We start from the raw sequence: 144,179 nt of genomic DNA, 5'->3' as shown, positions 1-144,179 counted from the left end.
AGCGAGGAAGGCTGGGGAACACAGGGGAGCAATGGATTTTCAGGAAAACTGAATGTTTCTGGCCTACCTGGGCCATAATGTCGATCAGGAACATAAGGGCAGATGGCTAAGCATTTCACGTCCAGGGGAAAGTGTTAGCACACTACCCAGAGGCGTCAGACAGGTGTGTTGCTTTAGGAAATTTAAACCAATCCCCGTATGAAGGCTGGGTCAGAAGGAGAAGGCACTAGAGCCAGGGAGACCGGTTAAGAAGAAGTTGTAACAGTCTTGGCATTTGGCAAGAAGAGTGGCCTTATTGTGACAGAGGAGAGTGAAGAGTAGAGATGGACACTACATTTTCTGTAGAAGATTGATGACATGCAAAGTTGGGGTTGGAAATCCTGATTTTGGAGTCAAGAGGAGATATTTGAAACTGTGAGAGCCTACCAAGGGAGAGGGAAGGGAGGTCCACCCAGAGCTCTGCGGCCCCTTGGCCAGAGAGGGTGACGGAGAGCAAGAATCAGTGATCTTAGGATGGAAAATAAAAGGACTGCGAATGAAAGGTAAAGATTTTTTCTTTCTGTATCAGTTTGGGACTTTCTGTATTTCCTAATTTATCTAATAGGAAGATGTGTTTCCTTTCTAATCCTATATAATAAAAGGCTAATATGCAGATCGATCGAACGGCAGACCGGTCACTATGACGCGCACTGACCACCAGGGGGAAGGTGCTCAATGCAGGAGCAGCCACCTGGTGGTCAGTGTGCTCCCACAGGGGGAGTGCAGCTCAGCCATAAGCCGGGCTCACGGCTGGTGAGCGCAGCGGTGGTGGCGGGAGCCTCTCCCACCTCCGCAGCAGCGATAAGGATGTCCAACTGCCGGCTTAAATGGGGAGCAGGCCTAAGCCATCAGTTGGACATCCCCTGAGGGCTCCTGGACTGCAAGAGGGTGGAGGCTGGGCTGAGGAACAACCCCCCCCCCCGTGCATGAATTTTGTGCACTGGGCCTCTAGTCTATAATAATAAAAGCACAATATGCTAATTAGACTGGATGTCCTTCCAGACATCCTTCCGGATGAAGCTGGGGCCGCAAGGGAAGCCCGGGTCCCAGGTGCCAGAGGGAAGCTGGTGCCAGCAGCCAGGGGAAGGAAGACCTACTCTTGTATAAATTTCGTGCATCAAGCCTCTAGTCTCTCTCTCTCTATAAAAGCCTGACCTACCGAACAACTGGTTGACGGATTGCTATGATGTGTACTGACCACCAGGGGGCAGACACTCAATGCAGAAGCTTCCCCCTGGTGGTCAGTGCGCTCCCAAAGCCAACCTCCTGCAGTCCCTCCCACGGCCCCTCCCCAAGGCCAGCCAGCCCCAATGACCCCAATCAGAACCTCCCACAGCCCCTCCCCCCCCCCAACCTCCCTCAGCCCCCACTGGCCCCAATTGCCGACCAGGTGGAGGGACCCCACCCATGCATGAATTTGTGCACCGGACCTCTAGTAAGATTATAATGTTCTTAGTCTAAAAAAAGAAGAAAAGAGTAATGTCAAATTAAAGGTAAGTTCCCTTCTCCACCAGCTCTAAAACCAACAATTCTTCCCAATTCTTGTGTGTATTTTAGTCCTCCGACTCCTGTCCTGACACACATTTCCTAGGAAGCCAATCCCCATGGGAACTGGGTGTGATGGTTCTGTATGGATGACATAGCACATACGCACAGACAACACACACAGCACTGTTCCCGGCAACTCAGTGATTCTCTGTCAGTCTTTTTAAATTGGATTTACTGAGGTAACTTTGGTTAGTAACAGTATATCGATTTCAGGTGTACAACATTAGACCCTTATACCTGGTGCTCAAGTGTGTGGTCACCACCAAAGGTCCAGGTTCCTCCCCTTACCATTCTCTGCCAGTCTTTGTCAAATCATTCTGTGACTCGTAAGTGGATGAATAGAAAATATCACAGTCATTCGACAGTATGAGAAATTTTCCCTTTCTAGTCTTTCCAAACTCTCCCCTCAGGCCGCCCACCACCCATCTTTATTTAATAAAGCTACTCGTTCAATGCCAAGTATTGCAAAATGTGAGCTGTTGGGCACAAGACAAGTGTAACTCATTCAGAACATAGATGAATAAGCACAATTCTCCTAGGGCAGTGATGGCGAACCTATGGCATGCGCGTCAGAGGTGGCACGCGAACTCATTTTTTTGTGGTTGATTTTTCTTTGTTAAGTGGCATTTAAATATATAAAATAAATATCAAAAATATAAGTCTTTGTGTTACTATGGTTGCAAATATTGAAACATTTCTATATGTGACATGGCACCAGAGTTAAGTGAGGGTTTTTCAAAATGCTGACACGCCGAGCTCAAAAGGTTCGCCATCACTGGCCTAGTGCCATTAGACTGGCAGAGCTAAGGGACTTGTCTTCATACATGAAGGATAACACCTGATTAAAGACAGAGTTTTGCCTTCATGTTGGACATTCTCAATCCATGGGTGACTTTAGCAGTCTCCTGTATCAACACCCGGATATACGTAAGTGATAGAAGGAGACATCTGTAGTACTTTCGACAATAAAGAGAACTTATACACACACACACACACACACACACACACACACACAACATGCGTGATAGAAAGACCACAGAGTAGCCCAGCCAAGTGATAGAAACCCTGGCTTTGGATTTAATCAGAGTGGATGCAGACCCTGGCTCTGTCCCCCTGGGCAAGCCACTGAGCTCCCTGTGCCTCTGCTGCCTCGCCTGTGACATGCCGGCAGCAATGGCCTCCACCGCCCAGGGCTGCTGCAGCGACTGAAAGAGATACGCGTGGGAAGCGCTATGCTCACACTCAGGGACCCCCCGCAGGTGAGCACCTTCCACGGAAAGCTACCTTATAGGTGAGACGGTGGGTTTGGCCACTGCTCCCTGGACCAGGGCTCTGTCATTCTAGAGACCCAGCCATCCCAAGGCCACAGCCGGATAACGAAACGCCTCCTCCCGCCTCTACTCACCCAAGGCCTCCACCTGGAGGCTGCGTCTCTGCCTTTGCTTCTCTGAACTCCCAGAGGGGCTGCAGGGGTGGCCGCCCCAGGCCTCGCCTCTGTGTCTGAAGCAACTCGTTACCTGAGGATTGCAACCACAGGTCTCTTTGTTTGCTGGTGGTGGTGCGGGGGCTTGGAGAGAACGTTTCTTTTTCCCCTTAAGTTTATCTTTACTGTTGAAAGTATTACAGATGCCCCCATTGTTTTTTGTGTGTTTTGTTTTTTCCCCACTGACCCCCTCCACCCCACCCTGGCCCCTCCAGCAAGAATGTTTCTGAAGCTACTGACTTTGATTAAAGGCAGAAATACTCAGACCTGTACCGCAGACGTGCAAAGGATTGTAAGAGACCCCTATGAACAATTAGACGGCAAAAAAGTGGCCAGCCTAGAAAAAAAAAAGGAATTCCTAAAAACATACAAGACCGAATCATAAAGAAAAACTGAACAGACCAATTCCTAGTGAGGAGACTGAATAAGTCATCAAAAATCTCCCAACAAACAAAAGCCCAGGACCAGATTGCTTCACTGGTGAATTTCATTCAACCTTTAAAAAAATAATATCAATCCTTCTTAAAACCTCCCAAAATATTTTAAAGGAGGGAACATCTGCAAACCCACTTCACTGTCTTCCCCTGATATAAAAACCGGATAAGGACACTACGAAAAAAAGAGAAAATTATAGGCTAATATCCCTGATAAACACAGATGCAAAAATCCTCAAAAAATATTTGCAAACTGAATTCAACAATTCATGGAAAAGGATCAATCGAAATTCCAAATGGGAAAGGGATGGGGTCATGCCCATTCTGAACCCTGGAAAGGGACCCACATTTGGGAAATATTAACTGTGAAACAATGCCAGGTTCAGGACCCAGAGATCTCTATCTCCCCATTGCTGCTTCTTTCCATACTCCATCCAGATCCGCTACTGAGTCCGAAACCAGCTCTGATTCAAACACCTTGTCCTTTGCGCATCTGATCCCCCCCATAACACGATCTCTCTTCCTCCAGTTTGAAAGTGTGGTTTCCATTCCCGTCCCCAGAGCTGTGTGAAATAACCATTTCTGCAGAAGGGGCTGTGTATTCGCTTTGGCTTCCCGGCTTCTTGATAGAATTGCTCCATTGCCTCCCATGGTGCGGCCGACTAGCCAGCGTACCCTTCGTGGGACCACGCTGGACAAATAGAGGGTCCCTGAGGGCGAAGGGTGACATTTAGCAAGTCACTGCTCTGGCCCTGCAACGAGGGAGAATGTTAACTGCCTGCTCCTGGCACGGAAAACCACTACAAGGACCTGCACACCGGGGATGTCAAACTGCCTTTTTAATCCGACACCTGCCCTGGAAACGCTTGGAATCCAGGACGCTCACAACCCAAGGCCTAAGATGACTAAACGCAAGTTCAGACAGGGCGAATGCAGACATGATTGTCAAGATTCACGGAGGGACAGGCATAATTTGGGAGGGAAAAAAAGTTCAAAATAGCAAAAAGCCCCAACAGGGACTATATATAGTACATGGTTTCCCCACTTAGAAACTAAACTGAGAGTCAAAGGCATTCGCTGTATTTAGACTAAAAGTCACAGAGGTTATTAAAAGACGTGGGGTTGAGAAGAACCTGTGGCTGTGAGCTCTTTCCAGAGGAGAGATGAAATTTCAAGGAAGGAAAAGGAGGAAAATCTAAATACCGGACATCCCTTCTCGCCTACGTTTTTCTAAAGAACAAAGAGTTCACCTCTGACTCGAGTTTTGTGTTCAAGTCGACTTTTTGCTTGGCACTCATGTTGACATCCCCCGCTCCCCAGGCAGTAAAACTGAGAGGGAAGTTGTAAAACACAAGCGTGTCCGACCCTGAGAAACCAAGATCTAGCCTGAGACACACTCAGACTCCCCAGTAGCCTCAAGTACATCCCACGTCACCCTTAAAAACACACGCAAAAAGAACAAAGAAAAACAATTCAGAGGAGCACTTTCTGTATCTTACAAATTATGGGGAGACATTTTCTCCTCAGTACCTTACCTGGCCACAGGAGAAACCTGTGGCTGTTTTCAAGGCATCGTCCGAGTCTATTTCAGATGCTCGCACTCAGAACAGAACCAGGGAAAGTACTTTTGAGCGAGGCAGAACTAGGGAGCGAGCAGGGAGACTAACATGAGACTATGACGTGCAGCGGAATGACAAACTGAACCCTGGCTGAGACCAGATACATATCCTTAGGGGGAAAAACGTAAAACAAACCCTGCGCATGAAACCACAAAGGTGAGCTTTTGGTTCAGTAGCTCCTGTTGGGACGAGGGCAAGTTCAGGCCCATGAGGAAGGTGGACGTGGTGTTGAAGGAAACGCTGGCAGAGAGGGGATTAGAACGTGAAACCACTTGGCATCTGTCAGCGAAGGACAGCTCCATAAAGACTCAGGGGAGCAGGCAAGCAGGCCAGGAGGCCGAGGGACAGGTGCGAGAGGCAGCCTTGTTTCCTGGAGTTTCACGCACAAAATCCCACCATGAGAGAAAGACGGGACCCACCTGTCCTCCAGAGAAGCCTTCCCTTCAGAAGAGGGGGCCCTGACGCCGGACACAGGGACACACCAGGGTGGGGTCCTGGGAGCCAAGCTGCCTACTTCCTCCTGGAAAAAAAAAACACCACACACAGTAAAACGGAGTTGCTACTTGTTTTCGACATTCCTGCGACCACTTTAGAGACACGATCTCTCAGTTTCAGGCCTCAGATTACCAGCTCGAATATCATCGACGCCGGGTGCCCTGGGGCAGAATCGTCAGGCAGGCGGCCCGTTCTTGGGTGGCCCCAGCTGTCTCCATCTGAGCTGTTTCCATGATGTGTCTTTCCTGCCCCCCGCCAAATGTGCTGGGTCTGCACGGGACCCCCGCAGTGGTGGTGGGTGGTCGCTGATGCTGCTCTGCTCACGTGGTGTTGATGTTACACCTGTCCTAGCCCAGGGTCCCCGCCTGCATGAAGGGTGGAGGGCCCGGCCTTCCCGGAGGCAGCCCACCTCCCAAATCCGAGCCCGGGATTTGTAAGGAAAGCCTCCGAGAGGACAGGAGAGGGGCACCGGCTCTCTGGGCTCATTTGAGGCCTGAGTCTGCTCTCTGAAGACTGTCAAGAGCTGGGACTCAAGCCCTGGCTGGTTTGGCTCAGTGGATAGAGCGTCAGCCTGCGGACTGAAGGGTCCCGGGTTCAATTCCGGTCAAGGGCACATGCCTGGGTTGTGGGCACAGTCCCCAGTGGGGGGCGTGCAGGAGACAGCCAATCAATGATTCTCTCTTATCATTGATATTTCTCTCTTTCTCTCCCTCTCCCTTCCTCTGTGAAATCAATAAAAATATATTTTAAAAAAAAAAGCTGGGACTTGAGAACCCGGCCAGGGGACCAGGACTTTCCTAGCCTTCGGTAAGAGAAATATGCTAATCAAGCCCTTTTCTGAAGGGAGTGAAGTTCAAAAGGAATTGTTCCCAGCACTCCCTGGGAAAGGCAATGCCCAGACAGGAAGAGCGCAAAGAGGCAGAACTTGAAAAGAAAGAAAACACGAAGGTGTCATCACTGTAGGTGCACTTCAAAGACCAGGAAGTCCCATCTTCCGGTGAGGAGAGTCTAGACTTCCACAGCCTTCTGTTGAGGTGTCTCTACCTATATCACACCTCCACTTCAGCCTGAGGCTCAGCGCCCAGGCGCTAGCTATATTTCAGTACTTCTAACACTGAAAAATTCAAAGAAAAATGAACTGCCTTAGAAACACAAAAATACTAATACACAATTCAGCTTGAAATACATTCAGCTTCAGTGATATATCTCCTAGCGGCCCGATGAACAAAATGCGTGCAAGAGTAGGCCTTCCTTCCCCCACTGCCAGCACCTGCTTCCCGCCGGCCCCCGGGACCCAGGCTTCCCTCGCAGACCCAGCTTCGTCCAGAAGGACATTGGGTCTAATAAGCATATTATGCTTTTATTACTATAGATCGTACTAGTTGCTAACACAGCTGGGGGGGAGGGAGGGACTTAAACAATAGAAATGCATGTTCTTACACTTCTGGAGGCTGGAAGTGCAAGATCAAGGTGTCGGCAGGGGTGGTTTCTTCTGAGACCTCCCTGCTTGTGGACGGCCATCTTCTCCCTTTGTCTTTCCTGCGTGTGTGTCTGTGTCCTAATCTCGTCTCAGAAGGACAGCGGTTGTACTGAATTAAGGCCTCCCATACACCCCCATTCTACCGTAACTACCTCCTTACACGTTCTATCTCCAAATGGTCACATTCAAGATACTGGGAGTTAGCACTTCAACAGTGAGTTTGGGGAGACACAAGTTAGTTCATGATATCTATAAAATATATTATGTCCGTGTGATCACATTTAGAATTCACAGATGTTTTCCTGAAATCGTTTGTAGGTTCAAAGTTCTCACTGTATAAGAATTCCTGGCTGTTCCCAATGATTATTTCAAAGATCATTCCCAATCGTAAATGAGGTAAATTGCTTGTAGACAGGTATTCACAGAAGCAGTCTGTAGTTCTGGCCCCACTTGTCTGCCCTGTGGAATCTAACTGCCCGTTTGACCCTGGGTATGGAAGTGATGGAAGGAGCAAACCCCCAGACCTGCTTCACCTGCAGTTCCCGCATCGTCCTGGTGGCGGCGCCATCAGTACTCCGGTCAAAAACCATGAGTCCCATTCTGGATCCTGAGTTTTCCCTCAGCCTAAATCTGACATGTAAACAAACCCTGACGGCTCCAGCTTCAAAGACGTTCATATCTGCGCACTTCTCACCACCTCTGTCACCCTTATCTCACCTGATTGCTCCCGCGCTGGTCCCTCCACAGCCTACTCTCAACCCTGCGGCCAGAGCCATTCTGGTAAACCTGTCAGACCATGTCCAACCCCGTAATTTTCCATTCCACTCGGAGTGCAAGTCAAGGCCCCAAACTGACCTTCAAAACCCGTGCGAGCTGCTCCCTGTTCCCTCTCAGAGCTCCCGCCCGCCCACTCTCCCTGCCCAGCTACACGGGCCTCCTGCTCTTGTCTTAGTAATTCCCTCTGCACAGAGCAGACTTCCTCCAGATGAGACAAGTCTAACTCCCTAACCTCCTGCAAGTCTCAGCTCACATCGAACCTTCTCTAAAAGGCTTGCCCAGCCTCCACATTGGACAGTTTCTCCCCCTCCCTGGGCCAGGGTATTCCAAACCTCCCCACCCCTGCTCTGCGAGCCCTCCCTTCCCTGGTGTTGCTTAGAGTTCTCGCTGCCCCACCTGCCGCTCCCCGCTCCAGGGGAGCTCAGGGTCTTCTTCATCAAGGCGCCCCCTTCACCTGAACCGAAGCCTGCCACAGGGTGGGCCCTCAATAGCTGTTGTTAAATGAATGGGTAGATGAGTAAACGAAAGTACAGAATTCTTTTCAACACTTTCAACAGTGTATCAAAAAGTGGCATTTAGCCCTGGTTGGGGAGCTCAGTTGGTTGGAGTGTCATCCTCACCAAAAAGGTTGCGGGTTCGATCCCAGGTCAGGGCAGATATGGGAGGCAACCGATCCATCTCTCTCTCTCTCTCTCTCTCTCTCTCTCTCTCTCTCTCTCTCAGCATAGGAGAGATTACTTCAAAGAGAACAAAAATCAAACTGAACTGAGAATTTTTTTTTGGTATGTTATGTACCAAAAAAATTAAAATGATAGTTATAGACATTTTGGATAATATAATTGTGGTATAATAGTTTCATCCTCAGTTAAAAAGTTCTTTTTCTTTTGTGAAGGCCTCAGAAAAACTGTCTTGTACATTCAAGGACTCAGAAAATTTCAATGCCACATCTCTATGTGTCCGTCTTAAAAATTTATCCACAGATGCGTAACAATGGACTGAAAGGGAATTATAATTCCAGCCCAGCACCAGTAAGTTGTTGGATAAAAGGACTGGCCACTTGTCATTAAAGCCAATTAACAGTGTTACATCTCAAACAATCATTGTCAATAAGTAAGTGCAAATGAAATTTAGATTTCTCGTAGCTGCAGAAGACACATAATGTAAAGCAACATAAGAAACGACAATCTGGGTTTTGTTTTCATTAGAAAATATTTATTAAGAAACTATACACTGAACAGTCCTGTAAGTCTCTGTGGAAACACAATGCCCCATTGCCAGAGAGCAAGGTCAGAACCACGGCAGAAGAAAAGATGCTGGGAGGGATGGACCCTGGGGGGCTGGAAGTGAGGGAATGGTTATAAAATTTAAAAGCAGTCATCCTCAAGCCTGCTCCTTAAAGTCCCACTCAGGAGGAGGCCCTGGCCCCCGGGGCGGGCAGGACACAGTGGGGAACAGCCTGACCTGGGGCAGCGGGAGCAGGATGTGGGGAGCAGGGAGGGGCCAGACAAGCACACACCTTCAGGCTCTGGAGAGACCCAGAATCCCTGTGTGATATTCACCAGGGTGCCTGGGAGGCCACCGCAGACCCTGGGAGGATTTTTATTAACAGTGTCTGGAAAGATGATGACGAAGGAAATGGTAGAGCAGGAAATATAAGCCAATTTCCTCACTTTATATTGAGGAAATCAGAAGATCATGCATAATCTCAACTTTGCTAATTTGTGAAAAATAGTTGGAAAACATAGAAAAACTTAAAGGTGAGCAAAATGAAAAGAGAACATACCTGGTGAGATGGACAGTCGCTGCCTTGAGTGAGATTTGGAGCCAGGAAAAGCTCTCCTGCTGACCAGGGTCCGGAGCTGTCGGTGCTGTTGCTAGAAGCTCATGACTCAGGTGCTGAGAGGACCAGGCACATCCAGGAGCTGTTTGGAGCCTGAAGAAGCTTGAAGGGAGCATCAAAAGTGAAGGATCGTAAGGTCTGAGAGAAGCGAGGCCTCCAACAAATGACTCTTCTCCTTCTGTGGGTAACAGCTCCTGGCTTGCCACTGGATCCCGGAGGAGACCACAGACCATGGCCACCAGGTGACCAGACACTGGACACTTGCCATTCATGAACTGGGTGTCGTCTGACCCACTTGGCCATTAAACTGGAAATCCCAAGAGGTGTTCAACCATTATGGAAAGATAATCCATATAGGTCAATGCCTGACACGTCCTGAAGGTCATGGAAGGCCCACAAGCATGTAGCACACACGCCCACCCCCCCAGCTTCCCGTGGCCACACTGGCAGCCTTGCCCATACCCATGGCCTCATGGCAAATTCTCAATAACCCACTGACTGTAAGGAAAACCATTCCAGCGGGTTAGGATGGCTCTGTGCCATATGCCAGCCCAGCCCAAAGTGGACGACTGCGGTCAGTCATTATGGGCCAACTTAGGGTAGCCCTGAACACTGGGGGAAAGGAAGTCTTCCCATTGGGCAGCACTTAGCCTGAAAGAAGAGGTGGCCGGGGGTAAGGCCCTGCATTCATCCATGGAGTGGTTAACACTTGGTCATATTGTCAGAGACAATGTCATGGTTAAAAACCCACAACTCTGTATGTATGTTAGTCTGACTCTATTTAATATATATGTATACACACACACAGTGGGGCCTTGACTTACGAATTTAATTCGTTCTGAGACCGAGCTCGTTAAGGAACTCGTTAACTCAAATTACTCTATCAACTCAATGCAAAAAATCAGCCGAGAGACAGCTGGTATCTCAAAAAACTCGTTAGTCAGGACACTCATAAGTCAAGGCCTCACTGTATGTATGTATGTGTATATATATATATATATATATATATATATATATATAGTAATATATAGTTATATATAGTTATATACATATGTAGATATCTATTCTAATAAAAGGGTAATATGCTAATTAGACCGGACATGTTCTGGACGACCTTCCAGACAAAGCCAAGGGCCATCAGGCTGGCAGGGGAGAGCAGTTAGGGGAATCAGGCTGGCAGGCAGGTGAGCAGTTAGGAGCTAGCAGTCCTGGAAAGCAAGAGGGATGTCCAACTGCTGGTTTAGGCCCAATCCGCTGAGGGGTCCCGGTTTGGAGAGGGTGCGGGCCAGGCTGAGGGGACCCCCCCTTTCCCACTGTGCACAAATTTCGTGCACTGGGCCTCTAGTATTATATATGTACATAATTGTAAAATGAAAACTATGTATGCCATAATGGTAACATTACAAGTGGTTTTATTTTCTTTCTATTTTCTTAGATTTTCCCACTGCATATTACTTTTATAAACAGGAAAAGAGTTTACTATTGTTTTAGAAAGGAACCTCCTTATGGCTCAGCAGCACAAAAACCCATTCGGCATGCTGTGTGGAGTTAATTTTCCTCTGAAGTCTGTCTTCTGTAAGCAACCTTGTGGTTGGTGAGCCTGTGGACACGTCCCACCATGACCTTCTGTGAGCCTGGTTTGGCAGAGTCCATACTGAAGACAGTGGAATCATGATCATTACAACTGACTCAGTATATAAATAGAATGCAAAATGAGAGGCCTTTTGTCTGTCCCAACTCCCCAAGGCAGCGTGGCGTCACTGAGCAGGCTAGGCTTCGGGTGGGATTGGCTGATGTTTGATTCCTGACTCTGCTGTTTACCAGACTTTGGACAACACAACTGACCTCCAAGTCCAGATTTCCTCTTCTTGAAAAGTAGAGGCTGCCAACCACCTCCTCCCATCCTTATGGTGTGGTCACCATACCTCAAAGCAGGGAGTCAGGTAAGATACCTATTGACCGGTGCTGAGCACAGGGCAGGACCTCTGCGTCCATTCGACGCACACCCACGGGGAGGCAGAGTGGATGGTGGGGCTGGAACAAGGGGCTGCTCAACCTTTCCAAGCCCTGAAATACTGCTGACGTCTACCAACAGGAAGGGAGTCAGAAGTCTCAATTTACCTCCTGCCCAACACAGTCTGACTGACTGAGTCATGAGCGCTGGTTGGCTAGCTGAAAGAGGGGGGAGGAGAAGCTTGGTAAGCACCTCCCTTCTCCCTTGGAGCCCTGATTCCTCAGCAGGTTACCCAACTATGGGTGTGAATGGATCTCCAGTCACCATCCATACTCCCTTAGGCCGATGGGAAACCACAGAATGGAAAGCAGTGTTTACAGGTTTGTAAGATCACAGAGCAAGTCTACTCTCGTGAAGGCAACAGACAAGCACTCTAGCATAACCCTGGCTTTCCTCTGTTCTCCACGTTAGTTTGGGAAATGCCTTGACTTGAGAAAAATAAATTCTAGCACATCCCAATTGGATGAATTTGAGAGCAAGAAAAGAAAGAGCCCCGCGGGTAGGAAAGCATTTTCTGAACTCCATGCCATAGAAAGGCCTGCACTCATCTCTGTCCCTGTCCCTGTCCCTCCCCAACATCACGAGGAGGCTGTGGGGCCCGGTGCCACAGGGACACAGGCACTGCAGCCCATGACTGCAGCCCCCAAGAGCCAGTGGGAACATCTCTTCCCAACCCTTCGGGTCCTGTGACGTGTACTGACAGCCTGGAATCAGTCGTGCTGGGAGAACGCCTTACCAACAGCACCCACACACGTGGTTTGGAGTTAGACAGGTTTGGATTTGCAGCCTCGGTTCCCAATCTTATTAGCTTTGTACCATGAGTAAGGACCATGTGCTCTCCTGAATCTTAGACCCTTCGTCTCTGAAACCAGGGTGATGAATTCATCTTAAGGTCACCAACTCTAACCTATTAAAGTGCCTAACATAGTAGTGGAGAAATAAGGGAGGCTCAATTATTATTTTACTAGAGCCCCGGTGCACAAATTCGTGCACCAGTGGGGTCCCTCAGCCTGGCCTGCGGGATTGGGCTGAAACTGGCTCTCCGACATCCCCCGAGGGGTCCCAGATTGCAAAAGGGCGCAGGCCAGGCGGAGGGACCCCACCAGTGCATGATCAGGCCAGGGAGGGACACGGGAGGTTGGCCAGCTGGGGATGGACTGTAGGAGGGCTCCAGGGCATGTCCAGCCCATCTGTCCTGATCAGCCAGACCCCAGCAGCAAGCTAACCTACCGGTTGGAGCGTCTGCCCCCTGTGGTCAGTGCATGTCATAGTGAGCAGTTGAGCAGTCTTAGCATATCATTAGCATATTACCCTTTGATTGGTTGAATGGCCAACCAGACGACTGGACACTTAGAATAATACACTTTCATTATATAGGATTAAGTTCACATTCCCTAAAGCAGCTGAACACTTTCTGGAATTTTCTAGGGAGCTCTGTTAGCCTTCCCTATGATTTTAAGGCAACAAGGGATAAAGTATGAAGGAAGGAATCAACCACAGCTCTTATCTCCTAAATAGAATCGCAAGGGGCTCGGCCGTGAGGAAGGCTAGAAATGGCCAGTGGGCCAATGCCCCGAAGTGCTACTCATCCCACAGTGCCCTCCACCTCCGGTGTGATGTCCACGCTTGTCACATCTGAAATATCCCCAACCAGCCAAGTGCGCCAGTGGCAGTGACTGAAGTGTGGGCAGGTTATTCCATAACATGAGGTTATTAGTCAACCTTCAAACCCTTTGAATGTATCAGAAAAGAAAGAAAAAGGTGCATGAGAGAGAGAGAGAGAGAGAGAGAGAGAGAGAGAGAGAGAGAGAGAGGAGGAGATAAGGGAGGAGGAGGAGGAGGAGGAGGAGATAAGGGAGGAGGAAGAGGGGAGGAGGGGAAGAGCAGGAGGAGGGGGAGGAAAAGGGAGAAGAGGAAAGGGAAGGAAGGGAGGGAGAACAGAGAAGGGGGGAGAAAGAGGAAAGAAAGTGCACAGCTCTTTTTTCTGGACTTCCCGAGTAATCTATTACGTCTGGGACGGACAGCCTTGCAGAAACATCTGGGACGCATCACCTGCCTTCTGCCGCACCAGGGAGGAGCTGAATTCTGGATATGAATCTAACACGGGGCAGCGATGAGCCCCCCAAAGGGAACAGCAGGCTCTCCTGCTTTATTGCGTCAGATGAGAGGATTCCGGGGTTGAGGGAGCGTTTGCATTGCAGTGTCCAGGTGGGAGTCCTCAGGGCGCTCCCCCTCTAGAGAGGCACAAGCCCCAGCTGTTGCAGGGAGACGCCGACGGAAACCAAGCTCTTTGCTCTCTCTGTGCGTGCACTCCAACAGCCACAAGTTCAAGGCCTTCTGAGACACTGGTCAGCCAGCGTGGGACACAGTCTCTTTGCCACTGGGACTCTCCTCTGTACACCTTGAGGATTGCTGACAGTTTGCAAAGTGTCGCCTCCAGGGAAGGCTGGCGTTCGGGTCACCTCTCGTGGAGATCCGGGGTTCAGCTGAAACACCACAGGCAGGAACCGACAGGGACTTGACTGCTCTCATGGTTGCTCATTCAGAGTCCACTTCAGTCGCAACAGGTCTTGGGGAAACTCTGAAGTTATTTCTGTGATGCCTTGATTTCCTTTTCTACGGGAGGAAGCATCAAGTTCAGGCTGCCTCCGGGACTCTGGGCATGTGTGAGCAGATGACTAGGAACCAGGAAAGACATCCGCATGATTAGCAGGAAGAATAGTATCTGTTCCCTGTGTACGTGGAAACGATGGGTTTCAGTCAAAAGGCGGCTGAAAGTAGCGGGCATTCCTTTTTTGATGACCTAAACACATGACATATTTATAGGGTTTTTTAAAAAAGCAATCATTTGCTTGCCAAGAAATTTATTTGCCTGTTATTTTAAATTAGGACAAAAAGGTCTCCAGCTTTTATGTGTTAAAAATTGTAACTGTTTATTGGGGGCATGGGACCAAAAACCCTCATTTTATTGAAGCTTATGACATATGCTCAGCTATTAACCTTTCATAGTGAAATGAGACCATTCCTTCTAAGTTCTAGAATTCAATGAGAACCTAAACATTTCCCCCAATATTGTTTTATCACAGACAATTTCTGGTTCCGGGATAGTGTCCCGCATTACAAGGCCTTCAAAACACCAGGGAGAATGAGTTTTTAAACTCTTTATCTCCCGATGGGGTTTTGATCTTCTGCTGACTGTTATAACTTGAGAATAGGGGGCCTCCCTTGGGGGGAGGGGGGCATTCGTGAGTAGTCTGTGACTTGGAGCAGCTGCTCTTCCCCGTAGATCATTCTTTCTTGATCGGCCCATTTGCACAGAAAGCTCCCACGAATAAGGGGTGCACGCCGGACAAACAACACAGAGCCGCTGCCTTGAGAGAGAGATGTCAGGTACAAAGCTCCCCCAGCGATAAGTATCCTGAGTTTCTTCACTAAAGGAGCGTAAGAGGTCGGAAAGCCTGTTGCATCTTGTGAGTCTAGTGTCACCAACAGAGGGGAACACTGTCCAGCAGTTTCGAGGCGGCTGCCATGAAGAACGTCTTAGGCGAGAGGTTGCATCCTCAAGCGAGTTAGAGATGCTGTTATTCGACCCAGGCGCACAGGAGGAAACCATGCAGCTTGCTTTATGAATGTGTCCCTGCCGAGCTGAAGACCACATCGGCCTTGCGTTCTGCTTGGGGACGTGGGAACGAGAAAGTGGAAATAAGTGTTTTACCGAATTTACTGGGACACGGGTTTCCAGGGTACAACTCAACAGACCATCGTCTGCGTAAAATCTGAATATGCTGCTCCTGGCCAGGCAGAGGAAAAGGGCATAAGAGCAAAATAGTTACTTTCTCTGGAAATATTTATGGTTAGAAATGACCGGTTCAGTTCCCCATGGTTTAATTCTAGAGGTGCCAAAGGCAAGGGACCCTTGAGCCTAGATCTGTTTTGCCAAAACCGAGTGAGGAAATGTGTGGAACCTCATCTGCTAAAGAACTTCATAGACTACACACCAGAATCCACCCCATGGATGCAGAGTCGAGGACTGGCCACAGTTGCAGAAGCATGAAAGTGGATGGGACCTCTAAATGCGTTAAGAAATAAACTTTATAATAACTGCAGGCGGAGTGTCAGTGGACACAAGCATTGGGAAGGGTAAGTTGACCATCTATTCGAAAAGCCTTGAACACGCACATAGCTTTTGACCTAAGAATTCTAATTCCAGGAAACATTCCGATTCTTTAGGGGTGTTCGCTGCAGCCCAGAGCGTCAACGTGAGGAAAACGTTTAAAGAAATGACCGACGATGAGGACCGGAAGGCAAACGATTTGAGGAGAGACTGGCTGTGCAGCCACTCAGAGGCACATTGCAGAAGAATATTTAAAGATGTGACGAATGCTCATGAGACTGTGGGAAAAGGCAGGTTGCAAAAGAGTTGGGACTGTCTGGTCCCAGTTTTGTTTGAAAACTCACAAAAACATTCAAAGGAAATACATATGTCAAAGTAACACCTGTCTTGTTTGCACGTGTGAACACATATGTGTGTGTTGGACTCTCTCAGGCTGTGGCCACACGATGGTACATGGCTCAGTAATTCACAGACCCGGCGAGAGATTTGTTCAGGACAGGTTTGTATTATAAGCTTATTCTAACTTTACTCAAGTTATTTCCAAATCTACAAATATATTCTATGTCAAATACTTTTCAAATATCAGTTGTTCAGTTTAAAAAATATTGCTACTGATGCCTCCCTGGGAGTACTTATAAAAACACCCGAGAATATACGAGTACCTCAGCCACAGACTCCACTGAGAAGCTTCTTGAAAGAGTGGCCCTCCATTACATAGGCTCTTCATTTAGCTATTCAAACTTACCAACAAAACAGAATCAGCCTGGCCAGTGTGGCTCAGTGGTAGAGCACCGGCCTGCACACCAAAGGATCGCTGATTCGATTTTCGGTCAAGAACACATACCTGGGTTGCAGATTCCGTCCCCAGCTCTGGTTGAGGCACCTGCGGCAGGCAACCAATCGATGTATCTCTCTCACAATGACGTTTCTCTCTCTCTCCCTTCCACTCGCTCTAAAAATTAATGGGAAAAATATCCTCAGGTGAGGCTCAACAACAACAAAACAAAACAGAATCAAAGGAATGCCCGGTGACTATGACCGATCGGTGACTTTGCTGAAGGTCACCCCACCCCAGTGCCTACATCCCCCTGCCACCCTCACACACACATTTCTTCATGCATTTGTTCCGTCAGTCCCTGAACGCTGATGCCTGTGTCAGAGCAGAAAACACAAAGATGACACAGCCCCTCCCCTCAACAGCCTCGTTACAGACCACCGGGACAGAAAGACGCCGAAACAGGCTCTTCTGAAATTACGCAGACGGTCATGTTCACGGGCATCCTCCCTTTGCAGGCTCTTCTATGAGACCAACCTCTTTGGAAAAGGAAACTCTGGGAGGCCGTGGCTGGCTTTCCTCCTGCACATGAGAGACTGGCTACAGGGAAGAGCTGAAGGACTGAGAAGGAAAAAGTGGCTCAAAGGCAAACTTAGCTTCCCGTGTTCGCCAGGGGGCAGGCAGCCTTGGGCGGGGCTCGCTCCTTGTAGACGTGTATCTAAAGGGCGAGGGTGACATTGAGTTGAGAAGCAATGGCTGTGGGGGCCGGTGTTGGTGGAGAGGGTATGCCTGGGGTCAGCATGCTGTTCATATGTAGCAGAAACATAGCATCTCCATGTAGTCATGAGAATACCTAAGGATGAGGTCTCCGGTATACATAGGATTCTGTAATGGCAGGAAGGAATTTTTTAAGGATGTCTTGTCTTTGGAAAATGTGAGTGGTTGTATACAGCGTCTCGGCTTGACAGTGACATAACTGTGCTTGGCTTTTTAGACCTACCTCTGAGGGGACAGAAAAAAAAGGTGAAAAATTTCTGATTCCTGAAAGCCATTTGAAGAAACCCCACCACACTTCACACTACTACTTTTGGAGGAGGAGGAGGAGGGCGGTAGTGAAGGAAACAGGCTCAATCTTAAGGATTTTTTTTTCCCCCAAATAGCTAAGCCTGGGTACCACCAGGCTCACTGAATCAGAATCCTGCGTGAATAGGGTCTTAGTGGTTGAATGTCAACCTAGGAACCAGGATGTCACGGTTCGGTTCCCAGTCAGGGCTCATGCCCAGGTTGCGGGCTCAATCCCCAGGGTAGGGCGTGCAGGAGGCAGCCAATCAACAATTCTCTCTCATCATTAGTATTTCTATCTCTCTCTCCCTTTCCCTTCTTCTCTAAAATCAATAAAAAAAAAATATTTTTTTAAAAAAGAGTTGGATCTAATTTACATAATTTGGCCATTGAAAGGAGTTAAGCAGGAGAGTCACATGTGGAGTTGCATTTTGAGTTCAGAGTCAGATTTGGTATCGAAGCATTTCAAATCAAAAGTAAAACAGAGCAAGACCACGGCAAACTCACATTGATGACTACGGGCGGCGTGGTAACTCAGCACAAAGTCATAGATGTTTCCGGAGTCTTAAAGGCTTTTTCTGTCGCCAGGTGCAAGTGTATTGCTTTGCGAATGATGCCTTGACACCCCCAATGGACCCCAAGTGGATGTGACTGTCAGAATTCGGGGCGTGTTAACATGAAGCAGGGAGAACCGCTCACCAGCACCTGCCTGGCCCTGGGAGGTGACGGTGGGGAAGCCTTCCCAACGTCAAGGGCTTCAGAATCCACTGGGGTCCACGGTATGTACCTGGGGACAGGAAGAAAGGCAAAGACACCCCAGGGCTAAAGTTCCTGGAGGGGGATGGGCTACAACAAAGGACTTCCTGCGGAACATCAGGCTGAAGACAGTGAAGCAAGTGTGATGGGGGCGGTGAGGGTGGGGGGATTTGATGGCTCCATCCCCAGACACGGGCATAAGGCATGGCACGTGACAGTCTTCCAGGGTGTCACTATCCGATGACCAGCTCTGATGTTCTGTACCAAAACTGCATTAGAAAATGTGTCTGTAATGCTAGCTGCCCTTGTCCCGCACACGCACTCACAGCATCCACGAAGGTAAACATTACCTGGGAAGGGTGAATTACGTCCAGTCTCTCTCTTCCCAGTGTGCCTTTCTCCTGCCTTTAAGTCTTTGTCATCAATGCCTGGGATACTCTTGGGGCCCCTCGGTCCTTCCCGCCTTTGAGGGTCCAGCCTAAAGCCCAGTGGCCTGTGAGAATGTCTCTGCCACCACAGTGCCATGATGGCGCACTGCCCTCTGACGCCACAACAGCACGCGCTGGTTCTGTCGCTTACCTGAGGGAGCTCAGGGAACCCTCCTAGACGTCCCTGTGAAGTCGGGGTGGCAGGATCCAGCCCCATTTTTGTAACAGGCCAGCATGCGGAGCCTCAGAGGTCGGATGAGTGGGCTGGCTGTCAGCTCCAGGCAGGTGGCTTTCCCATGCTCTCCTCAGCGTTTCGCACCCTGGTCGCATGGCTGCTTGTCCAGGCATAGGGGTGGCATTCCCTTCTGAAGCCCTTAGAAGACAACGATCATGACGTTTACTTTGTGTCCCTGGAGCCGACCGGGGTGCCTAGCAGCCAGAAAGGGAAGCACTGACATTCACTGCTTAAAATACCCATCGTATCAAATGAATATTCAAATGCTATGACAATACATGCGTGTATATTTGTGTACAATCTTCCTATTGACTTTGGTTCCTTTTTGCAAATGGCGTTTTATTTATTTCTGAATTTAGAAAAGCAGTATTCAGGGTACTATCAAATTTAAACTTCATTTATTTGCCTAGCTTTGCCAAACCCCAATCTACAGTAACAAGGTCCTGGATTTAAAAAACCCATCCCCTTTAATGGACTACCTTTTGGGGGTGATGTTTTTTCAAGTCTAGGATTTAGCTATATTGATTACAAACAATGATAAGGATTAATTAACCACAACATGAACTGACAAGCGTGGGTTCAGGGCACAATAGGAAGTATCTGGAGACTCTCCATTAGATTCTGAGGGGAGAGGGGATGGTTGTGACGAATAGTTTGGGGAGAATGGTTAAGCACCCACTTCTCCTGGCCACGAGTGCTGCATTTGTCTCCCTACATGACGGCATTTTCTCGGTGCCTAAAGAAAGAGACCATCCTTACCTTCCCCCATGAGTCCTACCTCGGATGACAAATCGGATTGCACGTCACTGAGCCCAGGCGGACGGCTTTGCTCTGGAAAGCAGGGAGCACAGCGATCTGCAACTTTAACAAATTAATAAGGCTTTTCATGCTCAAGAGAAATCAGCGAGCTTTGGGGTTCAGCCCCGATCAGAGGCGGGTGGCCAGAAGGTGCGAAGAAAAAGGAAGGGCTTAGCTAACCAGAGAGGATTAAATCAGAGGACACACCAAGTCATAACGTGTGGCCTTTCCTCGGTTTATGGTGGTCATAAGCTTTCTTTATGAACGGTGTTCTGAGTGTAGAATAACATGTGCTTATGGTGATACAAGATGGTCACCTGCAGAAAGCTAAGATTAGAGGAGTCTTTTCGTAGAGGCAAGGCTTTGAAGAGGCGGAAACCAGAAGCCTCTGGCCAGCGTCTCCCTTTGGGAACTTGACCTTGCAGTCACGCAGTGCGCCCTGATCCCCGTCACACCCAGGGCGGGAGCCCAGGCACGGTTTCTGCACCCTGTGCCTCAGACAGTGGCTTCATTCTAGTGCCATAGCTGAGTCCCCAATGCCAACACCACCGGTAAGCCAGAGCTTGGAGGGGAACCTGGGGTCTGACGTCCATGACAACCCAGAGCAAGGCTTTACATTTTATTTTATTTTACTTTATTATTTTTAGCTAACCTGGCTATTTGGGAATCATAGCAAGTAGTTGGTTAGAACTCTCTGGTCACATTACAGCTACAAAATGAGTTAGCCACCACTGGGGACATTGTTGTAGGAAGATATACAGAAAGATTACAAGAAATCAAAACCAAGAACTTGTTTTAAAAGCTTGGGACGGGGGGGGGGGGGGGGGGGGGCGGGGGGGTGGTGTGGGGGGTGGAGGAGGGGAATGAGAACATTAAAATGAAAAATTAGCTGTGGCGTAAATCTCACAGATGCAAAAGGAGAAGGAGCAGGAGGGTGGGGAAGAAATGACAAGAAACAGAAAGCAAACCATGTGGCTACGACGCGGGGGAAACTGAAATCAGAGGGAGAGAGAGAGTGAGAGTTCTGTTCCACTTTTGTGGACAGTTTGCATAAATAATGGCCAGCTGTCTTTAGATTTCAGATATGGTTACGAGGACACAGACTGTGGTCATGGCCGGGCGTACTAGCACGCCCGCCGCTCGCAGCCCTCACTTCCCCGCAAATGAACTCTGCACTCCGCCCTCCAGCTGCCCCCACAGCCCACAGCTTCTCCTGCTGAATTCTCTGGCTTCTGGCACCTCCTTGCACCCCTCTCCCATGGAGACTGTCTCTCTGTAGCCCAGCCCAAGGGCCAAAGGAAGGCATGAAGGCTCTTAGCAAAAGATGAGAAAAAAGGAGATTGGGGGAAAAGAGTGGCCTGTGGATACAAAGAAGGAAAGGTAATATAAAATGAAATTTAAAACACTAGCAATCAGTGGTATATAGGTATATATAAATTATATATCCCTATATTATTAATATATTACTATATTAATAAATTTTATATATATATATATTATATATATATATATATATATATATATATATATATATATATATATATATATAATGGAGGCCAGGAATGAGTCCAAATACTTAATAGACAAGATAGCATAACAACAAACACAAATTATTGGTTTTACGTAAGAAAAGAGTAAAGTAAAATACAACCTAGGTAATAGAAAAGAAAAAATAAGCATGGAAGTTTACAACAAAGAGAGGAAAGGAAGACATGAAGGAAGGTGAGCTGGGAGGAGTGTGTTCGATGGGATTTGGGGTCACCCATGTAAGTGGTCACCCAGACAAGCCCATGCTGGCTCAGGTGCAGGATGTTCCCTCCATTTGAGCCACAGGCACGAGCCCCCAAGTCCTCACTCTGACTGAGGAGGGAGACTGGCCCCTTCATTGAGCATCTGTTCCATTTCACCCCTTGCACCCCAGACCCACACCTCCCTCTCACGCCTAACATCCACTTCTAATGCAACTCTTTAACGATTCACCAGAAACCCGTCCCAGCCTATCTCGAGAGCAGGTGCCTTGATTTTTCTTGAAACTCCTGTGTGATGCATGCAACGCGCTCTGGGAATGTTCATCACACACACGTGTCCCATGCGTCCCATGGTTAACTATTCACTTTACAGGGAAAGTCTGGAGCCACTGCGCCCAAAGGGGTGGAATGTCACTGAATCTAAGTTTTCCCACAGTAGGGATAAGCTATCACCGTGAAATGAATTATTAAAGTCAAGTGAATAACTTCTTTTTATTATTCAGTGGCTCTTGATTTCATAGCTGGAACAGGGCTGGGGCAAACATGGAGAGCTCTGCTTGGAGTGTCTTTATGGAAGGAAAGAAAAATCCCACCCCTCTGCATGCTTAAACATAGGTCAAAACCATACCATTTCCTTTGGAAAGAAAAGATTCTTATGAACTGTGACCATTCTCCCAAAGGGGCCTGAGTCCCGCCTTCCTTCTCCTCATTGAGCCGCCACATTGCCTCCATGTCAAGCTGACTGGACGAGCGGAGAGGCACACCCGGCCCCTCCCTCAGCACCGCAGCTTCTGGTCCCGGCATAAAACTCACAATGCACTCTCAGTATTCTTGCTCTTCCTAACTTCACTCTTGAAAAATGGAGTGTCTGTCCTGGGGCAGTTTGAAATATAGAGACAAATGCTTTCAACTAAAAATAAGGCTTGTCCTTCCCAGTTGTGGCCTTGGGGTCTCCCCACGTAACCCAACAACTGCCATTGTCCAACGCAGTAAGCCTGCTTGGGCATTGTCTTGACAAGAAAGTCAGGCTCCACTCTGCAGCACCGTATTGTGTTTTATTAAGAACTAGTGGCCCGTTGCACAAAAATTCGCACAATAGGCCTTCCTTCCACTGGCTGCTGGCACGGGTTTTCCTCCGGCACCCAGGGCCCAGGCCTCTGGTCCAGCCACAGCAGTGAGGCTTGGCTTTTCCACTCCGGTGGCTCCCAGCCCCTCCTTCCCCCCCCCCCCCCGGCTCCTCGAGCGGAGCCCAGGCCCCCAGCCACTCCTTGAGTGGAGTCCAGCTCCATGGCCGCCGCCATCATCAGTCTTGGCTCCGTGCCTGCATATGCAAATTAACTGCCATCTTTGTTGGGTTAATTTGCATAATTGCTCTGATTGGCTGGTGGGTGTAGTGGAGTAATGGTTAATTTGCATGTTTCTCTTTTATTAGTGTAGGTGCTGGTTCCCTCGGCTGGTGTGGCTCAGAGGTTGAGTGTCGACCCAGGAACCACGAAGTCACCAGTTCGATTCCTGGTCAGGGCCCATGCCTAGGTTGTGGGCAGCTGATGGATGATGTGTCTCTCTTATGGATGTTTCTATCATCCCTCTCCCTGCCTCTCTCCCTAAATATCAATAAAAACATTAAAGAAAAGAATGCTAAAAAAAAATGCTATGTCTTAGCTTAATTGTTTGAACAGATCACTTTTGGTTTGAGAAAATGGAGTCCATTCTCCCAGAACAAAGATTAGCCACCACTGAGGAGAGAGAAAGGAGCACATAGCAGATTCTGAAGGCAATCAAGCCTGGAGGCTTTCTGAACTTGTGCAAGCACCTCATCGCAGGATGCGAGTATCTGCGAATGCTTACAGGAGTGGGGAGGGGGTCACGTTTATTTGGGGATAGGAATTGAGTGCTAACAAATCAACATCCACATTTCTTTATAATTTCCTATAGAAAACTTAATTATATGCATCTCTAAGCCTCAGTCTTTTACATTTGAATAGTCAAAAATGTGATGTTTTTCAACATTCCTGGAAAAAAGTTTTGACCAGAAATTTCCATTTTTAGCTGTTTTACTTCAAAAGCTCTCATCATGATTGTGTAATAAAAATCGGTTATGAAATCATATTAACGGAGCAGAAAAATAAATTGATCTCACCTATTCTTTCTCGGGCACCAAAAAGAAATCCACTTAGACGTATAACCAAATGTTATTTAATATCTTAAAAAGTAACACAATCCAAAATGGATATTTCACACAACACTACATAAACAACATGAACACAATATTACCATATGGAGGGACTTTCAAATATAGACTTACAAAAATCCCTGTGCTTTTTTTTCCTTTTAAGTTATTATACTAAGCATGACAAGTAATCATCATTTACAATATGGCACACTGACACGATAAAAACCATGTTACAAATGTGCTGTTATAAATCAGTAACATTAGGGAAGACATTTCATGAACTGTAATTATTTCATATGAAATACTATACAATATAAACAGAACATCCATCTTGGATGACCTTTACAGCAACCAGAGACCAAGTAATTTAAAATTTTTTTTTTCAGTGCAAACACATTTTATTCAAGGCAGTCTTGGCTGCAAAACTTCTAACATACAGTAAATCCCACTTGCACTTCTTAATTCATTTACCCCTAATGCAATAGTCACATTCAGTCACTCAGAGAAGGATACCTGCAGAATTATGATCCCTTTAAACTGAACGTTGAAATTTGATTCTCTGCTAGAAAGTCGTATCTATGTCAACTACTCTAAGGACCTTAATTTGTAGCTGTCAATACTTACAGGAAGGTGACCCGGGGTTAGCTCTGGTGCTAACCATCATGTGCGCACAATACCACACACGACTTCGCCCTTCCAATGTGGAAACCGAGGCGGTGTATGGGTATCTAGGTGGTGGTGGTCGGGGGGGAGGCGGTAGGGAGGAGGCAGGGAGGACCATGGAGGACAGGAAGGCGAGGAGCTGCTGAGTGTGTAGTTCATGATAAATTTCCTAGAACGGCAGAGGACTGAAATTGGAGCTCTCAGATCTCAGATTTGGTACCTCTTTTTGGTGGGAGCAAGGGGATGGGGTGCCAAGGTCAACCTTTGGACAGGGAGGTAGGCAGCTGTATGTGGGCCAGCCAAGCTTCTAGCCTTCCATGGGCTTCCAGGGATCACTGCCTCGCGTGGCAGACAGCCCCTTCCCTCGTTGGCAGGGTGTGTGTGTGTGTGTGTGTGTGTGTGTGTGTGTTCACATTTGAAGCCAACAGGAGCGATTTAAAGCCCGAAAACAGATAATACAATCATAAGAAGGAGGTTTAGTCCCCTTGAGCCTTGTAGAATGCGGAACCTTGCAAACCAGCAACTCTAAGTCACAGAAACCACAACTGTGAACACACAGGAGTGTGTGTTAGGGGAGCCATCGCTGGGGAATCTCTGGGCTGCTGCTGCCAGAGACACCGAGAGGAACTCAACCAGGGAGATGCCAATGTCTGTTTCAGACACACCAGGACGTTTAATAATGAGTTGTGTGTGTGTGTATATAATCTATGAAATGGGGAAATACTGGATGTAACCTTAATACTGTCAACCCTAAAGGGAGAGTGACGGAGTGGCAGCTGATTCGGTTATCTGACTTGGCAAAGATCAGACCGATGGTAATCTCTTTCCTGCCCCTATTTTACTGACCCAGAGCAAAACAATGTTTCCATGGCTTCTGCATTCGTGTCTCCTGGGTTCTGGCTTCCCCGAGCCCTAAAGGTGTGTGGGGGAGTCACTCAGGAATAGAGAGACCCCCCAGACAATGGGCAGGACAGGCCGGGGGAAGCGGGGGCTGGGGAGAGGGAAGGGAAGGGCCACTTCTGCGGGTCCACTGGCACCGCCAGAACGCGGCCAGCGGGCCCTGTGACCGGCCCGTGGCAACAGAGAAGGCCCTCATCCTGTGCCCTCCTAACGTGAGGGCACTGCCAACCAGACCAGCTCCCTGGGGAATCCAGATTCTTCGGAGTCGGGCCTGATAAGGGCTGACTTGCTGTCACCTACGAAGCCTGAGAACTTGAGACAGTTCTTCACCGAAATTTCTGCCTCGGCACCTCCCCAGCCCGGAGCAGCCGCGTTCCTTGAAAGACGGCATTTTAGCACAGGAATCACAGAGCCGACAGGCAGCTGCCAACACGGGCGTGTCTACCTACCGCTGACCGCAGTGGCACCGGAATGGGCCGAATGGACGTCCCCCTTCAGAAACCGCTGCCAGGAAGGTGTACGGAGGCGTCACCTTCCCAGCGCCCTGAACTTATTGAATGAAAGCGGACAACGGTGGAGAGTTGTATTCGTTTCTCTTTGACTTTATTAGCACACATCAGGAAAAAAAAAATCTCATTGTGTTGGGTGTTTGCTCGGGATGGTCTATCCAACAGATAGAACAGAGATCATCGCTAGCTGCCACTGTGTCCTGGGTCATCTCGTCTGTCACTCCTTCCGTGTGTTGGCTTCGAGTACGGGCACGGCACGGAGGACCCGCGCGGGGAGCTGTCTGTGAACCCGCACGCTCTGGAAGCACTGAGAGACCCGACATGAACGTGCGAAGTCATTACAGGTCGGGGCTGGATTCTAATCAAGCTCCACAATACTGCCCACGGCCTACACGGAGCCGTTCCAGAACCTCGCCACGACTGCAGGGTGGGCAACAGGCCTACGATTTGGACTGGAAACTTATTTTCAAGTACACTTTGTGGTGAGAAGTGGTTTTCCTGGGTGGAAGTTGAGAAAGCCGTGCCAGCCTAAAAAAGGAACGATGCTTTCGTTGTCATCGAAGAGGGTTTTTTTTCTCTCTCCCCGAGGTGACTGCAACAGAATTGAGATTTGCATTTTAGAAATGCTGGCCGGCTTGTGGGAAAGGGAGGCTTGGGAACAGCTGGTGTCTGGCTCATTGTTACCCCAGATTCCCTCTTTAAAAAAATGTCTGCTTCCCGAAGTCAGAGAAGTGGTCTTTTTTTTTTTTTTTTTTTTTTGTCATCTTTACCCAGCTAGTCGCCTTTCAGCTCTCCAATCCGCTTTCCGTATTTGGCGCCCGCCCTTAATTAGGTCCCCTGAGATGTACAAATATATAAAATGGAATACAACCTATGGAGCAGGAGTTGTGGGCACACGGCACAGCTCTCCTCATGGGAGGGACGTTTGGGCGCGACACGCCAGCACGTGGTGAAGGCAGAGGGGACCAGAGTGCTCCCTAGTTGCGGTCTGCATTTCTTGTCTTCGGTTACTAAACACCTAGAATTCACATCAGATTTTCATAGGAGTAAATTGCTACGTTATGCTTACCAATTGGCTCTTTGCCAGGGGGAACTTTTAGCAAGAAATGGGGGGGGGGGGAGACAAGAAATTTAAACTTCCTCCCATTCATCACAAAACCAAGTGCGCTGTGGTGGGGAGGGGAGGAGACAGGCTTACATCTGAAAGTGAAATAATGCCGTGAAAGGAAACCATGGCGATGAGAAAGTCATGAGTCCACAGAGGCGATCGCCGACACACACACACACACGCACGCACGCACGCACACGCACACACACACCACGCCGTGGCCTGGACTCCGCTTTTCTGACCGATACACACCAACGCACGGCTGCCGCGTCATCAAATTTATGGAGGTAGTTATATGCAAAAATAAAAATTACCATAAAGTAATATGCTGCATCATAATAATACATAAGTGTGCAAAATGCCAACAGATGGGCTGACCCTTTAACGTTGAACGCTACACAGAGATTCAACCGGATTCGATTCTGTAAACCTTTCGGATGACAAGCTCTTAAGTGAAGCCTCTATACGCAGCCGTGGACACAAAGCTAGCATTTCCCCGGAGGACAAGGGTGTCCTCGAAGCTTGGACCCCGAGAGCCTCGCTGTGGACCATCCTGGGTCACATCTGCAATGTGCTTCCTGCCTCTCCCTCCCCGCTTTGGGAAGCCCGGAGAGATCAGACGGGGCTGCTTCTACCTGGGACATCCTATCACCTTTAAAGTCCCTCGTTCCTATGTTCATGGCTGCTGGTCTAAGGGAGTTGTTTTTTGTTTTTTTAATTACCCCATAGCATCAGGCAGAAAGTGTACACATTTTATTGGAACAATGACTTCTGTAAACCGATTTCTTGCGCAATAGTGATAAATTCCTATTTTAAAGCTTCTAAAGGTCGTGCTCTCTTTTCCGGGTCATCCAGCCTTTGACTCAGATGATGGCGACTTTCAGAGGACCAGCCAGAGGCTGGCGGGCTGTCTCAATGGTTATGTTATTTATGAACCGAGTGTATGGTAAACACTTGAGGGCTGGGTTTTTGGGTGGGGGAGGATGAATTTAGACAGAAGAATTTAGTTACTGTATGGTAGACAGCTCCCCAAGGAAACGGACTCGGAATGGAGTCTCTTAGAGACATTATCCTTCCTTCTGGACATAGTTAAGCGGGGAGACAGCGTGCCTTGCTGAGCCATCCGGGCATGCCTCGGAGGAAATAAGGCATGACATGGCACGCCGACTGACGGGAGCCTTTTCGTGGTGTGGGAGCTGACCGAGGCATGTACTTAGGTTTCACCCTAAGCACAGACAAGGAACCTACGCTGCCCCGATGCATCCGGTTCCCCGCGCAACTTTCAAATATCTGAAGGAGCGCGAGGGAGCGCCCACATGTTGCAAGAATCAGTCTGGCCGCGTATGCGCCTGCATTCCCTAAACGGGCCGCCGATGCAGCCTAACCCAGGGCAGGGGCGCTTCACCAACGCCATGCCGCTGGCTGGATCTGGGATTTATTTTGGGATATGTATTTTATGGCTCCAAACATCACATGCCATGGAACTAAATAAACTTTTTTTTTTTTTTTGGTCAGACCATTTACTTGCGTCATCTGTAACCCTTTTGCAAATACTTTCCCATTACCTACAGCTTGACTCCATTGTTCCCATAAAATAAATCGCAGGGCCCTGGGAAAATCTCTTTCCCGGAAGGCTGAAGCTTGACTATTTGTCATCCCTCTGCTGTCGCCTGGCTTCTTTGCATTCAACGTGACATTGTAAACCAAAGCCAAATGTGAACAAACCATCTCAAAGTAAGTTGGGCTGATCGCCGCACATCCACCTGAACGTGCCTCCTGAAATCGGTTACACAGTCTCTGTAAACATCACTCTGGCATAGTTCATGTATGCATAATGGTTATTCTGGTCAATTTTAAGGGGAGTACAAGTTAGAATTATACCACATTTGCAGAATGAGCACATTCCGTTGTTCATTACATGGGCACATGTATACCTCTGATCAAAAACTACTTTTAAAGTTCTCTCTATAGATATCTTCCCAGGAATAAAAGGCCTGAAGTTCAACTCTCCCTAACTCTCTGCTCTTTCCTAGAACCACTAAAAATTATCTCCCACCGCCTAATTTAGGCATTCTATTTAAAACTACATAAAATAGATTTATGTCCTTCCATTAGAAAGAATAACATCCCCAGGCCATACTCTTCATTTGTATCACAAAGAACATTTTGCTTTTAAACAAACTAATTATCATATCTATTATCGTAAGATAGGCTCATCATCCCTTTCCCAGCCTCACAGATCCCGACTCACACCTCTTCTACGAGTAGAGTCTGCATTACCTCTTCCGGCAGGAGCGCTGAGCCCAGCCAGGCTGGGGGCCCCTGCCTTTCTACCCACTTCAGATCCAAAGGCCTATATTCCTGTTGGTGATTGTGGAAGGTGAACACTCAGACAAGCATCTGTGACACTGAAAAACAAAATCCTGACGACACGCACTCCCAGGATCTCCATCCCGACCCCTTCGGACACACTTCCACGGGCTCCTGCAACCTCGCGCCATGAAAACTCACAGTGAGGAAATGACGGGTGCCTAAGCGATTCACACACCGGGGGCTGGGTCCCTCCTCGGCTGTTTGGCATGGATCTCCCTCCCCGCGGGCCCTGGCATTGGACATTTTGTGGTGGCTTCGTTGTTTTTGTCTGTTTGTTTGGAAGTGTCAAGAAGCAGTTCTGCGGCACCATCTGCCCACAGACTGGGAGCAACACGCACCTGTGGCATTTGAAAATGGCGTTGGCAACGGCATGACATTGGAAATGCAGATTACACTTACAGTGTCTAGACTTTCCTATGTGTGCTCAGTTACAAGTTAGTGAAGCAAAAGTGTACATATCACCCCTACTGCTATTCTGTTGCTACAGAGCCATACATGGGAAAAAGCAATACTCTGAAAGAAAGACTTTGTGTTTTGCTCTAGCCTACTTAGCAGCACAGTTTAAGTAAACACCAAAACTGTGGTTGAGATGCTTGTCTTTCCGAAGATGTAAACATCAGTCCCAGTGTCGTAAACTTGGCTGTGTCGCACGAGACGGAGATCGGAGGCCGGACGACGGTCACACACTCGTCACGGAAGCCTGCAAGCAGTTGGAAGGTTTCTGTAATTTCTCAGCTTCGTTTGTTGGGGGGTCCGTGCTTGCTCGGAAGTTGAAGGCCGGGCCGGCGCCGCCATGGGCCGGGCTCAAGGTAGGGTTCTGACGACGGTTACTTTCAACAATGCTCGACGTGTTGGAGGCCAGGCTCTCCCGAGTGCTAGAAGAGTAAAGAGGGTTTGTTTTGTTTGGTTCTGAACATAAATGATTACATAGTGATTCCAGAGGAAGAGCAAACGATGGCATTAATGGATTTCCTTCGTGGGCTCAGAACGTCACAGACAGACCACCTCCCCCTGATCATTTACACATGCGCCTGCACGGCCCCAGCGGCGGTGCACACGTGTGCAAACCAGCAGCCCGAGGCATGAAGGGTCCTCTACAGCTACGTGCGCTTTAAATGCCTTCCCCTCCTGACCCATTCGAGGAAACGCCTTCAGCATTCAGTGTCATCTCTAGCTATCACATCAGTTTTTTTTTCAATACTCGTAAATACACATGTGTAATGATTTCATTTCAGGCTGGGAACTCATTGATACAACTGCTGCTTTACCAGCTCGGTAACTGTACCCTAATGGTTCTGTCTGCATTCTCCACGGGCAGATTCTGACGCTGGCGGAGCTCAAGCTTGCCACTGGCTAACCTGCTGCGCTGGTGGAAATAAAATTCGTTGTAGACACCTTCACACCTCTGTGTCAAATGTTCACACTTTAGAGAAAACACATTATGTTTTCAGAGGAGGAATCGTAGATGTTACTCGTTTGTGAAGTTCACTTTTATCCGCGTACCTCCCCATCCCCAACACACACACACACGCACTTTTGGTAGAAATATTTTATACTTTAAAGGATTCTTAGAGAATAGAAGTAACCTAAAGACTTTAGTATCTTGGCTTCTCTTCATTGTTCTAAGTTAGAAATACCAGAAGCTAGTTTATTGCTCCAAGAGCTTTAGAACATGTAAAGATTCCAAATGTGTGGAGCAATAGCAGGAATAAGGTTTTTTGGCCTGATTGGTGGGAACTGAGTGGATGTCCATGTTCAAGGTCCTCCAATGGTAATAAGAAACTTACCGGCTTATAAAGAGACAGAAGAAACCATCAGGATGCTCAAAGCATCCATCCTCCTGGACAGAGTCAAGGTTTAGAAAACATTTGATGAGAGCTGGTCCCAGGACTGAGTTACGCCTGCGGAAGCTAGCCTGCAGGTCAAAGGGCAACGGTGGACATCTACTGTCTCCCCGTCTCCTCCAAAACTGATGGCAATTCTGTCTGAACCCTAGACCTCGGCAGCCCTTACTAACCGGTTACTTCATCCTAACCCCTTGTGGCCTTGAGTTTGCTTCTCATCAAAGAGCCAAGAGTTTACTGTTCAAAAGAAACTATGTTTGTCAACTACCAAAGAGACAGCTAGACATTCCTTGACTGCAGAGGGTACCGGCAGACGGTTAAGACATTTATAGAAGTTCCTCCATTGTGCCTATGGCCAATCTGGGCCGACTACAGAATACTTAGCACATCAGGAATACAGGGATGGAAAGTGCCGGGCTTTCCACTTACCTGGCCCCTTCCCTAAGAAAGTCCACTGGAGGCTTGCCAGCCCTACAGCCGAGGCACAGTCAGGGGAAGGAGGGAGGGAAGGAAGGAGGGAAGGAGGGAAGGAAGGAAGGAAGGAAAGGAGGAAGGAAGGGAGGGAGGGAGGGAGGGAGGGAGGGAGGAGGAAGGGAAGAAGGAAGGGAGGGAGGGAGGCAATAAACATGTAGACCCCAGAGATTTCGTGACAGGTTCCTTCAGTTTCACCCTTAATCCTGATAATATTTTCCCTCAGGTATTTAACATCCTCACTTTTAACACAGGGAGAGTTACGTGATTTACCTTCTCACAGAGCGACCACGAGGAATCAGGCGTCGGTGAAGAATTTGCACACTGCAAAGCTAGACAAGTGTAAATGATTTCTGTTCTGCATCTAGCATGTAATGCATAAAGTAGCTACTGTGTGAGTTGGTTTGGGAATCCATGGGGGTCCTTTTCTATGAGGAAATACACTTCAAGTTCCAAAAAACCCACTTTTAAATCAGCTTTTAAGGCATGGGCTTAACATGTGCCCGCTGTGGGCCAGGCACAGTGCCGGGCACTGCAAACACACCTCACTGCGACGAGCTGCCTACCATCTTGGTAGCTGTCTGTGCTCCAAGATGCCTCTTCGCCACGGTCAACCGACTAATCGTGATAAATACATGCCGTCCTCCAGTTTCCCCAAAGGAGACCTTTCATTGTTGCTGTTAGAACGAGGCATTCTGTGTGTGGCATTCCTATCCAGGGCTCAGGATATGATGAACAAGTTCATGAAGCTGGAGCATTATCAGTAAAAATATCCCTCAAATGTAAATGCTCTTTTTGAATAAGAGAATTAATGGTGCCGCCTTGAGGTCTCCGGGTTTAGAGGCAGAAGACCTGAGCCCAGCCGCTCTGCTGTCGTCTGCCCTCCTGGAACATGTGTTTCGTGCAGCCACCGGCACACGGCACACGGTACATTAGACAGACACATCCCTGGCAGCCTCTGATTTTCACATTATGTTCATCCACCAGGTTGGGGCTCAGATTTAGAACAGCAAACTTTTCATGTCAAAAAAATGTCCTTTTCAGTATTAGATCTATGGCATAGCTTAAGTTTCTATGTTTTTTTTCCTTCTCAATCCCCTTTAAGTTTCTAAGAAAACGAACTGAGGAATTCTGGGAATGTGGCTGAACTTGATTGAACGCTGAATGTGGCAATCACCATGTTTGTGGGGGTTTTTGTTTTTTTAGTTGAATCTCAGTTGCTCAGTGGATTATTTACTGAAAGACCCAAATAAATGGCCCACTTAAGATTTCTGTATCTCACAACGCTGGGGAGGTGTCAGTATGATAATGCTATTTGGCTAAAATACTCCTCACGCTAGCGAGTAAAACTCCCTATAACTCAAATATTCTCCTTTGTAGACTATCCTCACGCATTCGTTAGAAAGGCAGCTCAGTGAATTTACTGAGGTGTACAGAAAATACAGTTTAAAAATGGGTGTAGAAAAGAAGTTTGTCATCTAGCCTGTAACCAATGCGCATTAAATATGAAAGGGATTCAAGAAGGAACCCCTATGTGTGAACTGCACGAAACTTCTGGGTGAGCTACACATCCCTACAGAGAGAATTCTACCCAGTAACAACGGACAGACACAGAGCTAATTTGTGGAAAATGTCTCCTCAGAGCAACCTTTACCTTCTACCATGACAAAACACTTAGAGAAATGCAAGTAAACTTATTTCAAGAAATAATCTCATTCATAAATTCTTGAGTTAGAACCATTAAGCTACTCGCAACGTCTCCTTTAGTATCTCTGGAGGTCTGACGCTCTCTCTCAGTGGAGATCCAGGGATCAAGAGGCAACGTGAAAGGTTGGGAACTGCTGTGTGAAAAGCATCAGGTGGGTAGAGTCTTAATAAGAAAGAGTGGAACGTAAGGTCCAGGCCAGTACACCACACCTTCCGTAAGTGATGGTCTTGAACTTCAACCATCCATTACAGACCTTCAATTATGCCTGCATGGTACCCACTGCTAGAAATTCAAGAGGAGAAAAGAGAGTAGAAGAAAGAAATAGAAAGAAAAAAAAATGTACAAAATAACTGGTAAATAAGATTTGACTTGGAAAATAGCGAGCAAAAGTTATTACGTAGAAAAGTCACTTAATGGGCCAGTCGTTTTCAGACTGAGTGCCAAGCTCCTTGAGGTCCCTCAGGGCTCTTCAAGGGATGGCAGCAGAGACCTGGGACCCCTGGTCTCTCACCGCTTCAACCAGGGTGCCAGCTCTGTGGTCTGTGTAGATACTGGACTGCCACACGGGTTAACTTGGAAAGAAGGTTACATGACAATAATGATGATGATGATGATGATAATAATAATAATCAAGAACTAGTCCTTTAAGAAAAAACAACAGCCTACTATGTGACAAACAGATGAACGATTCCCAATTCTAATTTTGGGATGGTCTGTCCCCAAATTACCCAGAGATACAGTGAAATGATCACAATAGGACTAATTATCATTGTTAATAATGAAAATAACCATATCTGGATACTTGTTAAAATGATAAATATTATAAAATCTTGGGAATCACAGCTAGTGAGAAATGTCCATCTCTCATCGTATTTCTGCATCTCAGAGTCACCAATCTGGAGTAGAATTTAGGAGAATGAGGTCCCGAGTTGCTCTTTGAGGAGAAGGGAGAGTTACGCAGGAAAAAAGGAAGTTGCGTAGACTCTCTTGCTTTCTGAACCCCCGAACCACTTCAATGCACTGGATGTGACCACTGAGCGTTACATACTCTCAACCGCCCAGCCTTCGCCGAGTCACCAGCACCTCCTAAGAACAAGGGACTGCGACTAGAGGGCCCTGATTGGTTGTGTCAGATCTACAGGAGGAGGAAGGACAGTGTGGCACGTGCTTTGATCTAAGGGAGCAGAGTCCCCCAATCTTTCTGCAGGAGGAACCAGGTCCATTTCCTTGTGGGCACACGAGTGGTGAGAGGAAGCTGCATGAGGAAGGTGGAGAGGGCCACCAGGCAGCTGGTTACCATGGCAACAAGCTTCCACATCCACTGGAAAGGTTTTGAGACCTGCTGTTCCAGTTGACCCTTGAACAATTCAGTGGTTAGGGGTGTTGACCTTCCCCCACCTGCACAGTCAAAAATATGTGTGCAACTTTTGACTCCCCTAAAACTTAACTACTAATAGCCTACTGTTAACTGTAAACATTACTGGTAACACAGCCAGTTAACACTTATTTGTATGTTATATGTATTATGTACTGTACTCTTACAATAAAGTCAGGTACAGAAAAGAAAATGTCATGAAGAAAGTCATAAGGAAGAGAAAATACATTTACAGTATTTATTGAAAAAAAAATCTACTCTTGTCCAGCCGGTGTGGCTCAGTGGTTGAGCATCGACCCGTGAACCAGGAGGTCTACAGTTCGATTCCTGGTCAGGGCACATGCCTGGGGTGCGGGCTCAATCCCCAGTGTGGGGCGTGCAGAAGGCATCCAATCAATGATTCTCTTTCGTCACTGATGTTTCTGTCTCTCTTGCCCTCTCCCTTTCTCTCTGGAATCCATAAAAATATATTTTGAAAAAGAAAAAAGTGGCCCCTAATTGACCCGGGCAGTCCAAACCCAGGTTGTTCAAGAGTCAAGTGTACATTCTCACTAGAGGGACTCTTGTCCTTGAGCCAATCAATTGATTCCCAACCCCCACTAACTACTCATTCTGCTCAACCTTTGAAGCACTTAAAAAATCAAAAACAAACACCCGTTCTTGACCAGCACGGGGGCAATGTAAACATTGAAGAAGAAATACTGGGAATGTTGGTCTTAGATTGGACTGAGGCAAGTGTGAGGGGTCAGCCAACCCACCCGTCCAGATTGGCGCTCTCTACAGCTGCAGAAACATTGGTGTCAAGTCCTGCAAAAGAAGCCAGAGACAGGCAGTTAACCACACAGCGCACCAACCCGAACCCTCGTCATAGAGCCGAGCTGTGCCACCGGACGCCTTTCCCCGGCGTCTGCACCCAGCCCGGCCCGGTGGCTGTGTGTGCGCGCAGTGCCTCTCCCTACCGTGGGGAGTTGAATCCACTGTCCACCGTGATGCTGCTGCTGTCCATGCTGTCCAGGCGTGCCGAGTGGGTGGTCCTCTGGTGGCCGCTGCTGTCCGTGTCTTTGGGGGCGAGGAGGGTGAGGTTCTTCTCGAATTTCCTCTGCAAGTCTCGCTCCTTCTCCCTTTCAAGGAGCCACTGCATGGTGCCCACATCGTCTCGGTTTTTCTCCTCCTCGGTGGTCTTGGTGGCCCCCTCCTCGGAGTCGTCGTCATCAGACACGTTGTAATAGTCGAAAGAGGCTTCCTGGTTGCCCCCCGGCTCCTGCTGGCGCTGGAGGGCCGGCAGGACCTGCGCGGCCGCGGTGCCCAGGGACGGCTCCAGCTTCTCGCATCGGCCCGCCAGCGTGTCCGCAGGTGCCTTCGGGTGCGCTTTGAGGAGGGACAGGCTGGGTTTGTGGTAGCTGTTTACAGACAAGGTGCTGTGCAGAGGTTTGAACAGGGTGTCTTTGCTGAATATCTCTTTCCTCTTGTCCAGGCTGCTGGGCTCGGCGCCGTGATGCTGGATGAGGCGTCCATTGGCCATCCCTTCCGCCGCTGCGCCCGGAGCAGCCGGGCCCCCGCCTGGCCCTGTGGGCGACTCCTCCCTGTGCCCTCCCGGCTCCCTGGAGGAAAGCGGGGTCTGCCTGTCTGACAGAGGCACCTTCTTCACCCCTTCGGCCAGGGCCAGAGGCTCCTGGTCCTCTTTATTCTTTCCCAGAGGCGATGGCGCCGTGAGCACCGTCTCGCTGGACGTGTTGCACTGGAAATAGTCGTCCGTGGCTGTTTTCGTTGGACAAGAATTGAGGTCACCGAAGGACGGCAAACTCTCGGGGGGTTTGCCTGGCTCCAGGAGGCTGCACGCGCTGGACGGCTCCTTGCTGCCGCCGACTATTTCCGGAATACACACCTCTTTATAGCTCGGGGACAGAAGGTGAGCCCTTTGATGAGCGGCCGTCGGGGCGGGCCTTAGCGTGCTGTCGTCAATGTAGGGCTGGATGGGGGTTGGGTCCTCCTGGCTGCAGCCTTCGGCCAGGTCATCAGGCGTCCCCAGAGAGGACGCGCCCAGGGGACCCTTGGAATTGTCCATGGACCTGGACCTCTCCTTGGCTTTGCTGGACCTCTCGTTCCTGGACCGTCGGTCCTGGGTATGGCTGTGGCTTCGGTGCACTTTCGAGTGGGAGCTGCCCCTGGAAGGTTCGGGAAAGGGCATCTCAGTCCTCCTTTTGGCCAGTTCCCCCGACACGTCCCACTCCGGCGTCATGGGGAAGTGGGGCTCCAGCACGCTGGGGTTGCTGTGCATGATGAAGTTCTCGCCTTTGTGCTCGATGATGAAGCAGCCCTCCCTGGGCACCCTGGTCAGGGGGTCGCAGAAGTCGTACTCCCGCTCCCCAGGGACGTCCAGGTGAGAGCCGTCGGATGGGTCCCCTTTAGACGCGCGCGTCTTGCTGTGTGAGCGCGACTTGCCGTGCGACTTCCGATGGGTCCGGCTCTTTTTACTCCTCCCGCTGTGATGGGCGGAGGACCCCGCTTTGCTCCGATGCGCCTTCTCCTCCTCCAGCTTCTTCATCAGCGCCGTGTGCCGCATGACGTTCTCCACCGTCAGGTCAGGGTTGATGCGCCGGATGATCTCCATCTCCACCTCCCGGGGGATGGTCGTGGGCGTGTCCTCGTCTCGCAGCGGCCACTCCTCGGGAGGGAACTGGGCCGAGAAATTGGCCAGCTGCTTGGTCTTGTCTTTTTTAAAACTCAGCCGGAAGAGCTTGAGCCCAAACTTCTTGGACTGCTTTTCCCCGTCTTTAGGCTTGGAGAGGGTTTCCGTCTTGTAGGAGAAGTTGACAGTACTTTTGCTCTTCTCGGTGGGTGGCACCTGGCAGAGGGAGGGCGGGCAGTATGGGTCTTTGCAGTCCTTGGCAGGCTTCCGCTGCAGGGTGGACGCGTGCATGCTGTGCATGTCCTCCCGGCAGCAGTGGCAAGAGTCGCAGTGGTTTCTGGGCAAGGTCCTTTCCCTGACGCAGCCTGAGGCAGAGGGCGTGATGGTTCCGGGCTGGGGAGAGGTGCACTGAGACCGGTCGGGTATCCGCTCGTCCAAGTGGTACCACTTGCTGTTAGTCCTTATGAGGGACGGGGTGATGAAGTACGTCTGCGGGGTCACGATGAAGTAGCCCTCGGGGGTCGGGTAGATCTTCCGCTCCCGCACCAGCGTGTTCAGGGTGTGCCGCAGGATCTCCTGGCTGGGGGTGGGGACACCTGCAAGCGAGGGAACACACTCGTGAGAAGGGAGAGGAAGCATGTGGTGGGCTCCCGATTTTTTATTACTTATTTTATGTTCCCTTTCTTCCCCCACGGACCTCGTCGAGTCCGACCTCACCCCCTGCCCCAGGCCTTCACCACCCTGTTGCCTGTGCCCGTGGGTTATGCACACATGCATACAGGTTCTTTGGTTGATCTCTTCCCACCCACCCTCCCCACCTTCCCTCTGAGATTCCACAGTCTGCTCCATGCTTCCATGTCTCTGGATCTATTTTGTTCATTAGATTCCACGTATGAGTGAGATCATGTGATACTCATCTTTCTCTGACTGGCTTATTTTGCTTAGCATAATCCTCTCCAGGCCCATCCATGCTATTGCCAATGTGATTCCTGATGTTTTAGTCTGCTGTGTCCCCCCATGATTCATAGAGTCAAGCCCCAAACCCCAACATGATGGTATTAGGAGGTGGGGCCTTAGGTTTAGGGGAGATCATGAGGATGGAGCCCTCAGGATGTGACATTAGGGGAAGAAGAGACCAGAGCCCTCTCTCTGTAATGTGAGGAAGAGGGTCCTCACTAGACAGCAAATGTGTGGGTGCCTTGAACTTGGACCTACTTCTCAGCCTCCAGAACTGTGAGAAACTAATGTCTGTCGTCAAAGCCAGCGAGTCTATGGCCTTTTGTTACAGCAGCCCAAACGGACTAAGACAAAACCCTATTAATCTGGCCAAGCTTCCAAGGATTATCTACAGCAGGTAAAGAGCTTTCAAAGGTGTTCATTAAGTTTAGTGGGAATACTGGTTTTCTTTGATGACCCGCATGAGTATTACCACTGATAGGATGGGAAAATACAAGAGCTGGGGGTGGGGGTGGGGGGGTGGGGGAGGGTGTTAGATGAGGTTAGGTTGCTACTGTGGTTACAAAGCTTTACTAAACCGAATCGGTAAAGGCAGAATATTTTTAAATGAGGGGAGACATGAAAAATGTTTTACATGATCTGATAGAAACGAACAAAAGATTTTTTTTCAATAAAAGCAACTAGGGGACAGGGTTGAAATAGCCATCTTGGTATTGAAAAACCAATCTAAAATAGAGGCTCCCATATATATTTGGAGGTATTCTATACTTTTTTTCAAGATTAAGTTTACTGAATAAACTGAATTTTATAAATTACATAAAAGGGCACGCGGACTTGACCGTTGTTAATTATGTAGCACTCTCCAATTTCCAATCACCTCCTTCAATGTGGGACGTGATGTGAGCCCGGGTGGAATGCAGGTCAGAGCCTTCTTCCTGGCCTAAGGCAGCAGCACGGAGGTGGGTTTCCTACTTCGTAACCCGGGAGCCCGAACAAGTCCACTCGTGAAGGCTTAGACCTTCTACGTCTGTCTGGTCGCTGGTCCCAAGCTGCCATATTTGTGAGACTAGAGATCTCAGAAGGAAATGATAGACACTCCTTTGTACAGTAACTGATACTGTTTTCAAAGGGCTTTGTGTGCGTTTTATGTCCAGTTCTACCTTAAGAGGCAGAATGAGGAGGATACATACTTAAAGTACACATTCTCCAGGCTGTAGTGCATTTGCGTTATTTCTTGGCTGTTCTCTACTCCTCACTGCCAGGCACACTGAGGGTGATGATATTCACCAGACTGGCCTTAATGCTAAGCTGTCATGCGTCACTTGGCTACAGGGATACGGTCTGAGCAATGGATTCTCAGGCGGTTTCGCCATCGTATGGACATCTCCGAGTGCACTTACATACACCGAGGTTACAGCCCATGACACACCCAGGCTGTATGGTGTGTGTAGCTTATTGCGCCTGGGCTACAAGCCTGTATAGCATGTTACGGTACTGACTGCTGCGGATAGCGGTGACGTAATGATAGTATCTGTCTGTCTAAACATAGAGAAGGCACAGTAAAGTGCAGTATAAAAGATTTAAAAAAATGGGGAGGGGGTTAGGGGACTGGGTGAAAGTTGGGAGAATGGGTGAAAAAGGTGAAGGGATTGAGAAGTAGGAATTGGTAGTTACAGAATAGTCGCGGGATGTAAAGCACAGCCCAGGGAACACAGTCAATAACACTGAAATAGAACTACGTGTGGGGTCAGGTGGGTACGCAACTGATTGGGGTGACCATGTAGTAAGTTATATAATGTCCGATCACTGGGTTATACACCTGATACTACTAAAATAGTGTATGTCAACTGTAACTGGGAAATAAAAAGCTATTTTTTATAAAATGGTGCACCTGCACAGGACACTTCCCATGCATGGAGCTTGCAGGACTCGGCGTTGCTCTGGGTGAGTCAGTGGTGAGTGAATGTGAAGGCCCAGGACATGGCTGGTCACCACTGTGGACTCTCTACCACTCACTGCCCCACGACCCCTCCCTCTGTTTCCTCCCAACAGGGTCAGAAATAGAACCCCGAGGCTGTCGATGCTGCTCCGTGCCCGGGGGGGTGGGCCGCACTGATTGGAAACATTGAGGAGACGCTGGCTGGGTAGGGCATAGGTCACCATAGTGACAGGCAGGAGGGAATGAAAGGTGGCCCGAGGATCAGTCGGAATAGAAATCAGGATAGAAAGATAGAGGAACACGGATGGGGCTGTCGTGGCCAGGTGGCTTGGCTAGCACATGTAGGGGTAGTGATCAGATTAAGAAACTTTGCGTGTTCATAAAAAAAGAGGGTGTTTACCATGGAGGGGACGCAGAACTGAGGACTCAATATTTGGACTTGGGGAATTTGTCTTCGGTTCCATTGACCCCATCTGGCACAAAAGGCTCGCTCTGGCATTGAACTGATGGAAGAAAGACAACTTACCTATGCTTTATATCATTACAACCTGGAAATATTTCCAAAGTCCGGGGACAGGCTGGCCCCACACAACCACAGAGAGCTTTTATAAAGGGGCCGTGGCACTTCACACCTGTTCAGGTAGCTCCGGGGGACCTGTGTCCCTGTACAGGACCTCAGGCCCTTGACGAAGGATGCACAGCAACGTTCTCCGAGGACCGTCTGACTAGGTGTGGAGGGCTGTAGCCCCCTGGATACATAGGGCTCAGGGACGGGCTCCTCTTGCTGAAACAGGTCAGCGGCTGTCAGTCTGGGATGTAAGCTGTGCCCTCGGAATTGAGGTGCTGTCAGTGAAAGGGAATCGGTTGCCAAGCCCCATAGATACTAATCCCGTCAGAGAGAAAAATTCCTCCTGAACCACATGCCCTTCCATTTCCTACAGGAAATTCAGCTCCACTGTAACCTTACAGGACCACCATCCTATACACGGTCTGTCGTTGACCAAATATCCTATGAGGTGCATGACGGTAATCTGGAATGTACAGGTCAGGTTGGATCATACTGCCGATATTCAACCGAGTCTGACCCACGGAAAAGGCAGTTTCAGTGGAGACAGAACATTTGGGCTCCAGGGCCAGGCTGCTGGCTAGAAATCCATCGCTGTTCACTCATGCGACTGGTTGAATCATGCCTCCCACCCTCTGCCATTCATATGCTGAAGTCCTGCCTCCCGGGACCTCAGAATGCGACCTTACTTGCAGATGGGGGACTTTCTAGAGATAATCAAGTCAACATGAGGTCACTAGGTGGGCCCTCATCCAACATGCCAGGCGCCATCTTTAGAGGAGAAGTCTGGACATAGAGACACGCATAGAGAAGACAGTGGCAGGAGACCCCAGGAGAAGACAGCTGTCTGCGAGCCAAGGACACGGTCCTGGAGCAGATCTGTCCCTCAGCTTCAGAGGGAACCAGCCAACTCTACCGACACCTGGTGTCGGACTCCGAGCCTCCAGAACTGTAAGGCAATACATTTCCGTCGTTTAAGCCACCTGTACCATGTCGTAGCTGCTCTACAAAACCAATACAATTAGTATCTTCTTGGGCAACTTAACCTCTCTGAGCCTCTACTTATTACCATCAAAATGTGGATCCTAATAGCACCTACGCTCACAGAGTTGTGAGTTTAAATGAGTGTAATGTACGTACAACAGTGCCCGACATATAGTGAGTTCTCGATACATATTAGCTATGGGTAGTCTCAACTTTGGGTCAAGACCCATGGAAACCTAGATTACCTTCAAAGGACACTGTATAGCAACCCAGAACAGCCGGGTAAGCTGAGAAGGGTAGGCCCCCCCAATCCTTCCAAACGGTGAAGGTGGGGAACGAAAGCATTAGGGGACGGCCTGGGGATTCTCAAGGGGAGAGAGGCCATGAATGAGATGTAGCACACACACCTGTTTCGTTACCGCCTTCAGGAGGCACCCTTAGTGACCAGGTGGACAAGGTAACAGTGCCTACGAAGAAGGTATTATTTCATAGAACTGTCTCATTGTGGGCCCGCATGCTTACTTTCAATCTAGGCTCTACTCTTGGGAAACGCACACTGGTTTTCATGCAAATGATTCCAAGGCCGGGATAATCGCAATGTTTCCCCTAAATTTCATGAGAGTTTCTGCACAAAATAAAAACAAATTCCAGGTGAATTAGTGATAGAACCCAAACCTTATCTATGCAATTCTCGAGCGCCCGTATAAAACAAAAACTGCTTATACACGAGAGAAAGCAACTTATAAAGAGCTGCTACGCCCCATTAACAGTCAGAACAACTTCACGCAGAATTCAGCTCCTGAGAATAGACCCCACTTACACTGCAGTCACATGAATGACACCCCAGGAGCTGTGCAGCACAGTCATCCAGAGGACAAACCCACGTGTAAAACAGGGTATCTCACACAGCAGCACCCGTGCAGTCAACACTAAAACAGAAAGAAGCAGCCCTGGCTGGGTAGCTCAGGTGGTTAGAGCATCATCCCAATACTCCAAGGCTGTGGGTTCAATCACGGTCAGGACACATACAGCATCAACCAATGAATTCATAAGTAAGTGGAACAACAAATCCTCCTCCCCCCATCTCTCTCTCTCTCTCTCTCTCTCTCTCTCTCTCTCTCTCTCATCAATGAAAACAAAAAATTAAAATACAAATAAGTTTTTCCAAAAAAAAATGGTAAGGTTCATTTTTAAGGCTTCACAATTGAGTTTACTATGCTGTTGTATTAAAGGAAAAGGCCCAATTCATAAAAGTGGCTATTACTACAAAACAAAAATTTACCTGTATTCTAGAATTTGCTGATTGTAGGCTTAAACAACAAAGACCAGCTTTCCACCCAACCTAACCCCTCTCTCACCTTCCTACTGAAAGGAAACGGGTTTGCCTGGAAGTTAACAAGGAGAGACAATCAGAGATGGGAAAATGGTATAAAACTTAAGGCAATTCGTAGGTTCCCAGGGTGGGATTCTGTTACAGCAGCGATTCTCAACCTGTGGGTCGCGACCCCTTTGGGGGTCGAATGACCCTTTCACAGGGGTCGCCTAAGACCATCGGAAAACACATATATAATTACATATTGTTTTTGTGATTAATCACTCTGCTTTAATTATGTTCAATTTGTAACAATGAAAATACATCCTGCATATCAGATATTTACATGACGATTCATAACAGTAGCAAAATTACAGTTATGAAGTAGCAACGAAAATAATTTTATGGTTGGGGGTCACCACCACATGAGGAACTGTATTAAAGGGTCGTGGCATTAGGAAGGTTGAGAACCACTGTGTTAGAGTTTTTAAACATTACATATCATTTCACACACATTAACTGAGAAACTGACAGAGGGGAACACATCACCAGGAAAAGTGGGGAGACTCAATCTGGTCAATCCCTGCTTCGTTTGGGAGCAGGCTTTCTGCCCTCCCCCATGGTGATGTGCATTTCCACGCCCGGACTGTGAGTTTGGCCAAAGATGTGTGACTGGGTGTGACATCACCAAAGGGCTGATGAACCCTTGTGCAACTGGCTGGGCTTTCTTGTGCATCTGCTACCCCAATAATAGACAGAACAGGACTCTGCTTGAGAGGATGGGGTGCAGGTGGAGAGGAGCCACCTGGCTGCGACCCGTCTGAATCAGCTGACTCCTGGAGCTAAATAAATGTTTATTGCTGAATGCCACTGATGTTCCGTGATTGTTTGTTACCCAGCTTTTTTGCAGCAAACACTAACTGATACAACCAACAGCTTATATAGGGTGTCCCAAAAAATGTATACACACTTTAACAGCTGATAACTCACTTAATTTTCACTCCTTTTCGGTGTAACTGATTTGAAATAATGGGTGAAGGCAGACTAAGCTTTGAACAAAGAAAATTTATCCTAAAGTGGCACTAGACTTTTTTTTTATGGGGACACATAAAAGATACAGTTTATGGTACAAAACCAGCACAGTCAACGAGTTGAGGGCACACAAGTATCCGACGAAGTTATTACTGATGCTTGCGATTCCATTGCTTCGAGTTATCAGCAGTGCCTGGACCAGACAGTCATGAGTTTGAAAACAGGCACTGACAAAAGAATTATTCATTTCTGTAGGTTCTTTTAAATGTTGAAAACGAACTGCATGTTAATAAACACTGACTTTATGAGCATTCAAAGTGCGCATACGTTTTTGGGGGACACCCTGTATTTACTAAGGTCTCTGGTCAGTTGAATGAAAAAGATGTGAAGCGTCTGTGCTTAACGTAAGTAAGCTCTATTTCCATCGAGGTAGTGGTTGCATCCAAGCCAAGCTGACAAACTGATGGCCCAATAATGTGTTTTCCTTGGCTTACGTGTCATCGGCACACCCAGGGTAAAATCTACCCGCACACGACTGCCAATACTTAGGATGACGTAAAGATGCCCCATAAAACTGCATTTCCAGATTCTCTTGAAGAAGCAGGAGGTTTGGCAACTCTGGCAGGGCCTTACTTTTTGGAAGAGAGGGGATAACATAGTGGGGCTGAGAAGTGGGCTGCCTCCTGGAGATGGGCCCACAGTCTTTAGCTCCTCCCCATTCCTAAGAGCTTTCAGCATCGGGAGCAGCCAAGGCCAACCACACAGCAGCTGGGTCACTGTCTTATTATAACATTTAAGAGAAAACATTTCATTTTTTCTGTCATAATGAGATCTTAACTAATTTACCAAATGCCATGTTCTTAAAACTCATCAGGCCATGACGTAAACATGCCGATACATTTATCGTGATCTCTCTCTCTCTCTCTCTCTCTCTCTCTCTCTCTCTCTCTCTCTCTCTCTCTCTCTCTCTCTCTGTAGTTTAATCCCTTAGGACTAAAATTTTCAGTTGTTTCTGACTCGCTCCCAGGACTCATGATGTTCATGTATTTAAAGAAGGTTGTGCGGCAAAGGTTGAATGGAATCTCGGGAGTTTTTGCCAGAATTCCTCACGGATCCCAATTTAATTTCTTTTGCTCAGTGCCAATTAAAAAAGTATTACAGCTGAAGAAGGCAAATTATTTTGGAAGTAACCCAGGTTCCTTAATGTTTAATTACTAAACTAAGAAAAGTTCCTGGTCACTTTTGGCAACGATTTTCCCCCGTTAGATTCAAACACGAGAGGACGCGTCCACGCGCAGTCCGGGCGCAGCCAGAGCCCATGTCCACGTGGCAAGGGCTCCCTGCTTCTCCCATTACCTGGGAAGCACGTGGTCAGGTGCTCCATCAGGGCCTCTTGGGTGACGGGTTTTCGTGCCGAGTTCATTGCTGAGATGGCCAAGCAAAGGATTTCCCCGAGTGGAATGAACTGGGATTGACTGATGGGAGACATACTGATTGGTGACACATCACCTGCAGAAAGACAATGTTCACAAGTGAGCGGATCATTCAAAGAGCCAGCCATCTGTCACACGCACACCTCACACACACGCCCCTCCCATGACCACACCTGCCCCCGTGTTGTGAGCACGGCCAACGCCAAACCCTGGCGCTGTCCACATCAGCGCGGGCCGTCCACTCGGGTGGAAAGACTCCCACAGAACAGCGGGAGCTCCAGGGGCCTCGACACACAGAACCTGCCTTTAAACCCGGCCACTGGCTTCGCCAGACGTAGCACTGAAAGGCTCGAGGCTTTGAGCAACCATCTCCGCTTTTATTAACTTGGAGCCGATGTATTTACTAACTGGCATCTGCATCGGGACGGATGCATTTATTGGTAACGAGGATTCATTCATTCAAAAGGTGACTGCCGTTCGGGTCAGGCATCTGCTGGGGGCATGGGAACGTGAAGAAGGCCTCTCCCCCAAACACCTCTGCCCCCAAGTAGTTCCCATTCAAGTGGAGGAGACAAGTAAGTAGACCAAAGTTCAAGGTGCACCAGAGGAAGCTGAACCCCAACTCTGGAGCAGGGAGGGGAGGTGGGCGTGGGGCTGAGAAGCAGGAAATGGGAGGTTTTATGGGGACCTGTAACCTGAATCCAGGACTGAAGCAGGAGTGTGTCCGTGGCTGGGAGGCGGGGTGCTGAAGGGGGTGGGAGAACCCAGCAGCAGGTGTTTCTGGCGAGTAGAGGGCCCACAGGGGTGCAGGCACAGGCAAGAGCCGTGTGACCAAGGCCTGCATCCTATGGGGGATGGTGAGCCAGAGAGGGACGTCAGGAGTGACAGTCAGACGTGAATCAGAAAGATGGCTGGTGGCCGGTAAAGCCTGGGCTGGGGGTCAGGAGAGGGCAGATTACATCCAGGAGGGGCTGAGGCCTCTGCACACGTTTGCTTTGCATCTAAGAGCGTTGGCGGGGAGGCTGACCCCGGCGGCCAGGGGCTACCTGGCTGGGCTCTGGAGGAGGTGACAATAGGCAATGCAGGCCTTCACTCCCGCATCTCTTCTCTGCGGCACAGGGTGGCGATTTCTGAGTTCCGCTCGAGAATTCCTAGCCCCCCACAGAGGGGGAGGCTGGGAGAGCAGGAAAGTCTGCTCCCACACCCAGGTGCCCCCCGTTTCGGACTTTGGGGCTCTGTAAGGTCTCACTTGGAAGAGGCCCTACAGAGAGGGCGAAAGCCATCGGCAGAGCAGAATGTCTGTGAGCTAAGTTTATTTCCCGCGTGTACTTACATAATCGCTCCTCTCTGTTTCCTAAGCGTGCGTCTCTCTTAATAAGCTGCATGGCCAGCCGGAACCCAGCCCCAGGTCAGCCAGGGGCATTAAGCAAGACCTTCCCGGAAGGTGTCTGGGCAGCCCGCTCACTGTCAGGCACTTAGAGCTGTGCCCAGCGCACCCCAGAGTTTGATGGAGTCCAGAGGCCCTTTGGGGAACAACTCGAACCCTGCTTCGATGGGCTGAGTGGGAAATGGTGTGATGGATGAAACCAGGCTGCAGAGCCTGGGGATGAAAACCACCAGGTGAGGGGCAAGTCGAACAGGTGCACCGGACGCAGCAGCAGGATCCCGGTGTCAAAGGCCTGAACCAGTGGCTCTCAGCCTTCCTGAGGCCGCGACCCTTTAATACAGCTCCTCATGCTGTGACCCAACCATAACATTATTTTCGTGGCTACTTCATCACTGTCATGTTGCTACTGTTATGAATCGTCATGTAAATATCTGATGTGCAGGATGTATTTTCATTGTTCGCGACCCACAGGTTGAGAACCGCTGGAACACCTCCCTACCCTCCCTGCAACACACACCCCAGCTCGTGTCAATGCTCCCCTCGCTCTTGCACCCCTTGAAGCCCCCATCAGCTCTGCTGAGCTGCCATTCTCTGCCAGATGGGTATGAGGAGAGTGTAGACATTTTCCTCCAAACCAGAGAGAGTGAGAACTCAAATTCAAAACAGGGTGAGGCCAGCAGAGTCAGCACCAGCAGAAGCCAGGAACCCACCGAACTTAGAACCCACCAACGCTGGGGCCTCTGGGACGTAAGTGTCACAAAGAGAAGGCCCCTGGGGCAGTCTTGCACGTGTCTGCTGGGGTGGCAGTGGGTGGGAGCTGGAACATGGAGCTTCAGGCTGTGCTGTGGGTGTGAGTCTCACCCACTGGCTGGTGAGGCTCCGTGCATATCGGGGATTCAGAAATGACAGAATTATGTGGATGGATCACCTCTGTGGGGTCCGTCCCTAGATGAGTAAATTTAAATATTTAAAAACTTGTTGCACCATTAAATTTAAGCAAAATCTTAATCTGAAGCAGGGGTGGGGAACATCTGGCCCACGGGCCGTTTAAGGCCCACAAAAGCATTAGGGGTGAGTTAATTAAATGTTTGGCCAAATACAGCAGGCTAATTTTTAACTTGATAATTCTGTATGGCTCGCGAATGATGTTTTAAATATCCAAATGGCCCTTGGCAGGAAAAAGGTTCCCCACCCCTGCTCTAAAGCCTAATGTGCAGAAGATGAACTAGTGGTGGCGGCGGATGAGGACAGGTGGGAGTGGGGAGCTATACCTGTTCTACTCTCCCCTCCCCTCCCCTCCCCTCGGGGGCCTGCAGCTCAGCCACAGCCACTTAGAGATCTCCTCTGGGCTTCCCCTCTCCCTCCGCCTTCCTCAGGAGAGGACCAGGGCACGGAGGCCAGGTCCCTTGATGAAGGGCTAGGATGGCCAGGTGGACCCCACGTCACCTGGGATGACTTTGTAAATTAGATAAAAGAGAGGTGAGGCCGGCTGTCAAAGGGGAAGCTCAGAGCCCACCCGCCCGGGGACCTTTGACCTGTGTGCCATTTGGAAGGCAGCGCCTTCACAATGAAGGACGTCTCGGGAGACCAAAAATACCAAGTTACTAAATATGATTTTTAAAATGCAGGTCTATTTTCTGATTTTGTATAAGTTACAGAGAACTTGGTCTCTCTGTAGAAAAGAAATAACTCTTAGCAAACTTAACTAGTTTAGGTCACATTCGCCCTGATGCTTTTAGCTGAAATTATTTGTTTAGTTCAAATGCCATCTTCTACGCAAATTTCTTTTCACTCATTGCAGCCAAATAAATAGAAGAGGCAGCATGCTTTAAGTGTCTGGATCGCATTTGCTTTGAAAAAACTCAGCCCCGCTTTAATAAAGAGTCTGTGCAATGACTTTTAACTTGGACAAACTGGGATGTGGGGGCCCTAAGAGACCATCTCCACGTCACATCCTCTGAGTATCGCACTAAGATACATTACTATCCGCTCCCTCCCACCCCCAGCCCCACCGCCAATCCTGTTCACGCTCAGTCCGAAGGCTTCCTGAGTCCCTTCCCTCTCCTCCATCCCCGCTCCACGGCGCCATCGCCTCGTCCCTGGCCCATCCTAACGGCTGGCGACCAGCTTTCCCTCCTGCCCCCACGCTCTCTTCTTCACAGAACAACCAGGCCTTCTTAGAAAAGCACAGAACACACGCCACTTCCCTGCACGAATTCCTACAGTGCCTGCCGACTGCACCTAGAAGACCGGAGCTCCTCGCCAGGCCTGAGTGGCCGCAGGGTCTGAGCCTGCCGGCCCACCCCTGGGACCAGCCCACCGCACCCAACCCGGGGCCCGAGAACTGCTTGGCGGTGTGGGAAAACCACACACACTGGTACTGGAACCAGACTGTCTTCACGCCGAGCTGTGAGTGAGCGTGTGAGTGTGTGTGTGTGTGAGTGTGTGAGTGTGTGAGTGTGTGTGAGTGTGTGTGTGAGTGTGTGTGTGTGTGTGTCCGTCCTGGTGTACTGTCTGTCTCTCCCACAAGAACGTAAGCTCCTGGATAGCAGGAAACATGAGCCATGTTCCCACCGCATTCCCAGTGCCTAGAATAATGCAGAGCTTACACCAGACACCCCATAAATGTTTGTTGAATGAATGAATATCCATTTATAACTTTATAATCCAAGGACTTTCTCAGGGTATTTTAAGGATTGTGATTTTCTTAACGTATTTTGCTCAATAACTGAAAATCAAACAAAATTTAACAGATCAAATATACCTAATTTATATGCAATTTCTAAGACTTCCCCTATTAATAATAATCCCCCCAAACAGAGCAGTTACCATAGAAACATAATGCCCCCCCCCCAAACAGAGCAGTTACCATAGAAACATAATTACATACTAAGTGATGGTTTAGGGCATGCATTTAGATCTGTACTAAAGAAATCATAGGTATCTCTTAAACAACATAACACATTATTCCAATTTACCATAGATCTTATATCAGACCTTCTTCATGAGTCATCTAGTCATTGTTAAAATATACTACTAGAAAATTCTTCCAACTGGACCACACTTACGCTCAAAGAAAACAAGGGAATATAAACACAGCTAAGACATTGCTGGTCATCACCATCTAAAGAAACTACCACATTGCGCATAAACTATGAATTGCTGCTTGTCTATAATTGACAGGATAAATTTTTCCACTGTCACACTTAGTCCCGAACACGTTCATAAAGACAAGTCATCTAAAAACTCACAGCTACTTTGTAGGCTAACAAATTCTTTCTAAACTGCGATAATGCCGTCCTATTGTTCTAACAAGAAGGGGTAAATAGGTTTTATTCCAGCTTTATTTTCTTACAAACATCCATTTAGGTACCGTCCTCAGGGAACACTTGTCAAATCCGGGATGATTCAGATATAAGCCAAGCGCGGTGCCTTGGACGGAGCAAGCATTCAATAAATTTCTGGTAAGTGAATTTAAAATGTGAGAAGGCGTGAAAATGTTACCATCGTAGGAAGACGTCTTTGCTTGTAACATCAGATGTAACAGACCTCGGTGAGCACTTGGAGATTGCGTCCATCTAAGGTGCTATGAGACACACGAGGACCAGGAGAGATCGGCCCGGTGGGGACGACGGAGTGGAGGATGGAGCCACGTGGGAGGTGGAGAGAGCTGCGCAGAGCACGCAGCGTGCACAGCCCGGGGTGCCAGGCGAGCGTTGGCACCGCAGGGGCAGGCTGGTGGCGAGGTGAGAGGAAACAGCAGCCAGATCCTGGTTGAGCAGAAGGCTTTGATCTTATTCTTGATGCTAACGAGGAACCACTGCATGCATTCACACAGAGGAATTACACGACGTGGCTGTGATAGAAAACCACTCTTGTGCGACGGTGGAGGACAAACCGGTGACTATTAGAGTCACCCAGGCAACTGACAAGGAGGGTCCGGACGACTGGCAAGAATCGGGCACAGGCTGACTTTCTCTGCCTTTTACTCTGTGCAGCTAGTTACTGTCTCAGAAATAGCTTCTTCACATGCATACATTTTTACTATTTAAACCCCTCTATGCGTTCTCCCATTCAACTTTCGGCCAGTTCCTTTAGCTGGAATTCTTTCAAAAAATTCTCTCTCACATAAGTCATCCTCTGAAGAAATTATATCCTCTGAGTGCTTATCACCGACCCAATACCTTGAGGTACTCAAGTTCCCAAACCGTTCCAATCTTGGTTCTATTTGGGGAGGGGGGACTCCACCAACCATCCTGTGATAAAGACCCGTCTTTATGAACCCCATTTTCTCTTTCGGTCATTAATTGGGGTCCTCTGTACCGGAACTCTGCATATGAGGGAGGACAACATGACTCCTAAGAAGATGTGACTTCCAACTCTCACTCATCGCCTCCCAAGACACGCCCACAGCTTTCCAGAAGACACCTAGTGAAAGAGCACACACAACTCGATTTTCTTCCATCTAAAGCAGCGGTTCTCAACCTGTGGGTCGCGACCCCTTTGGCGGTTGAACAACCCTTCCACAGGGGTCGCCTAAGACCATCCTGCATATCAGATATTCACATTACAATTCTCAACATGACAGTTATGAAGTAGCAACGGAAATAATTTCATGCTTGGGTCACAACATGAGGAACTGTATTTAAAGGGCCAGAAGGTTGAGAACCACTGACCTAAAGTGACCATCTTCATACTAATGAATGAGGAACGGCGACATGATAAATGGCAACCTTCAAGTACTCCGACGTCCATCTTCCCTGTCAGCCGTCGGCAAGTAATCTGGTTTCCAAGCACCAGCATTCCCGTTCCCCTCCTTATTGCTACGGACTATTTTCCATCATAGAAACCGATGTGTTCTGCCCGCCGGATCGAACAGTTACCTGTGATCCTAATGAAGCTCATGCTTCCCAGGGCAGCTCTGAAACTGACCTGCTTTGTAACTGGGAGGTTCGGGGGACACTGTGAAAGCCCAGTCTCTTACAACCAAACACAGCGACCACTCTGGGTCCAGCTCCTCATCCGGGAGATGACAGTTTCGAGGAAATGATTTCAAACATTCATTCCTTCGGGCTCTCAAGTGCTCGGATTCCACATCAAGGCATAAAAACGCAACGCAGAACTCCCGTCTAGCTGTGTCGCCATCTTGCAGGAGACCCTGTTTTCATGCCCATCCAATCTGAGAGGGTAGGCTTGGATTTTAAAGAGAATCGCCAAGACCTGGGGCTGTTAATTTTCCCCTTTTGATAAAGGCTCCATCATGTACTCTTTCTAGTGCAAAGCCTTGCTCCGCTTTGTTCCTCGGGACCAACGTGAGCCTGTTTTTGTTCTCTGAGCTGCCAAAATTAACACTAAAGTTACAATTATAGATGCCCATAAAATTACCACATGGAGCAGATACTGCGACCCATAAAAACGGTCCAACTTGCTTGTAAAATGTACAGGCGCACAGCGACAATACAACTCTATTCCTTTCCACAAACCAGCCATAGAACTACTAATGGGCCAAGTTTTACCTTAAATACCCGTGGGCCTGGGGAAACCGTGAGCTCGCCGGGGTTAAGCAAACAACTTCTCTGACGCAAGGCATCAGGCAAATCTTGTGTTTTACAATTTAGTTCAATTTATTAACCCCGGTTTTATGGATAAATGTCGTTCGGTTTCTTTTAACAGACGGTCTACTACGATAATTTTTAAAAGTTGTTCTAAAGAAAACACACTTTCCCCTCCCAGGCCTCTCGCAGGCGGCAAGGCCCTTTCGGGGGGCAGAGCGAACGGCGCCCAGGAGCCCAAGGCTGCCACCTCTCCTGTGAAACCGAACGGCTGTGCTTGACTTTCAAATGTTTGTATTTGAGATTTCAAAGAAAACCGCCACTGAAAGAAGGCACTTTGTATCAATTTATGGTACGTTTCGTTTAAAGGCCACCGATTTCAGAAATCTAAGGCTGAGCCCTCATGGCAATAGTCGATGGAGGGAAAGTTGACGTGAAAAGGAATTTCAGAACATTTAGAAATTCTGTAAGAGCTTCTCTGAAGTTTGTGAATGTTGTATTTCAACATTTGATGGGTCTCTTAAAGAAGGTCCCATTCCTAAGCTATTATTTGAATAAATTATTTTCATTCAAAGGACAATGTACATATGAAGCTCTTGTTAATAATAAGCCAATGGTGGCCTATGTTAGCTCTGACATACTAAGAAACTTCTAATGACAGTAGGGTTAACCAAGAGCCAGCGAGGTGGTATGCATGCGTGTGTGCACGCATTCCCCCCCCCCCCCACACACACACGCGCACACACACGCACATATGCAAATAGGTTATGTCTACCATATCACCTGAACCTTTCTGTCTAACGCAGAGAGGCGTCTAATGCAGCCAGGTGAAGTGACAAGTCAATGGTTTACAAGGCAGACCCTCATCTTCCCCAGTCTACAAGTTTTCATTAATAAGCAGAGACAGACAAGCCAGAAGAAGTGGAGGATCGGGGAGAGAGGGGCAGTCAGTGGACAGTGGTGGGTGAGGCCTCGTAGCCGACTCACGAGGATGATAACTGACATCCTCTCTAATGAGCAGCTAACACTTTGGGACCATCTGCTATTGCGATAGATTTGTAGCTTAAAGGCGACATGCTTCAGCCCTTGCCGGGTGGCTCCGTTGGCTGAAGCATCGTCCCATGCACCAAAAGGATGCAGGGCACATACCTAGGTTGAGGGTTCGATCCCTGGTCAGGACACATATGGGTGGCAACTGATTGATGTTTCCCTCTCACATCAATTTTCTTCTCTCTCTCTCTCTCTCTCTCTCTCTCTCTCTCTCTCTCTCTCTCCCATCCTCTCTAAATTCAATAAAAGCATATCCTCGATTGAGGATTAAAAAAAAAAAAAGGTTACATGCTTCAAACCTTTGCTAAGGCTCCACATTACAACCTGAGTGTGGCGTGTGCCTGGCACCATGGAATAAAACCTAGCAGAGTACTAGACGCAGAGCAGGCACTCAGGCTTGTTGAATAAACAGGTACTACATATACAGACAAGGCAAGGTAAGACCTTGCTAATTACCAAGATGTTTCCCATCACCAGCTTCCACCTCACTCTCTGGTCCTGCATCCAGGACTAAGTTAAACCCATTTGCCACCAAGGATGAAGTCATGATGAAATGCCAGTCCTCGCGGACAACACTGAACGAGATCTCTCAGATGCCATGCCACTCTGTAAGGCACTGGCCAACGAGCTCCGGTGGAAGACAGTGTCTTCCTTTACTTTATTAAAAGGGCACCATGGAGAATGGGACCTCGGTTCCTATTTTACTTCTCCTCCACCTCCACTGTATAGCAGAACCCAGCCTAACACCAGCGACATATTAGATGCTCCGACTCCCACGGATGGGATTTCTCAACGCTATGAACAAATCCGTCTCGAAGCCAGGGTCATCCTTGTCCCCTCTCTATAAGTTAGAATCACCATGCCTGTTTCTCAGAACTGTGCCCTTTGCCTCCTCAGTTTAGGAATCACAATATTACTGTGACTGATTTCTGTAAAATACAATTGGAATGGAACAAGAAGGCCTGATTAAATACAGTTCGGATATGTGTATGTTGATGGTTCCCAAATTACAACAAAATTATACTGAACGGCTGCTGCCGACTCCCCAACAGTTGAACACCCGGCCAGCCCTTCCGACGGCCATGGGGGTTTTATGAAAGAACTACATAGTGCGTACAGGGATGAACGAGTACAGGGAAAACTCCCGCCAAGAAGTAACTTTTCTCTCCAAAATTCGGCATCACGGGACCGCGGCAGAGGCCAGGAACTTTGTCATCGAAACCTTAGGTTCAGAGCCCACTTCTGCTCCTCAGGAGCTGTGTGAGTGATGGCAAATGAATTTTTTGAGTCTTGATTTCTTCTTTTATAAAGTATGCACAGTGATGTTTACTTCATGGAGTCATTGAGGGGATTCAATGACATAATGGCTGTGAGTGCCTACACGGTCCCTGAGACCTAATAAATATTTCGTAAGTGGTAGTTAGTATTAAAACTGTCTTCCCCAAGCCCATCTGAATTTATTCAATATACTCTTATATGGTGTTTGAATTTCTACCAAGAGGGAAATCATCTGGTCCTAAAAAAAAAACAACACCCTGTTTTTTTAAAACACACACACACACACACACACACACACAAACCAGAGACATCTGTGGGAAGGCTAAGGGGCAGGGTCTTTCTTACACTAGAATTAATTCATTTAGTCAGATTGCTCACCTCTTGATTCTTATCTGCGAGCATGTGCACCGAGTGAATAGAATATTTTGACTGGGAGGCAGGAAAGTTAATATTTATAATAGATATAAACATACAGCATTTGGGATATATTACTGGGTTGCGAGAAAATGGTCTTAAAGCAAATGAGAAACATTCATTGCATAGGGACTTCAGAGAGAGAAGAGCATTATGGGATGGGGAAAAACATGAATAAAGAGTTATAAGAATATAAAAAATTATCAAAGAAAGTTGGTCTCTTTCAAAATTTTGGCTGGGCCCATCTTTTACTTAAAAATGAAAAAGGAAACTCAGCATTTAAGTAAGTACTAAAGATCAATGCACTAGGAATCAAGTAATTTCGGAAGCCACCTGAGATGCTAATAGTCATTTTGGTTCTCTCTTCTAAGCAAAATGTCTTGTAGGATTAAAAAAAAAAAATCTCCCACACAAACTTTCAGAGTTCTGCATACTCCTTACTCCAGGGTGGCTTGTCCAGTGATATTATTCTTCCTAATTAAGGAAACCAGAATCAATGTCCACAGGTAAGGGCTCACCTGTACATTTTTCTTAAAATAACAATCCTCAATGAGCAGGGTGAGGCACTGTCCGCAGCCCCATCTCAGGAAGAACAAGCCCCCTTCCTACAGTCACATGCAGAGACCCTGAGGCCGGGCTCAGCACGACTCTACCCCTCCAAGACTCTCCACGTGCACAAAACAGATCATTCTCACCCTCTGTGACAAATTAACACGTTTCAAACGTAATCAACTAGTTACCGAGTGGTTTCCATGTGTAGGGAACTCCAGGAGACGTGAATTGTAGACAAAAGCATAAATCTTGATCCCTGCCTTCAATGAGCTTACCACTGAGGTGGGGAAACAGGATATAGATGTGTGAGAATACAAGCAATTGTAACGTGTTCCAGTGACTGTTTAAAACACCCTTAAAGATATATAACAAGAACAGGCATGAATGACCAGTAAATCAATTGTCATATAAAGTTATTAATATTTAACTACACATATATGGTCCCCAAAATGTATACACACACTTTGAATAACTATAAAGGCAGTGTTTATTAAAATACATTTAATTTTCAAAATTGAGTTATCAGCTGTTACAGTGTATATACATCTTTGGGGAAATAAATATATATGTACACACACACACACACACACACACAAAGAGAGAGAAATGAATGCCATGAGAAGACTGAAAAAAGACCTCCAGTTAGAGTAACCAAGGAGAGCTCTGTGTGAAAGAGGCGGTCTATTATTATAATTTTTTAAAAGTTCTTCTAAAGAAAACATACTTTCCCTTCCCATGCCTCTCGCAGGGGGCAAGGCCCTTTCGGGGGGCAGAGCATATGATTATGAGTAGAATCGATGAGTGTGGGGCCATTATATAATCACTAGAGGCCCGGTGCACAAAGTACGTGCACTCGTGCGGGGGGTGGGGGGGTGGGGGGGGGTGGGGGGAGTGGTCCCTCAGCCTGGCCTGCAGACTGCCCTCTTGCAGTCCAGGAGCCCCAGACTTCTGGCTGAGTGGCACTCCCCCTGTGGGAGCACACTGACCACCAGGGGGCAGCTCCTGCGTTGAGTATCTGCCCCCTGGTGGTCAGTGTGCATCATAGCGACTGGTCATTCTGCCATTCAGTTGATGTGCATAGTAGGCTTTTATTATATAGGATACTCTCAACATATTATGCTTGTAATTTTCCTGACCAAACATCCTTTGAAACATCCAACATCCTCAGCATGCTTCGAAGATGCACACAAGTGCTACCCAAAGAAGAGCCCTCATAGACCATGAGGGAGGACGGTGCCTCCCTGCCTCCCGGGAGAGGGTGAGTTATGGGATGGACATGAGAGCGAAGAGGAGAGCGATGTTCACGGAGCCCAGCCAATACACAGCTTGCCTTATTTTCCAACGTTCTCATTATTATTACCAATTACAGAAGGGATTTAACACTCTCAGAAACGTCTTTAATAAAAAAAGTGCCCAAGCTATAAACTTGATGGGGTGGTAAACCATGCTTCTAGATGTGCCGAGTTTCACTCTGGCGGCGGGGCCTGTCCTCTGCTTTTGAGGACCCAACTTCAGCGTCTCACTATTTGAAAAAAAAATTTTTAAATAAAAAAGCCTTTGTGTGAAAAGCCCACGGATGTTGTAAGAAAACAGCCCTGCCGTAATCGGATGAAGTTCGCCTCCTCCCCTGCTGGGTAGCAGCAGCCTCCGTGAGATGCGAGTGAGGTCCACACCATCTCGAGCAGATAAACCAGGCTCTCTTGGATCTCAGTATAATACCTCAGTATGGGAGCAGGTTAACAGGCCAGCTCACGCCTCCCATTTCAGAGGCCAGATTAATGGAGAAGAAAACATTTCAAATAATCTTTCCTGAAGGCCTCCATCAGAGGAGCGAAGAGATATTTCGGCCGATGGGAATCTGAAGCAGTTTAATTATTTCCCGGGTGAATATCCCGGTGCTGCCTGACTTCCCAGTTCTGAGCTGATGCCCTGGAAACACCACGCCGGCGAGGTCGGCCCTGGAGGGCAGCCTCCGGGGGCACAGGGCATCGGGCATCGGGATGGCTTGAGACTGCGGCTGCGGAGACCGAGATCGCTTCCCAGAGGACAGCGCACCCTCAGCGGAGGGGCGGCAGGCATTTGACCGTATTTCTATGCACACAACCACTCGGGAAAGCAAAGCGGGGGCCACCTACCTGGCCCTTTCTGGACTGGCTCCATCCCCCAGCAGCGGTGGCGCTAAAGCCTGGCGCCTGCTAGGGGTTTGCGTCCAGGCGCAAGGAGGAGCCAGTGACAGACACGGGCGTCCTAGATAGAATCTGGGATAAGAAGAAAGAGTGAACTTGCGAGTCACAACCTCCGAAATGAGCATTTCAGCCGGGCGGGCGGCCGGGGGCACGGCGCGGAGCGGAACTTCACCTGCGCGGGTCTACTTTACAACTCGCGGCTCTTCTCAAAAGTCAGGGCTCGAGACACGGGCACCAGTTCAGTTCAAAAGCACCTGACCAAGGCCTTGCCCGTGGACGTGGCTGGTGACAATGTTAGGGGGGGGGGGAATCCTCTGTCCTTTTATCCTATTTGCCTGGCACGGCGGGAGGCTGCCCCAGCCTGTGCCAGGGGCCACAGCCACGGGCCACAGCCACGGGCACCGCGCCAGCATCCCCCTGCAGCCTCGGGAACCTGCAGTGTCACTCCTCTGCCGCCTCGCTCTCTGCAAAGTGAAGTCATAGGGATGGATCAGCCAACCTGCCTCCTCGCTGCCCTGCCCAGAATCCTTTGTGAGCTGAATGAGTCATCGCTCCGCGAGAAGCTCCAGCCCCGGTGTGTGCGGGCTCCTTTGTGCGCTGCGGGGACGCGGGCTGGGGAAGGACCCAGGCCAGGCTGCGGGGCACAAACTCTTTTTTTTTTTTTTAAATCATTAAAACAGGAAAAAGGGCACATACCTCCGGATGCTTAAAGAAAAACACACATTAAAATTGATCTAGCGTCACAGACTCACCAGTCTGTAATTATAAACCTGGCACATTCATATTCTCTCTCTCTCTCTCTCTCTCTCTCTCTCTCTCTCTCTCTCTCTCTCTCTCTCTCTCTCTCGGCTGGCTTTTCATTGTCATGACGCACGGATCTCCCTCCTGTGTGTGTGCCAGGCCATTCTACTGTGCCCTGGATCAAAGTTTAGCTGCAGCGAGCCCTTTGCCATAAATTCCAGTTGCGTGCAAGTCCTTGCAAGCCTGGGTGTCAGGCGGCGGCGGCCCAGCCGGCAGCCTCGCAGCAGAGCCCGCAGCCGCAGCCGGGAAGGCAGCGCTGGGAATGAGGTCACTGTGTCAGGGACTCGCTCTCCGCGTGAGGCTCTCCTGAGCTCACAGCACAACTGAAATCCACGGTGGTGTGATTCATAGGATGTTTTTACATCGCTGCTTCATCTGCCTTAAAAAAAATGTCTACGTCTGAGATCACTAAGGCAAAAAAATAAAATAAAATAATAAAATCCTTCACACATCTGAAAAAAATGTCGCTTGGCGGCACTGCTTGTACCCCACTCACTACTCGCTCCACGCTGAGCAACCCCCGCAGATGCACGTGTACGTATTGTATTTACACACACACACACAGACACACAGACACGCGGAGGAACTTATTTCGGCAGAACCAGAGAGAACACGATCTGCCTCCACTCGGAGGACAAGAAATAACACAAACATCTCGGGGGGGGGGGGGGAGTGGGGGAGAGGAGAGAGCGATAGAGATGGTAGCAATCACATCAAAACCAGAGAAAAAGGGAGTCCGAGAGGAAAAGAGTAATCCCGACAGAAATGAGTTCTGTTGTATCCGCAATCACGCTGCCCACACTCCCCCAAGCGAAACAACACCGAAGCGGGCACCTCTCACGGTCTCCATTCAGGAACCAGGGAGATGCCGGCAAATTAACCCACCCCCAGAAACCAAACAGATTTGGGGAGCAGATGATATTCGTACAGCCAGTTCTCCCACGGCCTCACGGACACAGAGCTAAGTTTCGATGAAAACAAAATGCGGGGTGGAATCCGAGCTGGGAAGAGCAACAGTACAACAGACTCCTCGGGAAGACTCCCATACCTCCCCCATGCTAAAACCCTACCACGATCAGATCCTCTCTCAACTCCTGGGACGCAGCCTGTCTCCCGGCACCTCCTCCCACGAGCCCTGGTCTCCCCGGAGCCAGTGCACACCTCTTGTGTAACCCTACCCAGTGAGCCCCCCCCCCACCCCCCCTTGGGAAGCTGAGAAAATGTGTAACCCCCTCTGCCTGATAACTCACCCCATATCTACAAATAACAGCTCAGTCCCTATGTCCCAGGTCACCTCTTCTAGTTGCGCGCACTCTGGGACATGTAGAACGAAGCATGCACTATGTTCACTCGTCGATCAAGTGGTACGTTTGGTCCCAGCATTATTCAATAAAGCTTCGTCAGCTCCTGCAGCCCTCTGACACGTTCAGACCCTCTGCCCCCATCGTCTCCATGGACGGCTCCCCCTCTGGTGTTATCAATTTCCCTCTTCCAAAGTTTGTAGGAAGAAGCGGGTATACTCCAGCTGAGTCCCACCCACGGCCCTCCTATTCCCTCCCTGGTTCTGGACTCTACAGCCACGAGGTCTAGGACGCCAGCAGGTTATTGGCTGTTGTGTCAGATTTCTTCACATGAACTATTAACTCAGGTCCTACTTAGGCACTTAAGAAGAAAAACATCCTCCATGATGCCTTGTATGTTTTATCAGAAACTAGAAGCCCAGTGCGCGAAATTGCAAAATCACAAAGCCCCGCCCACCCGCGCGCAGCCTCCTTGTGACCAGTCTTTGGTCGTTATAGTGTTATGACCACTGCATTTTTATTATATAGATGGTTTGTTCTTGATGTTCCCTTCCAATGTATGATTGTCTCTCACTTGCTCAGTCACCTGGGTCCCCATCTGTTCCGTAGACGGAGCCAGTGGCCCAGCACCTGGGCCTCCTACCCGGGCATCTCAGCTTTACTTAACTGTCTGTGAGTTGGGTGCGTCGTTAGTTATAAACCCACCTAAATCCACCTCACTCGGCCCATTCCTGTCAGGCATAGTGTGATGGCCATCGGGTCAGAAAGCATGCCTAACACACACCTGAAGAATGCAGTGATGCTGCTATATCACAGGCGGATCAAAATGAACATCTAAACAGGTATCTTTGGTCTGGCAATGTAAGAGCCTGTGGGGAGCACTTCTTGGTCGCCAACAACTCAAGTTTCCTCTATGATATAGTAAAGATTAAACAAGTGGATAAAGGAAAAACAACACCCAAATATTCAAAGAAAAGGGATGGAAAAATACAAAGAAAAGTGTATCCAAACTTTCTAATATCCAAACATGTAAGCTTCCGTCTACTTATAGGCCTACTACGCCCATATGCAGAAAGTCATCTAAATTTTACAAGGACCCAATTCGCTAAGAACCATTATTCTCCCCATTTTAAAAAGAGATGAACCGCCTTCCTCAGCTCCCACAGCTGGCAGGTGGCTGAGGCAGGATTTGAATCTGGGGCAGGAGGCCTCAGCGTCTGTGATTTTAACCACCACACATACTGCCTCTCGACTCCTATAATAAAATAACCAGGAGAAATACTTTTTAAGAAACCCATAGCTCAATTTTTAAATTTAAATGGAAGCCCATTCGCCTTGTTAGCATGTGAGGCCAATGAGGTCAGGTTCACGGGCTCTGTTTCCTTTGTGGCCGTGTTTGCCCGGGTCCACAACGCCCAATGGACTGACCTCCAGCCTCAATCCACAGACTCCTGCTACATGACCAGTCAAATGGTGTAACTGATCGGGCAAAACCATAACCATAAGCTCATGGTGCGGTCCTCCCAACTGCAAGATGGGTTTTATGAATGGACACCTATTAGCCTCAACACCGAAGTAAAGGCAGGAAAGACACTCCGATGTTTTAGATCGCAGCCTGTGATGGAGAGACAAGCTCGAGAATCAACTACAGACACAGTCAGCAGCCCTCCTCCTCGCCCTGGCGCCTCATGCTCCTTTTAATAACAGCGTCAGAGTTGCAGTAAAGATTGACAGACCTCATACAGCACATCGCAGAGGTGCTGTGCTCCGTCGGGGAGGTGTGGGCAGAGGCTGTGGTTGGCACTGGGCTGGTCCCTGGGCAGAAGATCAAATAGTAGCGCCACACAGTGACAGCGCCATCCAGGCTCTTAAAAACCTGTTTTGAGGACTAATGCTGTAGCACTAATCTTAGAGCTACTATACCTGATAAAGGAGGGAGCAACGGATACCCTTGAATCAATTAAAAATATTCACTGGGTGCTTAACTGCAAACGTGTGAGACAGTTTAGACAATGAGGAGCATGTCCACCGGTACATGCAAACTTTTTCATGAACCGATGACCTGGTCTCTCCTTTCATGAAGCTGATAATGCAACTGAGGAGATAAGATACTCACACATAAAAAGTGCAAAGAATACAAGACTGTCAAAAGGGAGAAGAAGTAACAGGCACACCTAAGAGCTCGCGAGAAAGAACCTGGACTGAGCCCTAGCTGGTTTGCGTTGGCCTGCGGACTGAAGGATCCTGGGTTCAATTCCAGTCAAGGGAATATGCCCCAGTTGCGGGTTCGATCCCCAGTAGGGAGCATGCAGGAGGCAGCCAATCAATGATTCTCTCTCATTATTGATGTTTCTATCTCTCTCCTTTCCCCTTCCTCTCTGAAATCAATCAATCAATCTGTATATATATGAACCTGGGCTGAAACAATGACCTAGGACCTGGAGAGGTGAGAGAAAAGAGAACGGGCACCGCTGGTTAGCATGTGCGCTCCACGAAGAGAGGGATTTCTGTGTGCTTTGTGTTTACAGATGTATTCCTGAAAAGTGCCTCGTCACTGGGAGGTACTAAATAAATATGTACCGAATGAATGAATGGATGGATGAATGACCTGGACAAAGAAACCAATGAACCAAGGTATGAGGATACTGATGGGAAGGAGGTGAGGAAACATGAGGTGGGTCTGCCTGGGGCTGAGGTTTCTACTGGGAAGTTGAGGGAGAGGAGGCAAGAAGGGTGGCCTAACAGCAGATGAAGAACAGTCTTTACTGGGTAAGAAAATTACCCACCTTATATTTACCATGAACTTCACTTGGCATTAGTTATAGCCATTAGTAAGGTTCCTCCCTAAGAAGCATTACCCCTACATGAACCCCGAGTTCTCAACAAACAAGCATTTCTAAGCTTAGGGCAGCTCATGTTGACTGTATGCTCAGATGTTGCTTCCCCAGGGACTTCTCTGCCTACCCCCATCATCAGGCCGAAGTCTGCGATGCCAAGACTCTCTCCTCTTTGCAAAAAATGTACCAATACCAGAGGAAAAAAACCCTAATCTGTTGCAGTATTATAAGCTAAACTACCCTAATTCAATGTAGTTCAAGTCAACAAACACGTACTATGGACAACGTGTAAGACACTCTGCTTGTTGCTGAGGTGAGGATAAGACGAGGCAGTCACAGCATTCAGCCTCAGTTCTGCATCACTACCTGAGTCACTCTGACTCATTCAGGGAAGGAGTTCCATCAGAACAACAACAACAACAAAAGGTGGTGGTTTCTCAGAGAAGAGAGAGATGGTGAGGAAACGTGGTGAGGAATGGCCAGCGCTTCAGGAAGGACATGGCAGCAGCAGTGGGCTCCAAAGGTGAATGAGTAAAGGGGAGGGAGAGAAAAGTCAGGGCTGTCTGTCCAGGCAGCGAGGCAGTGTGCACCGAGACCATGCAGGTTACAGAGTTCAGGCGTCCTGGAGAATGGCCGGTGGCCACCGAGCTTGGCTAGCATGGCAGGACATAGGAAGGAGACAGGTCAAGTGTCGGTCAGGCTGACTTAAGATGTTGAAGGTGAGATTGCAGGAGAAAGGCATTCAGGGTTTTTACAGAGGGTGATGCTACTGAGGCAGAAAGCTTGGGTTACTCTGGCAATGGGGTACAGGATGCATCCAAAGAGAGAAGATAGTTATTCGGACAAGGAAAGAGCCTGTTGCGAGACCCTAAACAAGATGCGGAGAGCGCTTCAACCAGGAGCAGAGAGGAGCAGAGGGAGGAAGCGCATTTCTGTTTCACAGAGGAACTGTCCAAAGTTCCGAGCATGAAATATTAGGATGCTAGCAGAAATTCACTCCCAGGAGTACTTGCCCATCATCTACCCCAAGACTGTCCGTGCCGTGGGGAGCGTCTGGCATTCAGAGTCGTGCCCGGGGTAGAAGAGTAGTTCAAGGTGAGGAATCAAGGGAGGAGGAGAAATCCTCTGAACAGAACCCTGGACACCAATAACAGATCAGACTTTCCTGCTTGCATGCAAGCTGATAAAAAGGCACACATTAAAAAATCAACGAAAGTGGTTTTAGAAAAAACAGAAAGTTCTAAAGTTTCCAAGGCCTTTATAGGCCAGGATTTACTCAGTTAAGTGCATTTCTGTTACGGAGGAAGAAATCATTGCAATTAAAGTTGAATTAGATGCAACAGGTACAGACCAGGAAACTAAGCAGGTAAAGACCAACTACACTTGTTTCCCTGCAAGTATCAGAGCGCACCTGGATGAGTACAGAGTGAAGAACAGGCGGTTCTGTGCTACTCACTGAAATTCTCAAACGTCTCCGGATCAGATCAATCCTCAGAGGGCTGGGAACACAGAATAATGACATTTTAGAGCCGCAGCAGACACTGAAAGTCATCCTATATAATAAAAAGCTAATACGCTAATTAGACTGGATGGCGGAACAACCAGTGGGTGGGGCTGCAAGGCAGCTGGGCTGCGAGGACCCAGCCCCATGCACGAATTTCGTGCATCAGCCCTCTAGTCTAGTATATCATGATTTGACTGAGGGTAAGCCTAGGGTCCAATGGGGAAGCTGACTTGCCCAAGGTTGCAAGAGCTGGTCCTACAGCCAGAACCAGCACCCAGGTGTCCTGATTCTCAGGGAAGACATGGTTCTATTGCTCCACCAGACCTTGTAGAACTTACTAGAAGAAAATTAAACTCTAACGCTTCTCTGGATGCACTTTGGGTCAGATATTATTAACTTGGCAGGCCGATGTCCACTCTTCTACACAGCATTCACTACGTTATAAACCATTTTCCTACCCTTCATTCTTCTAATCAATGTCCACAGAAGACAAGGGACAAAACAATGAAAGTAAAGTGAGTAAAACTTGAGAACCTGTGAGTTTTCAGCTAAAAAGACAGATTTTTAAATGTGAAGTTTTGCTATTAAACTGTAAGGAAACTATGGGAAAGCATGGGAAAATATTGTGGCCCCACCCCATAACAAAGAAACAGAATTTCTGGAGGATGAGGCCCAGATATCAGGATTTTAAAAAGATTCCCAGGTGATTCTAATGTGCAGCCAAGGTTGAGAACACTGCTCTAGAGTCTAGGGCAGCCGTGGGCAAACTACGGCCAGGGGGCCGGATCCGGCCGTTTGAAATGAATAAAACTAAAAAAAAAAAAGACCGTACCCTTTTATGTAGTGATGTTTACTTTGAATTTATATTAGTTCACACAAACACTCCATCCATGCTTTTGTTCCGGCCCTCCGGTCCAGTTTAAGAACCCATTGTGGCCCTCGAGTCAAAAAGTTTGCCCACCCCTGGTCTGGGGCCTAGTAGACCAAGCATGTCAAACTCGAGGCCCATGAGCCACAGGCCTCGTTTATTTGGCCCATGGTAGCCCTTGAGTTTGACATGCTTGCCCTAGACCAGTGGTTTGCAAACTCATTAGTCAACAGAGCCAAATATCAACAGTACGATTGAAACTTCTTTTGAGAGCCAAATTTTTTAAACTTAAACTATATAGGTAGGTACATTGTTATTCACTTAATTAGGGTCCTCCTAAGCTGGCCTTTGCTAGAAACGTCCTCAATCTGATTGAGGTACGTTCGCTGAGGTCGACCCCTTCCAACTCTCCCATCCACACTCGTCTTGTATACTTGTTTCGCCCAGGCCGAAAAATGACTTCTATGCATGGGCCACGAAGTTTCAATCGCACTGTATGTGTGCGCCTGCACGTGGTATTTTGTGGAAGAGCCACACTCAAGGGGCCACAGAGCTGCATGTGGCTCGCAAGCCGTGGTTTGCCGACCACTGCCCTAGACGGACTCCTCGTGTCTACTCTGTTTCTATTTCCACTGGCAAGCAAGTGAACAGGATTCAGGCTGTATTCTCAGTACCCAAAAGAGTGGGTGGAAACAGTGGTTTCAGCACTTAAAATGGTCAAATAATTGTCGACGACAAAAACCCCATGATTTGGGCTTTAATTTCCTGTACACATTCCTTATCACCAACTTCTACTCCTCCACTAACTTCTTCAGCTGACGTTAGGCCAATCCTCAGCGTCATCGCCACACATCGTCTCACGGAAGTTAGATCATCTTACTAATAAAGTGTTTATAAAACTAGGGGGTGGGGAGCATAATATCCTGATGTTAAAACATACAAACCAGTCGTATTCTTTTGCCTATTATGAATGGATGAAAAATGAACTTTCTTTGCTCTGTAGGATCACAAGGACTATGCAACCACCTGTGTTTGCTCTGTCCAATACACTAGCTATTAGCCACGCACGGCTACTTAACTTGAATCACTAAACCAAATTAAAAATTTAGTTCCTCTGTTTCAAGTGCTCAGTGGCTACCTGGGTGTTTACCATTTTGGGCACAGCACATATAGATACTCAACAATGGCTACATATAGTACTCGCCAACAGCTACATGGGCTAGTATTCACCATATTGGGCACAGCATTTACAAGGTGGGGCAAAAGTAGGTTTGCAGTTGCTCATGTGGAAAATAATACAATAATTAACAAATAATCATACAAGAATAAACTGTTTCACTTACGACTGTAAACCTGCTTTTGCCCCACCCTGTAGAGGACATTTCCATCCCCTCCGAAAGTTCTACTGGACAAAACCGACCTAGTTAATCAGTAAGCAAAGGCCTTTCTTGATGTACAAGCTCTATGAGTTTTAACACATACGTAGATTTGTGCGACCGCCGTCTAATCAGGATGGAGTCAGATAGGACAGTTCCATCGCCCCCAAACCCTATGGTGCTCCTTACTTGCCCCTAATCCCTGGAAACCACCGATGTGTTCCTTGTCCCTTTTGTTCTGCCTTCTCCAGAATGTCATAGAAACAGAATCAGACAGTATTTAACCTTTGGAGACTATCTGCTTCCACTGAGCACAATGCTACTGAAATCCATCATGGGGCACACTCTTGGAGCAGGGTTTCGGGGTCGTATGGCCAGGGTGGGTTTACGTTTATAAGAGACCACCAAACCCCTGTCCAGATTGGCTGTATGATTTTGCAATTCAACCACCAATTGTAGTTCTGGGAGCTTTTTTTGGTTTATTTTTTGGGATTCTCTATGTCAGTGGTTCTCAACCTGTGGGTCGCGACCCCTTTGGCGGTCAAACGACCCTTTCACAGGGGTCGCCTAAGACCATCCTGCATATCAGATATTTACATTACGATTCATAACAGTAGCAACATTACCGTTATGAAGTAGCAACAAAAATAATTTTATGGTTGGGTCACAACATGAGGAACTGTATTTAAAGGGCCAGAAGGTTGAGAACCACTGCTCTATGTAGTCAACCATTTTGTCTACAAATAGGGACAGCTTATTCCAATTTGTAAGTCTTTTAGTTCTTTTTTAGGTAATTTCAATATGAGGTTGAATAGGAATGGTAGAAGTGGATGTCCTCGCCTTGTTCCTAATCAAGGGGAGAGTATTCAGTCTTATTAAGTGTGACGCTGGCTGTAGATGTTTTTTACCCTACAAGGGAGTGGTTTTCTATTCTTGGATAAAAAGGGTTTTTTTATTATTATAATAAATGTATGTTGAATTTTATCAATTGCTTTTTCTGAATCAATTGATATTATCCTCTGATTTTTCTTCTGTAGTGTGTTAATACGGTGGATTACACCAATTGATTTTCAAATGCTGAATTAGCTTTGCATTCCAGGCCTAATCCCCACTTGATCATGGTTTATTATTATTATTTTTTTTAATATTGCTGGATTCAATTTGCTAATATTTTGGGGGAGATTTTTGCATCTAAGTTTATGAGGAACTTTGGTCTGTAGTTTGTCTTGTTTTTATTGTACTATCTGTCTTGTTTGGACATAAGAATAATGCTCATTTCATAAAATGAGTTGGGAAGTGTTGCCTCCTCTTCTAGTTTCTAGAAAAGATCATGTCAAATTGGTGGTATTTCTTTCTAAACATTTGGTAGAATTCTTCAGTGAAACTATCTAAACCTGGAATTTGGGCGTTTGGGTTTCTTGGGGTAAAAAATTTTAACTATAAGTTAAATGTATTTAAAGGATATAGGACTCTTCAGGTAATCTATTGCTTCTTGAGGAGTTTTGATAGGATGTTCTTTCTAGGGTTTGGTCCATTTCATCTAAATTGTTGAATTTATGTGCATAGAGCTGTTTGTGGCATTCGCTTATTACAATTTCAATGTTTGTGGAGTCTGTAGTGATATGCCCTCTTTCACACCTAATAGTCCTAATTTTTATTTCTTATTCCCTTGTATGAATTTTCTTGATCTTTTTAAAGGATCAGCTTTTAACTTCATTGGTTTTCTCCATTAATTTTGTTTTCAAATTCATTGATATGTATCATTATTTCTTTCCTTCTGCTTGCTTTGGATTCATTTTGCTCTTCTTTTTTTAGTTTCTTTGGGTGAAGGCTTAGACTGTTCACCACAGATCTCTTTCTTCTTCCCTAACATAAGCATTTAATCTATATATTTCTCTTTAAGCGGCTTTGTCTGCTTCATATGAATTGTGGTATGTCCTATTTTCATTTCTGTTCATCTCAAAATACTTTCTACTTTCCCTGAGACTTCCTCTTTGATCCATGGATTACTTAGAAGCATGTTGTGTAATTTCCTAGTATTTGGGGATTTATCTGTTATCTTTCTGTTGTTGACTTCCAGTTAAATTCCATTGTGGTAAGATAACATACTTTGAATTATCTCAATTCTTATAACTGCTTTTAGGTTTGTTATGTCTCAATAGCTCATCTATCTTTGTGAATGTTCTCTGAGGACTTAAAAGAACTGTATATTCTGCTGTTTTGAGGATGAATATTTTATAAAGGTCAGTGTATACTATATGATCTTGGTGACCAATATCACCCCAATAAATTTAAATAATACATTGTTTAAAACTTTAAAAATAAAAGGTCAATTGGATCTAGTTGGTTGAGAATGTTGTTCAGTTTTTCCATATTTTTATGGTTTTCTACCTATTTGTTTTATCACTTTCTAAGACTTGTTGAAGTCCCCAACTATAATCACCCATTTCTCCTTTCAGTTCTATTTTGCCTCATACTTTGAAGCTTTGTTGTTAAGCACATACACTTTTAATACTAGTATACTCTTTTTTGAAAATAATCTATAATAATAAAAGCATAATATGCTAATTAGACTGGATGTCCTCTGGACGAAGCCGGGGTTGCGAGGGAAGCCCAGGTCCCAGGTGCCAGAGGGAAGCCGGTGCCCGTAGCAGCGGAAAGAGGGTCTACTCTTGCACAAATTTCATGCATCGGGCCTCTAGTTATTTTTATAAGAACACTTAACATGAGATCTATCCTCTTAACAGACTTTTAAGTGTAGAAATAATACAGTATTGTTATCTACAGGTACAATGTTGTATATCAGAGCTTGAGAACTTACTCATCTTGCATGACTGAAAGTTTATGCTTGTTGATTAGCAACTGATTTCCCCTCTCCACAGCCCTTGGCAACCACCATCCTCTTCTTTGCCTCTATGAGTCTGACCTTTTACATATCTCATAGGTGGAATCCTGCAGTATTCCTCCTTGTGTCACTGGCTTATTTTACTTAGCAGAATATCCTCAAGACTCATTCACATTGTTGCATATTGCAAGATTTCTTTCTTTTATAAGGCCCAATATACTTCATTGTCTGTATATACCGTATTTTCTTTATCCATTCATACATCAGGGACTATTGTGAACAGCACTGCAAGGAACATGGGAGTGCTGATATCTCTTCAAGATCCTGCTTCCAATTCGTTTGGAAAATTCTCAGAAGTGGGATTTCTGCCATATAGTGGCTCTATTTTTAATATTTTGAGAAATCTTTATACTGTTTCCCATAGCAGCTGTGCCATTTTGCATTCCCACCAACAGTGAACTACAGTTTCCAATTCTCCACATCCTTGCCAACACTTGTCATCTTTTCCTTTCTTATTTATTTATTTATTTATTTATTTATTTATTTATTGGTAATAGCTATCCTAACAGGTATGAGGCGCTATCTCATTGTGATTTTTATTTGCATTTCCTTGATGATTAGAGATGTTGAGCATCTTTGCATATACCTATTGGCCATTTGTCTATCTTCTTTGGAGAAATCTCTATTCACACCAGCCCATTTTTTAATCAGGTTATTAGTTTTGGAGGTTTTGTTTTATTGTATTTTTGCTATTGGGTTATAGGAATTTCTTGTAGGTTTTAGAAATTAACCTTTTACCAGATATATGGTTTACATATATCCGCTCCCGTTCTATATTTGTTTCCTTTGCTGTGCAAAAGCTTTTTAGTTTGATGTAGTCCTGCTTGTTTAATTTTGCTATTGTTGCCTGTACTTTTGGTGTCATACCCAGTGACAACCATTGAAATCATTGCCAAGACCAGCATCATGAAGCTTTTTGTCTACATTTTCTTCTAAGAGTTTTATAGTTTGGGGTCTTAGGTTTACATCTTTAATTCCATTTGGAGTTGATTTTTGTATACAGTGTAAGAGGTACATACATTTTTTTAATGTCATCTTAGTGAACTTATCCATTTATTTTATTAATGATCCTCTTTGTCCCTGGTAGTTTTTCTTTCTCTGAAGACTACCTTTTCTGACATTGACATGGCCCCTCAAGCTTTCTTTTAATTAGTGTTGGTGTGGTATATCTTTTTACCTTTTATACCTATAGCCTATTTATTTCACCATATTAAAATGTATTCTTTGTAGACAACATATCCTTTAGTCATTTAAAAAAATCCATTCTGATAATTGTTTTTTGGTATGTTTAGATAACTTATAGTCAATATAGTTTTTAATGTTGGGCTTTAAATCTACCATTTTATTATTTTTTTAATGTTTCTACCATCATTTTGTTCCTGTTTTCCTTTTCCTACTTTCACTTGGATTAACTGGATTTTTTTTAGTATTCAATTTTTCTTGATCTATTGAGCTTTTAACATATTTCTTTGTATAGTGTTTTTAGATGTTGTTTTAAGCATTTTGGTATTCATACTTAAAATTTTCAGTCTACTTAGAATTAACATTTTACTACCTCAAGTGATAAACATTACACAATATTGGCCCCTTTACCATCCTCTATCTTATAGTAGTCATATGTATTACATCTATATACACTGAAACTCCAATATGTTATATTTGTTTTCCATCATTATACAAGGATCATGTATAATCTATATTTATCTAAATATTTATCTAAATATTTACCACTCTTGCTTTTCTTTTGCTCTGGTTGTTTTCTGTCTATCAGCATTTATTTTAGAGTAGAACTTCTGGCAGTCAACCATTTTTGTTTTATTTTATCTGAAAATGACATTATTTCACCTTCTTATCTGAAAGATATGTTCACTAGATACTTTCAAAATATTGTTCCACTTCCTACTGGTTTTCGTGGTTTTTAATTAAAACTCTACAGTCATTCAACTTGCTCTTCTACTGTACGTTATAGGTCATGTTTCTCTGGCTGCTTTCAGGATTTCTCTCCTTTTAGTTTTCAGCAGTTTATGATGTGTCTGAGTATGGATGGCTTTATTATCTTGTTTAGGATTTGTTGGGCTTCTTGGATCTGGAAGTTTACATCTTTTACTACATTTAGGAAGTTTTAGGCATTATTTCTTCATACTTTTCCAAATCACACCAGAGTTTTGATGACACAAATGTTAGATGTCTTTGGTATTGGCTCATATACCCTGAGGCTCTGTTTGGTTTTTTGCAATCTTTTATTCTCTATTGTGGAGACTGGATAATTTCTATTAATCTGTCTTCAAGTCCACAGACTCTTCATTTCTCTCCCTTCTGTTATTGAGCACATCTATATGTTTTTATGTTATATACTTCAGTTCTAAAATCCCCACGTGGTTCTACATTATATTATCTTCTACTCCTTTCCACTCTACTTTCCCACTCTTTCCACTAGTGTTTGAGCACACTTCTTGGGCCCTGTTATAAAGCTGATTTAAAGGGTTTGTCTAATAATTCTAACACGTGACACCTCAGCGTTGTTAACTGTTGGTTGTCCCTTCCTATACAAATTGAGATTATCCTGGGTCTTTACGAGTATATGCTGAGTAATTGTGCATAATGTTGATGATGATGTTATGAAAATCTGAGGTTTTCGATTCTTAGGAAAATGTTGGTTTTCCTTTTTTCGTTTGAAGGAGGCGATCAATTTGGTTACGTTCAGGCTGCAGTTGCCAAATCGCCTCCCAGCAGGTGTGATGTGAATGTCACGGTGCTCAAAGCCTTTGCAATGCTCCCTAGAGCTGTCCCGCGTGTGTGCCATTTGATGGTCCACCTGAGGCCCCTGAAAATGCTCCTTCGGGTCAGACGTGTGCACAGCTCAGAAGTGTGGCCTCTCTCTTGAGCTCCCTCCTCTCTGTGATCTCAACACCCTGCAGTTCCCTGGGGCCCCTCTTCCATGGCCCCTCGGCCTTTTGGCTTTAGTTTCCTTGTTCAGCCATGTACTCCCAGCAACCGTGTCGCGGTCTGGTGCCAAGTGGTGGGAGGAGAGAGGGAATTCACCGGATACTCTTGGGAGCGCAGCTACTCTCATCAGAGAGGGAGGATTCCCCACCTGCACAGTGAGGTGACTGCCAGACCCCACTGCTACTGTGCCTGTGCGGCACTGAGTGTGGGCTGGATGGGAAAAAATGAAAAAAGAAGAACAGCGATTTCCCCATGCACTGTGAAGGCCAGAGTCCCTTTTCCTGCTCCTCGGGCGAGAAAGTGAGAAATTATCTTAGAGATCTCTCTGACGCCGAGCTGGTGTGGCTCAGTGGTTGAGCATCGACCTATGAACCAGGAGGTCAAGGTTCGATGTCAGGTCAGGGCACAAGCCCAGGTTGCGGGTTCAATCCCCAGGGTGGGGTGTGCAGGAGGCAGCCGATCAATGATTCTCTCTCATCAGTGATGTTTCTATTTCTCTCTCCATCTCCCTTCCTCTCTGAAATCAATTTAAAAAAATATATCTTTAAAAAAAAGATCTTTCTGTCCATACCAGTATGCCCTGTTGGGTTCTGGGCCTATGCCAGGTGATACTAGAGGGGGGAGAAACAGGAAACTCACAACCAGAGTCATGGTAGTTTGATTTCTCGTCTCCTTCCCCAGTCTGCCTGCTGCCATCTCCCTTTCGGAGCCTCTGGGCAGCGGCTCCGTGCGTTCTGTCCAGGGTTCAAGCTCTGTTCAGGGGAGAGCAGGGCGGACTGTGCTCACTCCGTCCCGCTCAGGAGTGGAGGCTTCTATTTATTATAGTTACGTTTTACTGTTTAAAAAACCTTCATAATAATTCATACTTAAGTACTTTTGATAATAGAAGCAAATATGTTAGCTTTGTTCATTGTTAAAGTCTTTATAAAGACTTACTTTTATTTTAGGGAGTAGTTAATTGAGATTAAATTTTTTTTTAATTTTAGTCTCAAAAGGATGTCATTTCAGTTCATCCATTTCCCACATACCAAACCCCTCCCTCTTTACAGCTCTGTGATAATGGTGGTTAGACACAGTTAACTAGAATTCACTTCCTTTTCTGCGGTCCTGGCCTCTTTGGCACAATGTATTCTTGGGAATTGCTAATGAGAAGCTAAAGTGATTGACACGCGCGCTGCTATCTCATTCCCCCAGCCTACCCTCTGGCACAAGCACTAATGAGTTTTCTCATCAGTATGAGACGAGCCAGGAGAGAGGGGGCCCCCCCAGTACCCGCACACCAGATCCCCGGCACCAAGTGTAACTACTGCTCTCAGTGATTCCTTTTTGACCCTCTCTCCTTTCTCCACACTCCACGTGGAGGAGTACCGTGCGCCGAGGGCCCCTCCTGAGGCTGGCGGAGGCCGGAGAAACAAGTGTGGCCCGAGACTCAGTGTCCACTCCTCCTACTTTTCCTTCACACCGCTGGCATCTGTGGTCCCCAGAGGTGTGTCACCCAAATCCGTCAGTGTTGGAGCGTGACTAGCTTCTGTACTCTATCAACTCAAACAAGGCCGCCCAACGCAAAACTCTCAAACATTACATCTCAACAACTACTCGTGTGCTCACAGCCATTCATAACTTGACCCCAAAATTCCTCCGACCCACTGGTTACATCATAACGAGCTCTATGAAGACAATGTCTGTATCACACGCATCATTCAGCACGACCGGGCAAGGGCGGGTTAGTCATAGGACAGCACGGGCCCAGTGAGCAGAGTCGTTAGCCGTCAGCACGATGGGCAGGCAGGGAGAATGTATAACGCTACCCTATTACAAAGTAAAACCTGGAAGTCACAGCTGTGGCATGAGGGGCAGGGCAGGGTGGAGGGAGGCAAAGGGGGGGATGGGGAACATCTGTAATAGAGTCAACAATAAAAAACAAAAACAACAAATAAAAATTTAAAAGCACATTATACATAAAAAACAAAACAACTTTCATTGAGTCCAAATGAGGATGTAAACTCTGGCTCCTGGCAGCAGCACCTCGGGGAGCCGGGCGAGAGGAAGGCCGCTCAGCTCAAACTGATTCGGGGGGCTGCCCCCCTGCTGTTAGTGGGGAGTCACCCAAACAGGTTCCGTGAGCACAGGGAGTGACCACCCTTCCTTCTGCATGACACCCCATGACACTTGAAGGGTACGCTGAGGCCAGGATCTGGTGGGGACAGTGGCGTGGCCTGGCCAGGGAATGGGGCCCCCGGGGCTTCCCCTCACAGCGTGACAAGCTGTGCTCGGGCTGCTCTGTGCAGTGGGCCACCCAGAGGAGCTCCCCACCCAGCGAGGCAGCACCGCTCTCACGGCCCACCCTGCCGCTGGGGAGCCCATTACACCGAGTCACGGTGTGGACATCTCGGGTGGGTGTTCGGAGGGCAAGGGCACAGGAGATGTCTGAAATATGCAACACCACTGTTTGTTAAAACAATGAGAAGTTATGAAATGAAGGAAATCTGATTTCTCACTCAAATTCAGGACAGGGAATTCAAATGAACCACCTCCCCCCACACACACACAGTTATACAGGGAGAACGAGAGAGCCGACAAGGGGGTGTAAATGTTCTCATGCCTGAGCAGAGAACAGCTACACCGTTCCACAGCGGCACAGGCTACACAGCGGGTGGTGACCGATCAGCCCCTTTACACTTTGCTTTGCTTGGATCTGTATTCCTAGATCAACAGTTTCCACAACACCAGACACAGACACTTATCCCTGAAACCCTGCCCCGGCTCGCGTGGCTCAGCTGTTTGGAACTTCGTCCCGTACAATAAAGGTCACGGGTTCGATTCCTGGGTCAAGGCACAAACCCAAGTTGTGGGTTCCATTCCTGGTTGGGGCACCTGTGGGAGGCAGCCCATCGATGGTTCACTCTCACATCCATGTTTCTCTCTCTCTCCCCTCCCCTCTTTCTAAAATCAATATAAGCATGTCCCTGGGTGAGAAAATAAATAGGTAAATAAGTAAATAAATAAATCTGCAGGCCCTGCAAGTTATAAAACCAGAGTTAATATACTAGGAATGAGTTCAGACAAAACTAATCTTAAAATGTAAACACTTCTGAATATTAAACTGTTAATGTAAAATAGTTCTAAGTTTATAAATTTACCAACCAGTTATTTGTAAGCTCTGTTATAATGAAAATATCATGGTGTATTTTTTTCTTCCACCTTTTAACTTTTCTCCTTGTCCTTACTCACAAATCACTGCCCAGTTTTTAAACTTCACCATCTTTTTTTTTTTTTTGCTACTGTATTTTTTTAAGTAACACATACATCGATAAAGGAGACTGTACTCTTAATGATCTGTTCAGATTAGTAATTTTTTCTGTTAACTTAAAAAAAAATCAGTATGTGTACTATGCTCATATTTTAAATAATGAAGTCGTTCTCAGAAGAACAGCAAAACTGTCCCCTTTAAAATCCCACTCCCCGTAAAACGCTTATTTTAAGACCAAACGACTGATGAAGGAAGACATTCTACCCATTGTGATACGGTACACTGTCACTTCATGCCAGAGTCTAACATTCTTGCCCAAGGAGCTGAGAGTCCCATGTACGATTCACCTTTTACCCCTCCTACCCTCCCCCTCCCCAACCCACCCCAACCTGGTCTCCAGAAAGAAAAGCATTCCCTGGCAACAAAGACCCTTGTGCTAAGTCGGTGGGGCACACGGGGTCCAGGAAAGGGTTAGTCTCTTCAGCTCCGAGTCTTAGCACAGGAGGCAGGATTCCTGTCTCCCGTGCTGTCCTGGGCTGGTCACCTGGGAGCCAGGAAGATGACAGCTAGACCAGTCCTTTCCAAAGTCTGGTCCTACATCTTCTGTAGACAAGGATGTCCCCCGGCCATGCTAGACTGATTGATTCTGGCATAAAGGGACGCCGAGAAAATTTTTCATAAAGGTAACTTCTCTTGATTAAAGAACTGGTTTTTTTACTTATGTTCTTTCCTTTTGTGTGTGTGTGTGTGTGTGGGCGCATGCGTGTGTGCATGTATGCGTGTGTGCATGTGTGTGTTTAAAATGACCTTGCTGTTAATGTTATCAGTCCCCTCTTTTATGCTAACAGGTATTATTTTTTAAAAGATTTTTTAATTGGTTTTTAGAGAGAAAGAAAGGGAGAGGGGAGAGAGAAACATCGATGTGAGAGCAGATCGATTGACTGCCCTGCACACCCCCTACCTGGGATCGAGCCCACAGCCTGGGCAGGTGCCTTGAAAAGGAATAGAACCCACAACCTTGCAGGGCACGGGATGACGCCCAACCAGCTGAGCCACACGAGCCAGGGCATAACGTTTTTTAAAGGCTTTACTTGCCGGAACTAAAAGCTGGGGATCTTCTGTTGGTCCCACACATTGTACTGAAATGTTTCAGTTTGCGCAGACCCAGCGTCTGAGAAGCCTCGGGTTGGATTTCAGATGGGCGACAGCGGGGAGGGCAGAGGTACGTGAAGTCCCGACAGGCACCCTGCAAGCACCCCACACCCTCGTGTCGTCCAGGGTTTTGAAAACCAAGGGATACCGACGCCGATATCTTCTCGATTAATGAAAGGCATTGTTTTCAGCTACTTCACTCGGGGGTGCTAGTCAATTTACTTTTTAACTGGACGCCTCATTATTTTTCCTTAAGCTGTATCTTCTTTATTTTGGCTTCTCTGCTTTCAAATAAAATGGATTTTCATATTTTAATTTCCAAGATTAACGTGACTAAGTCACTGTTTGATACGTTTCAGTGTTCCATACTTTTTTAGCAATGGACGCTATACAATCCAAAGTTGATGATCTTTTTAATTCAAAACAGGGTTCTAACTACCTGCCTTCTTCGTATCTCCATTTCACCATATCCTACAATCCAACGCTGTCTGATTCCAGTCAACTAAAAGGACACAAACCAATCAGAGCACAGGGAAACATGATCTAGGTTAGGAACACTTGGGCCCCAACATCCAAAGTCAGGGGTGCCCCCCCACCCCCCAGCCCTTAACGTTTCTGATAAAGCCACCGTAAGCATTTCCCTGTGTGCACCCCTCCCGTTATCTTAACCACTCTCCTCTCCCAATGTCTACCCAGGACCTCAGAAATCTCTCCCCTCCTCCTTCCTGTTAATAACAACGCCTGCACCCCCTGGAGTGCCCGTGGGGATCGAGCAGTGTCAGGGAGTCCTTAGACTTGCCATGTCGCTCATTCGCCTTTTGAAACAGATGCTGCTGTCTCTACAGTATGGGTGGACCCAGGAGGGTTAGGTGACTTGCCGAAGGTCACAGTTAATAAATGGCTTTAATGACAGAGAATCATAAGTAACGATGATACCCCCGGAGTTATATGGAGGGGGAAAGTTTTGGAGCAACATTCAACCAAGTAAAGAACAATGTGCTTGATTTGACAGCTCTCAAAGGTAGTTAGAAGACTACTCGCAATTGCCAGGAGTCCTACCTAGGCCAGTCCCTGTCGTTAAAAGCGTGTCACTCTGAAGATGGATAAAGACTTTTCATGCTACGTTTCTGTTTGAGAGTTTAGCATCTTCTGTTTCCCACGGCCACCTGCAGTGCTCTCGCGAGAGGGAGACTGACTGTGTGGTTTGGCCTGAGTGCAGGGCCCCAGCACAGCCTCTGTGGAAAGCGCGTTTTTTTGTCACTGGGAGGGTGGGTGTCTCCGAGAACCACCAGCCTGTCAATCAAATACAGGTGGGCGGGACTAGATGGCTGTCAATCAAATGCAGGTGGGCGGGAGGAGATGGCTGTGCGGGCTTCCAGCTCTGGCTTTCCAGTTCCAAACAGTAAACCTCTCAATGTCTTCGGGGAAACCAGCCACGTGGAAACCATTAAAAGGAAGCCTGGGTTCTAAATGCACATGGAGGGTCTGCGTTTCCTCTGCGGGCTTCCAGAAAGGAGTGCTGGCCAGGGCTCGGCCCTCAGCTCACCGCTCTCCTCCAGCCCACCCCCAGCGCAGGCACTCCCGCCCTTCTGCACAGCTGATGGGCACCAACTACCCTCTCTGGTCCTAAAACTCTCCCCTGACTTCCAGACCCACCGCTCTCTCCTTACAGACAACCCCGTCCGGCTGTCCCCGTGCCTCGAACTCAGCGTGTCCAGACCAAATTTGTTAGCTTTGTCACAAAGCCTGACACCTCCTGTATCCCTGAGCTTAGATTCCACCCCACCACCTATGCAGCCATGTGACCAGTGAATGCCAGATTCCTGTCTTTGCTTCTCTGCCCATCCCTCTAGCCCATAATCCAAAGAGTCAACAAAGCCAGTCTACTCAATGTCTAATGTTCTGTTGGCCAGATCTTGCCTCTGGGTCCCACCTGAACCACCAGAAAACCTGCCGGTTCCTTCCACCCAGCACCCTGAGCGTGACAGCCAGAACATGCCTCCTGTCTGTGCTCCTATACTGATGTCATGTCCTCGGTTTCATCCGCTTGAAAACAGGGGTGTAATTCATATCAAATGCTCTAGGCATGTGCTATCAATGGCATCCCTATCTTCAAGCAAATAAAACCAAGAATCCTATATAATAAAAGAGCAGTATGCAAATTGGCCCTAACGGCAGAATGACCGGAACAACCGCTGGACCAGTCACTATGAGGCGCACTGACCACCTCTTGGTCCCTTTCCATGGCCGGCAGGCTCCGATTGCCTGATGGCCGCCCGCTGGGGGTCTGAGGCCAGCGAGCGGGTGGGAACAGCCAACCTCTTGGTCCCTTCCCCTGGCTGCCAAGCACCGATCAACCCGATGGCAAACGGGGAACTGGGGGTGGGTGGCGGCGGGGGGGGGCGGGGCCAGCTGCGGGCAGCTGGGGAAGATGGCCCTGATCGCAGGCCAGGCCTAGGGACCGTACCCGTGCACGAATTTCATGCACCGTGCCTCTACTATTACATAAAAACAAGTGATTAAAATGTTATTGTCATATTAGAAAGATCTTTCTGTAGAATAACTTACCCAAGTAGAAGAAACAAATCATTTTTCTCCTATCCCAGCAGGAAAGATATCCCATTAAGGCTAAGAGAATAGGGTCATTGTAGCAATTAAATGCAAACAGGAGATTAAAAGTACTAACATTTATTGAGCACCTTCTACCTGGCAGGTACTATATGCTAGGTACTTTATGTAGGTTACCTTCCTTTTTTAAAAAATATACTTTATTGATTTTTTTACAGAGAGGAAGGGAAAGACTTTTCACGCTACGATTGGTTGCCTCCCGCACCAGCCATCATGGGGGCAAGGGATCGTGTCTGCAACTAAGGTACGTGCCCTTGACTGGAATCAAACCCCAGACCTTCCAGTGCCCGGGCGACACTCTAACCACCGAGCCAAATCAGCTAGGGCAACATTACATTTTTAAATGGACAAAATCAACATGGGGCATTGAGTTCCCTATTCCAAAAGGGTTGACATTTGAAACCTAAAGCCTTAAAGGGATGTGGTATTCACAGATGCAAAGATCTGGAAAAGCTGACGGGCTGTTGGGGAAACTTCCCTTCAAAGGAACTTCCCTTGAATGAAGACCGAGCTGTGTACACAAGTCCCCTCACTCCCACCCGAGAGGCGGTGACTTCTGTGACTGGTGAATAGGAGAGAAGGCTCACCTTAGAGAGGGTCAGTGACCGAAAGTTACACGGAAGGAACGTGGAACAATCAGGGCTTTGTCTTATTCCAAAGCCTTAACGCCTAGGATATTCTACCTTTCACAGCCCCTCATTTGATTCTCCTTCTAAAGTGTTGCTTTTCCTGCAAAAACCCTTGCCCCGGCTGCGCAATAAACCCATGTTATAAGTGTGGTGGGCTTGTGACTTGCTTGTAATGGGTGAATTTTTAAAGAAAGTATATATTTTTAAGTTGCTTTAATCCCTCAATCTAGAAGCATATTTTCCCCCTCTAGACTTCTCCAAAGGGTCAAATTTTTGAAAACTTGACAAGCCATCAAGTATTATCAATTGCACGTTCTTATTGGGCAAAGCCCTTTGAGAAGCTACTAGCTTCACTTGATCATATCAGCGATGAAAGCGAGGCAATGCAATACCGTATCTGCCATTAATCTCTGAGCGCATCAACCAGAAGTCATTCACCGTGGAGCCTGTCACAGCACATAATGACTCATGCTAGTTGGGGCTTGCAATTTCTCCTCGTCGAGAGGGCTTTTGAACTAATAAAAAGCTTATGAAACAGTAAATGCAGCAGAAACTCTCTGTACTTTTCATTTTACTTAATCTTCCACATGTTAATGTGGCATGTGTAAAATGCTCCGAAATGACTTAATAATGAAGATTTGGGGAGATAATCTGATCCACGGAGACACAGTAAATCACCTCCATACAAGGTTAGAACTTTGTTACTTGATGAAAGGAAACAAGTTAGCTTATAGGTACACAGAGTACAGAACAGGTATGATTTCTAAATGTTAAAGGAAGGATCTCTCACAGCTTGCAAGATAACAAAGGCAGCGGGTCCTGCCGGCCACCAGTGGACTGTTCTGCAGAGCATCCGATCTTGGGAGACCGGACTCATTAATGAACCTGAAAATCGTGTAAATGAACATAGCATGCCTAAGGCGGGAAACCACACCATTAATTTCTCCCCAGAGCAATGGAGGTAACAGAACATCCCATTTTCCATGGAGAAAAAGTGCCTATCTTATCAACAGGTGGATTTCTTCCTGCCTTGGCCACGGGGTCGCTGCGCCCTGCTTTGTTTTAGACAAAGGACTCTCCGGCTTCCTCCCGGGGCCTCCCCATTCAGGGCGTAAGTGCAGGCGGCCGGCTCTGTCGTTTACGCCACGACACAGGCTCAACGTGGTGGAGAAAAGTCACAACCCGAGGTCCCATTTGTGCCACAAGGATTCAGAACCGATGGCAGCATTTACAACCTGGACATACTGCCACGTACTGCCACGTCTATTCATCCCTGACAAAGCCTCCCTTTCCAAAGACGGACGCAGAGAAAGCACACAGATGGGTCAGGCGAAAGCAGGCTTTACATTCTGTAAGAGAATCAATGCAACCTGGCTTGCAGCAGGGCCGGGTCCTGACTCCTGGTCTGGTATTTCGTGAGCTGTGATGGTTCCAACCACACGCCCGGGGCCTGACCTCCCGTAAAGCAAGGGAGCTGGCAGGTTCGCCGGGCCACGCCGCCACCGCCGCCGAAACCGTTCGTTATTGTTCGGGGCGTTTTTATTCTTTGTTTATCCATTTACAGGCTTGTAAACTGTTATGAGCTCTCTGCGAGGTAAAGACAACAGGGTGGCAAGATGACGGCTCGACCAGCTCCAGCCAAAACCTGGCTCCCATGCCTCCCATTTCTCACACGACGACCCAGGCCATCCACACGCTTCCCCCTTAGTGATCCGAACGGCACCGGGAGCGGCTGCCCTCGCCTTCCCCGGGCACCAGCTCCTGCTTATGAATGTGAGGAGACGTTCTCTCACCAGCCGCCAAGGCCCCGGAGAGAAGCCACGTCACCGCCTCAGAGCGGAGCGAGGGCTCGGGGTTGAGCTCGTGTCTCCGTCACACTGGCATTTTGATGTATTTGATTCACAAACAGCCCGTCCACATCCCCAGGTCTCTGCCTCTGTAGGTACAGCGCCCCTTTAGTGCTTTCCGTTTCCACTGTCAAACCCATGATTTAGTAGATAATTTTGGAGCAGCCGACTATTCTATTCAATTAATGATAAACCACAGATGATCAATATTAGGCTATAAACCGGCCAACTTCAAGGAATCGAAAATGAACCCAACCTCCTGACCAAGCAAATCCGACACGCTGCACAGCCGCCTCCGTGTCTATTAGAAGACACCATAAAATAAAAGACTTTAGAGAGTAATCAATGCCCGAGCATCCTCCCCCAAAATGAACAAGTTTGCTTACCCAACAAAAACGCACTCTAACATAGCATTTATCCATCAACAGCTATTGTCACTGACGCCAGCAATCAAAAGAAATGTTGACGCTAAGCAGGATGACTAATATGGAGGGTGATCGCTTTTTTTAGAATACGCTCGAGACTCTATATGCAACATACACACGTGCTAAGTTCTCCATCACATACACATGCACGTATAGAAGAGCGAAGAAAAGCAGCTGTAAAACTTCTCCCCACGTTACAGCCAGTAATGAATGCAAATAGGAATGAAAACACTCTAGACTGCAGTCTTTTGGAGGCAGGAGCTCCTAATCCCCAAAGATTCAGAAGCATTACCTCATTGCAGCCTTGAGACAAGCTGAGCATTCACTCTAGGTCTTACCCAGCATCCTCCGGTTCACACAAAGACAACAGAGGCGTGACCAATCACATTGTGGCTAGCAGGCACTGTTTCAAAGCCCTCTCCCAGCATTACCCATTGACATGCTCGCTGGCAGCCTGCTGAACTTGTCGTCATGGCAACACATCCCAGCTGCTCACCCAGGCTTGTTATATTACTTTTCCTTTTCACCACTCACTTAGCTAATTAAAAATTTAGGGCCATGTTTTGCATGTTGGACGCAAACTGAAACAACCGAAAAATGCAGGGTCCCTTCTCTCTTGTCTTTTTTTTTCCCCCCTCCTTTCCCCAATGGAGCTTTAAAAAAAAAAAAAAAAACGCTGAGAAAAGAGATGTGAAGGACACTCCCATGAAGTCCCAATATAACCAATCAATAGAGAGACTGCATGTAGCTCCAGCCAGATGGAATTTGTCGCTAAACCTAATCTGCAGCAAAGCAAAACCGAACCAGGAACGTCGCCGAAGGTGTCCTTCCTGGTTTGAAAAATCTAAGCCAATCAGCAGAGATGATTTATGTTGACATATTCGCATTCTTCCCGGTCAAAATGTCCTTTAAACATTTTTATTTAACACGATTCTGATTTAAAGCAGCTTTACCCACAATTCCACAGTGCCAGCAGAGTAAATAAATAAATAAAGCACGGGGGGGGGGGGGGGAGGATCCCATAAAATCCGCCAGGATGGCAAGCGCTAAAAGAGGTTCCAGCAAAAAGCATGTCTGTGGACCCGCCATATGTTTTAGATTTGACCACCAACAGGGACCCCTGCTCGGGCAGCTCCGCAGTGGAAAACCCATGCGAAGAAAACGCCAGCTTTTGTTTACCCAAGCTCAGAGAAATCCATGACAGCCTCCCCACCTGTTTCAGAGGTGCTGCCTCACATATGTCACCTTTAAAACACACACACACCCCCTTGTATCCCTCATTATACCTAGAACCTGAATGGATACCAAAGGCATTCTTAGGGTTCTAAGGTAAAATTTTCTCTTGTTTTTCTTTTTCTTTTCAGCTTCCCACTCAACCTATTTCATAGAGCAGGATGAAAATTAAAATTTAAAGCTATATTCATTGTGAATAAGCAGAGATAACAGGCATCAACGTGGTTCTGAACATCCAAGGGGTACAGTTTCTGGGAAAAGTCTGTACTAATTTCAATTAAGTGGGAAAACCAAGATATCAAAACCAGATGGGGGAGGCGTGGCCTCTGCCTCCTCCAAGCAGGTCCCCCACTTCTCCCACCTGAAGTCACGGCCGGCGCGAGGCCAAGTCTATCACGAGGTGGATGGGCCATCGTCCCCACTATTGCCCACATCTCCGAACTGTCAGGTCTGTCACCAAATGCCCCCGAGAAGAAGTCCCACCCCCTGAGGTGGTTAGAAGCAGAAATGCCAGGAAGTGGAAGGAATTTTGATTTGCCTGGGAGGCTGAGGAGAGGCCTGCGGCCTCCGCAGGTCAAGGGGAGAGCACAGGCAGAGCGAGTTGGGGTGTTGAAGGTAAACAGTGTTTACCCTCTCGCTGTCTTCTCACGTCAAGTCAAGTCACCCACAGGTGGAGCACCCATGGCGAGGCTCCCGGTGAGACAGGGCAGGTTGTAGACAGCACCTCCCAACTCCCACTGCAATGACAGTAAGAGGAAGAGAAGGGGAGAAAAGACGAGAGCAGCTGAACCATCCAACACTTCTGGGAGCTGGAACAACAGATGGAGGGAGGGAGCGAGTGAGGAGAGGGAGGAAAGTGTAAACAGACACACGGGAGGAGAGGGTGGTGTGGGTGGAGTGAGGCTGAAGCACTGGTGTGTACAGTGGGTCTGAGGAAGTGAGTACACACACTGCGGGAGAAGGGACGCACGAGTCGCGGCCGGGAAAGGAGCGAGGCCTGGGATCCACAGCCTCCTGACTGCCCGGCTCTGACCACGTGACACTCTGCAAGCCATGCCACGCAGTGCAATGAGCCCACACGGAGGGCATGGTGTTGGGTTCTAAATACTAGTCCCCACGGAAAGCAGAGAGTTACTTAAGAAATCACCGATTCCAGGCCCAACATGGGAAGAGCATACGTGAACCAGGGACATCGTTTTGTGCCAGGAAGCAAGAAAACGCTCAAAACCTGATGGGACGCCTCAAAAGACTCAGGGACCAGACTGACGGGCTCCCAGGGCCAAGTCAGAAGAAAGTCGACCGTTGACTGGCGTGTGTGCCAAATACCGTAAGACACGGACTAATGAGTCCACGAGTCCACTGTGACACAAAAACAGACAGAAATCCAGGGGATGCAGGAAAGGGTGGGGCTCTTATTTCACACAAACGAACGCCAATTTATAACTTCAAAAGAAATTACAGAACTAGAATTTACACTTGTAACCACCACCGCAATAAAAGTGATTCAAGCAAGAATTATTGACGTATGATAAAACTTAGGGTAAAAGATTGTTGGAGAACAAGATATTCATACAGTCTCAGAACAGCAACAAGTACATTACTATCTATATATATAAAAAGCTAATATGCAAAGTGTCCCCTCGGGAGTTCGACCAGGAGACCGGGAGTTAGATCCCTCGTTATGACATGTGCTGACCACTAGGGGGCGGCGTGAAATGAAGGAAGGCCCTGGCAGCCAGGGAAGGCAGGTCTCAGCTGGCAGCCAGCAGCCAGGAAAGGGAGGCCCCAGCCGGCAGCTGGAAGGCCCCAATTGGCCCTGATTGCTGGCCAGGCCTAGGGACCCTACCTGTGCACAAATTTCATGCACCGGGCCTCTAGTTTAATTACAAAGGGGAAAAGACAGGGGCACACCACCATAACCCAATGACCAAACTGAGCCTCACCAGTGAGCCGAGAGCTCGTCTGTGCCTCCTAATGCCCTGCACTGAAAAGAACGCAACATCACCCGTGAGCATCCCCTGCCAAGGGCTTCACCTAACCCTGATCCTGAAGAAGTAAACAGCCCCACTTCCAGTTGAGGAATCTTCTGCAGAACACCGGGTCTGTAATGTTCAAGGTTAACCGCACAGAGGACAGGAGGGAGCTGAGAACCATTCTGCCTTAAAGGAGACGGAAGACACACAACTCGTGATGCTGATTAGAGCCTGGGATTGGAAAATAAGAGTTAAGAGTAAGAAAAAGGGGCATTTGTGGGATATTTATATGGGGCATTATTGGGATAACCGAAAAACGTAAATATGAACTGTCCACTAGGTAACAGCAGTATATCAACATTCAACTTCCTGAATTTGGTGATTCTCGTCTCATTATGTCAAACAACATCCTGTTCCCGGGGAATGATCCCTTAAAGGTGAAGTGTCATGATTTGCACCTACTTTCAAATGGTACAGAAGATAGACACACAGTGGATGGATGGATGGACGGACGGACGGAAGGAAGGAACAAATGTAGCAAAATGTTAGGGAAGGGTACACTGGTATCCATTTCATTCATTTTATAACTTTTACGTTACACGAAATAAAAGCTGGAGAGGGGAGAGAACTCTGGAAAGTCTCTGGAATGCAGTTATTGCTCGAGATGAGGGATGGGACAGACGGAAAGAGAACTGTTGTTTGAAGAACGTTATGAGGAGACTTCAGCACTCGGTCCCACTCCTCAATCTAAGGTAGCTGCCTCTTACCCGAGGCAGACAGCAGAAATGTTACTTCCTGGAGAGGTTAAACCAGACAGCTTTTTAACTTAGGGGCCCAAGCAGAGCTACGGGAGCTGATCAGATTCTGGATAAAATGGGGTCATGCGCCATACTGCTCCTCCCTTCGCGAACGCTTGCAGCCAGTCCAGAGTGTGCCACTCGCTCTGGGGAATCTGACGGCGGAAGAGAAAGGCCCATTGCCGCCGCTCAGACCTCCCTGCAGGAGGCCCACCAGAGGACCAGCTCTGCCCCACACAGAACTCCCACCTGCGTCTCAGCGCCTCCAGAGACCAAAGCAAAGCAAAGACGAGGGAAGGGGTTTAAGGAAACAGAGACAAGGCACAGAGCAGGAGAACCCTCCCCACAACCTTAGCATTAATATTCCCCGGAAACTGTGGGAGATGTGGCCCAGCAAAACAGGGACGTAAGCTGGGAATGGGAAGACGTGGATGGAGCCTAGGGAACAGCGGGTCCAACAAAGGAGCGGTGAGAAGAAGGCCCCAGAGAACAGCTACCCGCCAGCCCAGGAAGCAATCAGCCCAGATCGGAGGAGGACAGGGTACTCCCAAAGGAAATTCTCCAAGGAAACGGGACAATGGGCCAACTCTCTGAAATCCTAGACCACTAAACACAATAAACACTGGTGGGCATAGGGCCCATCTGATGGAGCATTCGGAGAAAAATGTTAAAGACGGACACAGAAAAATCTATGCAAGTAAAAAGAGACAATCATTAACTCCAGGTGAAGCAAATGGCTGTAAATGTTCTCACAGTACAATACTTGGTCTTTTGAAAAATAAAAGTTATATGCACATCATGATACGAACACTGATTATGGATTTATTTTTAAATTCGTATATAATTACATTGAGAGAATACGGGAAGGGGAAATGAGTATATGAGGAACGCGAAATTTTCATGTACCTTACCAGAAAGACAAAAGGTAAAATCCAAAATTAATAAATCAAGATACAGCATCACAAGCACATTATTTAGAAACTAAATAAATACTAAAAAAATAAATAAAAGCGTCTTAGAGCATTGCCCCTGGAAAGTGGGAATGAGAAATGGTGGGAGATGGAGGTGACAGGTGATAGGTATTTTTCACTGTACTAGATAGGAGGAGAAAGAGTGTGTGTGTGTGTGTGTGTGTGTGTGTACTTACTACAATATTTATATTATTTGACTTCATAAAGTATATACATAATTACCTTTGCAAAGTAAAAATTAACTTATAAAAACAAAACTATGATGACTAGCACAGGCGTGGGTAGGGCAGAAATTAGTCCATTAGCCATGCCTTCATGGCGCACCTCCTATGGGCCACCGCTGACGAGCTTGTGACTTTGGGGAAGTTTCTAACCTCCTAGTGCCTTAGTTTCCCCTCTGTAAAAGGGGTATGATAATAGCACATGCCACATTAATAGCACGTGGCACAGAACAAACGCTCAATCCAGCAGCAGAGTGTTCAAACCATGACAACTAGGGCCCTGGGCTGGCCACTGCGGTACAACATGAACAACATGAACAAGAGACAGCCCCTGCCCTCCAGGATGCCCGGGGGAGGTGGCCATAAAGAAGCAATCACAACACAAGGCCATAAAGGGGGTAAAGGCCCATGGGGCTGGGAGATACATTCACAGACCCCACTTCCGCTCCGCACCCTGGCAGGAAAGATCTGCATTTCCAAAGTAAACTTTGGAAAACACTAGTCCCAGTAAACATTTCTTAGAAAGAAGTTTTGTGGTCAAATCAGCCTGGGAAACTATTGGTTACGCCTCCTTTGGGAGAGTGAGCACTCGTCGTATTGCCATATTTATAGCTCCAAGCTTCCTACAGTCCAGAAAAATGGTTTAACTTTGTTTAATCCAGTCTTCCCCTAACTAATGTGACCACAGAGCCCTTGTCACTCCAGAGCCCCCAGTGCCACAAAGCGGGTCCTCCACTAACACGTTCTGGGAACCATGGCCAGAGGTCCTAAAACTGCCGATTTCTCAGCCTTTCCAATTCCCTTGTCATCCACCCCAGTTATTTTAACCATCTGAAAAGTTTCCATATTTTTAAAGCAGCAAAGAGGTTGTATAATAGAAACTCCCCTAACTAAATTACTTTTGTGAAAAGGAATCTAACGTGTTGATGAGATCTGTTGACAGACTTTTGAAAATGATCATACGGTTGATTTCAAATCATTCAGAACCAAGGAAAAGCTCCAAAGAAGTTTCTAGAACAAAGGTAACATCAGTACTCAATGCTTTACCCTCATGTTTAGAAGGACAGTATGAACTGTGGGTAATGTGTGAACTGGGACGTGGTGTGGCTTTTCGAGTACGTGTAATGACTAGAGGCCCGATGCATGAAATTTGTGCAAGACTAGGTCTTCCTTCCCCTGACTGCCGGCACCGGCTTCCCTCTGGCACCCAGGATCTGGTCTTCCCTCGCAGCCCCAACTTCGTCCAGAGGGTCGTCCAGAAGGACGCCCGGTCTAATTAGCATATTATGCTTTTATTATTATAGATTCTGTATCATAAGACCTCCGTTAAAACAGCCTTAAGAAAAGAAAGCAGCACATGGCTTCTGCAGCAATCTTCCCGTTCTGAAATATGCATGGCTTGGGTTAGTTCACATGCATGTGCTTCTCGTGTCTTTTGAAGGCACTCAGTCCTGAAGTTTTCTGGGAAAGAGCAGCCGGAGATCCTGTGCGATTTACCTCCCAGGAAACAAACTGCTTAATGTGTCAAAGAAAGAGTTCTGAAAGAAGCCCTGGACGGTGAGGACAGCCAGTCACCGAACATATATACTGATGTCAGAGAGGAAGGGAGAGGGAGAGAGAGAAACATCAATGACGAGAGAGAGTCGTCGATCCACTGCTTCCTGCATACCTTACGTCCTCTCCTTTCACCTCAGCAGCACCCTCTGATCTCCATTTTCAGAAGAAAGCACTAGAACGTTCACAGCTTGTCCAGAGCCATGAGGTCCCTGAGCAACAGCCCAGAGCACCTGGGTCCCTGCCCAGTGACCACTCCCCAGACTGTGTGCTGAATCCACTCCTAACAAACGTAGCTCTCCACTGGGAAACACACACCCTGGCCATTCTGAAATGCTCCCCATGAGTATAAGGACAAATAATACCCATGCAACCTAAGAACAGTCTATGAATCGCCTTCTAGTTTTGAAAGGAAATAGGCCCCCCAAAGATGGTTCACCCTCACTCCCTACACACCCTGAAATGTGAGCCTGTTACAGCAGTGCCTTGTTATACAACTCAGGGCCGCACGGAATCAAGTCAAGAGCCAACTAATGATGCGACAACGGGCCAGCTGCTATGGGGTTAGTATGTACTAGTATGTACCACTAGTATGGGACTGAGACGCGCAGGAGGGAACATTGAACTCTGCGCCGAAGAACCCTTAACACACCACCGAGCAGGTCCCAGCCGAGGCGTCTTCGGGAAGGAGTCAAGGGAAAAGGCATTTCAGGCGACGAGTGTGTGAGACACAGACACGGAGCGAGGCAACTGTCCCTTGATTTCATCCGCAGGACGAGCCGGAGAGGTGGTACTGTTATTTATTCACTTTTTACAGAGTGGGAAATAGAAGCAAAAAGAAGTCACATAAATCAGACGGCACGTGGACATCGGAGTTCTGTGCATCACCAAAGGGCTGAGACCAGAGGACATATTCTGGGATGCGTATTTTATGAGACGCAAAAGACAGGCCCGCACACTAATTGGGTAAGTAACAGCACTGAATGCTGAGACGGACAGGGAAGTCTGACTCATCATGGTCTTTCCCTGTGCTTGGCGCTTTTCACGCAATCCCACTTAATCCGCACAACCACGATCGTCTCTGGAGGAGCTATTCTGACGACAGTTGTTTTATAACTAGAGGCCCAGAGCACGAAATTCGTGCATGGGTAGGGTCCCTAGCAGCTGCCAGCTGCGGCCTTCCTTCCTTCCACACCGCCCCCTGGTGGTCAGCGCACATCACAGCGAGCGATCGAACTCCAGAGGGGACACTTTGCATATTATGCTTTTATCCTATATAATAAAAGGCTACTATGCAAATCAACTGAACTGTGGAACAACCGGTCGCTATGACGTGCACTGACCGCCAGGGGGCAGACAACGCAGGAGTTGCCCCATGGTGGTCAGTACACTCCCACAGGGGGAGCGCCACTCAGCCAGAAGCTGGGCTCACGGCTGGCGAGTGCAGCAGCGGTGGCGGGAGCCTCTCCCACCCCTGCGGTAGCGCTAAGGACCCCTTGGCGGACATCCCCCAAGGGGTCCCAGCTGCAAGAGGGCACAGGCCAGGCTGAGTAATCCCCCACCCCCATCCCCAAGTGCACAGATGTCATGCACCGGGCCTCTAGTATATACATAGATGACAAATTGAAGGCGTGACATTTGCCTGAAGTCATGCAGCAAATAAATGCGGGATTCAGCCAGACTGAGATCAAGTCAATCTGACTAGCAAGCCAGGATTTTAACCACTAGGTTACCCTGCTATCTCATGAAACGCCGAGAGGGCATTGCATACAATTAAAAAGGGTTCGTTACCTCGGATTCAGCCTAGACTCGTATTTGTTTTAGAAAAGGACCAGCTACACCTAGGAAACATGACTGCTTTCGTACCAAAACCATTTGCCTGGCCTGCCCGTTTACACAGAAAATATTGTAGATAGTTCCATTTTAAAAAAAGACTGTAGTCCTAAAGGAGCTATGCAGTTACATTCAAAATGTAGTCTTCAGATTGAGAGCCTGAAGCACTTCATGGCTGAAGTTTTTAAAGAGCCTAAAGAAACGTTCGACGAGAGGACAAGGTGGCTGCGGTTCTCGGCCAGGGGAGCGGGGCTGACGTGTCCCCGCAAAACAAACTGGAGACAAAAGAATATGCTCCTGGGTGAGGGTCAGACCCAAGTCTTAGGACCCAGCGTCCAGTGTCTGTTCGTCCCCACTAAAGCGGTGTGCTTTGACGCAGGGATGTAAGACAACTTCGCTGTCCCGTGTCACATGGTTCCCCTCGGTCCTCTGCAACACGCATAACCCCCGGGCAAGTCGAACCTTCTTTGCTTTCACAAAACGTCTGCTCCCGAGAAACGCAACGGGTTCCATTTGAAATGCAGGCCCAGCGGCACACATAGAACCTCGCGTCCACTCGAAGTCACCTGAGCACAGCTCACCTTTGCTCAAAACACGGATGAAACCTGGACATGACTTATCAAATCTAAAGATAAAATTACTTATTGTTCTAAATAAACGAACAGTTAAAGCCAATCGAGTTACAGTCACGTTGCTTTTGTTTTCTCACCAGTGAATGGCTGTGCCGTCACAGCTCTCTCCTCAGCTAAAGCGAATTCTCTCTCCTGCTCTCCATCCCCCAGATTCTGCAAATAAGATTCTCCTGCATTTTCCCCTTTTGGAAATACAAAATTAAGTCATTGTTGTTGTTGTTTTTTACATAAGAAAAAATAAAAATACAAGAGAAAATTTTTAAAAATAGCAATTATCTGGAGAGTCACTGCTCCAAATTGGCAATTGTTGGAAATTTTGTCATAATCTTTTCTAAGGAAGGAATGGAAACTTTTAGGTAAAGGTGATGCATTCACTGTCTCCAGACCCAGAGGGAATCATACTCATGGCTTGATGTCAATCTTCCATACATTTACAACACTTTTACATAGTAAGTGAATGAATGCATGAGTGATGTGTGCGGGGTTTTCAGGCGCAAAATAAACAATTAAAGTGCACTGTTATCATGTCGTATATTGTTCGGCAGCTGTGTCCACCTTCTCTGTCGATGTGCTCAGTATCTAGTAGAAGGTCCGGACATGGTAGATATCAGATAAATATTTGTTGAATGAAAGATGGGTTTATAATAGGGCAGCTCCATTGTTTGTTGAGTACACAGAATCTTCCAAACATTCTTTACGAGCAGACGTGTCGGTGCTCAAATGCAAACAGAGAATTTATACCTAAATGACTTTTTCGCCCATTTTCAATGCATGCTCAAGATGCTCAACATCACTAATCATCAGGGAAATGCAGATCAAAACCACAACGAGGTATCACTTCACACCTGTCAGACCGTGGAGACAAGAGATAACAAGTGCTGGCAAGGACGTGGTGAAAAGGGAGCCCTGTGCATTGCTGCTGGGAATGGAAACTGGTGCAGCCACTATGGAATGCAGTGTTGAGGTTCCTCAAAAAAATAAAAATAGAGCTACCATTTGATCTGGCAATTCCACTTCTGAGCATTTATCTGAAGGAAACAAAAACACTACTGAAAAACAGGTGTCTGTGCCCCATGTTTATTGCCACATTATTTACAAGAGCCAAGATATGAAAACAATCTACCTAAGTGGTCCACCAATGAATGAATGAATGAATGAATGAAGAAAATGGAATATGCATGTATTATGTGGCCATCAAAAATAAGTAAATATTGCCAGTGATGACAACATGGACGGACCTTGAGGACAGTATGCTAAGGGAAATACGTCACAGAGAAAGACCAATACGATATGATCTCACTCATATGTGAAAGCTGAAAAACGAAACGAACAAAACCAAGCTAAAAGACACAAAGAGGCAGAGGATTTGGAGTGGACACAATGGATATAACCTCCAGTTATAAAATAAGTCAGTCCTGGGGATGAATGTACAGCTTGGTGACTATCGTTAACAATACTGTATTGCATATTTGAAAGTTACCAAGAGAGTAAATCTTAAAAGTTCTCATTAAAAGGAAAGAAGTGTAACTATGTGTGGTGATGGATGTTAACTGGACTCACTGTGGTGATCGTTTTGCAACATGGGCCGGTATCAAATCATGTCGTACACCTGAAACTTATATCATGGTCATGTCCAGTAGACCTCGATATAAATACATTTAAAATTTAGAAAAATAAAGGCATCTTCAATAACTACCTGAGGAGGAACGAGATCGTCTTAGTTGCGTGTTCACTAGAGTTTGGAGGACCCAGTCAGTACCGCGTGCACTAGTCCAGCTGCGCCCTGGGGCTGGGGGGCCTGTTTGTGGAGGGGTAGGGAGCGCCTGTCTTCCTTACGCACAACCTGGCCAAGGCTGGGCACTAGGGGCGAACTAACCATCGCCTACTGCATTCCTCTCGTTTAGTATCATCGACTCTTCTTCGATGTCTTCCCCAACTTCCAAGGAAGGTTGAGTTCGCTCCTTCTCCCTCTGTTAGAGGATTTATAACCCTGTAATGTAGCTGCGTGGGATACATGTCCGTCTTCTGTCCACCACACCATGGGTGTCTATGAATCCAGAGCCCTTAGCTCAATGCTAAATAGCTACAGCAGCGCGAATCTCCTGGCTAGATGTTTACAGTCTCATAAAACTCGAGAATGATTCTGCGCTTCCATTTCTCCTCCTATGTTTTGAATTCTTGATTGCTGTATTTCTCCACATTCTTATTTTAGAAACATTTTTAACATAAAGAATTCCAAATATTCAAGAGTTGAAAGAACAGGACATGGAACACCCCTGTACCTACCACCCAGCTTAATGAACACATTCCATCCCTCTTTACGGAAACCCACGCTGGAATCAGAGATGATAGATTACAGCTATGATTTAGTCAAGAAAAACTACACAAACTCACATGCAAAGAGGAGTCCCTGGCCCTACACCAAGAAGAGATTTTCATTTAAAATAAAATATTTTAAATCTTTTTTTTTTTTTAAGGACTCCCTGCTTTAGCTAAGTTATCAGTTGAACAACTAGCTACTGGTCCTATTCACGATGAGAGTTCCTGGATTACCGACTTTGCAAACACAGGGCCCTTGTCCCCTATGTCCCATACCAACGATCAATGCTAGTTCAGGAAATAAATACATTTTATAACGAAGGGCCACTCTTCTCTTCCAGCCAACACTTTCCTCTGGAATAATGAGCCCTATTAAATTCGGAAAATCTCAGTTTCTCCTTCTGCCATTCTGCAAGCTGACTGCATCACAGATGTTTTCCTAGAAGTTCTTCCTGAAAGTTCTAACTCACGCCTGCCAGGACTGGGATTGAAAGCCCCAGAAATGCGATGAGCTGATAAGTAGCTGCTTATCAAAATACAAAGAAAGGCCTATTTCTCTAGGAAATGGAAACATACAACAAGGACAATAAGAATGACTCATTTCAGGTCCATAAGAACTGCTTTCAAAAGTTAACTATTTAACAGTGTTGTGTTTTTTTTAAATAAAACAAAACAACCACACGATAGGGAAAATCCATGTAAATGTCACGTCTCAACATTGGGAATTGCACCGGCCCTGCAATTCTGCGAGGTCCTGGCTGCTGTTTTTCTCAAGTTGAAACAGTCGTTGGCCCATATTTTACAAATAAGACCTTTTTTGGGAGTGCCTAAAAAGCCCATTTACAAATGGAAATTATGCGACATCGATTTTCTTTAAGAAAAGGAGAATTATAATTAAAAGGGAGTAGAGACCCAGAGAGGCGTGTGTACAGGTTAGGAAAAAGAAGAGTGAAGGGTGATCTCACAGGCATGCACACGCTCAGGGAACCAGAACCTCTCAGTGACCCGTCACAGGACTAACAGCCCGAATCCGGTCCGGTCCGACGGAGTGAGTCCTGCGTGTCTACGCCCACCTATCTTCCCTGTTGTTTGTGAAAGCAGGAAGCTTGCACGTATGTGCATCACAAATAGGTGAGAAACGTGCTGTACGGCTGCCTAAACTAAAGGAAATTAGCGGGTTGATCCATCAACAGTAAATCGGATTGTGCCTTTGTTGACACGTCTACTCCCGGTGTCAAAGTTTATTTAACTGCTGGCTGCTGATCTGTTAACATCAAAATTACATTGATGGAGCCAAAACCAGAGTCCTCTGCTGTTGACACATCAGGCATGAAGGCTAATTACTTACTAATCCTTGAGGGGTTTTACCACTTTTGATGTATTAGCTATCCCTCAGGACTATACATATTTTTTAATGGGTTGAGGGCAGATCCTTCAACACATGTACAACCTAATCACGGAAGAGCAATAGGTTGCCAGGCATGACGCACAGACACATGTCAACAAGGGAGTCGTTGTCTCGTCATAGAGAAGTCCAGCTTTCCCTCTCTAGCCAAAGTTTACAATAAAATATTCACCATCTATTGAGTTATAGTTCATCCTGCTAGTGGAGCTATTTTTAAAAATATATATATGTTTATTGATTTTTAGAGAGAGAGGAAGAGAGAGGGAAAGAGAGAAACATCAATTGGTTGCCTCCTGTACACAACCAACCAGGGATCGAACCCACAAACTTTCGGTGCATGGGACGACGCTCAACCAACTGAACCACACCGGCCAGGGCTGGTGGAACTTTTTAATGCACAAAGCATAAACTTAATATTAATTCCATTTGCTGATACTTACTATGTGCCAGGCATTGTGCTAAGTCCTTTAAGCACATCATGTGATACCCGCCGTGCCTATCACCATGTGCTTGATACTCACTCCATAGGCGCAGGGCCCCCCTACACAAACACTGAGGTGCTCAAGAAATACATTTGGAATCCACAAAAGAACTGAAGAGAACCAGAAGACTGGTGAGAATGAATATTCTGAACAAACGCATATACTAAAGTCTCTATCAGTGCACTGAAACCATAGTTCAGTACAGTCACTTCAGAAAGTAATCGGTTTGGTTCATGAGAAGATCAACCAAGTGCGTTTTTACCAGCCCGGCATCCCTCCCTCCGACCTATGTGAAGGAGCTGGGTCAGAGGCTTGCGGCATGACGAGCGGCCGGCAGCCATGGCACATGAAGAGAGCAGCGGGCTCTATGGATCGAGCACTTCCTCTGTCCGCCGTCTCTTCTGTGACGGGGTCTCGGCCACCACGCATTCCCGGGACAAGTATCGGATGCGGGAATTATGAAACCAAACCCAAGGGCATTAGAATCAATGGGGTTGGAAATGTAAAAGCAGCAATGAGCGTAGGATAAACTGTAAGCCACGCATCAGGAAGGGCAACGAGGACTAGGAAATGTTAAGGGGAAAAGTCGGGCTTTTGTATTGCTGATGAGGGAGTCAATTCAGTCTAACCGCATTAGACAACAATACTTGACCTCTGTCAGGCGTCACGTCCGCAACCGCGTGGGTTATCTCAGTGTCAGATTAGGTCGCGCTGCATTCCTGGTGAGGGAGCGTCAGAAGCCGGCGGCCCTTTGGCGGTCGCTGCGATAAAGAGCGGCGCGGGGTGGAAGTCAGCGTGCAGCGCGAGGGGGTGGCGTCCCAGCCTCCTTCCCGGGACTGAGAAGCGGCGCAGGGCCCAGCCTGTGCACACGTCTCCTTAGGAACTGGGGTTACTGCAGAATAACATACTTTCCAAATTGCTCCTAAGGCTTTAGGACATCATTTAAATCAGGGGTCCTCAAACTTTTTAAACAGGGGGCCAGTTCACTGTCCCTCAGACCGTTGGAGGGCCGGACTATAGTTAAAAAACAAAACAAAACTATGAACAAATTCCTATGCACACTGCACATCTTATTTTGAAGTAAAAAAACAAAACGGGAACAAATACAATATTTGTATTTGCATGTGGCCCGAGGGCTATAGTTTGAGAACCCCTGATTTAAATACTTATTTAGCCATTTGGACCTAACTACCTAGTAAACAGAACAACATGAGGTTTGGGGGGAGGGGTGCTGGTGATTGTTTCGTTGTTGTTTTTATTATTATTATTGCCTTAGAAGTGCCATGAAAAACTTACTGAGGCATGAAAGAGACCTGAACCCACAAAGTCAGGGAACCAGTGGTTGATTGCAAGGAGCACCGATTTCAGAGATGATAAAACAATGTCCATCTTTAATTCAGGGAGTGCTGTAATGAGGACCTCTCTGGACGCATCATATGATGTTTGGGATTTTTAGGGGGATGATGCCTCTTTGCCACGTCATTTTGCCTATGAGGAAGTTGAGGTGCAGGGCAATTAAGAGACGTGGCCCAGGAGCACACTCGAACCTGAACTCCAGCCCAGCACTGTGGACTCCAAAGTCAGCAGTCTTCGCCCTCCCACTGCTCACACTCCTCCAGCAACCACTCTCCCACATCAGATACGACTGTCAGGAGACGCTCAGCAATGACCAAAAAGACCTGTTACCATCTGTGGTGGCCCCTAAAAGGATCCGTCTAAGTCCAGTGACTGTGACCTTATTTAGAAGAGGGTCTTCGTAGATGAAGGATCTTGAGGTGAGAAGATCATCCTGGATTAGCTGTGTGAGGCTGCACCCAGTGACAGGTGTCCTGGAAGACACCGAGAAGAGAAGACACCCAGAGAAGAGGAGGCGCCCCGAGGAGACAGGCGGAGATTGACGTGATGCAGCCACAAGCCAAGGAATGCCGGGGCCACCAGGAGCCGAGAGAGGCAGGAAGGACTCACCAGCCTTCGGAGGGAGCATGAGCCTGCTGACACCTAGATTTCGGATTTCTGACTTCCAGAACTCTACGAGAACAGACTTCTGTTGTAAGCCGCCAGGGTTAATGTACTTTCTCACAGCAGCCCTAGGACACTAATACACCACGCTAAGGTCCAGGTCACCAAGCAGTTAAGTTTGTTAAACCACGTAAAAATCCCTATTACCCAGTTACTAATACCCATCCTTAGGTCCAGGCCACCACGCAGTTAAGTTTGTTATAAATCAGGTAAAAATCCGTATCACCTGATGAACTACTGATAGATTTTACAAGTCCAACATCTGAAGGCAGACAGGCTTCTACCCAGTCTGTACCAAGGAGGTGGCTCTTCTCATCAATTTCATCATATAGCTCTCATTTTAAAAATAATTCATTTATGCCCAGCTGGTGTGGCTCAATGGTTGAGCCTCGCCCTAGGAACCAGGAAGTCAGGATATTTATAATCAGTAGTCTATTAGACCAGCACTTTTAATCAGAGCTGATATAATATAATGAGTGATATTACAAGTTGAAGGCTTGAAGATCTAAAATGCATTTCAAAACAAACATCCTGAAATTAGGCAGGATGTTGTCTCCCAGGTGACGACGGTGAGTTATGGAAATCAAAGTCACCCTACGGAAGCCGTGGCATTTGAAAGAACAAACTCTGTGAATAAAACAGATTCTTACTGTAAACAAACTGATGGAAAAATAACTTGGAAAAAACTATCATTGGAAAAGAAGAGATGGTGAAGACCCTATAAGGCACAGGCAGTCACTAAAAACTCATAGAAAAAGGAACATTTGCAAAATGAGATATAGCCAATAATCTATAATAATAAAGGCGTAACATGCTAATTAGACTGGACATCCTTCCAGTCCTTCCAGATAAAGCCCAGGGCTAAGAGGGAAGCCCGGGTCCCGGGTGCCAGAGGGAAGCTGGTGCCGGCAGCCGGGGGAAGGGAGGCCTGCCCTTGCACGATTTTCGCGCATCGGGCCTCTCCTACTGTAATGACTATGCATGGTGTCAGTTGGGAACTACTCTTATGGGGGGGATCATTTCATAAGATATATAAGGGTGTACCCACTATGCTGTCCACCTGAAACTAATATAATATTGAATGTCAACTATAAACAGAAAAAAAATGAAGTGTTTATAAACCAAATGGCCTCTTATTTCTTCAACTGCAGATGGATTGTGGTAACAGTGCTACTCAAGCTACCTGTGGCAAAGGAGGCTTTTGTAAGAGACAATAAAAATGAACTACTGGGGGGAAATGAAATAAAAAAAAACAAAAGCAGCAAACCTACACTTTTTCATTTTTCCAAATAAAACACAGGAAAAAAAGACAAATATTAGAAAGTGTGTCCATAAATAACTCATCTAGAGAAATGTTGTTATACTCATAATTCTTTGTCATTCTGTAATTTAGAGAGAAGTAGTAATCCTATATTAAATGTCTATGCTCACACCCTGAACAAACTAAGTATATCAATAAAGTTTTTAATGTGACAAATGAGTTTGCTTCCTGCTTGTTAATTTACTGATCTAACCTGGTTGGATGGTGATGCTATTTGCAGGGATAATGTGTATCTAAAACGCAGCGGTGTTTTGTTTTAATAAGTCATACTTGGGAAACTGGTATCACACGAGGAATGTTAATGGCGGTGGGGGAAGAGTTCAAAGCCATTTCAGCAAGCTGGCAATATTTTTCTAACTGTTCCTCAAAATAGAGCCAGGGATACTGAGTTTTCAAAACTCACCTTTAATCTTTCATCCGTAGTCAGTGCCAACAATCCACCCAGTGAAGTCGGAACTGAGTTTAAAGCATCCATTGATGAAATAAAAGGCTTCGGATCCCGTAGCCTGGTGGGCTACAGAAACTAATCTTACAGTGGGGCGTGTGATAACGACTTCCTACGAGCTCAGCTCACACACCACGCCTGGACCCAGTGGGGTAGTCCACAAACAACGTGCTTAGACACTGATCAAATGTCGAGTTGCTATCAGCTTGTAGGTGCCTACTTTCAATTTTTAAATATTTCAAACGACTTCACTGAGGCATGATTGACATACAAAAGCTGCACATATTTAATGTATATAACTTGATGACTTGGGCGATAAATATATACCCATGGAATAGCATAATATCTAGAGTTAACAACACTGTATTGTATACTTAAAATTTTGCCAAGAAGACAAATCCTATGTTGTGTTCTTAACACACACACACACACACACACACACACACACACACTAAATAAAGAGGGCAGGAGGTGATGGATATTTTTATATTTTTATAACTTTGATTTCAAGTCTATCGGCATGTAACTCACAAACTAAGGAGTAAAAACATATGTATATGGCAAGAGACTACATTATGTTTCAGATGGCCTTAACACAACTACTAGCTCTGCCTTCAAGGGAAGGCTATTTCTTTTCGTTTTATTTCAGCTTTATTGCAGTGTAACTGACAAACTCTCAGTTTTTTCATGTAAGTCCTCATGGACCTGTCCACCAACCCCACTCTAAGTAGGTCTCAACCCAATGCTAACTCCCCTAGCAAGGGCCTGGCCTCACATCAGAGGGAGGACCGACAGGAGGGGCGGAGTGTGTTGGAAGTGACACAAGGAGACTCTTCCCTCTCCTTCAAGTCAGATAAAGAATTCATTACGGCCTTTCAAGCGAGCTATGTCTAAATGGAGAATTGAAATTAACTAGATTCGGGTTTAACAATTTTTTTTAATGACAGGTTTTTATCTCAACTGAAGTATCACAGAGGTTAAACAGTTTCAATGTGTTTGGGATTTTCCTTGCATGTGCTGACCGCTCTCTTAGACAGGATGTGGTTCAGAGAAGAAAAAGGCCGATAAAGGTCCATCAAATGGAATGGAGACCATCACAGTCCCCACCAAGGATGCTTTAACTGCATCAAAGACACCCAGGCACTGCTCTGAGTACACAGAGATCTGTGCACGTGGACATTCAAGATGCCGTCAGGGTTCCTTCCCTCCTCACTTACAAGGCCTATTTCTACTGGTAAGTTTGTTAAAATTAATAAGATAATGCCTTTGTAAAGAAAACTCATCTATATATGTAAAAGGCTAATACGCTAAGTGTCCTTCCCACTGTCTGACCGGTCGCTATAACGTGCACTGACCACCAGGGGGCAGACGCTCAATGCAGGAGCTGCCATGACGCACACTTGCCATTTACAAAAAACCAGCAGCATGGGCCTGGCTGACAAAGCAACACTCGGCTGCCCCCAAGTGGGACACAGGCCCCCCACCACCCTGGAGCAACATCCCACCAAATCGCAGCTGATGCTGCTGAGACCCCATGGCACAAAATGCAGCCCATGGCCCAGGCCAGCCTGGAAACGGTCGCTGTGGGTGCTGGGTAATGACATCACATAGCAACGCCCAGCTACCTCACCCTAGTGACTAGCCTCCTTGGAGTTTCTTCAGCCCAGGCACACGACTTGCTTTATACCCAACATTTACACTGCAACCAAATGTCTGTGAAGCGTTTTCCCATGCCTCATCTCATATGATCCTCACAGAAGTCCTGGAGTAGGTAGATAGGAGACTCGGTGGAATCCTATTTTCTTTTCATTAGCCAGAAAACGGAGATTTAGAAAGCTTAGAAACTTGACCCGATTGAAAATATTTCTACTAATTAATTTCCTTTCAATGTGCACAAATTCATGCACTGGGCCACTAGTAATACATAAAAGCCTCTATCCTTTGGCCACAACATTACATCTCCAAATGTTTTAAGAATTGCTCATTCTTGAAAAACTTTTCCAATCGTTAGTTACTGATGGAAATAGGTGACACAGCATTTACAAGACTTATCAGTGGTTATGAGAGAGAACACTGCAGGAAGTTATGGAATAAGACAAACTGTCCGCAGCCCACAGCTGTTCCTACTGTATGGGAATATAAGCAGGCTGGCAACTCTAAATGTTAAAGACTTCCACACACCTGTATTTCTTTTCAGTAAACTTATTTCTGATTAAGTGTCTAAAACAGTTCTTAGTTTCTCATGAAACGGTTTTTCCACTCATGGTCTTCACACACAGTTCTGCCTACAGGACATCATGTGTAATCACAATTTCAATGTTTTGGTCCAGATTTCCCGATTTTGAGCAACTTTCTTATATCAAAAAATAAATAAAAAGCATAAGTCCTTAAAATAAAATTAATTACAATAAATCAAAATCTTGTATTCCACAAATTCATGACCCGCTGTGAAAGAAAAAAAAACAAGCCAAACCCTCACAGGAGAAAGATGAAGTGACGCGCGTCGGTCACAGCCCTGCGGCCCAAGAGGAGCCGTGCTGGGGCGAGCGGCATGCGCAGCGTCGGGGAGGCCCGTTATCCGGGGCTTCAGCGGACACAGGAGGAAGGTTCCGGAGACAGCGCGGAGGCTCCGGATGGAGACAGCCTCTGCCCAGGCCGGGGGAGGCGGCAGGGGTGCTGACGTCTAAAATCTATCAGCAGTTGGCTACGCTTAGCAAGTTGGGTTGGATTGGCAAGGATGTCCCGTTTAATTTTATTTACAAGTGCAGTGTTTGAAATTCCTACAGCAAAGTATTTCCTTTGTCACTTCTAAAAAATAACTTTTTTCCCCTTCCATGAACGTTCTGAAATGTAAAATCCAAATCTGGAATGCAGAGAGTTCATTTCCATGAAAATGCAGGGTGCTGCAGGGCCCATAATGCAGCATAGATCAGGTTTTCCACCTTAAAAATTAATGAGGAACCTAGAAAAAATGTCACCTAATTGCTAGTCTTACATCTCCTCCTGGCAATGCCAACACCATGGGCAGAGGAAGCTGGCAGCTCTGAAGGGCAGTTGGGAAGGACGTCCCGGACTCCAGGCACAATGCCAGTCACTTTAATATGCCATCACCCCGTCCATTCGCACAACCACCTTATAAATGAGGCCTCAGCAGTTGTGCTGCAGGTGAAGAAAGAGACTCAGAATTTTTAAAGATGTTTCCGGATCATACAGCTCCCAGCGCCAGCGCTGGGATTCAGTTTGGTCTGATTTCCCTGAGCTACCAACGCTCTGCCCTTGTGCCGGCCTGGGACCACTCCCCCGCTTTTCATCCTCTCGCCTCAGGTTTCCTTCCGTTTTTTTCTGGAACAGGGAGACGGATCCATTGGCCCTTACCATGCTCAGAGGAGCTGATCCCCAAATGCTACATTTTCGGCCTAAGGGAAAGACAACGCTGCAGATGAACTTGAAATCGCTTCTTTTCATGTTCCTCTTCTTCTCTGTCAGCAGGGTGACACCAAGTAGAGACGTTTGGAACATCTGTGAGAAGGTGCCATTGTATCCAGGGGTTAAGTTTCCGGGGGCTCGCTGCAAGTTCCACAGTGCACGGGGGAACGGGGGGGAGGGGGGGGGCTGGACCCCAGAATGCGTGTCCCTGCTTCCCGGCGTCCCAGTGAACTTCCATTTTGTGAAATATTTATTTGTAATTATTTTCACTGAGGACAGAACTCCAAGTGACACAGGAACAGAGCTGCTGTGCCCAGCTTTAGGAACACCGCATTTTCGAGGATTACCGCTGGACGGGAACACACGTGGCTGGGCTGGAATGGTGCCTTGAGTTTGTCCTCGTTTCAGAGAACGGTGTCGCCCGCGGGGATGGCGATCCTGTGGGGGCCACCCAGGCAGCTCGCCCGGGTCGGCTGTGTCTGCACTTGGCGGCGAGGCCCCGACAGGTGCCGGCCGCTGACCACTCATAGCTTCTCATGAAGCCCTGGCCTCGCATTCGAATATTAAAACACACGTTCTTTCATTATGAATTACATTCTTCGTGTCTCCCACTTCTTGTATAATTAGGTAACACACTGATTTTTTTTGAAATTAGGGGTGTTGGTGAGATTATGTTTCTGGATAGAAAAAGAAGCATTACCAAAGTATTTGTCCTAAAAAAAAAAAAAAAAAAAAGGTCTGTTGAGGCCTGGAGGGTCTCAAGTCAAGGGATTGTGGGATAAAAGAATTTGGATACAGTATTTGTTTTCATTTACTGTCACTAGGTGCTGTATACCCACGTAAGTCAATAAAGGAGACAGAAATAAAAGACAGGTTAAATCAAAATAAAAGATAACTATATACGTAAATCAAGGTGACTGAATAAGTCTTTTCTTCATTAAAGAGAATGGGGGTGGGCAGGGCATTCAGGAGAGAGGAGAAGAGGTTATTCAATTAAATACCATATTTATATTTTTATCTTTTAATAGGTTGCAATGTGGTTTGAATTTCTTGTTGCTTCCAGCACTATATCCTCTTTTTCTGAATTCTTAAACAATGTACCGTCCATTTACTTTCTTTTATTCTCCCTTTGTCCACTTTTCCATTTATTTAATTTTAAAAGCATATGATATGTAAATATCTACCTAAGATATCTCAAATCCTTTGGGAGGGAGAGAGGATGAGGTGCAGTATACATAAATGAGAAATGATTTTCCAAACAGAAGATACTGCCATTTTAAGCACAGTATTCCCCAAAATGGAAATCATGATAATGCCCACATTGGGCGCCCTGTATTATGACCCAGAACTCCCTTGTTTTTTTGTATAGATTTTTATGTAATCACTTTAATCTCAATATGATTCAATACTTCAGAAAAGCCGTTCCCAATTACGTCTTTGGCAAAACCTACGCTACCAAATTTAAAATTAACTACTGTCGTTTAAAACACATTGGGGGGAAAGCTACGATACTTGTATCTGTCCGCAAATTCAAATAAATGTTTCTGGACGTAATCCAGATAATCTGCTTCTGAAATCACCCAGGAGCTTAAGGAGAAACCTAAACTGATGCACCTTAAAAATGTAAATAGCAAAGCAATGTAAACAGGAACCAGTACAGCATTCAGAAAGCACTGTCATATTAATTATTATTATTATTTTCAGGGCCATTTAGAATGTGGCTCTGCCTCTTGCCACCTTCATATGTACGTCCTGGGAATATATGGGGCGATATAGGCAAGCTCTTGAGAATAAGAACTTTACAAATAGCAGGTGTCTCTGGAGCCGTAGTCTGCAAGTGGCTGGAAACACAGTTCAAGTAGGAGCTCTCCTGCCGGACAGGCCTTCATCCTACACTGTAGCTGCAGAAACAGCCGCACCTTCCACAGCTCTGAGGGGCCGGTGGGGACCCCATTTCACAGCCACGCTCGAGTTGCTTCGAGAGGAGCAGCCATAAGAGCACTTTTCTCAAGGCTCAAAACAGTAGCCAGATTATTCAAGACCCACGCGATCCTTGGGTGAAACAAAGCAAATCTCTGCTCTTGAGATCGTATGGGAGTTGAAGCCGTAAGTCACAATGCCAGGACCATATAGCGCAGGCTGGTTTTCAGGTTAACACCGAAGGGGAAAGCTGTCCCTCAAATATCTGTACGTGTATAGCTGCACAAATGCCTCCAACGCAACATAGCCAAAACGGAAGTCACCAACACCTCCTGCCCCTGCTCCCAACCTTCTCCTCCCCAGGCGTTTCCACCTCAGCAAGTGACGCCACCCAAGCCTTCCTGCTCGTCCACTGTATCTGAGGGATCAGGTGGGTCTCCACACACAGCTCAGGGCGCCCCCACTCTGCCTGTCCACCGCCACACCTCCTGGCCAGGTCCTCCTCAGGCCCGGGCCCTGGAGCAGCACTTACATGGTCTCCGTGCCTCCCCTACTGCTTTCCACAGGGCCGAGTTTTATCGCATCGCTTGCTAGGTTAAACACTTTCCCCGGCTCCTTGTGTATCGCCTCTTGAATGACATCCACGTTCCTTACCCCTGGAAGCAGGGTAACCATGAGTCTCAGTCCGTCTGGCATAGCTGGGGCTTATGACGGCCATTCTGGTGTAGTTACCAACATGCCCCTTTCGCTGGCCCAAGTGGCCCAGCTTGGGTGGTAAACGGCATGGTCGCCTGCTTGCAAAGGCCCTCCCGGTCCCCCTTACTCTCGACTCAGTTGGGCTTCTCCTTCCCTTGCACACTGCCGTCCAGGCGTCCTGCGTTGCTCTCAGTTCCTAACTTTCCCCAATAGCCTGCAACTCCATGAGAACAGGAGCCGTGCTTTTTCTGTCCCTGGACTCCGGCACTAACACCTTGCTTGCATCTAGAAGCTCGGTCTCACAGAAGAAGCCAGCAGGAGAGAACACCAGGAGTATGGCAGCTCCATAACCAATATATTGTGGCAGATGATAAGTGAAGATCTTTTGAGCAATTTAAAAAAAAAAAAAAGTTACTCTCGCAAGCTAGAATTTGGATTTAATACAATCATTTCAACAACGAGTCCTAGTTTCCAGATGACTATTTTTAAGGGCGATTTTGATACTAATCAAGACACTTTCATTATCCCCAATAGAATCACCTACTGTGGTTTAGGCTCGGTCTCTCTGGCCTGAGACACCTCCAGCAGCTACAGACATCGCCCGGAATATTATGCAAGGAAAAAAGAGAACACTGGAGATCGGAATCAGTATGGAACCAGGTTTTCAAAATTACCGAGGGATGGCAAAAAAGGAAAGATGGCTCTTCCTCAAAGGAAAAAAAAAATAGGAAAGAAATATAGCTTTCTAATCTTATATTAAGCTTTAAAACTTTATGAAATCCAATTTCCTTGTTAAAAAAACAAAAGCTATGGCTGGCTAGCGTGGCTCAATGGTTGAGCAACAACCTATGAACCAGGAGGTCACAGTTCCATTCCCTGTCAGGGCACATGCCCAGGTTGCAGACTCCATCCCCAGTGTGGGGTGTGCAGGAGGCAGCCGATCAATGATTCCCTCTCATCATCAATGTTTCCACCTCTCTCTCCACCTCCCTCCCTTTCCGAAATCAATAAAAATCAATCAAAAAATATTTTTTAAAAACAGCTATGTGGCTGGGATAACTAGCTGTCCATAGATGTGCAAAGGTGATCGGGGGCAGTGAACATATGCCTGGCTGGCTGCTGCACCTCAGACATGCATTTCACTACGACTCGGCGGTATCCTGGCCTCCACCATTCAGTGCTGCTCAACGGTCTCTTTGAGGGCACGTGTGGGGGTGGAGTGGGAACTGAGAGTTACGAACCCTTCGCAAGAGTCTCTCTGTGCGTTTAGTTCTAGTGTTTACAAAAGGCTCAGAAGAACCTGGTGCGATCTATGGCCAGAGAGTCCATCACCTCCTCAGTCTCATTCTGAATACCGGCAATACCAGCCGGCAATGGATTATTGACATAGATTGTATCTCAATATTGCACTCGGGGAGGCAATGACCCAACGTACTTCCACTTACTGTGGTACGAGGAAACAAGGCATACTTCTCCTACACCCACCACTCTTTTCCTTGAATTCCTGCAACATTTGTATCTAAGTTATGTACAGTGTTACCCCAGGGAAGGCCAATGTCACCACAGAATCAAAATATAGCACAAAGCCCTTGACTTAATTATAGCTGCTCACTGGGTATACAGGGCACACAGCCCTACATTCTTTTGGTCTTGCCCTATACGCTGTACAAAAGAAACCAGTCATTAGTAATGGATAGGTCCCCTGACTTCAACAAATCTCTGCATTTTCCAATATGATGATATTCCATGTAATTTTCCCAATAACTAAAAATTTTAAGTTACCTCTTTACAGATTGTGTGTATGAAACCCAAGAGAGCAACGAAAATGAATTCAGAGTACATTCTCAGTATGGTTCCAGGAGCTACTTTTTCGGGGCCTGAGTTATAATCACAGGCCCAAACATCACCCCATTTTGTATTTCACACGCTATCCAAACTTCTTTTTCTCTGGAGGAAAGATGGCTTTGTCAGGCATCTCCATTTCCTCTACATTCCCAGCACCCAACGTAGGACCATTTCCTACAGGGCACCACGTCGGTAACCCCCTCCTGTCCCAGGAGCTGTGAGGACAGACCCACAGGGCCCCACCAGCCTGCACGCTGGTGCCAGGCTCGGCCCACACACCGGGTGAAGGCCCCCACCCACGATGGCAGGACACACGATTAAAATTCGTGCCTCCGCAAAATTACAAGTTTGTTCTGGGCCCACTTCCTGACCACCCATTGGTAACTGAAACCTCTCATGGAGCTCTGCAGGCCAGGGCTCCCCTCTCTCCAGCGCTGTCTCCAGGGGAACATACACTTCTCCAGAGTCTTGAGAGGGCCAAACCCAAGCTCCTCCAGGCACTGAGGCAGGCAGCCTTACGCGCATGCGTTTTGTTGTCGTTAATCCCAAGAGTTGTCCTTTTGCAAAGAAAGACAGCGACTGGGGCTGTGGGCATCCCATGGACTGGGAAGACGCAGCGATGAACAGGAGGGCGATGCCAGATTGAGGACCATCTCATGGTTCAAACTGCTCCCCTCCTAACCCAGGCCGCAGCACAAGGGCACCGAGGACAGCGGCCTGGGCCGAAGGCCTATCTGTTACCGTGGTTCTCAACCTCCTGGCCCTTTAAATACCGTTCCTCATGTTGCGACCCAACCATAACATTATTTTCGTTGCTACTTCATCACTGTAACGTTGCTACTGTGATGAATCGTCATGTAAGTAACTGATCTGCAGGATGGTCTTAGGCGACCCCTGTGAAAGGGTCGTTCGACCGCCAAAGGGGTTGCGACCCACAGGTTGAGAACCGCTGTGTTAGGAAGTGGCTGCCACTGCCAAGGGAAGCCAGCAATGCCAAACGGAACCAGGCCCTCTGTCCCGCGGGGAACAGCGCGCAGTCCTGTCCGCGCTGTGGAGCACCATGACCCCCGCGCGGGTCCTAGCACATCCTCTGCAAGACGAGCCGCCAACAGCGGGAGAGACGCAGGGCCGAGTGCGTTTCTGGGGTGCAGGTGGGAGCCTGTGCCCCACTGAGGGTCTGCTCCCTGACCTGCAGACAGAAGGGAGGTATTTCCTCAGGGAGGGGACCGGCAGGCTGAGGGCAGAGCCCCCCGGATGTGGAGCGCTGGGTGAAGCCCCAGAAAGGGCCAAATGCAGCCATAATTAGGATGTCACCCCAGCACACACGCACATGCCTACCTCCTATCAGAAACATCAGCTGGCAACGTGATGACTGTTACTTCCTAAGTGCTACTTCCAGATCAGCAGCACGCGGACTGAAGAAGTACCACGTCTATTCCGCAAAACCAACCTATTCTACACATGCTATTGAAACTGCTCCCTGGAGGTCAGGGGGGTTGTAATTGCTGGCAGCTAAGCCTTTCCTACCTGTAAAAAAAAGGAGGGGAGCCCTAACCGGTTTGGCCTGCGGACTCAAGGGTCCCAGGTTCGATTCCGGTCAAGGGCATGTACCTTGGTTGCGGGCACATCCCCAGTAGGGAGTGTGCAGGAGGCAGCTGATCGATGTTTCTCTCTCATTGATGTTTCTAACTCTCTATCCCTCTCCCTTCCTCTCTGTAAAAGATCAATAAAATATATTTTTTTTTAAAAAAAGGAGGGGATAATAAGAAATACATGACCCCTTTTTGGAGACCCAAAGCTGCTTATTTCCATACTCAGACCACACGCTTATTATTAATAACTAGAGGCCCAGTGCACACGAAATCGTGCATGGTTAGGGTTCCTAGGCCTAGCCTGGCCTCCGTCGCATGGCCTCTGCCGCCCTGCGACGCTACGTGAAGCTCCCCGCCCCAGGATGCTCCGCAATGCTTGGGGCCCCTTGACTGCTCCACAAGGCTCCCCCCATCCCGCGACTGCTCCACGAAACTCCCCAGCCCCACGACAACTCGCTGCCACCTGGGTGACTGCTCCCCTAAGCTCACAGCCACCCCGCAAAGCACCCCACCACCACCACTCAACAGTCCCCAGTCCCGCACTGCTGCCAGCCCGCTCCCTCCCCTCCATGGTGAGCTGGTGAGCAGCTCCAGGGCCGGGGGGGTGGGGGGAGCCTGAGAGGTGTTCCATGCACTTCATGGTGACCAGTCGCCCGTTTGGTCGTGACGCCACCTAGCTCTTTATATATATTAGGATAATAATAACTAATAACTGTTACTGAGCACAAATTATGCGCCGGGCACTATTCTCAAGGTTTTACATTTGCTAAGTAATCCTCAGAACAACCCCACGAGGAGGTGAGATCATTAGTCCCACGTACGCCGGGGACACAGAGAGGCCAGGCTACACGGCGGCCTCTCCCAACCCTGGGCCTGGAGTCACTAGTTGGCACTGACTTTTTCTTCGGCTGAAAACCACCGGAAACATCTGTGTGTGCAAAGAATTGATAAGTGGCTTGGGAAGAGATCAGGGCCCATGACTGCCACTCATCAAGACGGGCTGTTCTGATCCTCAGAGTATGCTGCCGTTTTTGTACTAACACCACTTTTTTCTTCCTGTTTCACAGTCTGTTGATCCTTCGCTTGCTGCCCAGTTTCCATCTCCTAATTCTTTTACGGGTCTGGTTAAAAACACCATTTGCTTTACTGTAATTCTAAAGTGGAGGGTGAAGTACTAAAGGTTTTTACTAAGAAAACTCAGACCTGGATTTGAATCTTAACTCCGTATAAAGTCCAAGATCAGATTCCTCATCAGCAAACTGATACATTCATAGTGCCACCCTCGTAGGATGGGTGGTTGAATTAAGTGAGACTATAATTGGCATCTTAGAGGCCCTCAATTAAGTGATGTACGTTATTATCACAAATTCTACAATATTCTTTGGGAAAAACATTGTGTTTATCATTTATCTCTTCTGGGATATTTATCATTTTGAATGTTCATCTTGAATGGTACACTTATTTTTAATTTTTATCATTTATTTATTTTTATCTTGAACATCATCCTTTTCCACTTTACCTTTTAAGTCTATCTTGAATAATTTATTTTCAATATCTGTTTATGTATTTATGCATTATGACTTCTTAATGTATTGTTTGTGAGTTTTAAAGACGCATCTGCTCTCATAATGACAGCATTATTCCTTTCTTTTTAGAAAGAAAGCAGAAGACTCGAGAGGTCTTTAAGGAACTAGAATGAGCTCCTCCTCCCATCTAACACAACTGCATTTTAATTTGAAATCTACCAACTTGGAGTTTGGGGATTACGCGTTAGGACTAGGTTATCTTTTGTGAGCACGCACAAGTGGCATAAACAAGGTTTCCGGGGACCACGCCAATAACTGAAGAAGGAAAAAATAACCTATTTTCAAATACTAACGGAGCGGTCTCTGATATGGCAACAATTGATGTGCTAATGATAAATAATTTATCCATCCTCAGATTGCCTAAGGACATGAAAGTAATGACTCCATTTCATTAAGCCTTCTATAAAATTTAAATCTTTCACTTATTTAGAGAAATCTTCCTCCTAATTATCCCAAATTAGTGTAATTCCAGACCTGGTTAGAGTTATTACATTGTCTAGTGCAGTGGTCGGCAAACTCATTAGTCAACAGAGCCAAATATCAACAGTACAACGACTGAAGTTTCTTTTGAGAGGCAAATTTTTTAAACTTAAACTATATAGGTAGGTACATTGTTATTCACCTAATTAGGGCACTCCTAAGGCTTAGGAAGAGCCACACTCAAGGGGCCAAAGAGCCGCACGTGGCTCGTGAGCCGCAGTGTGCCGGCCACGGGAGGGGAACATTATACCCGTAGCAAGTCCCCCTGACAACGGCCTTGTTAGATGATCAATTTTTCTTGACTGGAGCCAGAGGAGAACATGGGTGGTCCTTCAGGGAAAAAAGTCTTACGACACTCTCCTCAGATGGCAATCACTCTTCAGACAACTTCAAAAGCGAGTTTTGGATAACTCTGAGAAAAAGATTCAGATTTTCGCCTATTGCATTTCTTTCCCATTTAGATTCGCCATTTCGGTATCCGGAACACCATCATCAGGGAACCAGCCAGAAGATTTGGCGGAATCCACGATCACCTCATACACGGCACCAGCGCTTCTGCAAGACCACAGCCCCAGGGGAGGTGACCAGCGCTGGCTCCACCCCCAGGTGACACGGGGGGGGGGGGGGGGGGGGGTGTCTCTGATCCTGCTTGGCTAACTGCCAATCCTAGAAAAATGCGAATGTCTGGTTTTCCTACCTCTGCATTTCAGACTCAAGTGCACCAGTTATGAAATCATCCCATCAAATTAAATTTAAAAGGAAATGCCACCACAAACGCATGGCGTCAGCCTCCCCTCCCACAGGCAGGAGCAGTACATGGAGACCACGCTTTCCTGTGAGTCACACTCACCACGTTGCCATGGGTTACAGAACTCATCCTCCTTGACCGCGGAAAAACTGGGAGAAACTGCTAAGAATCGTCTCCATGACCCTCCTACGGGGAATTGCAAGGACACTCTTTTCTTTCTCCGCCAAACTGAAGACTTTATCATATCCCTCTGACATACTCTGAGCCATACTGATTCTTAGCAAAGATACAATCCATTTACCCACTTCTAACCATCTACATGTTCATCATATTCATCAAAATGCCTGGCTTATTAATTTTTTGATTCCCTTGGACTGAATCCTATTTTACATCACTCAGACCCGTAAAACTCCTCCCTCTTTGCCCCGTGGTACCGTTATTTTAAATCACTGGGCTGGGTACTGTTACAGTCAGTTATTTGGATGCTGGCCTATTGTTATACTTGGAATAATGTTCCGTCTAAACTCTTACAACAACAGATGGTAAAAGATAGACTGCTCTGAATCCAGGGTTTCTTCAGCAATTTTTCCCAAGTTAAGAAGAGGACAAGAGAACATGAGTCAGCAGGAGAAAACGGTTTACAAGTGAATGAAATTATATTTGGGGGAGAGGGAGGGGCTTCTTTCCATCTGAAGTTTCGAATTTGTTGTCAGCTACCTTTGTGCCAAACAAGTTGGTTCCTAGGAATTGGGCAAACCCTAACGATGTCAACCCGGCCAAGAGCAGGGCTGCCCACGGCATGACTGACAGCCAGTGGAGACAGCCGAGGGGCTCATGATGGAAGGAGAAGAAACCCACTCCGAAGAGAAGGTAAGAACCAGCAGCCGGGAAAGATTCAGCTGTCACCTGACCCCCATCCCCACCCTCTGCCAGCTTTGGGAGGGGGCAAGGCCCGGGAAGCCTCAGAATTCCAGCTGGCAGAGTAGCGATTGTTTTCATGGAATGTACCTACACAAATACTGGAGGTGCGAGCCTTTGAATAAGCAGGAACTCGAACATCTTTCCTCTCCGCACAACAGAGGCCTCTCGGGCGGGGGCCCGAGGGAAAGCGCCAGGTGAACCCCGGGGGGAGTGAGAGAAAATATTTCATAATTGCTTAAAAATCAGGAGTTAATTTTCCTAACAGCTAACATATAGGCGTTGGATACATACATGATTGAAAGTGTGTGTGTGTGTGTGTGTGTGTGAATAAGATCTCCGTTTTGTCATCTGTGCTGCTTCAAACATGAATTAGCGGCTGCCTCTGGGACTGTTCTGACTAAATGAGGTCATTCTTACACGTGCGCGGGCCGGTACCAAGTACATGCTCAGTAAACGGGTTCCCTTCCGTGGGGGAAGGGGAGGGGGGTCAAAGGCTCCGTCTGGATATCGACATTTCAGGAGCCCTTGGGAGCTCTGCTGCTGTGTTAGGAAGCCCATGCTCAGGCCCTGGAAGGAAGCCTGTGCCTCAGCCCCAGGCCCTCCAACCTCTGGCTTCCCACCACCACGCTGAGCAGAAGCCTGGCAGGACCTGAGTCCACGACAGACAGACAGACAGACAGACAGACGCTGAGTAGCCGTGACCCACGCCTCCTGGGAGCCCCAGCCTCAGTCCCGGCTTCAGATGCTGCCGGGCTGCACTGGAGAGAGAGAACGTGCTTTCTCACCTCCGTCTGCACTTAACGACGGAAACCTCCCCTTCTGGCCCTGAAGATCAGGACGATGGGATGATACCACCACCTACGAGGCCCTCTGCCTCCCAAACGCATGTCCCCTGACATGCTCCACACGTGTCAATCACCCGAGCCGCGCAGGGCACAACACGCAGGAACACGAGGTCTGGAGCCTCCGAATGTAGGCTTCAGCCAGCCAAAGCCAGTGCCTGGACTGCACTTCGGAATCCTAAGGAGAGGAGGCCCGTGAAGTTCCAGGAGTTGGCGAGAGCCCTGCGAATGAAGCAGCTGCTCAGCACCCTTTCCTTCTTCTCTAGGTGCTTCCCCTCGGGCTTTGAGGAAGCGACACTGGGGCAGGGGGTGGGGAGGGCGGAGAGGTGAATATGAACAGGGGGAGAGGAGCCTCAGGAGTGGGTACAGGAGGAGTGGGAAGCGGGGAGGCTCCCAGTTCCCCATCGGGCCGGCAGTGGTTCCCACGACCGCCTGGAAAGCGAGGGGCGGTGGAGAGGGAGATGGTGGGGCTCTGTCCCCAGACCCCCAGGCCCTTCTCACCAGCTGCTCATGCAGTCCTACTGGAACCCGGGCCCCTGGATCCCCAGCCGTCCGTAAGGGGGCACCTTGGCCGGAGGGGCGGGGCCGGCACTGCAAAGGAGGACGCCGCCCTCGGTTTGGGGAGAGGCCACTGAGCCCCACTTTCCAAACGGGCCTTGAAACGGGGACCTGCTCTCCCAGCCCGTGTTCCGCACACTGAGTCCCGGGGACATCGTCTTATTGCCCACGCAGGCCCCACACACGGCTCCGCCCTCGGCGCCACCCTCGGCTCCCCCGGGCTATTTCTCCTTTACCTTCACTGAAACGTCAACAGGAAAGCCTTGAATTAACCGTGTCCGATCACACACGCGGAGCATCTTTCTCCTATTTTAGGTGAAGCCAAGTTCGCTGGGATTCATATCGCACAGGAATATTAAATACACGACGATTCTCTACCACTTTCCTAAGAAGGAAATCCAAGGACAAGCAAGCCCACTTAGGTAAACGAATAATTCTGGAGATTTCTTAGGAGACCCCATACTCAAATCAGGAAGGAAGGGAACAGTTGGTTTCCGATGAAATGAGCACCAAACCGAAGAATCGGACTGACCTCTACTTTAGTTTTCAGCTCTGCCTGACCCTGGACAAGCTGCCTGTCATCCATCTTCCTTTTAAAAAAGAAACAACAATATTTTTTATTGATTTCAGAGAGGAAGGAAGAGGGAGAACGAGATAGAAACATCAATGATGAGAGAGAATCATCAATCAGCTGCCTCCTGCACACCCCACACTGGGGATCAAGCCCACAACCTGGGCATTTGCCCTGACGGGGAGCCTAACCGTGACCTCCCAGTTCACAGGTTGACACTCAACCACTGAGCCACGCCAGCTGGGCTCGTCTGGGCTCGTCCCCTTCTTCTGCACCCTCGGGTGTAAAACATTTAGAAACGAGTCGATCCTGCAGAGTTTTGTCCCTAAAGAAAGAATGATATAGTAGCAAAACTGTACTAGGTTCTTCCTGTGTTGGGCACTATGCTAATTATTTTGCATATATTTGCTCACTTATAATCCATACAACAACCATAAATCAGGAATAATTTTATCCTCATTTTCCAGACAAGAAGCAGGATAAGCTGGTCATCTAAGATGCCGAGACTGCACAGGCAGCGAGTGGGGGCCGGGCCCCAGAGCCTCTGGCTGCAAACCTAAGTCACACGCTCTGCTATCTGAAGTCATTCACGAACCTCCGGCGGCAGCCAGCATCGCAAAGGCAGCAAGTCCCCTGGCCCCACGCCCGCACTCATCGTTCGACTCTTCTGGGCATGCTCTCTCCCTGGCTAAGCACACCTCTTAAAAGCATTTTTAAAAAGTGTATCAACAGTCGTAACCAGTTTGGCTCAGTGGGTAGAGCGTCGGCCTGTGGACTGAAGGGTCCCAGGTTCGATTCCAGTCAAGGGCATGTATCTTGGTTGCGGGCACATCCAGTAGGGAGTGTGCAGGAGGCAGCTGATTGATGTTTTCTCTCATCAATGTTTCTAACTCTCTATTCCTCTCCCTTCCCTTCTGTAAAAAATCAATAATATATATAAAAAAGTGTATCAACAGCTACTCATTGTTTGTTATAAATAACCCGTGGGCCAGTGTGGAGGGAAATAAAAGTCTAAATACTCTTTTCCATTTAAAACCACGCAGATGAAACTTCAAATGCGTTTCCTAGGTTTCTTGTCCCATTATAATGTAAGCTTCAGCACCTAATCTAAAGTGAGGTTTTATCTTAGAAGTTTAGTGCATTCACGAAAGCTATATTGTTTCATAATTCCACCAAAGACTCACGTGGCATTTTTAAAATCCCAGGACAGACGCCTGTATACGTACCACCGGGTGGATAGCTAACCTGCCAGCTCACTCCTCCGGCCCAGTGTGAATGGACCAAGACTGCCGATCAGCCCCCAGTTACCCTGGAGGCCTCGCTCTTAGCATCAACCTCCGGGCACCGACTCAGACTGCAGTGAAAGAAAGAAGTGCCACACAGAGGTCCCGACGTCACTGCCACCGCCGGGAATGCTAGCAGGGCCATGGGTCCCCTGCGACCTACCGGCTCCATACCTGGCGCCTGCTACAACACAACCAAGCGAGACATGAGCCATGTCCTCAGAGTTTATGTCTAGAGGGAGGGCCCGACAAGAAAATGACAACTGCCTTGCAAATAGCTCAGAGGTACACAGGCGTGGCTCGTCACCCCAGCCCGCGGCGCTGCCTCCAGCGGGAACAGGTGAGCTGAGTTTGAAACACGAGGAGGTAGCCGGATGCCAAGGGCAGGGGAGCTGGCATTCGTGGGGAGGGCCTGGGACGAAGGGCCCTGGGAGCTTGTTACAGAATGAAGGGGACGTGGTTGCAAAGTAAAACCCGACCATACTTCCTGACGTCGCCTACACGCAGTTTCTGCTCCGTGTCAGGCTTGGAAGGGACAACTACCAAGCTTCTCCGTGTCCTCTGGGTTCTTAGTTATCTGTGAGGGAACCCATGCTGCCTCTTTTAACAATCCTAATGACAAATAACACAGATAGGATGTTTCCTATGTGCCAAGCTTATTTCTAAGTGCTTTACCTACATGAATCCACCAAAACCTAATGGTATGCACCGTTACTATTCCCACTTTGCAGGCCAGGAAACGGAGGCCCTGAGGAAAAAGGTCCCTGTCCAAGGCCACCCAGTCAGAAACGGAGAGGCGGGGTCGTATTTCTGCTCTGAATCCTGGCCTTTTTTTTTTTTTTTTTTAATATATTTTTATTGATTTTTCACAGAGAGGAAGGGAGAGAGATAGAAAGTCAGAAACATCGATGAGAGAGAAACATCGATCAGCTGCCTCCTGCACATCTCCCACTGGGGATGTGCCCGCAACCCAGGTACATGCCCTTGACCGGAATCGAACCTGGGACCTTTCAGTCCGCAGGCCGCGCTCTATCCACTGAGCCAAACCGGTTTCGGCCCTAGCCTTTCGTTCACAGAAATGCGCTGGGTCACGCAGAGGGCCACAGGGAGGCGTGGATCGGTGAGGACTCTCGGGCAGCCGTGACCAAGCACAGACACTGTGGCCGGCAGCACACGGGACGCCCCCTGCGGCTGCCCCACTGCCATGGAGCGCCATCTTCCTGCAACACCACGGAGGGCAGAGTGTCACTGGTGAGGCCAAGGTCACGCCCATGCCCTCGATCTCAGGCAGTCCACGAAAGCAATCCCAGGGCAAGGTCTGCATCTGCAGGGCGGAACGAGGTCCTGCCTCCCACCAGGGGCCACAGGTGGTGCATGAGGTCGCTGCTCTGCTGAAACAAAACCCCACGGCTGGGTGGCTGGAAACAAGCCAAATGCATCCTCTCCCGTCTGGAGGCTGAGGACAGAAGCAGGCGCGTTTCCCTCCGAGTTCCCGAGGGAGAATCCGCCCCAGGCCCCTCTCCTGGCTCCTGGTGACCAGCAATCGCTGGCCCACCTAGGCCGGTGGACACGTTGCTGTCTCTGCCTCCTTCCTCACCTGGCCTTCCCCCTGCAGCTGTGTCTCTTTTCTTCCTATAAGGACACCAGTCATACTGGATTCAGGGCCCATCCCACTCTGGTATGACTGCATCTTAATTTCCCCTGCAAAGACCCTATTTCCAAGTACGGTCCTAGCCACAGGTACCCGAAGTTAGACTTGAACATATCCTTTGGGAGGACAGACTCAGCTCATAACCGTAGGAAATGACACAGGAAGGGGGTTCAGATGACGGGCAGCCAAAAAAATGACAGGTATCCAAGGTACCTCAATCGCTATGGGGGCCTTCATTTCATCTCACAATGAAATGATTTCAAAGCAAAAGCTGGATATGCCCAAAGCAAGAAAAGGTCTAAGAGCGGTCTGAAGGGAACCAGCTAGCTAGGAATTGGAGTCGGGTTGCACTGGGGGTGAACTGGGAGCTGGGTGGGGCCTCCCTCTCCAGCCGCACCCATCAGAAAGACAGGCCTTCTCCCCGCAAGCCTGGCAGGCATCTGCCAGACAGCTCTCTTTTATCTTCAGAGAAGACTTGGCCTGGGGGGCCATCATGGATGTAAGCAGAAAGATAAATGGAGATTTTAACTGTGAATATGAGTTACCTAAGCCATAATTTTTCAACTGAATAGGTATAAGACAGATGTTTAAAATATACGTTATTTACAGAGCTGGTCTGGTCTTTTGTGCTGCTACTTGTATTGCTCTAACTTTTTCCAAACCCTGACTATAAATATCAAAAGCATATCCCTTCATCAACAATCCAGTAGCTTCTGAATGAATGCAAACACCAATAAAACAAGTCCTAGAATTAAAAGGCACTTTGTTTTTACAGACAGGAGAGCAGTCGGTCTCCAAGAAATCCTAACCTCAACGGCCCAGGCTTTCAGAAACCCACGTAGGACTCAAAGTTACGGGAATCCAACCGATCCTCCACCTGCTGGAAAGTAAATCAGTCATCGGCCCCCTTTAAGATACGGAGCATGAAGTACAAAAAGCTAAGCTAGCCTGGCTGGTATGGCTCAGTGGTTGAGCGTCAACCTATAAACCAGGAGGTCATGGTTTAAATCCTGGTCAGGGCACATGCCCAGGTTGCAGGCTCGATCCCCAGCAGGGAGTGTGCAGGAGGCAGCCAACCAATGACTCTCTCTCATCATTGATGTTTCTATTTCTCTCTCCCTCTCCCTTCCTCTCTAAAATCAATAAAATTGTATCTATAATAATAAAAGTGTAATATGCTAATTAGACCAGACGTCCTTCCAGACGAAGCCGGGGCTGGGAGGGAAGCCCAGGTCCCGGGTGCCAGAGGGAAGCTGGTGCCAGCAGCCGGGAGAAGGAATGCCTACTCTTGCACGAATTTCATGCATCAGGCCTCTAGTTTAAAAATAAAAAGCTAAGCTATTCTCATGTTCCCAACTAACGTGGCTAAGTGGGTGACCTCCAGATACACCCCAAACCCTAACTGTTCACCTGTGTGTCTAAAGGACCTCTCTGCTTGGACGATCAACCCATAGGCCCCAAATGGAGCTCATCGCCTGCTCTACTCCCCCAGCTTCCTGGTCAGTCATTGCTTTCTTCCAGCCAAAATCTCTGATTCGCCTTTGATTTTCTCCCACCTCTTACATCGAGTCAGTTACGGTGAAGAGTCAGTTCCTTGTTCTCCCGATTCTCCCTTCCCTCTCCACTGCCCATCCCTCCTTCCGTGGCTGCTGCAGGCTTTCCACCATGTGACATGAGGACCACTCGGCAGGTGACGGGAGGTCACTTCAGTTGAGTATTTTTCACTGAAAGAGTAACGCATTAATTCTAATGGGGATTAGAAACTGTAATTATCAAATGAAACTTTTACTTTCACATAAAATATAACCTCTTTTCAATTCATTTAAATAAAGAAGTGGGTCAAGTTAATGGGAAATATGACATAAATAACAGGTGGGATACAGACATGGGTAGGAGAACCTTGAGGGGGGAGCGCTGATGCCTAAGCGCTGGAAACCACTGCTGTGTGGGGGTCCCCCATCACCTACTACTGGACCCCATCGCCCCTCCACCACCTGCCGGCCTCCTGGCCTCGGGACTCTTCACGTGCCCTGCACACCACAGCCGGACAGACGCCTCTTCCAAAACCACTCCTCTCATCGCTTCTCTCCCCAGCTCACCCCATACACTCTGAACTCTACCTACGTTTCAGACCCCACCGGCTCGCTCCACATTATCTCCAGTTACTCCCCGAAGGGACAGCATGACCAACCTCACGTAGACATTTTCACTCCCAGCTTCATGCCGGGGTTCATGCTGCCTCCACAACCTCCCCCCACCCCATCTTTCTCCTTCTCTGTCTCTTGGAATCCTACCCAGTCCTCCACGACACAAGCAAGTCCTCCCTCCAGGCAGCCTTTTCGAACTGACATTCTCCTGCTCTCTGACCTGCTATGCCACTTATGCCAGCCGTACCCACCGCCCCGCTGGGCTCTTGATTATATGCTATTAGTTACTGTTTTCTAATGGTCGGCTCGTTGCGAGCTGTGGTCCTGTCTACCACTGCAGGAGGACGCCCCTGGTCTACCACTACAGTAAGAGGTCCTTGGAGAGTAGGATCTTATATCTTTGCAGACATTTATGTACGTGAATATATATTTATCCCACAGTTATGAGAGGATGACTCACATTAAGAGTTCAAACCATCTCTTCATCCAACTTTTTAAGAGAAGCCATGTTTTATTCATTCATCCAATAAACATTGACTGAGTGCCTGCTGTGTGCCAAGCTCTGTGGTTGCTGGCAAAACAGAGACGTGAATAAAGCACGTATGGCCACTGAGGGACTTGCCAGCTAGCACAGGAGACACACACGGAAACTCCCAATGCCACGCGATGTGACCAAGTCGCCATAGCACACGTACCTAACACATGCCAGGAGGGGTTCCTCTGGGAAGGATTGGAGGAAGACTTACAGGGAAGGGGAGAGTGGGTGGCTCTGGAAGGGGGTTGAATTTCTGGAGTCTGGAGCACGGGGGGTGGCGGGGGGGGGGGGGGGGGGCGGAGAGAAGAAGTGCTTGGAAAGGTGGCCTGGTCATGCCATGAAGAGCCTTGGCCCAGACCCTCATCCCCAGGCCGGAGAGGCAGTAAAAGCAGATGGAACATGACCAGCTTTGCTTCAGGAGAGGTTTCAAAAAATAAAACCGCCTCTGGGCACACGTGGAGGAGGAACTGGACTGGAAGCAAGGTCAGTCTGGAAGATATTATAACGGCAGCGAAGGTTTAAACAACAGAGATGAAGGGGGGGGGGGGCAGATTGTAGAAACATCTAGGAGGTAGACATCATTAGGCGTTTCTGACCAACGGGTTATGCATTCCACTGTCAAATAGTCTAGGGATGAACTACTTAAGGGTGAGTTCATTATCAACTTACAAAATTACCCACGTCATCTCCTTCTTGCGTGGCCGTGACTAAGGTTAATCAAGAGTTGACTAGAGTCTATATCCTTACAAACTACAAGAACCTCTACTTTATACCGTATAGATTAGGCACACACAGGTGTCCAGGACTGATCTACGAAAACCTGTCCCAAATTCCCGCGTCAGCAAATCGTCCCAGCCGCGAAGATCTCACCAGATGTTGCTTCTGGGTTATACCTGCACTGAGCATACGCGATCCTGTACCAAAGAACATAGCATTGTCTGAACTGTCCTGACTCTCCAGGGTACAGGGAGTTGAAGCCAGAATTGCTCCGGAGGTGTAAAAATGCTCAGGGTTTCATACAATATGCTCATATTCCTTTTTTCGAATAAAAAAGCTCACCAGAGTGTAAAAGGCATTGAAACACCCAGGGAGGTGACCTTTGGTAAGCATAGTGTTCCCCTGGGAAATAAAGAATAAAGCCATTCACCACCGCGTGCAATATCCCTCACGTCCACTTGCCTGGTGAAAGCAGTCAACACAGGTAGTTTCAAATTAAAACCCGGCCAGGGCAGCCAGGCTGAAAACGGATCTCTGAGAGCAAAGAGGGAAGCGAAGGCAACAGGATGCTGTTTATGGAAACGTGTATATGATTGCAACTTGCCAGGTGTTTATCCATCACGTCCCCACACCAGTCCCCTGGCCACCAGGACAGGCCCTAAGGTGCAGACAGTTATTGCAACGCTTGGGGGGGACAGGAAATAGGATTCCTTCGCAAAATGAGCACTTTCCCCACATGCCCCCACATACGGAGGCACGTGACGCCAATAAGCAGAAAGGGCAGAGGTCATGCCTAACGTTTTCTGTGTAAGCGCTCGGAAACCCCGCGCCGGCTCATTACAGACCCCCTGCCCAGGCAGTTCTGTAACGGGAGCATGGACCTGGGGGGCCTGTCCAGACAGGAGGGGGTTATGTGACTCGCCAGGAGCACAGCTGGTTCGTGGCAGGCCCAGATCAGAACCTCGCTGTCCATTCTCCGCTCTCAGAAAATCCCCCCCACCCCCATCTCTTCAAATAACAGGACACGAGGAACTGGGACACTATCAACGGTGCCCCAGAACTCATTTCTATAAAACTAAAACTAATAAACGAATGAAGGTGGTGTGCTGCCCAGTCCTCCCTCTGTTTATAATAGATCAACGGGGGGTGGGGGGGTGGGGGGGAAGGATTTACCTTGTCTTAATATGTCAGTTTAGGGGCCTTTGTTTCATCTTTTCAAATCCTTTAAAACGATAGTGTGAAAAGTGCTTCATTGCTCTTGAAAGTGGCAAATATCAAACTAAAAGTGCCATGATGGGGGGTTGGGGGGGGGGGGTGTCTCCTTCATAAGCAACACTTTTTATGAACAGGCTCCGTAGAACTTGATAGTGGAAAACCGCTTTCCAATCTTGACCAATAGAATGCCCAAACCCGGTGACATGACATGTGGGATGTAAAGGGGCACCCAGCCTCAGGGCTAGGGAAGGGGACCGAGAGTACAGTGCAAAGTTGACAGCATCATTTGTGCCAAGGGGTCAAAGTTCACACAGTTCTAACAGAGGATCAGCAAAAAGCCATGAACACCATCCCAGGGAGGCACATGAGCCTGTTTTCCTCTGTACAGCACTGCGGACCACAGAGAGCGCAGAGGAGTTTTACTTTCACCTCTCGTTTTAGCAAATGAGGAAGAATGATCCCACACCCATCTGCTCTACCCCCTTCTCTTCTTCGATTATTCATCTTGAGCTGAACAAAAGGCAAGACTTCCCACCCGCCCCCACCCCCTTCTACCCAGAAACTCACATTGGGAAATTAATCTTCAAGATGAACAATGAACTCATCGCGTGGCCTGTGAACTTGCTGGTTGCCAGGAGGCCTGTGAATGCTTAGGATTATTTTTGATTTGGCAGCACCAATCGGGGGCTTTCACCGTCATATAAGGCATGGCCGGCAAGATTTAAAGTTTCAGAATCCTCTAACTGGCCTTCGCAGGATATTTTCAAGTTTTAAAGGTGTCTACTCCAACCTCTAGAGCTTAAGTGTGTTCATCCTGAAGGTGTACAACCACAACAATAAAAAACAGGCTAAATGTCAAGGGTATTGATGTAAATCACATTTCAAACTGGTAATTACTTCTTAGTGGAGAAAAGACTGCTTGAAAGGGTGCTGTCTCATTGGAAAGCTATTATGGAATGCCTGCAATTTTGCCTTAATAAACGGAGTAAAACTTGAAGTACCTACTCTGTGATAGCGACGCCAGACCACAACAACAACTATTAATAAAATTTCCAAGGATCTCTCTCTTTACCTAAAGTTAAAAAACTCAACAGCAACACGTTTCCCCAGAGTTTTTTAGGAATACTTGTTGGGGGGGATTTCTAAAAAGTCTCAACGAAGTGATTTAATTTAGTATATCTCTGAAGAGGCTTGCCTTACCCTCTGAACCCAACAAGAGAAAGTTCTTTATACTCACAGTGAAGTATGATGATACCAGCAGTCATCATGCTAAATGACTGGACAAACAGAAAGAAGAAATACGGAAAGCCTCCTGTGTTCCCAAGCTGCTCCACTTTCCATTTCCTGTGACAAAGGTTCTGTTTGTATCTAGAGCCGCTAACCTGACCCAAGTGGACTTCCTCTGCATTTCCTAAGAGAAAGAGACCTAACCGGTAAATGATCTCAAAGTGTTCCCATGCCCCATCTATTCCTGCCAAGGCTCCTATTTGGAAAGGAGCCATATTTGAAAAGGAAATTGATAAGATCCTCCCCGCCCCCAACTAAAAATAAAGATGCATATGAGCACGGCTTCATCTACCCTCCCCGGGTTCACTGTAGGTGTCTGAACATTCACAATTCCCTGCCACTGGCGATAACACCTTTTCTTATGCGCATCAGCTAACATTTAAGATAAAGAATAAATGGCAGCCCTTCCTCCCAGGACAAAGCCAGGTGATAAGCCATCCGGGAGCCCCAGAAGAATCTAGCAAGGCTCTCAGGGGGGGCACTTCCAGAAAACGCTGAATGAATGGCAGGGCTCTTCTTACCCCGCCTTTTGGGTTTCTTTTCTCAGAAGCAACCTAACATTGAAGCTGCACAGAGAACCACCAACCGGCCTGAGACAGCGGATCCTTCGACATCACCCTACGCCGTGCTTACGATTTGCAGGTCAAGAAATGAAACGAGGAAAGAGAATCAAGTGAAAATGCCTGGCAGAACTGGCCACGGCGGAGAAGTTCTTTGGGGAAGAATGAAAATGTGATCCTAATGAAGCTAGGCCAAGACAAACAAAAACAGGCTCCGAGCAAACGTGCCCGAGATCATTCAACAAGAGCCCTGCAGGTCTGCTGAAGGAATTATGGCCACCTGCCTCCTGTAGCTTCACACTTGGTCTGAGCACTGGCCTGCTCAGTGTGGAATGAAGCCATTCGAACCCTTACGCACACAAAACCTGGATCACCTGAACACTCCGTGCAGATATGGGTTTACGTACACATGTGTTCTGGGGTTGGATTTAGGTGTGCTTCAAAATTGACTCCTACGAGTCAGAAGACTACAGCAACCACAGCTGCAATGGACTTAAATTACTGAAGTACAAACTGCAGTTGTCACTTCCTTTGCAGATTGGGCTGTTCGTGAAAGAAAGCCCAGGGAGCCTTAGTGCCAGCATCCTTATGTCGCTAGGTTTGGCAATAAAAAACGATGGTTATTTTATTTAGATCTTATATTCAGGGAAATGCGGTCACAAGACATTTTTACGGCATGAGATACTGCCCCAGTGTTTTAAAACTTGCTGTTTTCGGAGGAAGACAGTGGGGTTAGATAGACTCTTAAGTACCAACCACAAGCTTAAAGCAATCTTCCCAGTGAAGACCGGACTGGCAATGACTGGGGTTAAATGTACTTTCATTACGCGGTGTTTAGAAGAAAATTAATTCTGCTGGGATGAAAAACAAACAAAACCTGATGTCTTGAACATGACTGCATACACATGGTCCACCGTGAAGTCAGGAGAACACCAGGAAAGGGCGCCAGCATTTCCTCCCTCCAGCCTTTCCTCGGGGTTTTTCTCCCTGGGCTCCCGAGTCACACACCAAAGCCCCTCCGTGGCGTTTCCCAGGGAACCTGCCTCCTTCGGAACCGCCTAGGCCGGCTCTGCCTTTTAAGATGCAGCCCTTTTCGAAGCCTTCGGCTCCATTCACCGTATTGTTTGCCCTTCCCGTCTGACACGCAAAGACACAATACAGCCTCCCTTCTTTCCACACAACCGAACCCAAAGCAGCCTATGTTCAATGCACACAGAATCATGTGAGCGCTCAATCCGCATACACGCCAGTACCCCACAGAACGCATTCAATGAGCTCCAGCAGAGTTGGCTGCGTGCACACGGCCGAGTCGGGAATGCATGCGGGCTCTTCCCTGACTCAAACCATTCAGACCTGTGCATGGAACCTGCTCCCTTTCCCGGAAGGGGGGCTGTTTAAATGCCCACGGGGATCACTGGCCACAATGCAGGCGCCAGCCAGCCCGGGGCTGCGGGCGACCCTGGGCGCAGGCTCCCCCACCGAGCTCCCGGAGGCTGCTGCTCGCAGCTGGCGGGCATTCATCCCCCCGCAGCCCCAATGCCCGGCGCGGCCCCCTCCCTATTTTACCTAACTAATCGCTCTCCAACCCCATATTGAGAGGGCCTGCTGTGGATCTTGCGGAGGTACAAAATGGTGGATGTGAGCTAATTTTTTTCCTGCTTTCCCCATAACTTATCGCATCCATCAGCGCCCGGCCTCCCCTGCCAGCACCCCGGGAGCGGCGTGGGGAGCCCGCCCCGCGGCCCAGGCCCGGGGGCAGCCACGCGGTTACCAACCTGATGTCATGTAGCCCCGCGAAGCCTGGGGCGCGAAGGCCGCGGGGAAGCGCTTGTGCAGGCGGTAGTCCTTCTCGCTGCGGGACCTCATTCGGTCCGAGGCCCGGTCGGAGAAATCCGCGCTAGGCCAGGCTCGCCGCAAGGTTGTGCTGCGGGTCTTCTTCATGGTGCGGAGGGCGACCTGCTGCCCCGATCCTGGGGCCTCAGTGCCGGGGCGCAGCGTGCGGCTTCATCCGTCTACGGCGGGCACGACCGGGGCGCACACGGCGCGCATTTTCCCAGCCCCTCCTCGTCGGTGTCTACACCGCCAGCAGCGGGTCCGGCCCTCCCCACGCCCCCACACCCCCGCACGGCCAAGGCTCCGATTTTACACACGTCCCACAATGCATTACACTTCATTTGCAATCCGCCCGGCTTATAGCTTCCAGATTCCAGGGGGAAAGGCACGTTAGGAGGCTCCCCGGCCCGGAGGAGGCGGGGAGGGGGCGGGCGGGGTGGGGGCGCCGAGACTTGCAGCGTGGAAGCGATGGGAGCGCAGACAATGGCCCGATTCAGCGCAGGAGTGCTGAGCCAACCGGGAGCCCGGCACAAAAGACCCAAACAAACAAGGAAGCCCCAGCCTCCGGGGCTGCCCCGGGATCGGGCTCCCGGGCAGCCAGAGGGGCGGCTCAGCGCGAGGCGTGGGGATGACAGTGTCCCAGCCCGGTCCCCCTGGGCCTACCCGCCGCGCGGCCCGCAGTCCCGGGTGCGGGCGGGCGCTGCCTCCCCTGCAGTCCTCGGGGGGCCGTCTTCATCCCAGAGGCTGGAGCGCGCGGCGCGTGTGCATCGGGCTCCGGGCGAGCTCTGCGGGCGGCAGCTGCGGCCGGGGGGCTCCGGCGGATCCAGGAAGAGCAGGAGGCGTCCTCGCGGCTGCAGCGTCTCGTCAACCTGGCTCCTTCCCGGGCTCGGGGTGGTGTGCGTGCCTGTGCGCGTGTGTGTGCGCGCGCGCACGCGTGGGCCCCGACACGCATGTGCCCCCTACACATGCATGCTCCGACTCACTGGCCAGGGCGGCGACGGAGCCATGGCTGCCGAGGATGCGGAGCGCGCCGCCCGACACCCGCACGGTGGCACCGCGGCTCGGGTTCGAGCGCGCAAAGCGGCTCCCGAAGGGCAGGAAGCGGGGCGGACGCCCGGTCTCACGCTGATCGCCCAGGTGCCTCCAGTCCGCGCGCGGATCCGGCCAGGCTTCTGGTTTCCCGGTGAAACGCCCCGCGGAGGCGCTGGGGCCTGGGCTGGCGCCCCGGGTTGCACACCGAGCTGGGGTATTTACAGATTTTGCGGAGGGGCCCTCCCCCTCGCAGGCAGGGAGAGAGACCGCGCGGCGGGGACCGAGATCTGCGGGGCCCAGCTCAGCCCACCTGCGCCAGCCCCTACGTCAGCCGGAGCCGGGGAGGGGCCCCCCGCGAGCTCCTCCAACAGCCGCTGACGCCGGGCGCCCGGTCTCCGCCGCCGGGAGGACGCAGGGCTGGGGCTCGGCTCTCCCGCTCTCCCGGAGCCCCGGCGGGAGCCACGGCCAGCCGCTAACCGCCTGCAGCTCCCCAGCGCCGGCTCCCAGCCCGCCCGGCTCAGCTGTGGCCGCTCCAACCACCAATCGCTAGAGGACAGCGGGGCGCGGGGAGGCGGGAGGCGGGGGCGCGGCGCCCCAGCCCAGGCGCCCGGCCGGAGGCGCGGGGCCGCGGGGGTCAGCGGAGGTCTGGGCGAGCCGCATGGCCGTGAGTCCCCGCGACGCTGCGCTGCTCCCGGCGCTCCGCCAGCACTCAGCTCCCTGCCTGGGTTTCCAACGGCGCTCCGGTGTCATGCACAGCAAAACAAGCCTCCGTTTCCTTTTTCCACACCGTGTTTTATGTCGCCTCTCTGAGCGGGTTTCCCATTTGTGACGATGCCCCGTTCAAAATCATTTTCCTTATGTTGCGGTTTCATAACCACAGGTGCCTTGGTGGAGAGACGGGGTTCTAAAACGTATGGGGCTATGATCTTAAGCTGATACCGGGGGGGGGGGGGGGGGGGGAGCCAGCGGGCTCTAAATGGTTAAGATTCAGTTCTAGCATAATTCAGTGCTATTCCAAGGCTTGAATTCTTTTTTGGGGGGGGAGGGGAGGCAGCAAGGTTTTGGAGAACCCTGCAGAGCGGGACGGGGGGGGGGGGGGGGGGTGTGTTTCAGCCACAAGCATTACAGAATCCAGAACTAGAGCCCCCATTCAATATCTCAAGGCTGCCCTCTGTAACCTGAGGCTAATGTAAGTAATCTCTCTCTCTTGGGATACCCGGGGTATAAAACAAACAAAAATCATTAAGCTTCATGGAACTTATATTTATACTAATCTAAGTTTATGACTAACTGTAAACCAATTAACTAATGTTCCGTGATATTTTTTAAAAGTTAGGAAAGGATAGTCCCTCCCCCCACCAAAGACACATTTTGCCAAAAATGTCTTCTTTATTGTAAGAGGACTACTCAGAACAGAAAGACTACAGCTATAGAAGCTACAGAAGACTAAATGTGTAAAGAAACAGAAAGGTAATAAACAATATTGCATTGATGAATGCAGAAGATATTAGCATTTACGTATCTTAATTCAAAAAACAATTACTCAGGACCTCCCATGAGCCGAAAGCGGTTATATGACTGATTACAGTAGTAATGACTGAAGGCTAATGGTGATTGCTGTGGCAACGGTGCTATTTATTCATTCCGCACATAATTATGGACTGTCTAGTACAGGCCTGCACTGGGGTGGGTGTTGGGCAAACAGAATACCACATGGTCCCATGCAGCTTCCGGTCTAAGGAATAAGCAAATAAGTGCACAGATTGAGTGCATTCTACAAAGAAGAACAACCTCTCTGGGAAAATGACAGTTCACCGGAAACCTACAGGGTGAGGAGTCATCCCAGCAAAGAGTGGGGGAAATGATGTTACAGAAAGTGGGCACAGCACATACAAAGGCCCTGGGGTGGGAAGGAATCTTGGCTTCTGTTGGGAGAAGAGAAAGAAGGCCAGTGTGACTGGAATTGGAGCATGAGAGAAAGGTGTGTGATGAGGTCATGGAGGAAGGCGAGAGCCAGATCATACAGTGACTTGCAGACCATGTTAGGGGTTTTGTATTCTATTCCAAGTGCAGTGTGAGCCACTGAAGGGCTGTACGGAAAAGAAAAGAAAAAAAAAGCAATGTTTTAGGATTTCTATGAAGAAGGGCTTGAGGAGACAATCTGTTTGAAGGGAGGGGTCAGCCCAGAATTTTCTGGAAAGTAAGTCTGAATTGCAGTTAACTTAAACCAGAAATATTCATTGTTCCTATGAAAGAACGGGAAGGGGTAGCGTGAGAGATATTATGGAAAGAGATCTACACCTCCACTCAGGCACCTCTAAATGCGGGCCTAGCAGGGGAGTGACATCATCGAGTGTCCATACTATCAGCAGATGCCCTTGCAGCCAACGCCACAAAGCTGGGCACAGAGGATGCAGGCAGTAAACAGGCTGAGGTGGCTGAATCCGAGCTGAGAGCAAAGTAGGAGAGGAAGGGCCGATAAGCAATGTATCCATTCAGATCACCGCACAACATCAACCGAGGTCATGAAGGTAAGGCTTGAATCTAGCAAACAGCCTACTGTGAGACCAATCCTATCTGAAGACAGTGGGTGTGAAGTTCCAGTTGTAGCCACTGTGCAAATCAGACTCCATGTGTGCTCCTGTCCCATGGGGAGACTCCCAGGTCCCATGCAAGCCCTATGTCCCTAGTCCTGGGTTCAAATCGGTGGACCTACCAGAGACAATGTGGGTTATGATCTGTCCGTCAAGTAAGCTCAGGTGCATAGGCCCAGGACCTACTAGGAAAGTTTAGAATTAAATAGAGAGGTGACAAAGCAAGTCAATTTTATAGTATTAGGATTTTTAAAATTCAGGCTTAAGAATAATTTGTACATTTGGTATTGCCATATCAGATAACAAGAGACACTAATCAGACACATTTGCGTTGTGATTCTAGTTCGAATGTGTAATTGATTTTAGACTTGTCGTTTGGGGTTGAAAAGTATGAGAACTTTGACTTTGAAATTCTCCTCATTTAAAACTTCAGGTTATTAGATTTGCAAGAGCTGAATGGATTAAAGAGCTGTAAGAAGGCAAACTCCACGAGGCCAGGAGTTTTCCGCATTGTCATTCGTTGTTCTCCTTTGTTCGGAGCTGTGTCTCCGGTGGCCAGCGATGCCGCCGTGTATTTGATAACTAATGAACCTGACTGAGTACTCTGGGACACTTGGTTCGAAACCTGCCCAACCACACATACTAAGTGCTTCTTAAATTTTAAATATCGTAAGTTTATAAATGCAAGGTAGGTTTTTAAGGAAATGCACTTCATTGTATTTCTAAATGAGTCTTCAGTTTGAGTTGACAGATGTTTTTGAAGGCTTCCCCTGCAAGCTACAGTGCGTAGTTGATTAAACATTTCCAAATCTACAAAGAGAACGAATCAAATTCAAGACTGCAGGACAATTTTGACTTTGGATGGTTATCTCTAGTAAAGGAAATTTTGATTTTTTAAAATTTTTACCCTTAGAACACTGAACCTTAATTAAAGGCCTCCGTATCTGTAACTGGTCTTTGCTGTGCCCAGAAAGCCCCCCTGGGACATTGAGAAGCCCATACCGACTGTATGGACTGAAGGCTATAAAGTAGTCCGGAGACACTGAACCACTGAAGTGAGAAGAGGGAAGACTGATACGAGTGGAAAATAACTGTAAGAGGTAACGGGCCTGAGTCCTGACCTTGTAGCCTAGAGAAGAGGAATTTCAATCCAGGGCCTCCTAGGCCCACAGTGCTCTGGGGTACAGGGACACCCACTGATATGATACTGGCTACTCCAGTCGTATACCAGACTCTTCAAACTCAGGAGCAGTCTACTGAACCACGGCCACAGTGCCCACAGCCTCCTTTTGTCTGCCAATGTGCGACTTTGGTGCAGCCAAAGACCTAAATACGCAGAAAAGAAACAGGTGTCTCTGGATGGATGGGATGGGTGGATATATACAGCAAACTTCGTGATTAAAATATTTGTTAAATAAAAATCGGAATTCTAAGTCTGACAGGAATGTATCTTTCTTCTTCTTCCTGAAATAGGATTTGCAAAATATATTTATAGTTTACTTCTACTAAATGTGTTGTGTAGTCAAATGAAAAATACACACCTATCTGCACACCTTGAAATTGGGGGGCTGTGTGGCCCCAGTTATAGAGCGCCATGGAATCTGGAAGAGACTGCTTCCCGGAGGAGGAGGGCTTTTAGAGGCCTGTGAGGTGGAGGATTGGGGCAGGTTCCTATGTGTCACATATCTATATCCCTATGTTCATATTTATATATATATATCCATATATATATATGGATATATATATATATATATGGATATATATGGACTGGTGCACGAAATTTGTGCACGGGGGGGGGGGGTCCCTCAGCCCAGCCTGTACCCTCTCCAATCCAGGACCCCTTGGGGGATATCCGACTGCCAGACATCCCTCTCACAATCTGGGACCGCTGGCGTCTAACCACTTGCCTGCCTGCCTGCTTGATTGCTCCTAACTCCTCTCCCCTCCCGGCCTGATCACCCCTAACCTCCTCTGCCTCAGCCCCTGCCACCGGGGCTTTGTCTGGAAGGACATCCGGAAGACATCTGGTCTAATTAGCATATTACCCTTTTATTAGTATAGATATGTATATGTATACATATACGTATACGTATACAATACATATACATATACATGTACATACATGCACACCCAAGTGGCCTAGGATATTTCAGCCTCCAAAAGCAGCTGAGGTAGCCAGCTGATCAACGCTTTGTCCCTAGGGCACTTTGGGAAATACATTTTGTCTCCCTTCACTCAGACTCCAAACTGTCAGTTACAATTTTATCCGAAAGCGCCAGCACTAAGGGTCTTCCTGAGAAGATGCTCCGTCCTTGTGCAGCCCCACTGTGTGTGCCTTGGCGGTGGTCACATGGCCAGCATTTGGATCTGCAACTCCTGATGAGGCTACCTGAACAAACGTGATCGGAGATGAGGGTTCCACTGTGAAGCGAGTTCAGAAAATGTGTTATCGTTAAAACAGGCCCGCTGGGCCCCTTAGAGCCTTGGATGTGCTAATGCCCCTTGTCAATCACCAGAAAGTTCTCAGGAAGCACTAATCATAGGACCAGTTGTTGCTGGAGCACATTTTGGGAGACAGAGCGAGACAGGTGGTGTTTGCAACACCCCGGGAAGGGAGCCATCCTAAGGGGAACACAGGTTTGAGAGAACCGCTAAGAACGCGGGGAATGCAGAGCTGGTGCATGCGTACAAAATCTGAACTGGGTTCTTCTTAGTCTCTTCATGTAGGTATGGGGTCACCTATAGTCCACTCCTGACGGGGCTGGACTGAGCAGTGGCCGTCAGTGCATTCTACTCCCACAGAAAGCAATGTTTGGGGATGGAGGGGCTTAACAAGGAGAAGTAACTCAAGAGGGGCCAGGGTCCCTTGGAGGCCTGTTGATGGGGTAAGTGGGCACAGTCTCAGGCCATTTCCAGGCCAGACTGATCGCAGTCAGAGCAGCAGAGGGCACAGAGGCGGGTGATGCCAAGGAGACTGCCATTTCATTACTTTGTTGGGGGCCTGGGAAAAGTTTTTGAGCGCCTTTTTTTTTTTTCAATTGTGATGGTAATAATCTCTCTCTTAAAGAGCTGCAGTGAACATCTGAGATAAATGTAAGTGTCCCAGTTCACTGCTGGCAAGTAGAAGCACCAATTAAAAAAAAAGCCAATCCTAGTATTACTATTGATCACTACGGAGGGAAACTATTTCAAAAACCGGAATCCTTGCTGAATCCTTTTGTTCTATGAACTCTGCTTTGCATCAAATAACAAGACAGGCTGAATGGGGCCCAGGATGCTATAGGCCAGCGATGGCGAACCTATGACACGCGTGTCAGAGGTGACACGCGAACTCATTTTTTTGGTTGATTTTTCTTTGTTAAATGGCATTTAGATATATAAAATAAATATCAACAATATAAATCTTTGTTTTACTATGGTTGCAAATATCAAAAAATTTCTGTATTTGACATGGCACCAGAGTTAAGTTAGGGTTTTTCAAAATGCTGACACGCCGAGCTCAAAAGGTTCGCCATCACTGCTACAGGCGGTAACAGCGACACCATAGGGGCTGTTGCATTGGGTAAAGTACACAAACTGGGCTTAGACAGCAGAAAGGCAGCGACACCCAGCCCAGCGAGCATGTACATGGAGGCTATGGCACTCAGCAGTGCCCAGCACACCTGGACCCAGGTGGAGAGGTCACCGCAAGCAAGAACAGAACCCGAGAGGATGGAAACAATCTACGTGTCCATCAACAAATGGATACACAAAATGTGGTCTGTACCTACGGCGGGATATTAGTCAGCCTTTAAAAGGAAGGGCATTCTGAAAGTGCTATCACATGGATGAACCTTGAAGACATGAAGCCAAGTGATAAAAGCCAGACACACAAAAGGACAGACATGGAAGACCCCACCTAGGTGAGGTACTAGCATAGTCAAATCCATAGAATCAGAAGGAGAACCAAGGTTGTCGGGGCCTACGGGGGAGGGAACGGAGGAGTTAGTGGTCAGTGGGCACAGAGTCTCAGTTTGGGAAGATGAAAAAGTTCTGGAGATGCCGGTGGTGATGGCTGTTCAACAATGGGAATGTACTTAATGCCACTGAACTGTGCACTCAGAAATAATAAACATGGAAAATGCTATAAATACATAATCAAAATTTAGAAAATTTGGAAGAATAGAGAGCAAGGAACAAAGTCCCAGTCGAGAGGTGGCCTTGTGTGTGCAGTGTGGAGGACCGACGCCTGTGAACTGGTCCTCCTACCTGCCCGCGCTGGGGGCACGCGTCCTCCCTTCATTCTCTCCGAAAACAAAGACCATCAGGTAAACACAAAACAAGCTCCAAAGTAAACTGAAAGGGTCAGGCCCCACCCAATTATTACTGGGAAATGGATCTTGCAAGAATGTATTTGAATTTGTAAAGATCTAGAGGGGAAAAAAATATTTGTTTTTGTTTATAGACTGAAGTTTTTGCTCTTGAAAATTGATATGAACAAACACTCCATTTGGGCCCTGGCGGGGGGGCTCAGTTGGGTGGAGCATCATCCCAATATGCTAAGGTTGCAGGTTCGATCCCTGGTCAGGACACATACAAGCAGCAGCCAGTGAATGCATACATAAGTGGAACAACAAATCGATGTCTCTCTCTCTCTCTCTCTCTCTCTCTCTCTCTCTCTCTCTCTCTCTCCCTCTCTCTCCCTCTCTCTCCCTCTCTCTCCCTCTCCCTCTCTCTCTTCCTCTTTCTAAAATCAATCAATATATATAGATATATTTAAATCTGGTCATTTGCACAGCCAGGAGCCACCAGGCACGCTCTCACAGAGAACAGGCATCCTTTATAAAGACCTAATATTTCTCTGAAACCCAAATAAATGAATAGGTTTTCTCACATTGAAATCCATTAAGGTTCAGATTAACTATAGTTGCTTCGAGTCGCTGTCCTTCACAAGCTGAGGGAGAAAAGACAGAGATGTAATGGCCTGGTTTACATGAGGTGACAGTGTTAGCAGTTCACTGAGTCATTCTTCCAGTTTATTGGGTGCATCTCAGGCTTAGCCTGCGTACACAACAGTGAGTAACTCTCGCTTGGACTGCGAGCTCCTCTGAGTAGCTCTGCTGGACCACCCAAGACTTTAGCCACAACTTAACGCCATGTCCAGGGAACTCCTTTGTTCCGCTCAGAACTAACCACAAAGGCCCAGCTGAAATCCCAGGGGGTCCCTCCGACGGCGGGGCATCCTATCAACCTCACTGTATTCCGAAAAGGTCAGCAAAATTGTAACTTTCATCGCTTTATAAAGAAAAACGCATACCTGAACTTAACATCGAGCAATCCTGAAAGCACTTTGCTGCAAGATAACCAGTGGACGTTTATGCGGTAAAAAGTGTTTTCATGGTTACTCATCACATGACAAAACCATGAAGATCATGTGAGTTGAAAATCCACCTACTGAGCACAGATACACGCAATAGGGAGTCACACCCTAAGTAACATACCGCACAGGGCCACCCAGAAGCGGCCTCCACCCGGTGGGCTCGCAGATCTCCCCAGGTGACACGGGCCCGGCCACACCCACAGTGCGTGTCTGTAAGTCCCCACGGTTTCTCCCGGCGGCCCAGGGAGTCACCTGGGGCTCTCGCTGCAATATGCGCAACACACCGGACTCCGTCCGCTTCTCAACCACGTCATGTCCATCTCCAGGGCTCCAGGAAGCTGCCCGGTTCGCCCGATGCCTGTCATCTCCCATCCTCCTGGGAAACTCTCACTCATCCTTCAAGTGCAAATGGCCGTCAGTTCCCCAACCAGCTCCCCACCTTCTCCCCCAGCCTCTGCTCCCATCCTCCTGCAGCGTCCAAAGCCCTCGCTCTGTCTGTGTAACAAGAGGTGCCTCTCGACTACAGGGCTCACACACTGGAGCACATTATAACTGTGCGGAGTCAGCCAACGCTTCCCCGGTCTGTGCTCCTTGAGACCAAATGTCCACCGAGCACTTGCTATGAGCTAGTCACGGCTACGAGTTCAGGGATACAAACGTTTAAAACCAAACCCAAATCACAGCAATAAGAACAGCCTTCTGTCACGGAGCGTGTACAGGCCAATGAACGGGAGAAAACAGCAACCCATATAAATCAGGACATTGTGCAGAAGAGGAGCTAAGGATAAGCATGACGGGAGAAAAGAACTCCGGGGAGGAAGACCGCGGCTGGAGGTTTGTGATTTAAAATGGGGTGGCCAGGCGATATTCCGTTGTGTGTATATTCCAGGTTTTCTTTATCCAAACCTGGTGATGGGCACCTGGATTGCTTTCATATCTTGGCTATTGTAAATAGCGCTGCAATAAACACAGGAATGCGTAGATCTCTGCAAATTCGTGCTTTGGATTTCTTCAGCTATATACCCAGATGTGGAGTTGCTGGGTTGGAAGGTAGTTCTGTTTTTATTGTTTCGAGGAACATCCTTGTTGTGTTCCATAGTGGCTGGGCCAGTTTGCCCGGGGGGTATTAGAGGCCTCAGGAGGGTCGCATATTAAGTGATATAAATGCCTACACACTACGCTGTACACCTGAAACTAATAAAAATAGATTGAATGTCAACTGTAATTGAAAAATAAAATAAAATAGTAAATCAATCAATGGGGCGGCCAGGGAAGACTTCACCTTATTAATCACCTGATGCCCGAGCCTTTCCAAAGAGAGGCTCTCGGCACCCTGTGTGCACGCTCATGTCAGCCCCTCCCTGCTGTGTTTCCTGCAGAAACGCAACAAATGACCCTGAATTTATAAAGTGGGTTTGGAATCGTAAAGGAACTAATATTATACCTCCTTCCTTTTCCCTCTGATCTGCTTGCAGCTAAGAAATAATAAAAAATGCCTTACGTTTGCCTAGGGCATGATTATTTATTGAGTCTCATAAGGTCCGAGGCCAGCAAGGTAAGGGTTATCCTAATTAAAGATGGAAAAAATGGCCCTGGCCAGCGTTGCTCAGTGGTTAGAGCACCAGCCTGTGGACCGAAGGGTCGTGGATTCGATTCCAGTCAAGGGAACATATCTGGGTTTCAGGTTCATTTCCCAGCCCGGTCAGGACACATACGGGAGGCAACCAGTTGCTGTGTCTCTTTCATATTGATATTTCTTGATCTCTCGCTCTCTCTCTCCTTCCCTCCCTCCCTTCCATGCTCTCTAAAAAAAAATCAATGGAAAAAATATCCTTGGGTGAGGATTAAAATTTTTAAAAAGATGAAACAAATGAAGGCTCAGAGGCTGTAAGTGATTTGCCCAGGGTCACAGTCCAGGGTGTTTTTCTGCCCCACCCCTCTGCCTCTGTAATGACTGATGTCAGCAGATTTAGGGTTATTTGTTCAGTGCTTTTGTGTAGAATGAATATTTATCCAAATCTTTATATTGCTAGATTCACCCCCCAAATTTCTAAGTTATCTTATGAGGGTTTTTTAGGCATGGGGGCGGGGGGGCTTTTTTCTGCCAAGGGCCATTTGGACATTTATCACATCATTCGCAGGCCATACAAAATTATCAACTTAAAAATCAGCCTGCTATTATTGGTCAAACATTTAATGAACTCACCCCTAATGCCTTGGCAGAGCCAGACCAAACGATTTCACGCACCTTATACGGCCCCCTGGCCGGACGTTCCCCACCCCTGAATAGGTGCATGTAAAATAGAAGACACATTTCTCCCCATGACTCAGCTGACTCCCTCAGTGGGTTTCTACGGACGGCACCTGAGACTGGAGTTAAGCCCTTCAGACTCATCGACATGAAGGTTTCCTGTCTCAGTTCTGCCTGCAGGTCACCCTCGAAGGGCTTCCCCGGTAGTGAAAACCACCCTGTGACACGGACGAATATGCGACGGTGGGTCTTTCTCCCAACACGCGGCTTCCTGACATGTAAGGAGATGCCATACATAAACAATTAAAACCGTGTGTCAAAAAAGAAGCAAGTTTTGCCGAAACCGGTTTGGCTCAGTGGATAGAGCGTCAGCCTGTGGACTGAAAGGTCCCAGGTTCGATTCCGGTCAAGGGCATGTACCTGGGTTGCGGGCACATCCCCAGTGGGAGATGTACAGGAGGCAGCTGATCGATGTTTCTCTCTCATCGGTGTTTCTAACTCTCTATCTCTCTCCCTTCCTCTCTGTAAAAAATCAATAAAATATATTAAAAAAAAAAAAAAGAAGCAAGTTTTTTGCTAGTTTCCTATTCCATGACTTCATAATATTTAAATTCCAGACTATTTAAAAATAACTACTTTGAGTCCCAGTGAGTGAGAGGAGATCTATGTGATGTCATTTAATAATCACTAACAGCATTTTTAACTCTAACGTAGAATGCAAAACACACAGATGTAATTATTTAATCATTTCTGCTAAGTCCACCTGAGAGGTTTTTTTTAAACTTTCAACATTTAGGAGTAATTAGGCTAATAGGTAATAATCTTCAATCTTCCTATTAGTTTGGTATAGTAAAGGTGCTGTGAATTTTTATTTCAAACACAGAGGGATTAGCTATAACCTATCCGTCATTCCAGTAGCTTTTATTAGGGTTACTGTATTATTTATTTGTCAAGTAGGACACATTTTAAAGTTTAAAAAGATGCTGTTGATTATAGTAGCACATAATGCTTTAAGCCCTAACCAGTTTGGCTCAGTGGATAGAGCGTCGGCCTGCGTACTGAAGAGTACCGGGTTCGATTCCAGTCAAGGGCAGGTACCTTGGTTGTGAGCACATCCCTAGGAGGGAGTGTGCAGGAGGCAGCTGATCGATGTTTCTCTCTCATCGATGTTTCTAACTCTCTATCCCTCTCCCTTCCTCTCTGTAAAAAATCAATAAAATATATTATATTAGCACATAATGCTTTAAGCAGTACCCTCCTGGGTTACCCTATTCCCTTCCGGAATCTTCTAGGTCCATTCTGTCATCTGGGCCCCCGTCTTTGGGGCCAGGAAGTCCGCGCCCCTGGCCAGCAGTCTCGGCCTGAGACGCGGACACTGGAATCGTAAAGAACGTCTCCAGGTGAGCACTGTGATGAAGGGGCTGTGGTTCCCCTTTGCTGGGAACTCAATTGGTCTGGCCGTTGGGTGTTGGCCAATTGTAATAAATGCACTTTCAAGAAAGATACTACTTTAAAGGAGGGCTTCCTACAAATCCCATGGCAGGGAGTTAGCCACCAGCGGGTTTAAAGGGCAGGACCGTGGCTAGCGGCCGGTCAGAGAGGACCACAGGCTCTCCCCATCCACCAGTGGTGTCCGCTTTGTTCAGCTTCCAGAGCGGAGGTGTTTCCTCTTCCTCCCCAGCACCACTGACAGCAGCGGAGGTCCCCACAGCGGGGAAGCCTCATGTGTCTCCTCACAGGGGAACTAGGGGCGCCATAACTCACGCTCGGCAAGGAGGCCACAGACAGGAGGCCACGGTCACAGAAGCTGGCCTTTGGGGAGCCCAGGGCCAACCCTCATCACAGCACAGCTGTTCTGACCGTCGGATTCAGCAGCTACATCATTCCTCCCTCTTCTCTTTCTTTTTTAAACACGTGTGCGTCTTAAACCAGCCAAGACCAATAGCAGAGAGTAAAGGTAAAACAAACACAACAATAACAATAACAGCAATCAACATACAATAACCAACAATAACCAAGGCACAACAACCAACATACAACAATATCTACAACAACCAAGAGATAACTACAACACCCAACACACAACAGCAATCAGCATACAACCAACACATGACAACAGCCAACACACAACAACCAACACACAACAACCAACATACAACAATAACCACAACAACCAAGATACAACTACAACACACAACACACAACAGCAACCAACATACAACAACCAACATATAACAACTATAACCAACATATAACCCCCAACAACATACAGTAACAACCAACATACAACAACCTATATATATCAAACTACATACAACAACAGCCAACATATAACAAGTACAACCAACATACAACAAAAACCAACATACAGCAACGAATTGAAAGGTGAGGAAGAAGGACTTTTTCCCAATTCGGACAGGTCGTGGGGAGACGACCAATACCTTGGATGGGGGAGTGGGAGAAAAAATCTTAAGCAAATCCCAAGGCATGCCTGTCGCCGTGGCCACCTGACCCTGGCTCTGTGATGTCCCGGAAGCCAGTCTGATCCAGATAGAGCAAGCCTTAAGCTAGTTCCAGACCACACTTCTCTCCACTGCAGGTTCCAGATGTGATGACCAGGACTCGGTACCCACGCACAAGGCGGGATATTCCTTTTCTACCCGCTGGCTTATGCCCTCGGGGGTTTACTCCAATGACTGCTGCTTCCAGGAAAATCCTGCTTCCTGCTTCTTACTCACAGGACCCAACTCTCCCTAACTTTTCTCTAAGGAAGAAAATGTCTCCAGGGAACACTTCTGGGTTTAGCCAGCTTGACAAAATTCACAGCATCTCATCACAGCAGACAAGCAAGGAGGGAATTTTTGTTTTGTCCTGTGTCCTGCGACATGAAGTTCCATGCTAATCTGACGTATTGAGATGTAATAGTCATTGAAAACCTGCTTTAGTGGCTTCCATCACTAAAGAAATTGAAGATGAGTCCAGCAGCATGGCTCAGTGGTTGAGTATCGACCTATGAACCAGGAGGTCACCGGTTCAATTCCCAGGCACATGCCCGGGTTGCGGGCTCATCCCCAGTGCCGGAAACAGCCCATCAATGATTCTCTCTCATCATTGATGTTTCGATGTTTCTATCTCTCTCTCACTCTCTTTTCCTTTAAAAAAAAAAAAAGAAATTGAAAATGAGAAGCTAAAGAAATATATGCATTATCAACCCTGTCCCCCAAAAGGATCAACCCATCTCCCCTAAAATGCTTTTCCTGGAATATGACCGATGGTGAACAGAACATGTCTCCAACCATAAAATACCTCATATCCCGTGCTGGAAACTAGAGCACTGGGAGCTCAGGGTATTCACATCTGCTGACACGAAGGAAAAATCAGTTCCAGACCCGCCACCAAAAATAACCACGACTCTCTCCTTCTCTGTGGTGACACTGATGCTTAAGGGGACACAAAATAGAACAGCTGCAACGTCTTTGGAAAACATCGTGCAAAAATGCACTCGTTTAGGTAGAAAGGAGAACGAAAACACTCCAAAACGAGTGAGTATCTAGTCAATGCCTCGGCGGCTGTACGGCGGGCACGTTTTGTCAGCGATTCCCAGTCCTTCACAGCCCTCTCTTTTCATTGACCCACAACACCCACCACTCTTAACAGAGTTTGTTTCTCCCTGGGGGGAAAAATATTTGAAAATAAAATGGTCATATAATATCTATATATACAGTATAAAAGGCAAATAGGCAAAGTGTCCCCTCAGGAGATGGAACGGGAGACCGGGAGTTCGATCGCTCCCTATGATGTGCACTGACCACCAGGGGGAAGCGCAAAACATGGCAGGTGACCAGCGGGGAGGGGTGGGGGAGGCGCACTGAGGGAGTGAGAGAAGGAGGAGGGGTGAGGGGCTGATGGGTCCTAATTGCCGGCCAGGCCTAGAGACCCTACCCGTGCACGAATTTCGTGCACTGGGCCTCTAGTTTATTATAATAGATTTTTGAAAAGACTATAGGACATTTGGCAAGATTGTGGAATTAATGCTAATTTACTTAGGTTAACAGTATCATACTTACATTTTTAAAAAGTGTCTTAATCTTTTGGAGAGACATACTGAAATACTTATGGGTGAAATAATATGATGCCTGGGTTTGCTTCAAAATAATCTGGGCTTGGAGAGGAAGTAGGGAGGCAGATGAAACAAGATGGACCATAAATTCATCATTGCTGAAGCTGGCTATTGGCTTTATGCTTCTATTCTCTCCCCTTTTGTACATGTTAGAAATTGTGCATAAAAAAATAAAAAAGGAACGGCTATGTAAAATTGTCTCAGTGTTTTTTTAAGTTTTCAATTACAGTTGACATTCAATATTTTATTACTTTCAGGTGTACAGTATAGTGGTTAGACATTTATATAACTTACAAAGTGATCTCCCCCACCCCATAAGTCTAATTCTAAAATAGACTGAATTTTAAATCTCCAACAATATGTGCATTCCTTGGGAAATTTTCCTCCTGACTCTGGACAGGGATGGAAAATATCACTAAATGCTATTCAGCAATAAGTAACCAACAACACTGGAGCAGTCGGTAGGAAAGCAGGGTTCAGGTCCCGGCTTGGTCACTGGCTGGCTTTGTGACTGTAAGCAAGTCTCTTGACCTCCGTGGGCCTCGTTGCCTCGTTTCTAAAACCAATGGGTCTGACCGGCAGTTCCCCAAGGTCTCTTCCAGCTGTAAGAGTCTATGAAATATGAAGCCTACCTAACAATTAGCAGCAAACATGTCAGACGAGCAGTTTCAAGTGCACCCCCGGCACAGTGAACCCCGACAGCTGCTAAAACTCTGCCATCCATTTGTTCAACCACCAAAACTAAGCATGCGGCCTAAATGTCGGAAGAAAGATGTTTTTCTGACATCGACCAAAGTCTTGGCTTTGTTCCTCTTTATGCAGCCAGGGGCAGACTCTAGACTGGGATAGTGAAGGGATAGAATTTAATTGAAATCGGTTTCACAGAACTCGCTATATCCTGGGATTAACTGACCCTCTGGGAAATGAGAGTTTCATGTCTGGGAAATGCCCTGTTTTCTCTTTTATAATTGCTTTAAAAAATGGGAACCCAACACTCAGGAACCCATAAAGATCAGTGTGTGTGCAGCGTGAAGGGTCAATGAACAGAAAACTCTTTGCACAGAAAAACAAAGACAGGTCGAAGGGGATGGCGAGAATGGCATTTCATCGCCAGGATTCAGTTCCCCAAATTCCATTTCGGAGTCCTCGTAAAGAGAGATCAGGCCGGGGTTTGTTTTAGAACCAACATACCCACTGCAGTTTCTCAGGACAGCGAGTGGGGTGTTTATGTCCATGAGACTTGGGGTCCTAATACCCGTCACTTACCCAGACGTCTCACGTAGCGCTGTTGGTCATAAAGCATATTACCGCATGGTACGTGAGCTGCAGCCCTCGTTACATGCAATTAACTAAGCTCTAGGTCAGTTCAAGTTCAACCCCGTCAAAATTTGTTATTTTATGGAAGTTTTTGTTCACACGAAGTTCCATCTCCAGAATAAAGGATTCCAAACTTGTCTCAACCTATAAGTCTGGTCAGTCTGTGTCAGTGTTACGAAGCTACATGCTGATTGGCTCACACGCCATAGAGAGAATGAAATCAGGTGGAAACTTTATTTATTTTTATTTTCATCACCTGAGGATACTTTCCCATTGACTTTTGGAGAGAGGGGAAGGAAGAAGGAGAGACAGAGAGAAGCATCAATGTGAGAGAGACGCATCCATTGGTAGCCTCCTGCACGTGCCTCCAGCAGGGCTGGGGACCGAGCCTGCAACCGAGGTATGTGCCCTTGACTGGAATCCAACCCGGGACCCTTCAGTCCGTGGGACGACACGCTATCCACTGAGCCAACCAGCGAGGGCCGGATGGAAATTTTAAACTGCTGTATGAAGTAGGCTTGAGAAGGGATGAGAATAGCATATAGTTACACATAAAAAATTATTCTTTCTATGCATTTCTGCCTAAAAATCATCTTGCATGGAGATTTCAATATTTTAATGAGGTTTTTCTGTACACCCTGGGTGTAGAATTCACGTTGAATTCTAGTTTTCCACACAGCAACCATTTTCTTTAGTTCTCTGACGAACACTTAGCCTAAACAGTGCCACAGTGATGTCCCTTCCATTCACGGACAAATCTTTTCTTGTTCTCCACCGGGGCCTAAGATTGTCTCTCCCCCTTGACGCCTGAGGTTGCACTTCTTTCCTGGACCATCTCGGAGCCCACAGGTAACTTCAGCTGCCCGTGGCCCACAGAGAAGACAATTTACTTTCGTCCCACTGAAGGCAGAGAGGCCCTTAAAGGGGCCGGCACCCTCCACGGTGTCGTTCGCTATGTTTGGAGAGTGTGTTCGCCCTCGTTCCTTCACTTGGTATCTGAGGCATGAATAACCCAGCCAACGAGGCAAAGCTAACTCAGACATAGAACGGTCCACATTTCAAATATCCAACATGTATTCCTTGGAAAAATTCCTTCCTAACAGTCTGTACACAATTGGGGGAAGAGGAGGGGGAAAAAAATCACTAAATCCTATTTAGAAAAATGTTACCAAACAGTCAAAATTTCTACCCCACGGGTTGGAGGCAAGATGCTCACACCTTGGCAGTTCCAATGTTTAACTGAGTGGAAAATAAGGAGCAGAGATACTGCCAGCTCTTTCTGTTGCCTCTCTCACCACCTTCCCTGGGCCCATCCCTTTCTCCTCATCTCTCACCTTGAACGGGCATGAGCCCCAAGTTCATTCTAAACTCACGCTTTAG

At 47.7% G+C, this 144,179-nt stretch overlaps 1 protein-coding gene across 1 annotated transcript; it reads right to left on the bottom strand.

The window, feature by feature from the left end:
• Positions 1–28,507: 28,507 nt before the first annotated feature.
• On the bottom strand, positions 28,508–127,042 carry STOX2 (storkhead box 2). Its single transcript, XM_081083818.1, has 4 exons — positions 126,069–127,042; positions 45,544–45,696; positions 35,729–37,994; positions 28,508–30,246 (listed from the first exon to the last, which is right to left on the bottom strand). The coding sequence occupies exons 1-4, from the start codon at positions 126,232–126,234 to the stop codon at positions 30,051–30,053; spliced, it is 2,781 nt and encodes a 926-aa protein (XP_080939944.1). The 5' UTR covers positions 126,235–127,042; the 3' UTR covers positions 28,508–30,050.
• Between the last annotated feature and the right edge of the window lie 17,137 nt (positions 127,043–144,179).

The sequence above is a fragment of the Myotis nattereri genome (genome assembly GCF_964212035.1).
Source record: "Myotis nattereri genome assembly, chromosome: 2".
Taxonomy (NCBI): domain Eukaryota; kingdom Metazoa; phylum Chordata; class Mammalia; order Chiroptera; family Vespertilionidae; genus Myotis; species Myotis nattereri.
The sequence above is the reverse complement of the archived record's forward strand: the minus strand, read 5'-3'. Positions and strand labels throughout refer to the sequence as shown.

What these genes read in the sequence shown, in the direction of transcription:
- STOX2 (XM_081083818.1), bottom strand. Translation starts at nt 126,234, where the DNA reads ATGAAGAAGACCCGCAGCACAACCTTGCGGCGAGCCTGGCCTAGCGCG. An exon ending in GCGGGGCTACATGACATCAG is followed by an intron (nt 45,697 to 126,068) that starts GTTGGTAACCGC and finishes GTCTTTCTGCAG; the next exon opens with GTGATGTGTCACCAATCAGT. An exon ending in AGTGGATTCAACTCCCCACG is followed by an intron (nt 30,247 to 35,728) that starts GTAGGGAGAGGC and finishes TTACTCTTCTAG; the next exon opens with CACTCGGGAGAGCCTGGCCT.